Raw genomic sequence first — 128,116 nt, 5'->3', positions numbered from 1 at the left:
GCAAATTGCGTGTTGTTGATGGAAAGTTCTTTCTTGATGGTGCTCTTCATTGAGGTAAGAAGAAGCAGAGCTTCCTTACTCTGGACAGTCCAGACCGCGAATTTATCGGGATTGTGAGGTCCGCAGCAGATTTAGTGGAAAGCTGAGCGATTTGCAAACAGTATGTGCCACCACCGCTCTGCACAGATTATACCAAGGCTGCCTCCCTCACCCTATCTTCCTATATCTGTACATACTCCAGGGACTAAATCTACTCCAAGCAGATCCAATGCGACCTGACCACCGCGTATGACCTTGCCGCTTCGACCACGCCTGGAGCTCGATTATATGTACCCTCAGCTCCTCCTTCCGAACAACCTTCACGTAGAAGATCCAGCTCCCCAACACGAATCCCAAAATCAGGACTACCGTGAACAGCAAGCTTCCCCCAAAAAGCCAGCCATTCCCTGCCTCCGTCTCACGGACTGTATCCGAAAACGCCAAAAGCTGCCCCTCAACATCAAGAGCCACAACCCGAATACTCGCATAGTCCGCAAAATCGTGCGGCAGCACAAAAATATCCTCGAATCCCTGCTTTTGCATAACGTCTATCTCCTCGTACTCGCCCTCATCTCCCCTGCCGCTCTGGCCCCCATAATACCTCGTTGCCTGCAGACTCCAGGTCTTTACCTCCGTTGCACCGTTCCAGCTGACATACAGGTTTCGACTACCTCTAGCAACCTTCGCAAGCGGCTTCGTCCTTGGCCTGCCCACCCAAGGCTCCATCTTGAGCGCGCGATACGACGCAACAAAGTCCGGAAAATCCAGCCAGCTTGGTCCAAAATGCCATTCGCACAGCAGCGCGCCGTCGTTCGTGAACTCGCTGAACATAGCGGAGTGTCCCCATCCTACAAAGACGTCTCCTTTGCCCACCTCGCCGTGTTGGTCGGGCAGAACCTGTACCGAACCCTGGGAGGCGGAGCTCGTCGCTGCCATTGAGACATATTCGTGCAATAGCTTGACGGTTTTGGCCTTCACGTCGAGTTGCAGCATGATGCCCCGACTGTGTCCTGAATGGGTCTGCACGGGTCCGGCGTCGCCGTTATCGTAGATCGTCAGTGTTCCCGAAGCTTCATCGACCCAGCGCGCGTCGTGCTGCCATTGAAAATTCGTTGCTCGGCCGTCTGACAGGTCTCGGAAATCGTTCTTCTTCCCACCCAGAGTCCAGAGCACTTTACCGTTCTTGCCTGACACACAGCAGACCATGTGCAGATGTCGGCTCGAGACAAGGTAGTTCCCGTCGGAATCCTTCTTCAAGGAGTTGATGTGGAACCAGTCCAGTGGGCGCGACGGGCGCAGCCCGTCGAGGGGTGCCCAGTAGTAGCTGTCGTTAAGGGAGAAATGCTCGCTGGCGCGCCACTCGAAGAGGAGGTCTCCTGTGGTGATGTTGATTTCTTGGAAGGCGGACTCGGTGAGGTAGCCTGTGGTGACAGGACGGTTGAGGAAGGTCATGCTACCGTCGGTGATGGTTGTTTGGTCGTATATGGTGAGAAGGGCGGTGTCTGCGGAGGTTATCTGGAACTCGTGTAGGTCTGCGTGGAGGGTGGCGCCATGGGGCTGTATCGTGTGTTGCAAGGTGTAGGATGAGTCGAGCATTAGGTAGACGCCCTGGCCGGACGTGGCGGCTTTGTCGCCAGTCCAGAAGGTGAGGTAGCGGTCGCCTTTGTAGGTTTGGATGTTGAGGTTCATGGCGTTGCGGTATTCGCTAGACATCCAGATCAATTCGCCTCGGGGTGTCATGATTGTCGGTCCGCTTTGGGCGACGTAGCTGCCTTTGGGGGTGAAGAGGATATGGCGGCCATCGTCGCATACATCATTCCAGAATGGGATACTCAGCGCTGGTGCTTCGATGTTGGTGGATATGTACTTGGTGACGGCGTAGGGGCCGTAGATGCCTAGGTCGTAGAACGTCGGTCGCCATGTTGGGACCAGCCAGACTAGGATGGGGCCGAGGATGTTGCTGAATGCCCATATCACCGATCCTAGCGCCAGGAATGTGACAAGTGTGATAGTTGAAGCGCGAGACAAGGTCGACCTGGATGGCAAGTTCATCACTGTGCGCGACACGACATGTGTGGAGGGAAAGTAAAGTTCAACAACATGATTCTGAGCGGAAAGTATTGAAGCTCAGTAGCGTCTGTGAAATGTGGTTAGAGGCGCGACTACAACGGAACAAGCAAGTGGCAGTGCTTTTCCACGTGTTGCAGCGATAAAGCGATAACATTGGCGTTTGTTGATGACGAGTCGACGACTCGACGGCCAGATCTCCGGTAGATCATCCGCTGCAGGTTTCACCGGCGCCTCGAATATTTACGGTCCTGGAGGCGGCGTGTGTCTACTTGGCTTTTCAATAGCTTGTCATTACATGCATCCTGAATAGGCTGAAGATGGTCTGTGTCCGTGAGCTGCCAAATTCAGGTTGTGCAACCACAAGTACATAAGTTATGGCAGCGATGTCTTCAGATTGCAAGAGGCCGAAAAGCTCACGCCGGGACGATATTCTATCTCGCCTATGGGTCCAGTAGAATCCCTGCTCCAGGCGGCATCGGTGGTTGACCGCCCGTGCCGAGTCCTTGGAAGTCGCAATAAGGTTTCCGCCTGAGAGTATGGATCGCAGTGATTACCTACTAGGTAGGGTGAACCTAGGTATGCTGCCGAGGTCCACGGGTATGGCAGTGGTAACGGTTGTCCTTCGTGCGCCCGCGCGTATTCGAGCGGAAGAGGACATGCCACTCACAAGGGGGAAAGCCCGCACTTATATTCCGTCGACGAACGAAAACCAAGAGGGCCATCGTTTCCTTCACTCAAGCAGTAGGAATTCAGTGTTATTTGCATGATTCCGAGCAGGCGTGACTTAATCTCATGCAATGCCAGCGCATTGACTCCAAGTTACTGAATATTGTCTGATGACCTTATTTGAATCAATTCAAACTCAGCTACCTCATTTGCCTACACGCGTTGCCACGCGAACACCTTCTCCAGCTTCAACCATCCCACCGGCTTCGTTCTGAGCCCACCACTATCAATATCCAAGTTCTCGAGCGTTGCCTTTGTTTCGATCTCTGTGATCTTCCACGTTCTCAGCAGGAGCACAAACGCCGCTCCAAGCAGGTACAGACAACCAACAAATATTTGGCTTGTCAGATACCCAGAGGCCGAAGCTAAGCCCAGGCCAAGAGGTTCAGCGAAAGTCGTCGGCGTCACGAGCGCAACGCAGATGATGCCGAACACAGTGGGTAGTCTTTTCAGTCCCACGACCTCAGCTATAACAGCAGTGCAAGTACCTGTGGTTGAGTCAGCATTTCGTTCATAGTATTCGACTTTACACGTACCCCAGAATATGCCAGTGACAGCTCCGGCTGGAATTGCAAAGACTATTAGCACCGCGAAAGACTTTGCTGGCATCCAGATAGCCAGACACAGGATTCCACAAAGTGCTGTCATTGAGCCAGCCATGTTGATGCGTCCGAACGTGTCGCTGTAGTAGCCAATGAATGGTCGGCCGATAGCCAGTCCCAGAGAGAGCATAGCGCCCACGATCGAGCCTTGGGTCTGCGAAAGTCCAACTGATTCTGCGTAGTGTGGTAGACTGAACAAGAGAACCACATACCCTACATCAGTCGCGATGCCCCAGGCGATGATGAGTAGGACTTCGACATGTCCAAGCTCGCGATAGTTGAACGAATTCTGCACCGGCTTGACCATCTTGTTCCGATCTTTTAGCAAGATAGCGGATGCAACGTTCATTACGAGGGTGACAACGGCCAAGACGCGGTAAGTCCATTCGATCCCTACCTGCTGCACGAGATGGCCGGTCAGAAGGCTGTAAAATAGTCCACCGAGCCCAGCGCCCGATGACGCGATACCAACAGCTAGGGATCTTCGCGAGCTGAACCACTGCGGGAGGATGGCCGCAGCCGTGATATATACGAGGCCCATTCCCCAGCCAAAGCATATTCCAACAGTCATGAAGAGGTGCCAGATTTGTGTCGCAAACGACGCTGTTAGCCAGGCTGCCGATACCAGCAAAGACCCCAACAAAAGCGTCATCTTAGTCCCAAAATGCCTACTTATCTTCGACTGGATTGGCGAGATCATCAAGGCTTGCGAGATAGACAGTCCGCCGATGAGAGCGTACTCCAGCTGTGTGGCGCCGGGGAATGTTGAGTTGAACAGATAGTGACTCAAGAAAATCGCCCACGAAGCATTGACTCCCCAGGTGTTTGCATTCATGAGTAAGGCGCAGACTGCTACGACCCAGCCGTAGCCGCCATTGGGAGGAACGTCTTCGACCGAAGCAATGTTCAGCGTGAGGATTGTGGGTGGTTCAACGATGGTGGCTTGGCTACCCTCCGCTCGTGATCCATGCAGCTCTGAAGGAGAGCTTCTTGTGGGCGTCTTGCTGTCTGGCGAGTCATGACTTAACATCCCTGAACCTGATATAGGATGTGAGGAATCTTGTGGCGGTTGCATGGTCGTTGATGATGTTGATGTACTTGAGCTGGCTGTTGAATAGACGAGACTTAGTCGGTCACTGCTCCATGGGTCATTCGTAGCCCTTCATAGCGCGGAAAGTCGGTCTCGTTGTAAACAATGGCAATGCAGACCATGACTCCGCCCTATGAGCAGGTTCACAGGCTTCGAAGAATAATCCATCGGCTCCATATGTGCAGCTTATAGTCGCTCTTGCCGTCATGACACATGAGTCGATGAGGGGTCGAAGTGGAAGCCTACCTAGGTACGACAAAAGGTTACGGTTGTGGTTTCCGCGATGCTTTTAGGCGCTGCGGCAGGCGGTGATCGCCTGAAGCGTCTGCAGGGGAAGTCGGAATCGGATTTGACCGCTGATCCGTGGTCAAAGCCTGGAGGTCCGGGGTACACCTAAGTAAGTCGACATATTTCAATATCAACTTACCTTTTGTTTGTACTTTATATATTTCATTCTCTCATTCTCACCATGCAATCGACCACAGGGTGTGGAAAACAAGCCTTCCCGTCCGCTCAGGCAATTTAAGCCACACGCCGAACGGTTAGTAGTTAAGTGGGTGACCATTAGCGAATCCCGTTTGTTGATTGTTTTTGATTTTTGGCTGAAGAGCCTCCTCGCATGTTGTGCGAAGACTCAGACTTGATCGGTCATACATGACGATCGATAAAATGGCGAGTTGGGACTTCATTCAACGAAGTTCAGGACGTGCATGCTCGCGGCGACCCGAAGAGGTAGTATCTGGCAAGTCAATATTACATGGAAGTCACGAAGAGCTCGCCGTGCAGAGGCAAACTGATGGTGCAGTATGCAGCCCACACAACGCTGATAGACCTTCCGTTGCCTTACATTGATAGTAGGGGAAACAAACTCCAGGTGGCAGAATAGTTGTCGTTTCGTCGGGCTGTGAAAGGTACAAGTACGTGATCGATGCGAACTGGGTCAGCGCAACCCTGGACTCCGGGGCGCCGATCTGGTGAACGATGTATACAAGGGAGACTTCGCGCCTGACTTCGCTTGACCGACACTCAAAGCACCCAAAATCTCAGACCGACAGCTGTAAGCTCTCCGGTAAGGTCGAACTCATCATCCTCGTGCTTCTGGACTCAACACCCTTCGTCAGAACACAAAGAGATCTAAGGAATGTTCATATATGACATCCTTCCAATCTACTCTGACATCCGCAACATTGGCAGCGCTTTCAGTAGCCTCGGTTTCCCGAATGTGCCAGACCTGTTCAATGAAGCGTCTATGCCTCGTCACATCTCTTATGCCGCGTTTGGCGGCATGATCCAACAAGTTCAGGACGAGGTCCTGATGATGTTGCTGATACGCTTCCGTGCCTGAGACTATAAGTGGCCAGAGCGTGAAAGCACCTTCGCACGTCGTACAAAAAGCCATCAGACTATCGAGTGTTGAGCGGACATATCGTAGGAGAAACCTGGGCGTGACTTCTTTGCAAGCTTGGTAGTAGTAGATGACGGTAGCGGTCTTGAAGGCGTGTAGATGCAACTGTTCTGGTGTCGACTTGTGTAGGCTTCCCATCAGCAGATCGCTCTCCGTCCCTAGCGCGTCCTGCTCGCACTCTGATATAAACTGCGTGAGATGCAGTGGCGCAACAACTGCTGTTCCATGCACCCCTTTTCTGCGTATCTGTCCGGCTGTAGCTTGTATTGCGTCGATTGCTTTCATTACCGAGTTTGAGGCGCCTAAAGTCCACCCATAATCTTGAGACTCGGTCAATCCAGCAATGAATAGGGATGCTTGACCATCTGCCAAGGTATTGTTCTCCCAAGCCCGAGGGGCAACGGATCGACCGCCTGTGATAAGCAGCATGAAGCTCTGAGCCGCAAACCATGCGTCACTAGACTGTGACCACAGTTCAAAAAAGCCCTCGCTCCGAAGATACCTCGAAGCGGCTTCCAGGTGATATCTCCAGAAACCACTGCTGCCATGAGTCATCTTTTATGATGTCAGCTGGCAGTCGTGTATCTCTCAGCTTGTGTACTCACCTCGATTAAAAGCAGAGAAAGTATTGTCGTCAGAAGATCGAGGCATTGTATCGCATTCTTCTCGATACAGGATCGAAGTCCAGCCACTGACTTCGACTGGAAATTCAGTGCTGCCTTGGTCATCGTCGTTCGCCTATAGCCTTTGGACGCAAGTGCGAACGAAGCATGAGCGAGTAGTGAGTTTAGAAGGTGGTGTTTGCCCTCCACTTGGCTCAGGTACAGCGCGATAGAGGGATACCGCAGCCAAGGGTTGCGTTCAGTATGGACAGGAACGAGTGTAGGAACTACCACGCTCACGTAAAACTCAATGAGATCTCCGTGGTCCTTCGCAAGACCCAAGTGATGACTGTGAGCATGGCTCAACGCCGATAAGGGTCTAAAGACGGCAGCCTGGTCACCGGGTCGAGGGCTTTCGAAGTCAGATTTGCTCTCTGCCCATATGGCTTCAGTGGTCGCTCGGGAATCGATTTCTTCAGCTCGACGATGCTGCCGCGCTTCGTTTCCGAGCACTGATCGTACCAAGCCTAGAGACTCTGAATTGCGAGACGAGAGATCTGAAGTGGTTCGGCCTTCACAACGAGTATTTACCACGAAACAAGTGAAGTACCTCGAAGCAGGTGCTCTCTGGGCTGATTCTTCTGGGATGCTGCATTGATCAATCAGCCGGTCGACCTCTGCCGAGGACAGCGGCCGATGGCCTCTCCAGGTATGGCCTCTCGCAATCAGCAGGTTGCTGGAACACAGTCCACGGCGTCACTTACAGGGATCTATATATCGTCTGGCGTTTCGCTGATACGTCTTGTTGGTAGAAGAGGTCCAAACAAGCGACTGTTGATATCCGTTGCATTCTAGACGAGCCTTGTTGCATGGCGAGCAAATCGGTTCTTTCAGGTCACACTAGGCACAGAAGCTTGAGCGACGGAACGGGTGGAGGAGTAAGAGAGTCGCACCTTGATTCTTCGTTGTCTGCATCGCCAACAACCCTACTCGTCATTAGGTCATGTTCAGCCATACGGGTCGCCTGGGGCAATACTGTAAAAGTTCGTTGATAGCCTGGGGTCTTTGTGAACCTCGTTTGAGTCGGTTTTTCTGCAGCGTGGCTGTCCATGGCACTGGTCAATTCGAGCCATTGTAGTCATGGAAATACTGGCGCGCTCTCCCAATAATAGTTCAGCTAACAGAAGATGATAGTGTTATCAGACAACCCCATTGGGAACTGCAGCGGAGGTGCCCCGGCGAGCCCCGCAAAGCAGGCGAACCGGGAGGTTTAAAAGGCGAGACTAATTCGGAGTTTTGGCTACCTCAATTACACTTCAACTTCATCTGTGTACTTCGTACACTTCTCAGTCGCCAGACAACTCAGGAGAACGCTTTCTCAACAGCGTCAGCGAAATCCGAGAGCTTGTCATAAGCACCAGCAATGTCAATGAGACCTTCTTGTTCCAATTCCTCGCGATGTCCACCCATGGTTGAACCTCCTCTGGCAATCCAAACGCCAGGCTTGAAGTTCAGCTTTTTGGTCATGACATGATCGAACTCCAGGCTTTGTGCAACGATAAGTAACTCGGATTTCTCGATGCCGAACTTGGCAGCCTTCTCTACCACATATTCGTAGTTCCTCGGATCAGGTTTGTACGACCCGATCGTCTCGGCGGTATATATCCCATCCCAGTGCGCGTTTTGCAGCGGTCCGCGGCGTGTCCTTTCAAAAGACTCGTTGTCGACGTTACTCAAGACAAAGAGCTTGTAATGCTTCGCCAGGCGCTCTAGGGCTTTTACTGTGTCTGGAAACGCTGGCCATTCGCCAATGCTATGGCCGAATGCCCGTTGCGCATCTGGTGAGAAGGAAACGCCCAGGTCCTGAGCTACGCGTGCGTACACTCGTTCCAACACCAGAGGATATTTCAGTGTTGGTTCGGAGGCCCAGATCTCTTTTTGGTACTCATGATAAGCGTGAAACAACTGTTTCTTCAGTTCAGGTGTCTCCGGAGAAGGTGCAAGCTCTAATAGTTGCGGCAGAATGCCGGCTTCCCAGTCAATTAAGGTCGCGTAAACGTCAAAGAAGAGTCCTTTCGTTTCCTTGAGGTCAGTCGCCATCTTTGCGTTGCTCAAAGATTGGGAACATGGTGCTGAACTTGCTTGTTTGTACTGTATATGTATATGTGTCTACGTGTCTTCATGGCCAATCAGAAAGCATCGGAATAGTACTGCAACGGGTACGTGGCAGGCCCGGCTGTATGCAAGGTTCACGAACATTGGCAATTAATAACGAGGCCGAGCGCGTTCTCGCGTGCCGGACTTATTTTCTATTTCTTCCTCTGGTCACTCGTTATTAGTTTCCCCATGAGTGCATTGCCTGCGTTCCTCAACCTCATCACAAAGATGCAAACTCTGTCTGCGTTCGGCGTCTCGACGAGACTGATTACCTCCAGTGTCTACATTCACGCCAGAAGCCATGGAGTCAACCTATAAGGCGTTCGGACGTGATCAAAGAACAGGGTGCTTGCTGTCGCACGAGCAAATGCCTCCGCCTGTGTCGTTATTGACGCCAAACCAACCTTGCCTTTGCGTACTTGATACGGGCTTTTCTTAATCTGCGTCTTCTTCAAGTCGGGTAGCGCGAGATGGATTTCTTGAAGGAGTGACTCTCCCTCACCTCTGGGCCGAAGGATTGGGTTGTCTTCTCACAATGACAATGAGTACTGTAGGAACGATGAATGGTAACGACGAGAAGCTTAGCGGCGTAGGCATTTCATCTGCGCTGGAAGCTTGCCATGCGACTTACAGCGAAAGTAACCCACTGTCAGCAGCACAGCATCGAGACAACCTTGCCTATTTTCCCGGCGGCAATACAAGGAGCGTCATGCATGCACTTCCGTTCCCACTGACCTTTCAGAGAGGCGAACGTGCGACCTTGTACGATCTCGACGGACACGCCTACATCGATTTCCTTAACGAGTATTCTGCAGGTCTGTATGGACACAACCCGGTCCCCATCCAGAGAGCAATTGTTCAGGCCACTGAGGATGGCTGGGCTTTGGGTGGGAACAACGTAGAGCAAACAAAATTGGCGAAGATGATTGTCGAACGCTTTGCGAATAGTATGGATATGGTGCGTCTCACAAATTCTGGAACCGAGGCGAACCTCATGGCGATCGGTGCTGCGCTCAACTTTACTGGCAGAGACAAGGTGAGTCTACACGGATGTCCTATCTGTTAAGTACCAAAATCGTCACCAATGACCCCAGAGAGACCCAACGTTATTCTGATTGAGAAAAGCAGGTATTGGTGTTCACCGGCGGGTACCACGGAAGTGTGTTCTCGTTTCTGCCCAATCTCAAGAGCAGGAGCATGAACGCACCATACTCATTCGTGCTGGCACCTTACAACGATGTTTCGGGTACAGCTGCAGTCATTTCTGATCACAAGAACGCAGTGGCTGCAATCCTCGTTGAGCCCATGCAAGGTGCTGGTGGCTGCATCCCTGCGACAATAGCGTTTCTGCAGTATCTACGCGAGGTCAGTAAGAGTATAGGGGCTTTGCTGATATTTGATGAGGTCATGACGTCGCGCTGCGCTTGGGGTGGACTGCAAACGAAATATGGGATACACCCCGATCTTTGCACACTTGGCAAATGGATCGGCGGCGGAATGAACTTCGGCGCGTTTGGTGGCCGCAGAGAAATTATGGAGATGTTTGATCCGAATAGACGACAGCTCGTGCACTCGGGAACTTTCAACAATAATGTTGTTACCATGGCAGCTGGAGTTGCAGGTTTGGAGCTGCTCAGCAGGTCAACGCTCGATAAGATGAATGATTTGGGAGATGTACTAAGAGAAGACATCCATTCCGCAATACAAAGGTACTTTTCTACTCCAGGGCTATCAAGCGCAGACATGAAAAGGACCCAGAGACCGCCCAACATTCAGGTCACAGGCATTGGTAGCGTTTTCAACATTTCGTTCCTAGGGCACCACAAGGAGACCCTGCAGGCACTATTCTACCACCATATGCTGTCAAAAGGAATTTACCTGGCCACGCGAGGATATGTCGCATTGAGTATCGAAACCAAGGAAGAGCATATCGCGAAGTTCATGCTAGCTGTGGAATCATTCCTTCTAGCATACAGCCACGAACTGGTAGACTAGCACATAAACATTCGGTTAGCTCTCATATCTACTGCACGTTCATGTAGCTTATAGCCTGACTGTCGGCATAGAAGCCTCGGGAGACGGACGCTCCAGTCGATAGTTCCGGTTTTCCTCTTCTTCGGCCTAGGGCTCCCACCGATGACGACCGCTTGAACCGCGCTCAACCTTGGAGCAGTATGTGCCTGGAGAACTCGCAGCATTAGATATTTCACATGAATGTATCTCTCGTACGACATCGACACGTGACCTACCCTCACAGGTCCCTCTCTCCGTACAGCGAGCGGCCGTTCACGTCGCCACAACCGATGCCGGCGCCGGTAGCGTCAAGTTAAGCAAGTATGCGTTGATGGCATCGCTCGCCTCGCCGTGCAATAGGTAGCTTGTGTGCCCGGCCCCATCCCTGAGCAGCAACGTTGAATTATCGATCCCCGCTCTTACATTCTCCGCCCACAGGTAATTGCAGCTCGGGTCGTACTTGCTCTGCACGAGCAACACCGCCGTGTTCGTGGTCTCGTTGCTGGGAAGCTGGGCTTCTACAGAGCCGTTGAGGAACGTGATCGGGCTGGGGTTGTAGTTCCACGGCACGTCCATATTCTGCTGTGGGTAAGTCGGGCGGTGGCCGAAGCCGAGACATTGCATTTGCTCGGTCCAGGTGTGGCTCGCCCCGCGCGACAGCGGCGCAATATAGCTGCCCAACTCCAAGCGGTAGCGTAAATCATCGTAGTTGGCGAGTGCGTTGCGGAAGTCCAAGCAGGGGATCGCCACAGCCGCAAACGTTGCGCTAGCGTACTTCGAGCGGGCGAGGCTGGACTTGGCGTATGTTTGTGAAACGGCGGTAGCGTTGCCCTCAGCTGCCAGGGCGAGCATTTTTGCGACGGCGGGCCAGCCCGGAGTGAGAGGCTCGTCTGGCGACTCAAGCGCAGGGCGTCGCGCATGACGCTGAGGAATTCGGTGGCCGTGACGTTGGCGTAGCAGGAGCCGTTGAGGAGCGAGGCTGGGGTGCCGATGCAGCCGGGAGCCGGAATGGGGTGGTTGAGAGCGGATGTGACCGTAGTGTTCCAGATTGAAAGTACGTCGCGGCCGGTGAGGGGGCAATTGGTGGTGTCGGTAGTGTTGCACCATAGTGCGAATTGGTTGATGACAGACTCAAGGGTCTGGGCGGCGGTGAAGAAGAGATTTGTGGCCGAGCTGGTGTGGTCGACAATACCATCCATGGCGATAGTGCGGTAGCTCTCCGGAAAGAGCTGCGCATATGTCTGAGCGATGACAGTGCCATAGGAGATACCTAGGAAGTTGAGTGGGCCATCGTTGAGGGCGATGCGGACGGCTTCCATATCCCGGGCGACAGATCTGGTGTCGATGTTGTACAAGAGCGGGCCGGACATGTTATAGCAGGACTCCCAAATTTGGATCTGCGTTGAGACGACGGTGTCGAAATCCTCTTGCGAGCTGGGAAATTGTGTGACGCGTTGGTTCCAGAGATCAGGATCACACTGTATGCCTGTACTCAGCCCAAACCCGCGCGGATCCATGCCGATCAAGTCGAAGGCCTCCGTGATTGAGTCTGGGAAGAACTCGAAGCCAAGCGCCTGTGCCCCGATAAGTTCTGAAGTCGGTACACCTGGACCACCAGGATTCACGAACAAGCTGCCAATGCGGTTGCCAGGTTTTGTTGCTGCTAGGCGTGTAAGTCCTATGGTAATTTTCTGTGCTGAGGTGTCGCTCCAGTCGAGGGGCACAGAGAACTCAGCACACTGAACGCGAGTGTCGTTGAGTGGGATTCCGATGATCGCAGTATCATTACTCGAGCAGTTGCGCCATGTTATCGCAGCAGACGCCTGGCAAAGCAACGTTGACAGGACGAGGAAGCCAGCAGAGCTCGAAACACGTGTAGGCATGACGGCGGCAGACTTGGGCAAATTATTATGGAATGGCTGAACTTGCGGTTTGCGTTCACACAGCAATGTCCTCGCAACGATATTCAACAGTGGGCTCAAGGAGCATTGACTCACGTTGTGCAGAATCAAGGAAAGGGAAGGGCCCGTCCGTGACAACGTACTTTGGGTGCACCGACAGTCTGGAGCAACAAGCAAACTCTCTCAGCCAGCAGCGACTCACCTGTCATCAATTTCAGCTGGACAGTATCACTGGCATGTTCGAGTCCCGACTCAAAGCTGAGAAGCGTATTGAGAGCAAAGGGTGTGAGGACGCGTAGGAGCAAAGTTTATAGTTAGCTACACCTGGGCATATTCTCCACACCACAGCAAGGCTGCGGTGGAGCCTTATTGTGCCTCGGTTCGCAGGATTCGTCACGAAATGCCACTTCAACATTGTATCGATCAGAGCAACATCTGTTCTGGGCAGGACACCGTACACGATGGACCGGTAAGCACACTAGCGGCAGTCCGAACACTGCCAGCCATCGCGATGGAATACATCAGTGCGATTCAGTCCAACACGGACACCCTGAAGCCCTCCCTCTTCGAACTCCTCGCAGAGCAACAACTCGCCGCTCTTCTCCCACCATCCATTCGCTACATTCTTGCGATCACCACACACCGCTACCCGCGCTACCTCCTTCGGATACTCAACAACTTCGACGAAGTCTACGCGCTCCTCTCCCTCTTAGTAGAGCGCTACTATCTGAAGACTTTCGGCGGCAGCTTCACCGAGAACTTCTACGCCCTGAAGCGAGAGCGCGTCCTGCGCGTCAACGGAGGCGAGATCAAGCGCACCCAACTCGCCGTCCCATCAGAAGTCCGCGAGCGCTTGAGGATAAAGCGCGCGGATATCTGGAAGAACCTTTTCATCCTGGTTGGAATCCCCTACCTCAAGCGCAAGCTGGATGAAAGCTACGACATTCACATCGCGCCCAGTGCAAGTCTCCTGAGGCCGCAATATGTCGACCGCAATGTCCTGCCGTCAGACGCCACGCTCAAGCAGCGAATCATGCACTACTACAAACTGTTCCTTCGCAGAATCTACCCTTCGCTGAACGCAGCATACTACTTCAGCATTCTCGCCTTCTCCCTGGGCTACCTCTTTGACTCTACCAAGTACTCCTCGCCCTTCCTCTGGCTAGTCTCGACGCGCATGCGCCGTATGTCCGAAGCAGACTACCGCGCCATCGACGCAGCCAGCGATGCCGCCGCCAAAGCAGCCTCCGCAGCAGCAGGCCGACCGGGCCAAGGCCTAGCAGGCATCTTCCACCCACGTACCATGTACCCACGCCTTCTTTCATCGCTTCGCCTCTTCCTCCCGGCTTCGATCTTCGCCCTCAAGTTCCTTGAATGGTGGCACCAATCCGACTTCTCCCGCCAGCTGACTCGCAAAGCCGCCGAGGGGCTTGAACTCCCGCCTCCTATCATCAGCGGGCTAGATCTCATCAAGAATACCGACCCAGAGTCTGGCCTTACGACACTCGAAAAGTCGCAGAGCACCAAGAATGCGTCAGCAAATACGCCTCAGAAACGCCAGCCCCCAATCTCAAGCACGACCTTCCTCCCAATCTTCACCGTCCCACCGCCAGCAACATCCGACCTATGTCCGATCTGCCTACAGCCGATCTCGAACGCCGCGGCATGCCAGACGGGGGCGGTCTATGATTACAAGTGTATCTTTCAGTGGCTGGAGGGAGCACATGACTTGCAGGAGAGGTTCATGCGTGGCGAGGAGGAAGCGGACGATGGTGACAATGCTGGAAATGGGACCGGCAAGAAGAACGGGTCGAGTAGGGAAGGGAAATGGGAGAGCGGACAAGGGCGATGTGCGGTCACAGGCCGGAGAGTGCTTGGTGGGACGGGTGGGTTGAGGAGGGTGCTTGTGTGATATTATATGATACCCTAGAGACGAAGTTCCATGACCTGTTCACGAGTCCGATACACAGCACCAGATGGTTACTTGGGTAGAAACTTGGGAATGCCCATGATCAAGCGCTATTTCTAAAGAAACGCAATCGCGCTGCAGCAAGCACGCTACGATATGCTCGCAGGCTTCGTGAAACCCTGCCTTGGTACCAGAATGCTTTGACAACGCATTTCACCACGTTGCGCCGTTTTGACATTGACCGCCACGACTTTTATGTCTCTAACATAGCCTTCACACAGCTCATTCATCGTGGACCTCCATTGTCCCATTATGATGCCCATTGACCGGACCAGCCTTCTTCGCCACCGAAGCCTCCTTATCGATCATTTGCCGTGACACCGCCACAATGTTGTCTTCGATCAATTGCTGTCCGACGTCTTCGATGTGCTTTTTCGGATCGACTTTGCCCACATATCTTGTCTTCAGCTGCTCCTTTGTGAGCTCCGTCTCCTCCCGTACTCGCTTCTCGTAGCCGTCTGCCAGGTCCACCAGTCTCTTCAGACTATCCTCGTTCTTCTTTCTCTCGCCTCCGAAGCTGCTTGGTAATTCGAGGCCTTCTGTCCAGACTTCCTTGTGTAAATTCATGAGCATGTTCTCCTCCAACCCCGTTTTCCGATACTGAATGCCGATGCTGTAGTAGTGTCTGTTGAGGCCGTGGATGAGGGCTTGTATCGAGGGCTTGTTGAGGTGGCCCAGATTTGAGGTAGTTTGTCTCGGCTCTTGCCCCATCATGAGAGTCTGAGGGTTGATCAGGCGGAAGGCGTCGATGACGACCTTGCCTTTGACGGACTGTATGGGATCGACGACCACAGCAACCGCTCGTGGCGTCAACTGTTCGAAGGATTGTTGTGTGTTGATATCGACGCTCGAGAGCCAACAGCCGAAGCCAGGATGTGAGTGGTACCAGCCAACAACAGTCTCTGGCCGTCCGGTCTGCCGCAGCATGTCCATCATCTTTGTCTGAAATACTGGATCGACCGATTCGACCGAGACAGAGGTACCGGACTGTGGCATGGCGAAGACATCTACTACTCGCACTGTGAAGTCGTCGACGAATTCTCCGAGCATCAAGCCCATGACTTCCATCGGTACTCCTGCGCGACCATGTCTTAACATCTTGAGGAGTGCCAGTGATGAGATATAGACCGTTTCCGAGTTATCGACGAGGTTCACTTGGTCGCCGCCACCTTGTCCACCGCCCACGCCCATCTGGGCGGCCTGTAGCATTCGGTTGAATCTGTCCATCTTCGCTTATGAATCGTAGTGAAGAAAGGAAGGAGGTTCAGGGTGGTCGAGTCAAGTAGCAAATGAGGTATGTTGGTTCCGAAGAATGATGCGCGTTCTCCAGATGCCTGCACTGACTCTCGCCGCACGAGGCTGAAGTTCAGCCTTACGACTTCAACTACAAATGCCCACCGATGCCCTTTCGTTCGCCAGGACTCCACTCAATTCTACGCCCAGGTCCCAGCCACCTTCTCGACAACCATACTTCTTCAAACGTCGCACATTCTAACACATAATCAAATATCAAACACCAAACATAAAATTGCGCGCGGCGCTGGTCGCTGCGTGTAAGTGTTGAGTCAACGGTGAGCAGGTATCGAGGCAGGCCATCCTCCATACATATATCACAAATTCACGAATTTCAAGATGTCGACGTCAAATGGCTTCGCGCCAGTCGACGCCGTCAAACTTGCAAGCAACAATGACGGCAAAAGGGTTGCTTACTTCTACGACTCTGATGTCGGCAACTTCGCATATGTTAGTGGTCATCCAATGAAGCCTCACAGAATACGACTGGCTCATTCGCTGGTCATGAACTATGGCCTCTACAAGAAAATGGAGATCTACCGTGCGAAGCCAGCATCGAAGTATGAGATGACTCAGTTTCACACCGACGAGTACATTGACTTCCTCGCCAAAGTGACACCAGACAACATGGAGTCCTATCAGAAGGAACAGCAAAAGTACAATGTCGGCGACGATTGTCCTGTCTTTGATGGCTTGTTCGACTTCTGTGGCATCAGTGCTGGAGGATCGATGGAAGGTGCGGCACGGCTGAATCGGAAGAAAGCTGACATCGCCATCAACTGGGCAGGTGGCCTCCACCACGCCAAGAAATCTGAAGCTTCTGGGTTCTGCTATGTCAACGACATCGTCCTTGGCATTATTGAACTTCTTCGCTTCCACAAGAGGGTTCTCTACATCGATATTGATGTTCATCACGGTGACGGTGTCGAAGAGGCATTCTACACCACCGACAGAGTGATGACTGTTTCATTCCACAAGTACGGCGAGTACTTCCCAGGCACTGGCGAACTCCGCGACATCGGTGTTGGCTCTGGCAAATACTATTCAGTCAACTTCCCACTGCGCGATGGCATCGACGACTCATCCTACAAAGGCATTTTCGAACCTGTCATCAAAGCCACCATGGACTTCTACCAGCCATCCGCCGTCGTCCTACAATGTGGCGGTGACAGTCTGTCAGGCGACCGTCTGGGCTGCTTCAATCTCAGCATGAAAGGCCATGCCAACTGCGTCAACTATGTCAAATCATTCAACCTCCCCACACTCATCCTTGGTGGCGGTGGCTACACCATGCGGAACGTCTCACGCACCTGGGCTTACGAAACTGGTTGCCTTGTTGGTCAGAACATGCAGGCTAACCTCCCATACAATGACTACTACGAATACTACGCGCCCGACTACGAGCTCGATGTTCGCCCCTCTAACATGGACAATGCGAACTCGCGCGAGTACCTGGAAAAGATTCTATCGCAAGTCCTCGAAAACATGAGGCGCACCATGAACGCCCCTTCAGTACAAATGACCGACATCCCACGCGAGTCGCTCGGCATTAACGACGACGAAGACGCCGCACTAGATGATCTAGACGAGGATATGAACGCCGACAAGCGAATCTCAGACCGACAGCGAGACGCTCACGTCGACAAAGAAGGCGAGCTTTACGACTCCGAAGACGAGATCATGGCCGACGGCACTAACGGCCGTTCACCTCCAGGCAGAGACATGGAACGGGCCCGCTTAAACTATCGCGACATAAGAGACCCGGAAAATGGCAATGGCGGCGATTCAGGTGTCGATACAGGAGGCAGCCAGCCAGACACAGATGTCAGCATGGCAGACGACGTCGCTGCTGAAGCCGCTGATATCCTTTCGCCTGGTCTACCGGCAGCCGCTCCAGCCGAAGGTGAGACGGAAGCCGCTGCGGCGGAGGTGAAGCAGGAGGCCGACACGGTGGCAGACGAAGGCCTGCTGGAGAAGGAGGTTGCCAACGCGCAGGGCGAAGCTGCTGCAGCTGCTGCGGAGTTGACGGAAGAGGCAGAAGCTAAGCTACCAGACTAGTGGCTTGAAGTTTGTGACCCGAGTGACATTGCTACGTATGAGATAGGTCGACTTCCCAGGAGGACTCCAAGGAGGACTTCAAGGAGGACTTGATCGGACACCTGTGAGTGCTTGTGCTGAATGGGAAAGGGCAGCCACGACTGCCGCTGCGACGGTCGACGTCCGGAGAGGACTCCATCGAAATTGTGGTAGCTTGTGCTGAATGGGAAAGGGCAGCCACGACTGCTGCGGCAATGGAGAACGATATCCTTAATCTACCAGTGGTCGGGAAGACTCTGCTCATTAGCAAAGCTCATCGATGCACGTTCAACACGAATAGTAGTGCTAGTAGCTTATGAAACAGACAGAAATCACACATCGATGGGTCTCTACTGTTCCCGATCAACGCGCAGCACGACCTTTCCCCTCCCCTTCCTCCCTTTCCCTTGCTCGACGCGCATCATCGCCCCCCTCCCGTGCTCTAGCTCCCACACACTCTCCACCTCCCCCATTAACATTCCCTCCTTCACCCACTCCCCCAATCTCTCCAATTGACCCATATCCGGCTTCACAATAAAGAACTCGAAATGCAATCCCTCCCTGTCCTCCACCGCTAGCTTTGCCTTCACCTGCGCAGCCATCTCCTCATCTAACGTCGCCAGTCCGCCCTCCAACGGCCCACTGATACTCATTACCCGCCCACCAGGGACCTTCACAATGCCATCCTGCAGGATGATATCCGCGGCGATCTCCCCGCCCGCGGCTTCGATAACGAGGTCAAACGGCTCAGTGATGCCGGCGTTGCGCAGGGCGGTGGAGAGGTGGAAGTCTGATGTGGTGTAATCAAGGACGACGTCGCGTGAAGGGTGTCCCTTAGGTAGGGGATGTGCGTCGAGGAGCTGACTGCGGTCACGTGGATTGGATCGGGGTTGGAGGGAAGTTTGGCGAGTTTCAGGCGAGGAGGCCGACTGTGCCGCTTGCGCCGGTAATGAGAAGCCGTTTCGGTTCTTGTGCGGGAGGGCGGCTGTGGCGTTGGGCGGTCGTAGTTGTTGATGGTTCAGCGAAGTGGCCGTTGGTGTAGAGTGCTTGGTATGCTGTCAGGCCAGAAAGGGGCACAGTTGCCAAGGTGGCAGATGATGTGCGGTGGAGGTGCTGGATGGACTGTGGTGCAAGTGCGATCTCATTCTCGTACGCGAGCACGTAGTCTGCTGCAGCGCCGTCGCGGTCGAAGTCGATCAGTCCCCATACTCGATCGCCGGCCTTGAACTTGGGAGATGGCGCAGTTGTTGCGTGGTGGACTGTATCAATGGTCCCAACGACGTCGTGTCCTGGTATGGCCCCGGCCCATGGTTGAAAGCGGTGTCGCTCGAGTGGCTCTGGCCATGTCAGTTCGCCTTTCTGGAGAGCGGTGGTCTGGACACGTAGAATGTAAGCATTTGTCGAGCAGCCCGCTGGAACAATGGGCTTCGGGATGTCTTTGGAGAATTGAAGAGCCTCTGCTCTGCCTTTCTTGTTAGGGTAGTTGAATGCTGGAACATGGCCATCAGCGGCGCCAGGCAGGTGAAGTGCGCGCATTACAATTGTGATCAGGTTCTAGCATCCGAACGGAACGTTGGTCCTCCCAGAGAAAGCCATCACTTTATACCTTACCGTCAATACTGTGCCCAGTTGAGGTCATGAGCATGCGACTTCGTGGGCGAGCATTGGATCATGTACAAACTTCCTAACACGGCCAAGCTCGTGTTCGGGCTGTAGACGCCCGTCGGGGAGCGATGCATATCGCGAGGCGTCGACTCTTCGACGCCGAACGCTAGATATGTCATCTTACCAGTATGATGGGTGCCGCGTCATTTCTAGAGGGCGGTCTTCCAACTCAATCCGCACGACTGTCGGTCCGTCTCAACAGGCTTGAAGACATTCTGTTGACGAAGGAAGGAGCTCAGAACTGTCCGCTCAGTCCTTTCTGATACTTGTCGGAGTGTCAAGCTCAAGTAGAGGCGACCGAAGATGTGGAAGCCGTCTAGGTACTTAGGTAGTCATGAGATGACAAAATATACTCTACTCTCAGAAGCGTCAAGCAACACCGCGGAGACACGTTGAAGCAATTACAGTACGCCCACGGCTCAAGATCGGCAAGGCCTGATCCTGGCTACGGAAGAGTTAACCGGCGCATCTCGATCGCAATTCACGACCAAGATTTCAGGAACGCGGCTCCCAAAAACAAGAAGGCGGGCGGTGCTGGGCGGAAGCACCAAGCAGTCATGATTAGTGGTTCTCGGCACTCTCCAGGCGTGGCTGGTCATCCAATAGGCGCTGGATTTGCCTCACGCTGCGACTTCTTGTCTTATCGCGATCTCAAGCTTGATGGCGCCTACAATGCTCAAGACCAAGCAGGTTTCCCGTTTGCTTGTATTCCCTCCTCAATACAGTACTTGAGCATTTCTCGCCATGCTCGATACCATCAGAATAGCATTACCATTTTCCCGTTGACAGAGCCCGCCCTGCACTCTAAAGTGACCTGACGCACGCAATGCCTCTCTCCGATTTCCTGGCGTGGACTGCGCCGACATCCTTTCGATTAAGAGAAGCAGCATCATCGCTAGTCGGACGAGATCAGGTCGTCCTGATGAATGACAACGTCAACAGTCTCAACGATCACTCGGGCCACCCAGACTTTGGACATCTGACGCTGCTGGTCTTTTCCGCTGTCCTCGAAGTGGTCTGTGTCAGTCTGCCTGGCTACATCATCGCCCGAAGTGGCATGTTCGATGCTGAAGCACAGAAATTCCTGGCCAACCTCAACGTCAACGTGTTTACGCCATGTCTGGTCTTCACAAAGCTGGCGTCACAGCTATCAGCCGACAAACTCGCCGACCTTGCCATTATCCCCGTCATATTCGCCGTACAAACGATCGTATCCTACGTGTGCGCGATCGTGATGGGCAAGATGCTGAGATTCAAGAAGCGACAACAGAATTTCCTGATCGCTATGGGCGTCTTTGGCAATTCAAACTCTCTTCCCATATCATTGGTTATATCACTATCGAAAACGTTGAAAGGTCTACATTGGGACAAGATTCCGGGTGACAATGATGATGAGGTTGCAGCAAGAGGCATTCTGTACCTACTTATCTTCCAACAGCTGGGTCAACTGGTTCGATGGAGCTGGGGCTACAACGTATTGCTAGCGCCGCCAGAAGCATACACTGAAGCAGAAGGTGGCACGAAAGACAGTGTCGAGGCGGGCTTCAGGGATGAGGATGGTACCGATGATGAACACCGGCGTCTGCTCGCGGATGATCGCGATAGTGTTGACAGTGACGACCTCACACAGACATCATCCCCGACTCTGGTTTCGAACGGTGTGAAGACGCCGACCACGCCTTATACCAAGTCCGGTCTCACTTCTCGCAACGTGTCGAACTCTCAGCTGGCTGACAATGCTGATGTGAGTGCTACTCCGGCAAACGGCAACATCGCTCCGACTGGTTATGGAGAGACTTCTTATGAACCATTCGAATCTAAGCGCTACGATGAGGAGGCCTCTGGCTTGAAAGGGTCTTTCAACTTCGTTCGGAACCTGATCAGAGGCGCCACACTCTCCGTCAAGAGATCGGTCTCGAGCAGCGCCTCGAAGGGCGCCACGAAAGCTTTCCGTGCACTACCGCTTCCTCTTCAGAAAGGCTTATCGACCGCCGGAAGAGGAATCATGCGTTTCCTGCGGGGACTTCGGGACTTCATGAATCCCCCACTCTACGCTATGGTCATTGCGATCATTGTGGCATCTATCCCTCCGTTGCAAGATGCCTTCTTTCACAAAGGCACATTCTTGCGAAATTCAGTCACTCGTGCAATCGAGCAGAGTGGTGGTGTGGCCGTGCCGCTCATTCTCGTCGTGCTTGGTGCCAACTTAGCCCGGAACACGCTACCCAAAGATCCTAGCAGTATCATTGCAGATCCCACAGTCGAGCGAAAGCTGCTTATCGCGTCAATGGTGTCACGCATGCTGATACCGACACTTGTCATGGCACCAATGATCGCACTTATGGCCAAGTACGTGCCTATAAGCATCGTCGACGACAAGATCTTCGTCATCGTGTGCTTCCTCCTCAGTGGTGCGCCCACTGCCCTGCAGCTGGCCCAGATCTGTCAAATCAACAATGTCTACATGCCGGTCATGGCAAAGATTTTGTTCCAGAGCTATGTTGTCTGGATTCTGCCATCGACCTTGCTGCTGGTAATGCTTGCATTGGAGACGGTGGAATGGGCGACACAGGGAACTTAGTGAGCTCTGGTTGTTGGTGTCTTTGCTGTCGCTTCGTGCTGGGCGTTGGGTTTATCAGGCCTGTACATAGGCAAGCTATTTGGCCAAGCGATGAGCGTGTGCTCCAATCTTGATATACACGCCCAAAACTTCTACAGCGACCTCCCCGGGGGGCAAATTGATGATCGATTGATTCCGTGATGTCACGCTTAAGTGAGGCTCCTTCGAAACTTCCTGGCTTGATCTGCAGATCGGTTCCAGCCCTCAGAGCCCGCCTTGACTCGAAGTCTGAGATTCAACGGACGCGCTGGAAACGCTCAAATTGTGCCTAGACAGCCTGGTAGGGACCTGGAGTCGATTGACCTGGTGATTGATCAGTGCAGCAGTTCAATGCGGACTGTTTAAAACATTTTTGCCCATTGATCTGATTCAAATGCTTTGCAATGACACTTCTCGTCTGCATGTATCTATAGTACTACATCATACTGACGTAGAGCTGGATGGGCATAGCTTGCCGCGGTGTGAACCCAGCCATCGCATTGATCTGGATACGACCATGGCAATACTCGCTCACTTCGGGTGCGCTGCAATATCTTTGACCTGTGCCAAGTTGCCGTCTCCAAGAGCTCGTATCTCATCCAGGACCTGAACTTGCCGTTCTCCTTGCTTAAGACCTAGGTAGTACCGATTGTCGAGGGCAAGAGCGTGACGGGAAAGGGTTTGTTGTACTTGGAAGTGAGTATGGCGTCTACTGACATTAGTCTCGGGGCTTTGTCGAGTGGCTCAAGTGACTGACCAACGATCTTGGAAAACCTCGGCATTGTCAAAACGAGAGGAGGCTCTGTTGTTCAAATATACATGTATGTGATCTAGATACATGTCCCATGTCGTGTGTCCGTAAGCTGCCTCCGCTCGGAGGGTGGAGCTGGGCACATCGGCTGTTTCATCATCGCAAACCTTGCGTGGACATCGACACCAGATCGACTAACCGCCCTTTCTCTAGTCAGTCGAGTCAGTGTTCTTTACCATTACAAGATGATCGATTGGCACTATCGTAGACCGGATGACAGGCGTGCTGACTTGGAGAACCGGAGCAAGGCTAAACTGCGGGCATAAATTTACTGCCTCCGCATTTACTGACAATTTTATAGACTTACAAGCCGCGGAGCCTCATGTAGGACCAGAGACTTCGTGATACCATGAGATGAAGGGGAGCCGCTCTCAGAAGCACGGTCGGCAGCGCCGCCAGTCGACGCAGCGACCCAAGGTCCTTAAGCGCAAACGAGATGAAGAAGATCTCCAAAGTCTCAGTCGCCGAGTAGACGAACTCGAGGCACATCCTGCCACACCACCTACTCTGTTCTCCGAGCTGCCTCTGTCCGCAGCGACGCAGGATGGTCTGTCAAAGGCACATTTCAAGGCTTTGACCACAATCCAGGCACGTGCGATTCCTGCAGCGCTCAAGGGAGGTGATATACTAGGCGCGGCCAAGACAGGATCGGGCAAGACTCTGGCCTTCCTCATCCCAGTCCTCGAAAACCTGTACCGCAAACGATGGACCGAGTTCGACGGCCTAGGCGCACTGATACTGTCGCCAACGCGCGAACTAGCTATCCAGATCTTCGATGTCCTCCGCAAGGTGGGCTGCAACCACTCATTTTCCGCCGGGCTGGTCATCGGAGGAAAATCACTACAAGAAGAACAAGAGCGGCTCGGACGGATGAACATCCTCGTTGCCACGCCCGGCCGTATGCAGCAGCACCTCGACCAAACGGCAGAGCTGGACGTGGGCAACCTCCAGATGCTCGTCCTCGACGAAGCAGACCGCATCATGGACATGGGCTTCTCGCACACCCTCGACGCCATCATCGAGCACCTCCCCCAACAAGACCGCCAAACCCTCCTCTTCAGCGCCACCCAAACCAAGCGCGTCTCCGACCTCGCCCGTCTCAGCCTCACCGAGCCTCTCTTCGTCTCCGTCCACGATACCGCCGACTCCGCCACACCGTCCCAACTCCAACAGAACTACATCGTGACACCTTTGGCCAACAAACTCGACACGCTCTGGTCCTTTCTCCGCGCCAACGTCAAGAAGAAAATCCTCGTCTTCCTCTCCTCGGGCAAACAAGTCCGCTTCGTCTATGAAGCCTTTCGGCATCTCCAACCGGGGCTAACTATCCTCCACCTGCACGGCCGCCAGAAACAGACTGCGCGCGTGGACATCACGAAGCGCTTTAGCAATAGTCGGTACGCCTGCTTGTTCTCCACGGACGTCGCCGCTCGGGGCCTGGATTTCCCGTCCGTCGACTGGGTCGTCCAGGTTGATTGCCCAGAGGACACAGACACCTACATCCACCGCGTCGGGCGCACGGCGCGATTCGAGCATGAGGGCCGGGCAGTCATGTTCCTTGATCCGAGCGAAGAAGAGGGCATGATCGGCGCCCTGGAGAAGAAGAAAGTCGTGCTGGAGAAAATCAATGTCCGTCCGAGCAAGATGCAGAACACGATAAAGCACCAGTTGCAGAATATGTGCTTCAAGGATCCCGAGCTGAAATACCTCGGTCAGAAGGCGTTTGTGAGCTACGTACGAAGCGTGATTGTACAGAAAGACAAGGAGGTGTTTGATGTGAAAAAGTTGGACCTGGAGGCATACGCTGCAAGCCTAGGCCTGCCCGGAGCGCCGCGCGTCAAGTTCATCAAGGGCGAGGATGCGAACAAGCGGAAGAACATGCCGAGACAGCTGTTGAAGTTGCAGGAGGAGATCGATGGTGGGGACTCTGATGAGGATGAGGGTTTGAATGATGGCACGGCGAAGAAGGAGGTTCGCACAAAGTATGATCGAATGTTCGAGCGTCAGAACCAGGACGTGTTGGCGAATCATTACACGAAACTCATTCAGGACGATGAAGACAATAACGGCATTCATGGGAACCCTTCAATGCGCTCAAACACCGAGATCGAGTCCGAAGACGACGCCTTCCTCTCAGTCAAGCGCCGCTTCGCCGCTGGCGACAGTGCCCTCAACCAAAACGACGAGGACGACGAAGAGGAAGACGGCGATGAAGCCAGACCAAAGACCATCACTCTCGGCCCGCACCCAACAGACTCCCTCACAATCGACTCGAACCGCCGCTCCAAACTCCTCAAGTCGAAGAAGGCGCTCTTGAAGTACAAAGGCGCTGGCGAGCACCTTCACTTCTCGTCAGATGAGGACACGCCGTACAAGAAGGAGTACTATGAGGACGAAGCGAAGTATGCGGCGCAAGGCAAGGAAGAGGCGGAAGCCGAGAGGAGAAGGTTTGTGGAGGCGGAGCGTGAGAGAGTCAGGCTGCTGGATGTGAGGGATAAGGAGGTTGCGAAGGCGAAGAAGCGGGAAAAGAGGGAGAAGCGGAAGGGGCGGGAGAGAGGTCAGCAGGGTGAGGATGATGGTGATGATGAACGCGGTGACCGGGGAGATGATGACGATGGCGTGCAGCTCGTAAACGACGGGGAGGTAGAGATTGTGCCGGATTGGAGTGATGGCGATTTTGAAGACTATGCCGTTGGAAATTCCGGTGGACCAGCAGTCGACAAGGAGGAAGGCGGCAAACCAAAGGAGAAGAAACGCAAGAAGAAGTGGTTCGAAGATCCTTCCAGCGGTGACGATGATGACGACAATGATACCCAAAAGAAGAACAAGAGCAAGAAGCGAAAACATGCAGCAACGGCTATGCAGGAGCCGCAAACACTCGAGGATCTAGAGGCTATGGCTTCGGGCCTGCTGGCTCGATAACTCATGAGGAGGCAGTGGCGACCACATAATTGCACCATGTAAAGTCGATAGAGCTGTGCGCTCCTATACCATTTTCTGCTCCATGGTGCTCGGTCTTACTTGTTGTGCCTCGCACAGCGATGTGAACTATTGCGAGCGAAAAGATCCGTCCCGTAGCGCCAGCCTTCATCCTCGAGGATCGGCGGACCCGGCCGCGGTAGCCCTAGTGAGCGATCTACAATTGGCACTTGAACAAGTTCTCCTTCCTGCTGTCCGTGAACGTGCAAGAGGGTCTCCGCAGACCGCATCTCCTCGACCGCGATGAGCCGCTGAATGAGATCGACCTGAAGCTCCGTGACGAGCAGATTCTCCTGCGCGGGGCACCTTCGCATCAACTTGACTGCTTGTCGGCAGATGCCAATGTCCCTGCACTGCCAGCCTACAAAGACAAGCGCTGGCATGACGCCCAGCTCTAGCATGAATGGTGTGACTGAGGCCCCGGATGGGGATGATTGTGATGAACCGTGTTTGAGTGCTTCTTCGGAATAGGAGAGTATGCTCATGTAGCTGTGCTGCTCTTCAGCGTCATTGTACATGTGGCCATGTAGGCTGCGGGACAGCCACAGGTATGCTACTCGCTCGTAGCAGCAGAGGACGCTGTACACTTCGGCGGCACCGTGATGCTGTCCGTTATCGATTGTTTCCATAAAGCTTTGGGTGCGCTCCGCCCATGACCGTAGCCAGTCAAGCATGTGATCTCGTTCCCTTTGCAGAAAGAGTCGCACGGCTTCAGAACCAGGTCTAGCGGCAGTCACACGCTGTATCCAGTTGAAGATCCTCACGAGAATAGCATAGAGGTCGTTGCGTACGTCGTCTAGAGACAAGATAGTTGTAGGGCCGGTTGGTACCAACGCATCCAGGATGGTGAAGGCCTCCTGACTGAGAGCATAGCCAAAAATGCCGAAGACAATCGTCTGACGACACAATGCTGGAATTACCAAATCCAGTACCCATATAGCAGGCTTGGAGGGAGACCCTTCTTGCACTTCCTTGTACCGAGCGACGAGTCTCAAACCCTTCTCAAGCAACGCTACCGTGCTTCCGATGTTCACCTGTTGGACTTCGACGCTCGTAAACAGCAGACATGTCAACAGCGCGGTTTCAATCTGCTTGAGCTCATCGTCTATGCTGATTCTTGTAAAGACACTTGATACCGCCTTAGCGTACCAATTTAGGCCTATGCGCTGCTTGTCAGTGTAGACAATACCTACTGGTGGAGGATGGTATGCATTGAGTAGCGGATGTTCAAACAGAGTACTGATGGCAAGTACTGCATTCTTAACAGCAGCATCCGTCATGCAGAGCTGTGGGAGCAGCTGCAGCCAGAAGGTCCTGCCCAGTACACCTCCAAGGGCAGGAGCGGCGCAATGAATGTAAAAGTCAAAGGCGCGAGTCTCCGCCGGTCTATCGAAACATTTATTCCATGTCGAAGGACCACTCACAGGGGCCAGAGTAGCGTTACTCGCAGAGAGTCTATTGGGGTAGGAACGGATGATAACGGTGCCAGTAGTAGGGCCATCACACTTGCGCCCTGTACTGGTGCATTTCTGACATGATGGCAGAGTCTCGTCGCACTTGACTCTTCTTATGCGGCATGTTGCACCTAGATACTGTTAGTACCAAGCAAGATTGCGTCTGAGGCACGGAGTGATTGTGAACCTACATCCGTGGGAGCGTGCTTGGCGCAACTTCATGGACGGAGATCCACGGAGTAACCATCTCTATCGCGCGCTTGGAAATGCGAGCATTGTCGATAGAAAGAAGACCGGACTGTGTTCAGCGACAGCGAAGTGGAGGCAGTATGATTAATGTGTGATTTCGTTAAGGGATGGTGCCGTCGTCGCCGAGAAATGAAGCCCTAATGAAGCCCCTAGCGAGTGGCCATGCGGGCCGCTGTGGGCCCTGTTCGCAGATTTCTCTCAGCGTTCATTGCTCAGTTCGTCTTTACTTCCTAATCGAGAGTCGCTGCCTCAATCACCCTTTTGCAGCGGTGAATCTTAGTGGCAGCTTGGGAATGCTTCGCTTGAGCTCCCTATAATCATTGCTATCGCCATGTCTCATAACATGGCACGGCGGGACTGTCGGTGCGCCGGGCGGGGCCTCACCGAACGACAGTCGTTATCTCATATATTGAGCTGTCGATCCTGTAAGGAAGATTATCCTTTCGTCCCAAGTCACCAAGTACTGCAGTGATACCGTTGTTCCGAAGAGACACTCATCCATATCTCCAAACATGGCAGCGGGCGAATTGGCTGTACCGCAAGAGGTCGTTGTGGTTCTCGCCATTCTGGTTTCGGGGTTCATCGTTGCTGCAGGATACGCAATCCACCGTACCGTGGCACCTCACATGTTCCGAGCAAACGAATGGACTCATCCTGGAGAAGAACAGCACGGCTATATGGTAGAGGTCAGGAAACGCAATTGGGTCTGAGCCGCTGGTTGAAGCCAGGATAGTCATCAAGAATTTCAGTCCAAGAACATCGAGCCAGAGATGGCGGACCAGGCTTTTGTCGTTGTCGCCGGCACACATTCAATCTGAAACAGCTATTCAAACACATTTTTGAGGTCAGCAGAGGCACAAGTTCGCCTTTGCATGGTCGAAGTCCGCAGTATACCGCTTTTGCGCCTGGCCATGGAGATCAGAACCCATTGAAGCGCCGTCGCAGACCAGGCTGGTGACGCACGAACATACCGCAAGTCTGAAGATGATCGCCTCCACCCACACACAGACCTGCGTCTATGGAATAGCACTCAAGTCGAACGCTGGAACGGTCCAGTTGGTGGAAGTTATTATCCGTCGCACACGGATTTGGAACGAGGTAGTGCGGCCTGAGGCCAGTGGCGGTCTGCCGGACGCAGCTATGGCTTGTAGCGAACGGTGTGGAGGGTCTGAGACTCGGTTCAGCGGCATCGATAGCTCGGAGGAGGCTCTAGCAGGGACGTCAGGGGAGCATGAGGCCGTTGCAGCCCTCTTGCACGAGCAGGCCATGTAGGATACTGGAAAGCAGTGATCACAAAGGAGCCGACCACGTCGGAAACAATGACAGTACATGACAAGACGTTAACACCACCTTCTGATGACATAGTTGATCTCTTCCAAGTGGATGTCGAAGCGTGTATTGTTATTTGCAGTTTGGATGTTGTTCCAAGCAGCAGGAACAGCACAAGTGATCAGGGCTTATGTGGGCAGGTGGCAGTGGTGTCAGAGGCGAGTGTGAATGACAATACCCGCTTGTGAGTGTCGTCCTTACCGTGTCTGCATTCTTTACAGATTGCCTCGATTGCCGACCGTAAAGATTGAGACTGACCACGAGATGGACGATGACGTTTCGCTGATACGAGGAGCGGCCGTTAATTCTGTCGTAGACGGGAGATCCTTTTCATATCGTGGGTAGATTGAGCGAACACGGCGCGTGTGGGCGCGTACGACAGCCACATTTGCCTACTGTGGACGACGTACATGAGATGAGCAGATACCGAGCAGGTAGTTAGGTACAGTAGAGCCGGCTTGTCGGCGCCAAGCAGATCTCGGAGACGATTTCCGCCGGCAGCATCTTTTTTTGGAGAGCCTCGAGAAAAGTACCAGCCTCAGGTCTATGCTATCATCAGATCATCAGTCCTGCAAGCAATACCTTCTCACATTCATTGCGTCTAGTTTTGGAGGGCTTGGTGATCGCGTACTGTAGCAAGTCATGTGCCTTTCGTTTCGATAATGCTCAGTCGAACCTTCCCTGCTCTCATCAGAGCGTCTACTCTTCGATCTCCTCAGCCGATTCTCCGCACTGCTCTGTTTTCTGCGCCGTCAAGAACGTATGCGAAGGTCGGCAAGCCGCGGCAGCCGCAGTTGCAGCCAGAATCATCACAGCCGCCTCGGAAGCCTGCGTATTCTTCGAAGCCTTCGGCAAGCGATGATGTTACTGCCAGCACCTCATTGAACGAGACTCAGCAGCCAGGAGAATCCACGAGCGGCAGTGAACCAGATCAGCCTCTACCAGATCTCACAAAGGGCATACCGTCCACACTAGCATACGAGCTGAATGAGGCGCAGCGCGCTCACTCTAAAGCGGACAAGGGCAGTCTGAACATCACCGAGGATCCTGCAGAACCATTACCGAGCGAGGAGGATGGCGGTCCACGGCGACCGAGAGTCGAATATGTGTCGTCCAGCGACCGGAAGAAGAACACCGCATTCAGGTACACCTACCTCTTCCTGGGTTTGGGCTTGGTCGGATACACTCTATACCTCGGTCGTAACTGGGAGACTGAGGAATTGAGAGAGAAGCACGCTGAAGGTGCGCCGAACGGGTGGAGCCCGGGCATGATCTTCACACGAGTGAGAGCGCGGATGGAGTCAACGAGGAGCTACTACAATGATCCCGTGACAACGAAGCTTCTTCCTGACGAGGAGAAGAATCCGGAGATGCGAATGCCATTCACCCTGGTCCTTTCTCTTGAAGATATGCTGGTACATCAAGAGTGGGATCGTGCGCACGGCTGGCGGATTGCGAAGAGACCTGGTGTCGACTACTTTCTGCGCTATCTCACACAATATTACGAGATTGTGCTTTTCACCAGCCAGCCATCCGCGATCGCGGACCAAGTACTCCGGAAGCTGGATCCTTACATGATGATCAGATGGCCGTTGTTCCGTGAAGCGACACTGTACAAAGATGGCCAATACATCAAGGTATGCTGACTGTACCTTTCCCCTTGTTACTATCACTAATATCGGCTCCAGGATCTGTCCTACCTGAATAGGGATCTCAAGAAGATTGTCATTATAGACACCAAAGCAGAACATGTGCAGAACCAGCCCGAGAATGCCATTATATTGCCAAAGTGGAACGGCGATCCCAAAGATCAGACTTTGATCCAAATGATCCCGTTCCTAGAATATCTTGCATCAATGGGATTCGATGATGCTCGAACCGTGTTGAAGTCATTTGAGGGCAAGCACGTCCCGACAGAGTTCGCGCGGAGAGAGAAGCTGCTGAGAGAAAAGTTTGAAGCCGATCGAAAGACCAAAACGAAGCCGAAGAAGTCGCTCGGCCTCGGGTCATTGTTGGGCAAGCAACAGTCTCCAGATGGCCTGGGTAGTACCGATGAAGCACTTGCAGAAGGCAAGATGATCTGGGACATTATTCGTGAACGGGGTCAACGTGGCTACCAGGAGCTTGACAAGAACATTCGCGAGGAAGGGCCAAAGTGGTTGGCCGCAAGAGAAGCTGAAGAGAAGGCGATGCAAGATGAGGCAATGAAGAATATGACGCGAGGAGGATTCATGTCGGGTTGGTTCGGTGGCAAGAAGCCTGGAGAAGAAGAAAAGAGGTGACCATGACCTGTGGTCGACCGACGGTGAATGTGTACTTTATCATGCTGGATGACCGAGCGTTGTCTCGCCAGCCACTGTGTAATTTCGACTTAGATACAGTTTGGATCATCGCCCGTTGCGAAGACGGCCCTTTTGAGCGACGACGACTGCGTCTGTGGACACGTAGAAAGATAATAATGAAGCTCATCTCAACGTACCCATGGCAGTTTTTGCGGTCGCATGCTCACCTCGCGATGCCTTATGTTTCCTTGATCGGTGGCTGAGTCACTCGTGCTCGCAGACTGTGCACTGGCTGGCAGCAGGGAATGGCTCGGTCTGGCCCTAAGAAATGTCAAGCAGCAGAAATCCAGAATCCTTCAACAGCGAGGCGGACGAGTTCCAGGTGATCAGCAAGAACAGGAGGTTTAGCAGGTTTAAGCGAGTCGACTAGAAGCCTAAGAGTTCTTTTTTTAGATCTCGAATGCCAGGCCATCTCCTTTGCTGATGATCTTTCTGCTCAATGCAACTCTGACGGCCAGAGCGCGTTTCGAAGAAGTCCAAACAGTACGGAGGATCTACAGCACCACTTCGTTTGCATGTTCTGGAAAGAGTTCGGTGCATTCCCGTAGCAGATCTCGACGGCCCTCAGGGAACATAGGCGGCAGTGATTACCAGCGAAAGACACAAGCTCTTGCCACAGCCCAATCTTCACACCCCGGGCTGCCCAAGCCACGCCCGTTCCGCCACTGAGGGAACGCGTTTCTTCGCTTTCGATTTCGACACCACATCAGACCCTGGTCCCTTCATCCACAGCTCAACACGGTTGCCATTCCTACTCAGTACCAGGACTGGTTTCATCACGTTTCACAGCAATTCATTGCTTCTGTGATAGCCTGCAGACTGGCTCTAGCCTGCTCGCAGCTACATGCCCCCGCATCTATCTCCATCGCAAACAATACGAAGCCCAACATAGGAGCGTATTTGTGCCGACAGTCAGACTGAGCGACAGCACTCTTGACGAGCGATGGCAATTGCCTTCGTCTCGTCGCAGACACTTTCTCAACCGCCTACAGATCTTCCAGCACCATCGAGATGACAGCGATCGCCACACCATTCAGGCTTCGCTTCACAGACGTAGGAGAGCATGGCTTATTCATCGGCCAGATCGATTTCACCTATCGCCAACGATGACACAGACACCTTGGATGGCGAGGAGCACAACACTCCTCAGGCTTTGTGGTTTTCATCGTTTGGAACGCCGTCGGAGGCCTCCGTAGCTGCTTTCAAGTCATTGCCCCCAGAGGTCATTGAAAGGTGAGACTCATGCCAAGACAACATAGGGCTGTCCATCAAACGATACCGGGATTTCGCACGAAGCTCGTGCTAACTGGACATAGGATACTGTATGCCGTGGACTCGGATGGCTTTGCATCCCTTGCGCTACTCAACCGCGCGTGGTATATGCAATCTCAGAAGCTCGAGCTGTACGCCCATCACCTCTCACGATGTCCGTCGTACGCGTTGTCCAACAATGTCATTACTGGGCCTTTCCGGCGCAACGACCTCTTTCGTCTGAAGACCAAGTTCGCTGCCGAAGTCCGAAGAAATCTCTTCGAAGCATATATGCGGCCCAGACGTACGCTCGTCAATCTAATCTCGGTCAACACGAACTCATCGGCCGCTATACCAGGCGGAGAGGCATTTCGCTTTGCGTTCTCGCCTAATGGCCAAACACTGCTCGCATTAAGCTCATCCAGAGTGTATGTTCTGGACGTGACGCAGGAAGATCTAGTCGTGCGCAAGGAGTTGAAGACATTGAGGCGGCCTATCGCTGCATCTATCACGGACGATGGATCACTACTGGCAGTTCTGTCATCGCGACATCAGGTCAACATTTATGCGTTGACAGCAGAAGGTCCCAAGCACCTGCAAGTTCTCGCTCTTACCGATCCGCCGAGGACTATTGCACTGGCGCACGAAGGCACGGTCTTGGCTGCGGCGTACAATGGCTCAGTCGAAGTCTTCTCACTAGCTGCCAACGCACTGGAAACAGATCGCAGGGCAGTCCGTAGCGAAGCTATGGATACACTACAGTTCTCCGGAGACGGATCCATGCTTGTTGGCAGCTCACAGAGTCTGGACGATCCAAGCGCTGTCGTTATTACAGCACCGTTCTACACAGAGAACGACCCTGATTTGACTCCACGCGAGATCCACAGCCGCATGTGGACACAACAAATTCTTTTCCCTCAAATCAGCAGCATATGTAGTCATGCAGAATTGCTGCAAGGCCACATGGAAGGAGATGCAAATTGGCTGTTTGCCTACGACCACAGTCTGATGTCGTATCGCGCGGTCCGGACAGACGATACGAGAAGCGGAGTCGCATACTTTCTCAATCCTTCCACAAATCGCAGATTCAGCCTCCCGTCTCCATCAACGGCACCATCTGCCACAGTCTGCGGCACACTTGTTGCTGCTGGGTTCGCCGGATGCGGGCTATGGCTGTACGGCGTGCCCGAAAGATTGGACGCAAGTCCAGACATGGGTTCCGTCGTTGAACGATATGAGGAACGTTTGCGTGGACGAGTCCATCTCACAACAGCTACAGGTCATATGGAGCCGCTGATGGCCTACTCGCCTTCGGTATCCGGTAGCAGTGACGAAATGGAAGGTCTGGATTCCTTAGCTCAGAAGGTCGACTGGCGGCAGAGCTTATTTGTCAAATGTCGTGCTATCAAAGCGCTCGATGGATGCAGCTCCCAGAAATGGGTTGAGAGGTCAGATATGCGCGACTTCGGCTTCACTGGTCAGAGACTCGTAGCCGTAGCTCCCGGAGGAGTCAATGGCTTTGCTGAAGATCTCGGCGACGAAAGTATGCCTGTTGATGGGTCCCGAATCTGTCTGCTCGATTTCAACTATGCACCGGATCGCTTGAAGGACCGTGAGATCACAATCGAAGTCGGCGACATTCAACCTGAACTTTTAGCTGAGCACGCTGGCGACATGGCGGTCGAGGTCGCTCTGGAGAGACGGCGCACGGTCAGAGGTGGCGGACCAAGTGCAAGGCCGAATCCTCGGGCAGCACTTGGTCGATCACAGACGTCGGCTTCCCCGAACGCGGGTAATGGCTACTTCAACGATATTATGCCCCGGTCCAGCGCCTCCCAACCGTCTTCGCCGAGTGAAGGAGTCCGAAGTCCTAACATGTATCAGCCCGCCACAAACTTGCAGCGCAGTAACACTGCCGGTGGTTTCAGGGCAGCCCGATTCCCTCCACGGCCGCCACTTGGTCAAGAGTTCAGCAGTCCGCCACCACAACAAGGGCAAGGGCAAGGCGAAGGGAGAAGGCCATCGCAGGAAAGTTGGGAGACGCCACCTCCGCCATATTCGAATTCGGGCAGGCACACGCCAACAAGTGGTCCATTCACACACCAGCAGAATTGGGCACAGCTGGGCCAGTTCAATCAAGCGTACGGCACACCTACAATTTATGCTACGACAGCGCCTGCAGTGCAGCCTCCGCAAGGGAACAGTGGATTTGCTGCTGCAGGCAATAACTATCTCGCCCCACGATCCCGAGGCCCGCACCTTGCAACTGTTTCTGAATCAGCTATTCGGCATAACCACCAAACAGCACAGCCCCTGCATAGACAATCGCCCTTGGCTATGCAAGGCTTCGCGCCATCGCCTCCAGATGGTATGCCGCCGGTCATGAGCGCGACAGTGCACCAGCCCATGCCGTCTCCTGTCAGTCCAGATATCCCATCGATATCACTGCCAGCACCGGTGGTGCCACAACAGAAGCCGGCTGGCATCACGCTGACAGGTGCAAACCTGCAGAACCGATTGAACCATCCAGTCCCTCCCGCACCGTCGGACGATGACCAAGGACGACGATCAGTATCCGCCCCACTCTCACAAAATCGCAAGGAAGGCTACGCTTTCGGCAGCCCAGCAAACAATCAGCTATCGGATCTCGAAAGACGAGTAGATCAAAACCGACAGCGAGCGCTCAATGTCGTGACAAACGGCAACGCCAACCATAGCGGAAGCCCAGTTCCACCATCGCCACCGCCCGGAGCCTGGGGTGCGGCGGGCCCGCCTTCACCATCGTTCAACCGTGCCCTCACCACTCCCAATGGGCCGGTCAGACCAAGCTCGCACGCAAGCAGCGGCAATATCTCGATACCGGCTTCTAGCTCTACGCCAAACTTGCACGCACCTGGGCGACCCACATACGGTCGTCTAGATACAATCAACAGCATTGGGAGCCAGCCTGATCATCATGGTCACTATCATCATGTCGGCCCCTCGAGGATGCGCGCTCACAGCGTGGCAGAGGACGTGCCAACGCCGATTCTAGAGCAGCTTGCTGGACTCACTGGTGGGAGTGGTGGACCAGCTGCGCCACCACCGAGGGTTGAGCCTGATGGGTTGGTCTTTGTGCCCAGGAGTAGAAAGAAGAAGAAGGCGAAGAGTGAAGGAATGAGCGCAGCCAGTGAGTGGGGCAATGGACCTGCGGAGGGAAAGAAGAAAGGCTCGAAATGCGTGGTTATGTGAATGTTGCCTTGCTATATCTAGATGACGTTGGAACGGAGGATCGATTGTCAGAGACCAACATAAGGCCTCAGAACCAAGAGGAGGGCAATCTGCACGAGTCTTTCCATTATAAGGGCATATATTGGCCGACAGCAGCATCTATCTTGCTACGTAGCGATTTGGCATTTTGGGACATATACTGACGCCGGGCGAAACACCATGCGAGCAGAGGGTGTTCGACCGTGTAGGTAGCTAAGTAAGCAAAGAACTGTAACATGCAGTGACATCAAACTTCCGGCTCACAGGTTCTGCCCTATCATTCTTCATATCGCGCCGGGAGATCGGTCTCATACACGGCCGGCCAACTTGAGCTGGCCCCGTCTTAAAGGAGACCGGTTGACATGTACGTAACAGCAGCCGATTGCTAGAAGTTACTTTTTTTATCCCCCGCGACGGTGACACCGCGCGATTGCTTGTCTCAATAGTAAGAGGCGAATATCAAGTATGAGCGCGCAGCAAGACCTCAGTCTCGAGTTGATAAAGACCCTAAGCCACCCGGGACACTCATCATCGCGCGCATGGCACGCAGCTGCGCATCCCAACTCTCCACTTCTTGCGGTTGCTTCGGCGGATAAGCAAGTCTACGTCTGGTCGCTTCGCGACTTCCAGCTCGTCAACAAGATAGAAGGCGGACACAAGCGCAGTGTGCGCTGCGTGGACTGGAAGCCCGCCGGGGCCAAAGTCACGCTCGCCACAGGAAGTTTCGACGCAGCAGTCGGTATATGGGAGGCTTCTCGAGACTCGGATGAATCAGAAGACAACGATGAGAAAGAGGCGTGGGAGTTTTCAAGTCGGCTCGATGGTCCGGACAGCGAGATTAAGAGCGTACATTTCAGTCCAGAGCACTACAGTGCCCATATTCTAGCGACATGCTCAAGGGATAAGTCGATATGGATTTGGGAAGAGGTCGAGGACGGGGAGTGGGAGACCATGGCGGTGCTGCAAGAACACCAGGGCGACGTCAAGTGTGTCAAGTGGTGCGAAGGAGCGACCATGTCACCAAAGTCGAAGGACGAATCACCAAGAATCGTGGGCAGCTCAGAGCTTCTAGCATCAGCCAGCTACGACGACACCATAAGGCTTTGGCGCGATGTGGAAGAGGAGGGTGATTGGGCATGCGTTTCGCTACTCGAAGGCCACGGTGGAACGGTCTGGGATCTCAGCTGGGAGAAATGGATAGACTCCACGGCGTCTTTTCTCTCAGAGAACGACTGGGAGCAGGATTGGAGCCCTCGATTGATGAGCTGTAGCGATGATTGCAGCATCAAGACATGGCGGAGAGAATTGAGCGACGCAGAGAAAGAAAAGCGACGGAGGCAGCGAGGTACCGATGGAGGGGCTTACACACAACGTATACCCTCAACCATCCGGCCAACGAGTCACTTCGAGACTTGGGTCGAAGATCAGACCTTGCCAACAGTTCATGTAAGACCAGTCTATGCGATAGATTGGAGTCGACGAACAGGACTAGTAGTGAGCTGTGGCGGAGACGGCACTATCGCGGTCTATCGAGAGAAGCGAAATGAGAACGCAAGTGACACGACTTGGGAGGTGGTTGCACTCCAGGAGTCTGCGCATGGCGATTATGAGGTCAATCACGTCTTTTGGGCACTCAGGCGGGACTCAGGTGCATCTGAGGAAGAAGTGATTGTTAGTTGCGGCGACGAGGGCGATGTCAGGATATGGCGGATAGGCACTCCAAATGCAGGATCATCGACAGGATGAAACCCTCGAAAAGCCTTGCCCAAGCCACACGACCAGCCCGATGGTGAGACGATCATACAGAGAAGTCGAAGATGCAATACTCGAGTGCAAGCTGCGTCGACCGGTCTGATGATGTTCCTGCTCAATCGACGCTTGAAATGGACCCCGCGCCAGCGAAGATATCCTGGCAGTGAATCGGTCGACGACAGACTTCTCAGCCCGTGGACGCTCGCCAATTACCACTGTCCTATGCGACTCGAGTCGTTCAATTGCCGCCAGTCTTCGTCTGCTCTTTCTCTGTCGGCGCCTGAACTGACGGACTTTTTTGTGGCTTCATGCCCAACAGCCCTGTCGCGTCCACCAACCGTGCCTTAGGATTCAACGTCAGCCCAAATCCAGGCTTATCCAGCTCCGAGATGTCCAGATACCCATTCGTCGGGATCGGCTCATCCAGAAATAAGTCTCCAAAAACGGGCAACACGCTCTTGCCGTCCGGCGAGTTGGCCAAGTACTCTTGAAACGGCGAGTTATGCTGGCTTGCCACAAAATGATACGAGTATGACCCCGAAGCATGCGGTATGACCGGAATATCGAATGCCGCTGCCATCGCCGACACCTTCAGCAACTCCGTTAGCCCGCCCAACCACATCACATCCGGCTGAATAATGTCGATATTCCTCTCCAGCAACAAGTCCCTAAACCCATACCTCGAAAACTCATGCTCCCCCGTCGTAAACTTCGTATCCGGATGCGCTCTCTTGATAGTCTTGAATCCCTCGCTATCATCCGGACTCAACGTCTCCTCCCACCAATCAATCCTCAAATCCAACCTCTTACATTCGCTCACCAACTCAATCACATACTGCACATTCAGACTCATCCAACAATCCACCCTCAATGGGAACCCATGCCCCACATCCTCCCTATGCTTCCGCAGAAACTCCACATTCTTCCTCAGACTATCCTCCTCCTCCGCACTGTACGGCAACGGCACCTTCGCGGCCTTGAACCCCATCTCCTTCGCCGCCTTGGGCTCCGGTCCCGTACAATAGAAATCAATTCTCCCTTTCTCCTTCGTCGCTCCTCCAATCATCTTATACACCGGCTCTCCCCTGATCTTCCCCAACAAATCCCAGATCGCGAGATCAATCACACTGATCACCGCCACCGGCAGCCCCTTCCGCCCGTAGAACATGCTCGCCCGGTACATCTGCTCGAACAGATCATTCGTGTCCCTGGGGTCCCGCCCCAACAGAAACCGCTCGAAATGCTGCTGCACGAGCCAACAAGCGGGTGGGCCGCCGAAACCCGTAGCGAAGCCTTTCGTGCCATCGGTGGCTTCGAGCTCGACGCAGAAGGAGCCGAGGACGTTGATGCCGAAGGTGGTGCGCGAGGAGCGGTAGTTGGCCCATTTGGACATGGGCGTCGCGATCTTGGCGTCGATCAGCCAGTGTCCGCCGGAGACGTTGTGGTAGTCGCCGCCGGAGCCGACGCCGTCGATGATGAAGGTGCGGACTGTGGAAATTGTGGGAAAGGTCTTCACTTTCGGCGAAGTCATGTTGAGGTGTGTGGGAGTTGATTGGCTCGGATGGGGTCAGTCGTAGGGTGGAAGATATGGTCTTGATGGTCGAGGGTGAGTGTGGGCCGGTGGCGGGTTGCAACTATTTATCTTGAATTGAAGATTGGCGGTCGGTCCCGATGCCGTTTCTAGAGCCTACAATAGCCGCTCTGCACTCTTAACAAAGGTGACGACGGCTAAGGCTGCTCAGCCGGTGGCAGCTTGTGACAACGTAGACGTTTTGGCTCGGCGTAATGCAAGGCGAGTTGGAGAAGTGGCCAAAGGAGGGGTTTTGCTCGGTGCAATTCGGAGCGAGGGAGTGAAGTGAAGTTAGAGGTGTTATAGTTTCTTTCAATGAGTCCACCTGTTACAGCGTAATGGTGTTCCGAGCAGCAGGAGTGACGTTCAATTAACGAGCGATAGCTTTGTGACAGGATTGTCCAGCGAATTTTGTTGCAAAAGCCTCACTGGCCACCAGAAACCTCGAGGGGACTAGGAGATGCCTCTTCCTCCACTACTGGCAGGCCAAGTCTGCGCGGTAACCGGAGGCTTGACAGGCATCGGACGGGCTATCGCTCTTTCATTTCTTTCACACGGCGCCAAAGTCGCAGTCAACTATCTCGCGTCACACAATAAGGACGAGCAGAGGCTTTTAGACTCATTACGAGAAGATGCAGTCGCAGCAATCAAATCTCGAGATCAATCGTCCATCATCTCCGCAGAGGATCTTCCCCTTTTGATGGTGCCAGGCGACATTTCGCAGCCAGAGACCGCCACGGACTTTGTCTCCCAGATTGTCTCAGCCTTTGGCCGCCTCGACACATTCGTTTCGAACGCAGGTATCTGCAAGTTCGAGGAGTTTCTGGCTATCAAGCCAGACTCCTTTCAACGGCATTTGCAGACCAACCTCTCAGGCGCCTTTTATACCGTGCAAGCGGCGGCCCAGCAGATGGTCTCGCAAAGCCCGCAAGGAGGTTCCATCATTGGCATATCGTCGATCTCTGCGCTGGTTGGTGGAGCAGAACAGTGCCACTATACTCCTACGAAAGCCGGTGTGCACTCGCTCATGCAAAGTACGGCCGCCGCGTTAGGAAAGTATAACATCCGCTGTAACTCCCTGCTGCCTGGCACGATACGAACGCAGCTGAACGAGGAAGACCTGAAGGACGGGAGCGAGAAGAAGGCGTACATGGAGAAGCGGATTCCCCTAGGTCTAGGGAAACCGGAGGATATGGCTGGGCCAGCTGTCTGGTTGGCGCAACCCGAGTTGAGTAATTATGTCAGTGGTGCGCAGATCCTGGTTGATGGCGGAGCGTATGTCAATTTTCAGTGAGAGGCAGCTGTATTCGATACGCCGTAGCGGCAGTCCTGTGCCAGATATCCTGGCGAGCAGCGTCGCTCAGGTCGAAGTCGTCCAGAAGTGCGCTTACAAGCCGGTGCCAACGTTTCCAGGCCTCAGGACCGGGACCACCAACATTGCATACCGGCCAGTCGCTACCGAACATAGTTCTGTTCGGGCTGAAAGCGTTGAGAATTACTTCCGCCCACGGACGTACTCGAATCACGAACGATTCAGTATCGTCCGGAGTGTCTGTCGACTGTGGCGGAAGTTCCGAGAACAGACCGGACAGCTTCATGTAGGAGAAATCATGGCCGGCAAGTTTCTCAATGAGAGCCTTCCATCGAACAAAATCGGGTTGTGATCGGACGTCCTCAGTGCCAGAGAGCCGCAAGTTCGGCTTGCAGAGATGGTTGATGATAATCTTCACAGGAGAACTCCGGTCGCGTAGCTTCTCCATCATCTGGATAGCCTCCTCCAGTTGAAAGAGTCCGGTCGATCTTGCATCGATCCCAAGGTCGAACGACAGGTTGTGCTCACCTAGCCAGACCAGGCCGTCGATAAAATCTCCCTGTAGCATGACATTCCGAGGCTTGTCCTGAAGCAAGTAGCGGAAGCCCTTCACCTTGTCTCTGTGATCGCCCGGATACATGTCCCACACTCTGCCAACATATTTTGCCAGAGCATTCCCTCCGGCTGGGACAGGTGCCCATGGTACAACTCCCAGCACCAATTTGCTATCCGCGCGTTCGTGGCCCTCACCTGGTAGCGGCTCGCCTCTCACAACCCTAGACAAGAATGCAGCTTCTTGAAGTGCATCGGCCCATTGATCTTCTACAAGCCCGGATTTGCGGTCCGTTTCGAGGAAGACGAACCCCACAAGATTGCTGACGCCACTGGTAGCAGCTTTGTAGACATCAACGGTGTGGCCTCGATTCAGGACATGATCTGTTGGTAGATCGCTCGTCCATGCTAGGCGTGGCAGATGAGATTGGGCAAAGAGATGGATGTGGGTGTCAATGATCGGAATATGTTCTCCTGGGGTCATTTTCTAAGACGCATGCTAATATTGTCAGATGGCTGTTGCTGAGCTTCGGACTGCCACTATCTATGTGAGGTTAGCTGGAGGTGTCTAGTACTGTCGACGGTGCCTCTAGGTGTGCTGGTGGGAACCGGCATCTGCTATGTCATAACACGACGTAGGTATGACTTCGGCAGTAATTCAACCGACGCGAATTTTCAATTATCCTATGCCTACCTCATATCCAGGACGCCCGTCGTACTGGTGCACAGGCAGCAAAAAAATGTCTCGCTGGTTGATGAACTTCGAAGGCGGGTCACATTCGCTACGCGCAGTGCGCTGCATTAGATGCAAATGCAAGGATAAGGTAAAATGACGATGTGGAAGGCATGAAGTTCAGAAAGCCAGGAGCTCCAGTGCCAAGCGTTTCAAATGTCATGGATGGCCAGCGCCCATAAACCTCATGGACAACTAGTGCGCACCACGGTACCTAGGTAGGTAGCGGCGAGACGTCCAGTATATTATTCCGTATTTCGGTACATGTAGATTCGAAGGTCGTGAAGCTGCCGTGCTCCGCGCCATGCCTTGGACACCGCCTAGGGGGCCACAGCGTGCGCCACTAACACCTTCCCTACTCGCTTCCCAAGCACGTCCGCTAAGACTTTGGCCCTTCGCTCTCGTCGGCATCTCATCGGTCTGTATCGCCCAGATCTCCCTACATCCCCGCTTGAAGCTCTTGAAAGACTCGGCTGGATGGACTCTAAGATATGACTACGCCAAGGACTATGATCCTGGTCCTGCGGACAAAGGTCTTGAGATACCGTCGCCTGCCCGCACGGTGCTGGATCGTGCAGCCGCGGCAGCAGAGACCGTCGCCTCCAGCAACACGAAGTGGATCCTAGATACCGGCGCAAACTCTCACATGTGCACAAATCGGGATCTGATGCATTCATATTCGGAATTGGGATGGGGACAGACGCGGATTGGCTTTCGAGGTGCAAACGGTGCAATGGACGGCTACGTCGGCATCGGAGACTGTACGTTGTCGACCATCACACCGGCTTCGAGAGGTACAAAAACACCTGATCAAGTTCAAAAGTTCACGTTGCAGCGCGTGCATCTTTTTCCCACCAATGGCTTCAACTTGATAAGTTGGAGTGCGATGAAACGCGGGGCGATGAAGCAAGGGAAGCGGCTGAAGATGGTCGAGAACGACGATTGGAGTCTCAGTATCTGCAGTGTGGAAAGCCGAGGGACGTTGACGCAAATTATGCGATTCAAGCCTGTCAATGGGTTGTACGTGCTCGAGCAGCCAGAGTGACATATTGACAATCTCAGCACCGAGGTCATAAGTGAGGATCACACTAGGGAAAGACGCTCGATCCTGCGACAGTCGCCTCAAGGCAGGAGTTCCGATGCTCGAGCTTGTCATGATTTGTACGAAATGGTACTCTATCATGCTGCTGAGGTCATGGACTCGATCCGGCGGAGGGCAGCCTTTTCCGCCCAGTACCAGCACTTCGAGTGGCCACGAAATGTTTGAGATGGACGAGATGCCGCTCACTATGGACGGGTGCTTGAATCACGCACTCCACCTGCTGATAGGCTTATCCCATCTCGCCTGCAGGCCCACTAGTCGTCATGTTGAGTTTGACAAACAAGTCGTTGCGACTCCACCAGGCCCTCAGACGTTTGCCGAAAATGTACACTGGTAGAGCAAGGAGGCAGAGGAAAATAGACGTGCCTCCGAAAACGTACATGATCTCCTGTGGGCCTTTGGCGGCAACCCAATCGTTGGCGAAGTTGGAGAGACCATAGAACATAAAGTTCTAAGCCGATCAGTATCGGCAACGCAAGCTATCAGCAGGAGTGGTCTTACCTTAAACAGCATGTTCATCACAAAGATTTCGTTACTCTGGCTTCGGAATGCATCCAGGCCATAGGTTAGCGAACTGAAGATGCCGATGAGCACCCCGACCATCATGACACCTTGCAGGAAGGCGCAAAGGTACGCTGATGCGCCGATTGACAGAGTGTATCCGAACAGGAACATGCCTAACCCACAAGCGATGCCGGATGGGAGCATGAAAACGAGGCGGAATTCGGGTTCGCTGCGTCGTGGTCAGCCAGGTGAATCAGATCAGTCAAGATCAGCAACTTACTATATACCCTTATTCCTCCGGGTCAAATACTTGATCACATGGTCACCGAAGAAACCACAGACCAGAGACCCAATGAGTCCACCAATGAATGGACCTGCTCCTAGATATCCTATTTGTGCTGCATTGAATGTCCAAGGAGGTCCCGCAAAAATGCCAGCCAGGATGATCGCAGAGCCAACGTACCAGCTGTTGAGGAGACCACTGGCGATTACTGCGTAGCATGCCGCTGGGTTGAGCAGAGTTAGAAATGGGCCCAGGAGGAACTTGAAGATGGAGTCTTGAGAGTAGACGCCAGTGTAGACTGCAAGCTCTTGAACGAATGTCTTCTTAGTCGGTACGTTCATGTCCTGCTCCGCATGCTCCACTGGCTTTTCGACGTCGGGCTTACTCTCGACTCCCATGACTTCGGGCGCATCAGCGCCGGTCAGATCGGTGTTGTATCGGGTGTCCCGCAAGTATGTGGTCTCCGGGCAGAAGAAGAACATGAGAAGGAACTGGAAGACGCAGAAGATCTGGAGCATGTTGAAGAGCCAGAGCCAGCCCAGGTCCTGATATCGGGACGCCGCAGATGATGGATGCAAGACTAGATGCGGCGTTGAGAATGAAGTTGATCACAGCAATACGCAGACCGCGTTGATGAACAAAATAGATGTCACCGACGGTGGAAACGATCAGGGATTCGAAAGCGGACGTGGAGAAGCCTTGAATGATGCGGGCGGCGAGGAGGTAGTTGTAGTCGACCTTGGCCTGCCCGATGGCAGTGCCGACGATGATGAAGAGCGCTTTTGCATTTGTTAGACTGAACATATATTGGGAAGCACCAGAACCGCAGGAGTGATGTCTCGCCCAAGCCAGGTTCAGAGGCATACGTACTGGACACGAGGAAGACCGGTCGCTTGCCATACTTTCTCGCGAAGGCGCAGACTACGCCATTATTAGACCTGTGCGAAAGCATTTTGAAGGTACTCACCAAACGGTCCGATGCAGCCCGCCGCTAGCAAATTGTAGCCAGATGCCAACACAACTGTAGTTATCGTGGTGTCCAGCTGCTGAGAAAGCCCAAAGTAAGAGGCGTTTAGCAATGGACCCTATCACGTTAGCGAAGTTCCAAAGTAGCGTGGGCGACTGTACGTTGACTCCAGCATTCAGCATAGCTCCCAGCGATAGAATAACAATGATCAGCTCTTTTTTCCATGCTGACCAGTTCAAGGGATCGTTTGGGTCGTTGCTTGGCTGTGGCGAGAGTACAATGTGGGCATTGCGACCTTTGCCATGCTTCAAGTTGCCCGTGTTGGTGACAGTTGTCTCGTCGTCGAGCAGGACCGTGCCCGGAACGTGATCCAAAGACTTGTCTGGACAGTGTTAGTGATAGACTTTGCTATGGTCATGGTCCAAAATACCATCCTTTATTCCTAGACCCATGTTGCCGACCTTGATCTGAGAAACAGTGATGTACACAATCTAGATCAGATGAGATTGAAGAGGTAGATAGATACCTAAGTAGATATCCCCAAACACTCGTGATTAAGTGGGACAATCCCCGTGACGTACTCCGCACTTCGTGTCCGGGAGATGGTGGTAGCAAGAGTGGGAAAGGTCCAAGCTGCGGAGCGATGCAGGTCTAAGATCGTGCCCAATGATTCCGCGAAGCTTTCCATTATGAGACGCCATCGATCATGAGTCTCTCAGGATAGTCCTTGTGCACCTCCAGCTGAAACGGTACGAGTGGGAAATCTCCAGGAGTACATGGTACAAGATGCGATCCGCATGAAGACCTCGGGACCTGGGGCTCTTGTGGGGCTGAATAGCTACTTCGTAGAGCGCATTTTGATATGCTCACATCTCGGGGACTTGTGCAGCTTTCTGACACAGAATTTCAGAGACGAAGTGGTAAGGTTGCAAGCCCAGCCGTGTTATCGCGCGAGTGCTGTCTGCCCGGCTCTGTGTCATGGTCCAGGCAGGGAGAATCGCGATCGCCGTGTTTCTGCTCGCTTATGGCAAAGATGTGGACATCGAGCAATCTCCTGGTGCCAAGGAGAGCGGGGAAAAAGTGACAGCTGCAGACGGAGTTGCCCCAGAAGAAGGCGTACCAGAACGCGAATATTATTGAGTTCCCCACGGGACGGCGGCTCTATCGGTCTCACGTGGCACTGTAGACACTGCAGCGCCGACAAATCTGCGAGATCTCTTACACTCCCAGCGACTGGGTCGTGAGTGCGTCTAAGGTCCTGCCACCTGAGTTCCGGACTCGGCTCCAGGAGTTCCGAGGTCTCCAGTCAGTCGTGAAGTTCCATTTTGATTTTTGCCCCAAACCTCCCCCAATGAAGTGGGCTCAAGCACTGGTTTGGGCTCTACAGCCTGCGAGGCTAGTATGCATTTGACTTTGTTTATGCCAATGGCGATGGCGCTCGGTTCACGGCCGTGGAGGTCGTGGTCGAGGTGGAAATAACCCATTCCACCAGCTCCAGCACGCCCCTCGTTGTTGCCAGTCTGGAACCACTTGTACAGGATATGCGAAATCCGGATGTCAAATTCCTGCTACGATAGCAACAGCTTTGCTTGATGCATGATCATCGCCTGAGCACAGCGACTTAGCTGTCCCACATTATTGTCCTGCGCATACTTCATGCTGAGGTCAACGTTCTTCCCACTTCCAAACTTCACCCTGTTCGCTGAGAGTCGCTGATACTATGGACATCGCAAGTCAACTTTTGCGGGCCATGCTATGGCTCATAGCGCCGCCATTATTATACTGTATTGCCTGGGTGATATATGCTCGGACGATACATCCACTTCACAAGGTCCCGGGCCCATGGTTGGCATCCGTGAGCCGAGCATGGATCATGTACCACACCTGGCGAGGTGACATGGAGCACGTCCAGCGAGCGCTTCACAAGAAACATGGCCAGCTCATTCGTATCGCTCCGAACGAATGCGCCTGTTCCGATCCCCAGGCTATTAGGGACATCTATCGAACACAGGGGCCTCTGACCAAGACCGACTTCTACCATGTCTGGACTGGAGGCATGTCCAAGTACCCAGATCACTTTGCCGTTGTTGATGAGAAGCTGCACGCTCAAAGGAGGCGAACGGTCAACCATGTGTACAGTCTCTCGAATATTCTACAGTCGGAACGCCACATCGACGACTGCATAAAGGTGATCATGTCGAAATTCAACGAGCTCGCGAATGGATCTACGCACGTCGATATTGGTGAATGGATGCAATGGTGAGTTTCGAAGTCCTTCGATCGTCTCTTACTGAGTTTGCAGGTATGCCTTTGACGTGATTGGCGAGCTCTACTTTGGTAAGATGTTCGGGTTCATGCAGAACTCCCACGATCACGGTAACTACATCGAGTCTCTCGATAACCTGATACCGCCAATGTGTGTGGCAGCTGTGGTCCATCGTACCTGCGAGGCTTCCTCCTCACCGGGCTTCCAATGGTCAGCGCGAAGGCCAGAAAGGCAATGTCGGCCATCGGACACATCTCGACCGCGGCGAAAGATTGTGTCGGTCGTCGCCTCAGAGGTGAAGACGATGTTGAACGACGGGACATCCTCAACCAGTTGCTGGACATCGTGGCCAGCAAAGGCGAGAAGGACGATTTCCAGGTTCCCGAGGTTGAGCAGGAGGCTTACTCTGGGCTGTGAGTAATGACTGTGGTGCCAACAGATGTCAGACTAACGACCGCACAGATTCGCTGGCTCGGACACCACGGCGATTGCACTTCGTGCCGTCTTGTACTACCTCATGAAGCATCCGGCAGCTTACCATAAGTTGCAGACGGAGCTGGACCGAGCGACCGAAGAGGGTATACTTAGCCCGATCGTACAGTACAACGAGGCTATCAAGTTACCATACCTCTGCGCATGCATCAAAGAAGCAATGCGATTACATCCGAGTGTCGGCTTGACCATGCCGCGGATTGCACCTGTGGGTGGCTTGAGCGTGGGCGGACATACCGTCCCCGAAGGCTATAATGTCGGCATGAATGCTGCGGTAGTCCACAGAGATGTTACGGTCTTCGGACCTGATCCCGACGCATTCCGACCTGAGAGATGGTTGGCTGGCGACGGCGACCTTGATGAAAAGGCGTCTAGCCTGATGGGCCGGTCTCTGCTCTATTTTGGCGCAGGAACTCGGACTTGTATCGGCAAGAATGTATGTCCCACTTCCTTGCTCTGGTTCTACTGTGCCATATACCGAACGCGACTGACAAAATCGCTGCGCAGATCTCATTGAGTGAGTTGCACAAGCTCACACCGCAGATGCTTCGAGAATTCGATCTGCAACTGGTACAACCAGATCTGGTGTGGGAGACCACAAATGCCTGGTTCAATAAGCAGACGGGGATAGTTGTGACCATGAGGAAGCGTGGCCAACAGCACTGACTGGCTTCGAGGCTCGCGGCACAAAGATGACATCTACCTAAGTACTCTCAATTGAGCTAAATGCAACTGTTGAGCACTAAGTCAGAACCCCCCGAATGCTGTCTGCCACGAATGATTCAATGCCACACGCAGTGAGCAGTGAGCGAGCGCTCGTAGCGGCGTGTACATTGTCATATCTCGCACGCGGTATCAAGAAGCCGATAAGGTGAGGAGGAGGACGCGCAATCTTTGAGTGAAAGCCTTTCAGCACGCCAAGACATTTCCGCCCGCCGAGCTAGAAGTCACCACAGCCACACTTACGAACGATCCTTCGTTCTCTATGCTCACCAAGTTGTGTCCGATAGCAGAATCATCTGAGCCACATGCGGCACACTTATCTCCCCGCATTTCGCAAGCGCCTTCCGAAGGCTACAGACTACATTACTCAGACTCAGGCTGTGGCCCCCGGACAGATCATCTTCCGGAACTTTTTTACGCCACTGCTCTATACGCCAGGCACTGATGCATATGATTGTCCACAGCAGGGCTATGGTCTTGGCCCCTGAGTGGCGACGAAGATGCTCGGGGCTCAGATGACAGCGAACATACGATTTTGCCACTGCTGTGCAATGTGCTCTGACACAGTCCTCGATTTCTGCGACTCGCTTTTGAGTGAACTGGGGCACGTAATGTAGGTGGGCAAGCAAAGCTCCGCGGAGGTGTTGGCTTCAAGGTATATGCCGGCGCGGAAAGCGGATTGTGAGTGGTTGCATGCCAACAGGCTATGGTGAAAGGAGTAGTGCACCAACATATGCTCGCACTTTCCGCTTCGGGCCCGAGCCGCGCCGCACCACGGTCTCGAAAGGCCGTCGGGTCCTGGATGTCAGGTCAAGACTATGCAGTCTCACAGTATTGACAATCGCAATGTAAAGGCTCGCCACGGTTCTCGACGTAGACGCATAAATCAACGTGAAAATCAGCGCCGCCAGCGGCATCCGCACAGCGGCGCAATGGTCATTTCCTAGAAGTTCCCTGCCGCTGTCCAATTGTAGACCCGGGACATATCTATACATCGAATCTGATCGCAGGCCCTGGACATGCATCCCAAAAATCAATCTATATACATGAAGCTGCGGTAAGGACTGTAATTTGCTCGCTTGCTGGCTCGAACTATTGCTGAGAGGATTGAGAGGAGGTTCGTGAAACATGTTGGCACATCCTAGAGACGTTGCAGGCGTAAGGAGCGGTGCTTGTGCTCGGAGGTCGGAGGTCGGTGGTCGGCCGATCGCGGTGTGCAAGGACAGGCCTGGCTCACATTGTACTGGTTGACCGTAACAAGTTCAGACCAACAGATCTGCTGTCTGTCATCTCTCGTGTCGGGGAGGGACTTGCCACGTCACAGTCGTTCGCGGCCACGACGATGACTAGTTGTAGTGATCGGATCAGAGGGATCGTTCGTGATTGCGCAGCCGCGGCTGGCCACACCTGCTCGTGGCGGAGTCGCGGGATTGCTGTTGCTTCGACCGGTAGAGCTCCCCAGTCTTCTTGCCTGTAGCCTTCACCGCCGCCTGAAGGAAGAACACTGTGACCACACCAACGCTCAGTCGTCTGCTTCAGGATCGCCCACAATAAGAGCAGTAGCTATCGCGAAGGGTGTCCGCTGGAGTAGCCCGAGTCGCGCGAGTGTCTGCTGCCGCTCATGCCACCACCACCGCTTCCACCGCCTCTGCCGTCGCTATGCCGGTCGCCGTGTCGATCGGAAGACTTGGAGCTGGATTCAGCGCTGCTCTTCTTCTTCGATGAATGGTCGGGACAGGCGTAGCCGACAAGGACGGTCTTCTCCGTAGTATTGTGCCCCCGCTGACCATAGCGTTGGCATGGGTCGACGGAATGTTTGTAGTAGAGGCATCGACATACGGAATATCGTTCCACGATTCTGTAGCACATGGTCGAGATTGATAGGATGCCTTGGGTGATATAGGTGGCTGTCGTGTAGAACTCGTATCCAAGTCGTGATTCCGGGTCATTAGTGATCAGTGATTGCTGATGGTGATGTTGGTGAAGGACAAGATCGTCTCATAGGGCTGAGGGCTTCAATATGAAGTCAACTTCTAGCACTGTGATCGCAGAAAGGACCGGAAAGAGGATAAGGATCGGTCCTAGGCAACGCCGGTGCAGTGCAGTGTAAAGACTGGGATCAATGGTCGTGGCCTGGGTATGTTGGCCAATGAGATGGCGTTACAGATCCAAGAAAAGTGTATGGCAGATTTCGGTATTCCCATGGGAGTCATCATATGTATTGCACTTTTGTGTCCGGTGCAGGTGTAGTTCAGTGAGCTTCGGACAGGTATACCTGATGAATTAGGTAGTGTATACTTCCAGCATTGATTTCATGGTCTGATAGGGTTTGGTCGATAGATCAGTTGAGCCAATCGAATGGTCGTCGTAGACATTTGGACCGCATTGTGACTGGCCTAAGAGTGGCAGGACAAGGGCGGATGAAGGCATCGGACAATTTAGCGTTCCTGAATGATGGGTCGAAAACGTGGCACTGCGATCCGGAGTCAGGCACGTCCTACCGCTGCCAAATAACCTATGGTATTAAAGCGGGTCACTTCAGCCTCAGGATCCCCCGTAGAACACCTTCACTGGCTCAAATTAGTGATTGACCGGGATGGTGATGACATTTGCTGCGATTTTCGCGAGATCCTCTTCTGACCTCACGGGGTTCGAGATACGAGACGCACGACCTCCGATCGGGTTTGTCGGTGGTGAAAGGTACCTGGGCCCTCGTAACAAGGACGATGTGTGTGTTTGGATGTGACTGCAACACCGCGACCAAAGGACTTACGGTGTGATCCGGGAGCATCCGCATTGGCATACGTTGCCGTAACGGCCGCGAGATGAGCTACCGACGGAAGTGCTCAGCGTCAGTCAATACCGTACGAATAGAATGACTCGATCAGAGCTTCGCATTGACTTGGCGGGAGAATGATGAGCAGTGCCGTAGCCATTCCCAGATCATCAGTGGCCGCGATGGTAGTGGAGTAGCAATGGTGTAGACCGTAAGTTCGGTCAACCAGACTTGAAACTCAAATCTATGGTTAGCGTCACGTTTGCTGACCCCAGATTCACAGCAATCGATCTAATTAATAAATGACGCACAGTTGTTTGGCGACCTCAATGGCCGGATCGTAATATCAAAGGAGGGTAAAAGTAAGTGCTAGTAAGCGGGGGCCTTGACGGCAGACGGAGTCGACAAGAGGTGAGGTGTTCAGCTCGTGCTAATGCGGATTAGCTGCCATCCCGTAAGGCTGACAGCGGCGGGAGAATAGGCAGACTGGAAAAGATCCCATAAACAGCTGGAGGTCCCTCAGTTGACCACCTGCCTCTCTTGAATTCCTTCGACTTCTACGCTGTGCTCTTCGTGGTTGCTGCCCTTTCTTTCGCTGTGGCGATCCTGGGCTAAGAGGTGCCTGGGCTGCATTTCGACCGTCGGTGACTTTGGCTGTCACGCTTAGCGCCAGCCGATGCTCAGTGGGGGCCAGAAGAACATGGGCATGTTCCCGTCACTCCGCAAGAACGATTTGGGCAGGAAGCGACGACAATGTCGTGATGAACGAGCAACGAGACTATCTGTGACTGGAGTCGGCCCCCATTTTGCGGATGAAGTGATACTAGGCTCACCACCGAGCGGGTACCTTAGGATTGCGCATTCTATTAATGTCTCGCCATTGCTCCTACGGCTCACTGTACATGTGCAGTATGGTACAACCAGTCCTCTTCGGGATTGGGAACAGGAAAGTTCGGCATCATGACAGAGTCCTCTGCGGCAACCAAATCCGAAGCAACAGCTGATTGCATCTGATGCATGACAGACTGAGGAACGCTGTCGCCTGATGTGTCTGGACCGTTCGTGTGTAGACGTGGGAAGTTGAAAAGGTCAAACACATCGAGGTACTCAAACTCATTGGGCTGCGGGGTGTTTGCGCGCGTTGGATGATATGAGCGCGTGGCGTGATGTGGTTGACGAGAGATCAAGAAGTCAAGGTCATATGCACATCTGAGTCACGGTCAGTATACCTCTCGGATTTTGTTCAAGCCAGGTGAGGCTCACCGTCTCATATCTGCGAGAATCCGGACCGTGGATGGACTCCCACGTCTCCCGTCACTGTTTGTACTCGCCCTTGACTGCTGATACTCACCAAGAACACGATTGAGTATCTCAGCGTACCTTCGTGAAGCATCCCAATACACACCCATCGCAGAGAGAATTGACACAAAGACACCGAGATCGGGGTCGATTTCGTGGTCCATTGTCGAACCATGCACAAGTGTGACTCGTGCGCATACCCACACGCAGAATGCGAAGGATGGACCCATGTGATCGAGGAGACCGCTGACTTGAACATGGTTCGCAAGCTTACGAACACTGTCCACAGCCCGCAAACAACGCTGCATGGCGCTGTAAGATGACGAGAACAAAGGCGAGGTTTGGGACGGATATGCTGCTGACGAATTCAGTCTGATGACAGCCAGGTAATATGCTGCTTGTACATGTATCCAACCACAGTCCTGTCCACGAGAAGGAACTTTGGACTCGACCAAGCGCGTGATGTTGGCATACTCATCTGGTATGTTGAACAACCACGCATTCAATTCGCCATCCAGTCGTCGATATGTGCCTTGCCATTGCTCGATATCTGTCAGTGAGCCGATGTCAACCGGACGCTTGAGGAACCGATGGATGGAAGAAAGTATTCCCAGTACTTCCACCCAAGCTGCAAAGTGGCTGCTGGGGGAGCTCGCAGCTGACACGACTTTGCTGCGCGTCGGCGTGCGAAACGTGCTCGTCTCGACTGCTTGATCCGCAGCGAAGAATGCTTCACGACAGGGCAGGCGGCGATCGACTTCCTTTTCGTCGAGGGCAAACTCGAAAGCTGTTGCAATTGTTGCGTACCTGTCCAGCATATACGCAGACCAGAACAGCCTGCGCCGTTCTTCGTCCTCTATGAAGGACAAGGCTTCCGGAAGGACTGCGGCTCGTAAGGTAGAAATAGATGGATATTTCGAGGCAGTCAAAGTCGTGGTCGTCTCGACTGCAAGTCCAAGCTGAACAACACTACGAGCCAGCAAGGAGATCAGGTTCCACCCAGGCGGACCGTTGGTGTCGCCAGTGACGTCTAATGCAAGAATCGTCAGTGCCTGGAGTGCTCTGACACTCGAGTTCTCCAGAGCGAACAACTGCACCGTGTGTTTAGAGGTTTGATGATACTGCTGTCTAATGTGTGTTGTGAGACGAGGGTCCTGACAGAATCGAAGCGACACTGCAACGAGTGCATGCAGAAGCACATTGTCCGCCTCATCGAGGGCCGCAGACCCAAAGAGTCTGTCGACAGTTGATTTGTGTTCCAATATTGGTAGCCAGCAATTAATATGCTCGAAGAAAAGCGCCACAAGAGTGTATAATAGATCAAATGGCGGTAATGGCGACGAGCGCTCCGCGAAACCCAGTCCATTGGTAGGGACGGGGGAGACGAGCCCATGGCTTTGAGCGGAAGGCGTGTGATAGTTCTGTGACTGGACACTTTGAGAGTCTACAGCTCGTGGCTGGTACGACTCATGCGTAGACAGACGTCGATGAGGTAGCGGATCATTGGGGCCTAGCCTGCTAGGATTGGACCAAGGTTCTCTGATCATACTGATGCCGGCAGGGACGATTGTCCTGACCGAGACGTCATTGACGTGCTCTGATACGTGACGCGAGCACGCGCTCGTGCAGCTGTTTGCAAGATGCAGAGTAAGTTGCTGATTTTGCGCCTGCAATCGCTGCTCGAGCATCTCAAGCCTGGACTCCAGCTCGCGTCCATAACCCGCGCGGAGTCCAGGCTTCCTGCGTTCTTTGTATTCACATATATAGGCATTCCGCTTACACCAGCCACAAGAGGGCTGTCCCCTGTCACAGCGGACTTTCCTTGTCTGGGACAACAGTCAGTGAGCGAAGCCGGCCGAGCGAGCGCCAGAGAGCCATCAGTCCTTGATTGTGCTCGTGCCTGGAGCAGCGAAACCAAAACACTTCATCATGCTCTAAGCTCACGCTTGCAAATCCGATGCAGAGATGTGCTTACCTTGCAGGCCTCACAGGTGACATTCATTGGTCTTTTCCGTTTCTGAGAGCCACTCTGGTCATCGCCGCTGTCAGATGCGGACTCAGCAGACCCAGGAGAGCGTTGCTCGTCGACGACAGATGGCCTGCCATGAGTCCCTGAGCCTAGCCTAGCCATACTTCGCAAAGCAAGCCCATTCGTGACATCGGTGTAATGCTAGACCGAAGTGGAAGATCGCGTTCAAGGAGCTGTTCGCTGCGTACGTAGGCGACGTGCACCGGCTGAGCCAGAAGTCTCGAGCTGTCGCACAAAGTCAGTATCCTCTCAAGTGCCGCCGCACTAGTTTCGCTGTGTCAGAACCCATCGACAAGCATGCTGGTCGGTAGGCAACCTAAGCACCTGGGGAGTGCCACTTCCCGACACGTCTGGCCTTGGCGGCAGTTGCGGCTAATTTGGGCTAAAAGCCGCTCATACTCATCGCTTCCAAACATTGTTGCTAGAGACGTGCAGGACTCTTACAACATCCGCTGTAAGACTCTTTGAGGACTTCTGACAGGCCTGAGGTGCTAATCATGAATGGCGAGCACCTGCTGACACCGCCTGCGTCGGCAGCATCCCCCTCGCCCTCCGCCGCGTCGACCTTGACACGTATCTCGCACAGCCTTCCCGTGCAGCGCAAGCATGCGTTGTTGGCCGGGTCGACGAAAGAGATCAAGTTGATACACTATCTAGACGATCAACTCGAGCGAGTCTACAGAAGACACGAAAAGCGCTTGGTTGCAGGACAGAGGGAAACCGCGCCTCCGTCGAAGCACGACGATGCCCCTGGTTATGAGAGCATGGACGAAGTCATCGAAGACCTTGATCCCCTAGTTGACGTCGTATGGACAAGTCGAACACGTAAGTCTTCGCGCATGTCGCACCAAGCCGAACAGCAGGCTAGATTTTCTAGCGGCAGCGTTGTCGTGGGCACTGCGAGGAATGTTGGTGGGCTGCTTCAGAAACCTTGAGTGATTATACACGTGCATTCTAATATTGAGCTCACACAGCTAGCCTCCAAACTGCGTATCTGTTGTCCATCGCCGGCTACATCTGTGCATATTTTCCAGATTTTGCATTCACGCCACTGGTCTTTCCAGTCTTGTCCAAGATCGACCAGGCATTCGTTGCCCTTCTGTCCACTCCTTCAAGCGATCCCGCTGCAAGCGCAATCACCCGATCTCCAACGCAGACCGACAAAGTACGGATCAAGTCGCTGACGGAAGACACACGAGTCGCAGCAGTCAACGCTGCTATAAAGTCAGGCTGGGAAGCTGATTTGGAGGATTCCGAAGACGAAAGTGAAGTAACCTCCAGCGACTTTCCTCAAGCATATGATGACTTTGCAGTAAGTGCAGGACTCGGAAGATTGTATAAAGGCACAATCGAGCTACTCGGCGATTCACTGGTCCGACCGCAGGTGTCTAGTAGACAGGAAGATTCCCAGGTCGACTCTGCGGCCGTCGTCAACACTAACAACGTCTTTGGACCTGGTGTAGACTGAATGGCACGAAGAACTTGTCCAGACGTCGACTTCATTTCACTATCACAACAGACCGATCAGAAGGACTTCGCACAAGCAGTAACGCATCCTGCACCGGTCTTACGAGGGTTGAAAGGACCGACAGTCAGCTGCGACAGCGCTGTTCTCAACACAGCTTTGTTTCCAAGGCTCTTCGGTCTGCATAGATCGTCACAGCAGCCAGGTTTCCTATTGCTCGCTTCACCGTCTCTTCGGCAAGGTTGCACTTGGACCAATCATTGAGTGACACATTGTGGAGAAACAGTGACTAGGCCGGGAGTGCATGCATCCTCGCCCCGGGAGCTGTCCACCGCCTCGTATTCATGCCCAAGAGCTTGAATAGAGCTCACAAAAAAGTGCCTCTTGAGCTCAGTCTTATAAGGCCTTTACTCTGGCCTACTTTGCTGTCTCTTAATCCTTCACGACTTCAGACGATATGATGCTCTCCACAGCGCTACTATACCAGGTCCTATACCTCCTGGCGCCAGTGTCTGGACTCGCCATTACTCGCGAACCCGAGCAGTCTCTTCTACTACCGAGCACGGCGACTACGACGGCGCTGCTTTCGTCCGAAGCCCTCATCACACATACCTTGATCGCGCCGACGGAAAGACCTGCGACCACGTCTGAGAATGCAATATCAGTCATTACAGAGCCGCCAACTGCAACAAGACTAGATCTTGTGCGCCGGCAACCCTGTTGCTTCGACGAAAGAGGCTTCCGGGTAGACTGCGCAACGTGGACGGGCTATTACTGTGAGTCGACTTGCTTGGTTGGCGATGACGCTGGCTGACCGCCTTCACAGATACTTGGGGACCGCAAGGCAATCCGTACGAGGGTGGTCCACAGTGCGATGGCAACTGGAATGGTGGCAGCGGAAGCGGAAGTGGTGGCAACGGGAACGGAAATGGCAACGGCGATGGCAACGGTAATGGTCAAGTCGCGGTGCTCAATGGCCAAAGCTCGCGTTTGCAAATCAGCTTTGCATTGGGAGCTGTCCTTCTGGTGCTCGCTGCCCTGCTGTAGTGGCCGTCTGGAGACAATTTCAACACAAATATATGTGCAAATGATAATCACAAGCCGACTCGACATCTTCTCGAAGGGATCCAAATGGTCTGCTGGAGTTGTACCTAATGCACTGACATGATACTAATGAGTGTTGACACATCATACGTTGGATGGAGCAGCCTTGGGTGAAGATGAAGCGCGCTCGTTGGCATTGAGCCCATCAAGTCCACGCTATCCGCTTGCTCGGGCGAGCGACGTCAGATTGTCGACGCATCTGCCGAATGGCAAACGAATGACCTGCGATCAGAGTATGGACTACAGACCTACAAAAGGCTCTCAGGCAGCGGTGTCGGTGGCGTATACAACTCATCAGCCAGCATATGTGCCAGATCCACTCTACCGAGGATGAGGTTCCAGGGACCACTTTCACGTTTGTTGGCAGCTCGCCTGGTTATTCCGCCGACTTCTATCGGCATCACAGAGGCACCTCCATCCGTTACCACCATAACAGGCTGCGGGACCTGGGCCGAGTCGCCAGAATGCTGGGCCGAGACCTCTGTGACAGCCGAGGGTGGGACATCTGTGACTTCTTCGATGCTGTCATTACCATCGTCGGAGAGTTTCACAGCTGCTGCGACAACAGTACCATCGACGCCGATCGAGATAGTTTCCGCGGCTTCCTCGACTGGGAAACCCTTTACTGTGCCCGTGGAAGGTAGTGTGTCGCCTACAGGTCCTTCACCATCTATACCGACAGACTCTAAGTCACCACAAAAGCCAACAGCCATCCCGACACCTGACTCTAGCACCACCAGCGCCTGGACAGCGACGAGCGTGCCGCCACGCACTATTGCTCTGGAGACAGCCGTTGCTTCCGAGTCCTCCGCAACGACCGAGGCGTCCACGATCAACCGGGCCAGTTCTTCGGTGGTCACTAGTTCAGAGTCAACGTCCATCGACACCATCACAAGCACAAGCCCGTCATGGCTAGCCACCGTCCAAGGCAAATCTACCTCAGCCGGCTCATCTGGTTCGTTCACAGAATTGCCATGGGTTCCGTCGAATGTAACATACACACCTTCAGCCACCAGGAAGTCAGGGAGAAAGCCCGAGATCCATACTATCACAACGACCGTAACGTCGTCTCTCACAGCAACGGCTAGAAGCTGTCCGCCGACACTCTTCACAAATGGCGTTCCTGTCCCAGGCCCAGTATACAATTGCTCAGGGGCATCAAATTGCGCGGTCTGCACCACGAGTCTAAAGATTACGACGACTCAGACCGTCACTGTGTACTCGGGCAATGTGACGTTGAGCTTGACCTCGCTGCCGACGCAGACGCAGGCTCAGACCCTCGGGAACATAACGACGACTGTGTCATCAGTCGTGGCGAGTCAGAGTGGGTCGGATAGCACACTATCACAAAATGCGCAAAACGCGCATTCAGAGATTGCGAGCACTGCTACGAGCAGCTCGATAGTCCTCACTCAATCTACCACTTCATCACTCAAGGTTACTGGCACGACATCGCCTACCACAGACCCAACACATCTTAGTACACCAATTCCTGTACTGACAACGCAGTCGATGTCAGTTGCTACAGAAGATGCAGCAGAGGTAGCTACAGCGGCAGTCGAAGCCCCAGTTGGTAGTATCGCGGACATCCAAGATGAGCTCCATTGGCTGGCGGTACGGCGAGACGTCGATACAGATGAACACTGGAAGCTGGAAGCGTCTCGAAGTGATGAGCAGGGGCATGTGCATAGCAGGTCGATGAAGACGGTTTGGGATGGTGCCAGGGTTGTTCTGCGGAGAACTGAAGCTGGTGTTCCCTCCTTAGCTGCGACATGGTTCAAAGGCGACGGACTTTGGTGGCTGTTGACGACGATTATTGGCATTCATGTTGTGGCAATTGTATGGTAGCTGGCATGCTACGAGGTGTACGAATGGGCGGACAGGCCTGCATAGACCATCTCAGTCCTTCTTGAACTCCGCATCATCACCATCCCGCCTTGGCTGAAAGTTGAGCGCATTGCCATTGTAGAGCTGCTGATCCCCCCTCCGCCTCTGCTCGTCCGCCCGCTGATCTGCCAGTGTTCGGACCCGCACATTCTGCTGTCCACTCGACTCCCCACGCTGCTGCTCACCACCCTGCTCCGACTGCATCCCTGCCTGCTGCTGCTGCTGTTGCGTCGCCGCAGGACCACCGAATCCGAACAAGCCCCTCCCGATCCCCGCGACCGCACTCCCCACCGCCCCGACCGTCCCACTCACAAGATTGTACCCGCCCTTGACCATCCCCCACCCACCGTCTCCCATATGGTGTCCACCATAACTCTCCACATAACCCCTCACAGGGGCAATGACGAATGTGCAACTGCCCCTGACGCCGAGCTCAGTGAGTGACAGCTCCTCCTCGGCGGCCTCGATCTTCCGGTTGGGCAGGGGCGTGAGGATCAGCTTGAAGTCGTAAGGAATGTTTCGGGTCAGGCTGGAGGGTGCTTCGGGATGGTCTGGGTCTGGTTGGGAATCGAGCCATGGGCGGATGTGCGTTGTGATTGTCGCGGTGGGTGGAAAGGTCGTCGAGAGGGGTGGTCCTGAGAACGTGCGGACTTGAACGCGGACCAGGCCGCTCTGAGGCTTTGAGCTGTTGGTGGTGGTGGGGTTTGCTGTGTTCGAGGCCTTTGAGGTCGGGTCGTCGAAGGGTACGGCGGCGGCGTTGGCAGCGTCATTCTGTTTTTGGACTGCTTCGCGGCGCCGTCGTTCTTCACGATCGGCGCGGATCTGGGCTTTGATGCGTTCGCGCTCGTCGCGGGCTTTTTGCTCGCGCTCTTTCTGGAGGCGGCGGCATTCGGCTTGTTGGGCGCGTTGCGGGGCGGAGAGGGAGTCGTATGATGGCGGTTGTGGTGGTACAGCGGATGGTGTCGTTGATGAGGAGGTGCTGGTGGGTGGCTGGGATGTGCTGGGTTGTTGTGACTGTGGGTATACGGCGTCGTATGCTGGTGGCGTTGAGGTCGATGTAGATGCGCTAGACGTGGTTGCCGAAGAAGACGCCGGAGCCCGTGCCTTCATCTGTGCTTTGATGGCGGCGGCAGGTAGGCGTAACAGCAATCTTTCTCTTGCAGTCTGTGAGAGTTCGGGCTTGCTGCCAGGATTGAGAGATGTTAGACGGCGGACCTCGTCCTTGAAGATGGGTAGTTTGCCGAGGACGGTCAATTGTGCTTCCAGTATTTGCTGTGGTGTCTTCCCTTGCGTCATGAGATCTTCGGTGTATTCGCGGAGGGCTTCATATGCGTTGTTGGGAAGTCGCGGCTGGCCAGCGGAGGAGGGCAGGTCGAGGTACCCAACCGAAGCTGTAGAAGTAGAGGTACTATCTGCGGGCGCTTCTGATGCGGACTGCACAGGCTCTGAGGGAACATGATCCCGAGCAGCATCGCCGACGATGGCACCGATCTGGAAGGTCGACTTGATGACACGCGTGACATCTTCGAGTGAGTCTTTGCCGGCCTGTAGATTGGCTTGTAGCGCTGCATTTCTGATGACCACGAGCGCTGGCACCGACTCGATAGGCGCGATCGGCGTCAGGAAGGCGGCCTCTTGTGAGCCAGCGTCCATCTTGATCGCAACTGCCTGTTCTCTTATGGCGGTTTCAATCGACTCCTCAAACAGTGCAGCCTCCCACTCGGCAGACGTCTCTCCCTCATCGGTCACGAAGCACAGCACCGCCTTCTGGCTCTGCATGGCCAGCGCGATACCGCTCTGGAGGTCTCCTTCGTGAAACATGGTTGTGTATCCAGACCCTACAGCCTAGCAGACAGTGGATGCAAGAGTTGAGAAGGGCCCAGGACTTCAGAGAAGAAGGGTATGTGGTGTCGTGTCGGCGTGGAAACTCGCCGCGATATCAACTGCACGTCATTCACCCCAAATAATTTGAACCTCAACGACTCTACACTTCACTCCCTCACCACCACGAAAGCTCCCCTAGCATGTCTATGTGCGAGCACCGCCTCGTCCGACTGATCCTATCCTCAGCCCGAGCTCCTCGAAAACCACAAACCCCTCACCGCCCGCTTCCTCGCCGCCGTCATGCCTCCGTGATACGCAGCGTCAAACCCGAACACAGCCAAAAGCCCTCCACCGACCGCCCTCCGCGACCTAGCGCCAAAATCGACATCGACGCGCCCCCAAAACTGATCTCCCTCGCCCGCCGCCGCACCACCACTCTCGGCATCCTCACCCTCGCCTCATTCCCCTCACTGCTTTTGGCCTCGGCACCTGGCAGGTCCAGCGCCTGGACTGGAAGACCAAACTGATCGCTCAACTCGAAGACCGGCTGGTGCGCCCACCACTACCACTTCCGCCGCGGATTGATCCCGATGCTGTACATGAGTTCGATTATAGGAGAGTGTATGCCAGGGGGAAGTTTAGGCATGATCAGGAAATGCTGATAGGGCCGCGAATGCATGATGGGAAGGACGGCTTTCAAGTGGTAACACCTCTAGAGCGAGAGGATGGGGGCACAATCTTGGTAAACCGCGGCTGGATAAGTCGCGACAAACAATATCAAAGGGAGCGCGACCCCTCTGCTCTCCCAACCGGAGAAATCACGGTCCAAGGTCTGTTACGCGAGCCGTTGAAGAAGAACATGTTCACGCCCAAGAACAAGCCGGAAGAGGGCAAGTTCTTCTTTCCGGATACGTACGAGATGGCGAGCGTGGTGGGGTGCGAGGCGGTGTTGGTGGAGGAGACGATGAAGGCGGATCTGCTGGAAAGTTATAGGCGGGAGGAGGCGGGCATGCCGATTGGGAGGGCGGCAGAGGTCAATTTGAGGAATAATCATACGCAGTATATTTTTACGTGGTAAGTTTTTCTCCTGGGGAACTGATGGGAGTCATGTGCTCATTAAAGTCTACAGGTACTCGTTATGTGCGGCTACGTCGCTGATGATGTGGATGGTGCTGCGGCGGAAGCCCTCCAACACGGCTAGCAGGGTGAGGCATAGCACAGGCTGGTGAGGCTGTTGTCCATCTCTGGCATCTGGCACTATTCCTCCTCAGGAAGCTCAACCGTTCGCAACACCTCCTCAGGTAACCACTCCTTCGCCAACTTCTCCAGCGCGCCCGGCTTGCTGACTACTCGCTGTCGCCGCATCAACAGCAGCACATCATCGACATCAAGGCGCCGCTTCCGCCGTCCGTGAGTTGAGTACGTCGCCAGATCCTCGCCAACCTGCTCGAAGAACCACTCCGTCGCTTGCTCCAGCGCTTTGGTGTGGTCGGGACCGAACGCTGGCTTCCGCCGCCCATTGCGTACTTGGACCTCGGTGGCGATCTTCTTGATCAAGCCGGTGGGCAGAGCTGGGGCGAGGGTGCCATGCCGGGTCATTTTGACTTTTCGGCGGCGCCGAGTGGTTGTTTCCTGCCGGGAGGACGCGAGTTGAAGCAGTGTCAGGCGGCGTTTGGACGATGGAGAGAGATGGACTGGGTCGGCATCTGCCGCGTTTTCCTCGTCCTCCCAGCCGTCATCTGCTTCGACTGAAAGATCTTGTTGGGCGTGGGCGGCTTCGCGAGCTGTGAAGATATGGTCTTCCGGCATGGCGAGCTGGAAGTCACTATCATCGCCATCGGCGAGCATCAGCTCGTCCTCTCTCAGTCGCGCCGCAGTCGGCTGCTCGCCGGAGATGTCCATCGACTGGCGGATGTCCTGTGTCTCATCCAGCACAGCCGCAGGTAGGCTTTTCCGAAGCAATTCGGTATTCTGCGAGAGTCTGCCTTTCCTCGCGACGCCATTCGAGTCGCGCGCAATCTCTAGCTCGGATCCGAAATCACTCATCCTGATGCTCCCAAAGCTATACCTCGAAAGTCTCCCCGTAGCGTCTTCCGTGAATGCCCTCCTGCCGCGTTCAGTCAACATCGTCGCGTCGACATCTGCCTCCCCGTCCTCCCCATTTGCGGGCATCGAAGCACGTGACCGCATTCGCGCCTGTGCGATCGACTCAAACGTGATCGTCGCGTCTCCCCCCACATCGTCCTCGTCCGGAAGCACAGACGGCGTCGGCGCAGCCCCCAGTAGCTCACTGTCCTCCTCGTCCCCTGCGCCATGATACTCCGGCGGATCTTCATCGAAGCTCTCCTCAATACTCTCGTCAAAGTCAAACGTCATCCGCGGCTTCTTGAACTCCCTCTGATCTTTCTCCTCCTCATCATCAAGCCCGTGATCTGGCCCAACATTCTCCTTGCCCGTGGCAGCATTCGGCGTTTTGGGCTTCTGTTGCTGTTGTCGCGTCGCTGGCGCAGTGATCTTCGCGAACCGCCGCAGCACGCCTCTAGCGGACGACGGGTCGACTTCGTCAGGCGCGAAGCGGCGGATTGTGGAGCGGCGGAGGGAGCGTGTTTTGGTGTTCTGGTGTTGTTGGGCTTGTTGTTGGAGGGCGCGGATTGCGTGTGGGGTGGAGGGTTGGTATGGGGTTCGGTGTCCGGGCGTGTTATTAGCCTGCACGTGAGTCTGAGAGGCGGTAGGTGGGTTGGGAAGGGCGGTCAAGGGGCGTTTGCGGCTCGACATTCTCGAGTGGTGTGGTGCGGATGCTGTCGGAGTGAAGCCTAACACCTAAGAAGAAAGTGTTCGTGGTCGACGCGTGAGTTTGAGAAGTGACGCGTTTGGGGTTTGGAGAACATGGGAGCTCTTGGCAGTAGAATCCGCTCACCTCTTTTAAGCGACTGCATTCCGCAATATCGACCGTGCTATGAGCAGATCGGAACTGCGAGGTTTCGCTCCGGCAAAGTCGTCCTGTGAAGCCGCGGCAGCTTCATCGACAAGCTGTAGGCTGATCCCATGCGATTGTGAGCCGTCACAAGGGAGCAGCGATACTTGCCACCTGTAACCAGATGCTATGTCGCGCCTGCAGAAGCCAATGGCGGCAAGCAGGCATTTGGACAGCCCGCAGACCAACCGTCCGCTGGAAGTCGACAGAAAGCGATGACGTGACGAGGCTGAAAGAGGGACTCATGAAACGCAGGCTCCCCATCCATGCCGATTATCTGAGTCCGACGAATGCCCACGCACTTGATCTCACTTTTGCCGATACTGGGCTACGGCCATCCGGCAAGGTTCTGGGCACCAATTACCTCACTTACTTTCCTCCTGCTACGCGGCAGTCAGAACTTCTAGACGACGGCACAGACTTGTTTCATGCACCGGACTCATCTTTCAAGTACCGACTATGGACTGGTGGCGTGTTCGAAGTCTCGCCTGACAGCAGAAACAGAAGGCTGAGACACCGCGATCATGGACCTCGAAGAGCTGTGCTACTTGAAACCATCAGCGATCTTCGGGTGCGCGGCGATAAGTTCTTCGTAGGCATCGATCGAGTGCCGTGCCTGGGCTTTCCGCAGGACGTAGGAGATCCGGTCACGCCGAAGCACGCTGATTTCAACTCGCAGGTCGGGCTTGATGCTTCTCACAGCTTGACTGCTGCGTTCTTCCAGCTCGATGAGGCAGGCCGGCCGCAACGAAAGCATCTTCAGGACCTGGTCGCCTTCAACAAAGGTCTATTGCCGGTTCTGTATGAAAGACGATGGATCTGTTTCACACGCGAGAGGCCCAAGCTGAACACGAGCCCGGAGTCAACTCCATTGCCAGGGGATGTGTTCCTACGACATTCTCTTACGACCACACCAGCGATGTTGTTTCGCTTTTCCGCACTGACCTTCAATGCCCACGCCATTCACATCGATCCCGAGTACACCAAGCAAGTGTATGGCCTTCCGGACCTCCTAGTCCATGGACCGATGACGCTACATATGCTTCACTGTCACGCCATGCAAGTGGCTGACAACTACAATGCGCTAGGCGCCACCAAGCTCAGGTTGGATAAAATAGCTTACCAGAATATTGCGCCGATTTTTGTGAGAGACACCATCGAAATCGGTTGCACCACGCCAGTGCTCGTCAAAAAACCTGTCCACCGTCTCCGGGCCGAAATGTGGATTGCTAAGCGCGTCGGCACAGGAAGCGACGCAGGAATGGCAAAGTGCGTGAAGGCGGAAGTTCATTTCCACTTCAACGCGACGGCGGCGACGAAAGACGCTTCGCAAGCAGCGGCGCAGGAAGACGTCGATCAGTCCGTTATCATCGACACTCCAGTGCCCGACAGTGATGACTATAATCGGACACAACGGAAAGGAAGCGGAATGAACATCAGAAAAGTTGAGAAAGTACCCAAAATCCCTCTCAGAAAAGGGTGTTGGAGCGATAAAGTAAGATACTACGCGCAAGACTGACGATAGAGGCCGCTTCTACTTCAGCATTTCAAGAAGGTCGATTTCTTGGTTCGCATTTACCAATTGCCAAGGACGGTTCTGAGTCCTACGTGGATTTGGGATCCATGAACGAGCAATATTCTCGTACCCTGGGGGTTTTCGCGAGTTTGAACCAACAGCTGTTGGGAGTAGTAGTGTACGATACTCTACTCCGAAAGGTGCAGCCCTCCGTACCTTGAGCAGCTGTCCGGGGTCAAAGGCGGTCAACATATCACCCACCAGCGACATGTAAGCCACGCAGTGACACATGTACCTCGTTCAAAAGCGGGGCAAAGTATTGTGTTGCTACAAATTGTTCGGATGCCTGCATGGCTGAGGTCGCGCAAATGTTTGTTCTTCGCTGTAAGAAATGTGAGAGTATGAGGTGGCTGTGCTTCAGCCACAGCTCTCATTGACTGCGAAATTGAGAATTAGACGAGTGGTCTAGACGCGAGGCTGGAGATGCCCATCAGCTGGACAGGGGTGTGATCTCGGTTGACGAATTTGCGGCAGAACGTAGGCCAGTCCAAGTTTTTCAGATCGAGTTGGGCGTTGGGTACAGCTGGATCGGAGACTGTGAATGTTTAGAAATTCACATGTCTGGCGGAGATGGCGCTGGTACCGCTGTCGTGCATGTCAATGCCAGCTGAATTCGAGTTGCAACAATCTGGCAAGGGTGATTTCATGATAGAGCAATAGTTCCGCGGGCAGCGTAACGTCTCACAAGGAATGCGAATGACCAGATCTCATAAGAACGAGATGTCCCCCTTGAGCCTGACCTCATGAAATCATCACCGGCAACTGATCTCTTCGGTTTCGTGTTCAAGTCGGCTGGGCAGCGACATTGACATTGCATCCTCGCCTGCAACTATCGGCCAGTTCACGTCATTCTTAGTATCAAGCGGTCGTCTAGTTAAAGGGCTAAGGACTCTGCGGTCCCACCCGTTGCCCGGAACTCACCTTTGACACCAATCACCCGCCCGGAAAACCTTCTCGTTAATCGCAGAGGCTCGAATCCTGGTCAAATATTGACGCCGATCACAGGGCATTTAATTCCACCCTGACGCACCTGCCGCGTCGCCAACTTCTTTTGAAGGGCAGTCGCTACCGTTGCTGCTTCTGTTGTCTATTCACGTTCTCAGGAGCGACGTCGCATCTCAAGCTCATCGACTGTCGTCTTCGCGGACAATATTGCGTTCAAGAGTATCGATCCAGTAATTTGTTTTCCTTACGCATCGGCCGTTGGAACTCAATTTGTTTAAGCAGCGCGTGGATCGCGTCTGCGGCGTAACTGCAAACATGGAGGCCCTCAATGTCTTGCACCACGTCAAGCGACAGGTACGATATTGCGCACACAATACATGCTCAAGTTCGTTAACAGAATAACAGGCTCCAAGTGCCAACGCCGACGATGACCAGAACGTTGGTTCTGCCAACCAGACGTCGCCGTCGCTATCTGGTCTCGTCTCGACGCTGGTACCAGCCCTGCTCATCTTCGTGGTGTGGATGATTGCATTCACAATCCTGCGCCGCAAGTTTCCACGCCGATATGCACCCCGAACATATCTCAACTCTCTGCGTGAGCAAGAGCGTACACCAAACCCGCCCAACAGTCTCTTCGGTTGGCTTCCGTTCATGCAGAAGGTATATGTGTCGCTCGAGGCTGGCATTCAGGTTGCTAATGTGGATTTAGATCCCTGACGAGTTCGTCCTGCAGCACAACTCTCTCGACGGCTACTTTCTCCTGCGGTACATCAAGATCTCGATCGTCATCACATTCGTCGGCTGCCTCATCACATGGCCGACATTGTTCCCGATCAATATCACCGGAGGAGCAGGCCAGAAGCAGCTTAACATTCTGACCTTCAGCAACATCTCAGCAGACACTCAAGTTCAAAAACTGCGGTATCTTGGTCATGTCCTCGTGATGTGGATCTATGTTGGTTTCATCTTCTTTATGGTGACCAGAGAGTACATCTATTTCATCAGTGTACGCCAGGCATACCTACTCTCGCCGCTGTATGCTTCGCGCATCTCCTCTCGCACTGTCCTGTTCCAGTCAGTGCCAACAGAATATGCCAACGAGCACAAAATTCGTCGCATGTTCGGCCAGGAGCTGAAGAACGTATGGGTTGCTTCTGACACCAAGAAGCTCGAGGAAATGACAAAGGATCGTTCCAAGGCCGCCATGAAGCTGGAAGGTGCCGAGACCAAGCTGATCCGACTTGCCAACACTGCACGCATCAAAGCCTCGAAGAAAGGTGGTCAGCAGCCACCACCTCAAGCAGCTGACGATCGGGAAGGGGGTGCCGAATCTGGCGCGGCAGCAGCTCGATGGGTTCCGTCTAAGAAGCGTCCTACGCACCGTTTGAAGCCTATCATCGGCAAGAAGGTCGACACTATCAACTGGGCACGTGATGAAATCGCCCGACTGAATCCGCTTATTGAGCAGGCTCAGAATATCTACCGTGCTGGGGAGCAACGCCGAGAAACGCTGTATTCGTGGAGTTCCACAACCAGACACAGGCTCAAGCTGCTTTCCAGATGGTCACACATCACCAAGCTCTGCATATGGCTCCTCGTCAAGTCGGCATGACACCAGACGAAGTCATCTGGAAGAACCTGGGTATGACATGGAAGACTGCAACGATTCGAAACGTTGTCTCTCTGGCTGCAGCAACTGCTCTCATCATCTTCTGGTCATTCCCTGTGGCTGTTGTCGGCGCGATCTCGCAGATCAGTTACCTAACGACGGTACTGCCCTGCTCGATTTTATCAATTCGTTGCCAAAGGTCATACTCGGAGTCGTCACCAGCTTGCTGCCTTCGGTCATGCTGGCTATCTTGATCTCTCTCGTTCCGGTCTTCTTCCGACTCATGGGCAAGGTGGCTGGCAAGCCGACGCTTTCTGCTGTTGAGCTGCGATGTCACGAGTCCTTCTTCTGGTTCCAGGTTCTCCAGGTGTTCCTGGTGACAACCTTGACTTCTGCTGCCAGCAGTGCGGTTCCAAGCATCATCAAAGATCCTAGCGGCATCCCGAACCTGCTTGCGCAAAGCATCCCACGTGCATCCAACTTCTACGTTTCCTATATCATACTGCAGGGATTGACCTTCGCCGCGGGCACTTTGGTCCAGATCGCAGGCCTTGTCCTCTTTTATGTGCTTGGGAGGCTTCTTGACAGCACACCCCGCAAGATGTATAACAGATGGTACAATTTGGCCAGCCTCGGATGGGGTACGGTGTACCCATTTCAAGAGTAAGTGCTTAATCATCAACGCTTGACGAGATTCTAATGTTGTCACAGAATCCTGATCGTGGTCGCCGTCACGTATGCACCTATTGCGCCCCTCGTCTTGGGTTTCGCGACGATCGGTCTATGTCTCTACTATGTCGCCTATCGATACAATCTGCTGTTCGTGCAGACCTCTATCATCGACACGAAAGGACTGAGTTACGCCAAAGCCCTCAATCATACCCTGGTCGGTTGCTACCTCGGCGTTGTCTGTCTCATCGGATTGACTGCCATTCAATACGCAGCACCAGCTCTGTTCCTGTCCATAATCCTCCTGGTCGTCATGGTTCTCTACCACATGTCGCTGAAGAGTGCCATGGAGCCTCTCATCCACTACCTTCCACGATCTTTGGAGGCGGAGGAAGCAGCACTATTGGCAGGCTTGAACGACGCTAGTGGCATCCAGACTCCGGAGAGCAAGGGACTGACATCGTACGAGAGATCTGTCAACGGCGCCGTCAACCAAAAGCATGGCAAGGTCTCGCTATTCAAACGCTGGCTCCGTCCAGACATCTACTGCAACTACGATGCTATGCGGAAGCTGATACCACACGATTTCGTTGACATCCACTACACTCCCGAGCAAGCACGTGACGCGTTTCAGCATCCCTCCGTCACGGATACGGTTCCGCTGTTGTGGGTTCCGAGGGATGAGATGGGTGTTTCGCGACAAGAATGTCTGCATACCAACAAGGTCACTCCTATGACGGACGAGGGCGCGTACTTCAACGAGAAGGGCAAAATCGTCTGGAACCGTGAGAGTGACGAGCGTCCACCGATTTATGAGGAGAAGGTCTATTACTAGACGAGCGCGAGTAATTGCTTAATGGTCTAGCGATATCGCAAGCGATCGACGTTCGTTCAAGTGTTTTATGATACCCATTACTGGTTGAGAGAATGGACTGGCTGGTAGCAACTTGGCTCAGCAAAAAGGGAAGAACGCAGAGAGATGCCCGAGTCGATGACCGGCAGATGGAGAGCTTACTTTTAGGCAGCTTCGACTGTACGCGTAGAAGCTACTCTATGAGCAGAGCTTGATGATAGCGGTAATTCTAAAGAGCTCAAACATTCTCTGCCATATTTTATGCTGCTGATGCTCACTATGGGTGAGCTGCCCTGCTGTCGCGATCTGCCATGCGCGGGTGACTTACGTGGTAGGTAAGGCTATCTGGAGTGCTCTGTCGGGATGGGGCAAGAGGGGCCTAGGCTGACAGCTATGGTAGTCGGACTGCAGCGTGCATAGTGCCCAGACCGATTGACTGTTACTTACCTAGATACCTGGGAAGGTGTGGAGTTGCACCGGATGACGGCAATATACATCTGTTGAGCCAGGAGTTTGCCTCACTAAACCCCGTGCGATCATTTCATCATTTTATTCTTCTCCGCTCTCCAACCCGGCTTCTCTTTCTTTTCTTTTCCATATAATAGAAAGTTGACGCCAGACGGTAATTTGACTCGACGTCCACACGTCCTCCTATGTTCGCCGAGTTGTATTAGCTGGTCAGAACAAGTTCACACCGCCTTGCCCTCAAGAGCACGAGAAAGGCCCACAAGCCGATGATTCCTCGACTGCCCCGTAGCAACGCCACATCTTAGCTCCCTAAACGTCTGTACTTACCTCGAACGTACTCGACTACGGCCACTTGTTCCTCACGATGGATGCATGAAAGAGCCGTAGTCAGTCGCTTGGTGTCAATGAATATATATCACAACCGATTTGCATCTCGAGACTTCATCCTCACCAGTGATACTCCACGTCCAATATGCCTTACCGGGCAAGATGGAAGACCAACCTCGTCAACGCCTTCCCCGTCCCAGAAGACCGGAAGCCGAAGAAGAAGATACAGACGGGTACTGAAGAAGAGCAGGAAGACGACACGGGTTTCAAGCCCAAAGGGACTTTCCCGCTTCTCTCTCTTCCAGCAGAAGTGCGGACGCAGATCTACAACCTGATCCTCTTCAATGAGACCGACCCGCTCGCCAGCAAGGCGAGTCAGGTGATCGACCAGCGAGAAATTCTCCCGAGCTGCAAGAACTTGGCATTTTTGCTGCTAAGTAAACAAGTCCATTCCGAAACCACACGGCTCCTGTACTCGACCGCTACCTTTCGTCTCTTCCCGATCCAAGACTTCCTCGGCCTCCCCACGCTCGCCGACATTGCACCACACTACCGCACGCACATCACTCGGCTGACGATCACGCTAGGAAGCAGCTGGACAGGACCACCAGCAAGTTGGAAGGTCACCAAGGGTCTTGCACGATACTTGCAAAGGATGAGAGGTGTCCGTGTGTTGAGGGTCTTCGTGACACTCGATCCGACAGGCGACGATTTTGAGAAATACAGGATCAGCTACGACTTCTACACCGATTTCTGTGGCGAGCTGCTGCGAGAGGTGTTGAAGGCGATGCCGAAGGCGCTGGAGATGGTGGAATTGTCGGGATATGAGCATGTTGAGCCGGATGGGCCGCTGGTGAGTCGCTTGGCGAAGGAGGCTATCGCGAAGGAGAAGGTGGTTTTGTATGGTCAAGAGTGCGGGTGGTCCAAGAAGATGGAGAATTTGAAGGGAGACCGGCGGACACTTGTGTTGCGATGAGGCATAAATTCGTGCTGCTTACCGCCACTATTCGCATGAAGCGCGCCAGAGACCCAGCTGGGCACAACGTCCCATCCCAAGCAACCTTGAGTATATCTCTTGTCAACCGGCGCGATTTCACACCACGTCAGACGACTAGCAGCACCAAACGCGGCTCACTACTTGAATTCACTGATAAGGTAGCATCTCACACCGTAAAGGCGATGACGCTTGTACACATCTGGCAATTCTGCTACCTGTCTTCGATATGTACATTCCCTGATGGAGAATCGAGTTACTTGGGCTTGGACGCCTGAACCGCGTCTCACCACGTCTCATCCGATATACTTGAGCCTTATGCCAGACCTTCCCGCTCCCTCTAGAACACAACACCTGTTACCCAAAGCCAGGATGAACGAGGCGCCGCCCGACTACGACTTACGCGCCGGTCTGCCACTGGTCGGCACATTTGTTACACTCTCTGAGGTCACCGAAGCCGACATTCCAGCTCTCTACACAGCATACGGCCTGCCAGCTTCGACGGCTGTGTTCAAGTACCTCCCGGGAGGCCCACCTTCATCGTTTGAAGACTTCCACAGATTCATTGCCTCCAAAATCGGCCTCAAAACCCTCTGCTTCCTTGCTGTTCGAGCCGATCCCAAACATTTATCGTACGGATCATATCCCGAGCCTGACGCCACCACAGCCTCCCACGCCCACAACGTTCCCCTCGGCATTCTACCCCTCTACATGACCGACCAAATTAATGGTTGCCTCGAGGTCGGCGCTATCCTCGGCCCGCAGCTGCAACGTACCCCCGCGTCGACGGAAGCTAATTACCTCAACCTCAAACACGCTTTCGAGACGCTTGGTGCGCACAGAGTGGCGTGGAAGTTTCTTGCGCGGAATGAGAAATCGCGTGGTGCGGCGAAGAGGATGGGGTTTGTGAAGGAGGGGTTAGTGAGGGAGGACAGGAGGTGGGAGGGAGAAAGGGTGGGGCTGGAGCTGTGGGGAATGGTAAAGGGTGAGTGGGAGGGTGCTGTGAAGAGAGGGTTCGAGACGTGGCTTGATAGGGGGAATTTTTGGGAGGATGGGAAGCAGAAGAGGAGTTTGGAGGAGTGCAGGTGATGCGCTGGAAGGGAAGCATTGGTGGGGACGTGGACAAGGCTGTGGCGTGGCCGACGCTTGTGCTGGAAGTGCGCTGATCGGAACCACGAGAGAAGTCTGTGCGGGACAATGTCGGTCCAGCCCTGTCTCAATGTCAATGGACAGTGCATCTCGAGATCACCCATGGTACTGCGAAGCAAAGGTTTTGTCCAGCGCTACCAAGCAGCAAGCATTCAAAAGGTCGACCTATCGCTAATCTGCCAATTTCCCCGCAACCCCAGTTCTTCTACATCACTCCCGCTTTCGGCAGTCGCCCGGTGGTCACTCATCAAACATTTCTGATGCTTTCCTTGTACCGGCTTGGGGTGCACAAAGCAGGCTGGTCCTTGAGTATTGCTCTTGAATCGTTGATTGTGACTGCACCATGTCCGAGATTTTCGAGGCGGCAGCCCTCGAATTCAGAGTCTGCCGTCCACGCTCTACGACGAAGGCGACCGCATCTCAGAGGATTTTACTCAACTATTTGCCTGTCAATCAAGAATATGCACTCCCTCCTGCGAATACCAAGATCCTCGACTTACCGGTCTGCCCGGGATCAGAGACTGGAGTGACGTTCAACTTGTTCAGCGAGATCCAGAACATGTACACGGCTCTGCAGTGAACATCATGCAGACAATGGCTCATTCGCCTGCTGCATCTCCTTGGTTCATACTGGGGCCATGGCTGGTTGCTCGAAGCATCCCAGGTGAGCTGCGTGGCGTCGAGCATATCATACTAATAGAGAATTACTAGACAGGCCTGGTCCAACCCGTCTTCACATGATACCAAGGCTTCAGCTCCTCCTGGTTGCACTGACAGACACAAAATCAGGCTTTTCATGAGATGGCCGCCGCTTTCAGCAAGCATCGCTTGCAAACATGCAGGGGAGTTTGCTTGCTTTTCAGCAAACAATGCCTGGACACATGCAGAAGTCCAGATACTTATACTCACAGGCTGAACACGTGCTATTCTTCTCAACTACACATCTTCTTACGGCGTTGCGAGACACATAGGAGAACGTGGACCGAGCATGGCAGCAACGTCGAACACTGGCTCTGCCAAGCCCTCCCCAGTCTTGATAGGCCTCTATGGAATCCCCGGATGCGGAAATCGTTCATGCTCGCAGCTCTGAAGGAGAGACTTGGCACTGAGCGGTGCTTGTTCTTCGAAGGTTCTGAGATGATTGAGGAACTCGTCGATGGTGGATCCGGTGCGCAGGACGAGATCCGCGAACCTGACATTCAGCTCATTCAAGAGGAGTGCCGCGTTAGAGACCTGCCCGGTATCGTCACAGGCCACTACACTTTTCGATATTCCGGCACCGGCTCTCTGATGACTGCTGGTACATTCAAGGACTTCGACGCTTACTCACACATCTTGTATCTCCACGTCTCCCCCACGACAATCCACGAACGCCGTTATATGGATCTTACTAAGCGACCGGATATCGATCTAGTGCAACTAAGCGACTGGCAACACAAGGAGTACGCCGCGCTGCGTGAACGCTGTGTCGAGGCAAAGATCCCTTTAATGAGCATTCCGGACGAGGTTGCGGGCCCTGAGAACGTCGTCCGTGTCATACAAGATCTTCTGTCCCCAATTCACGAGATGCGACTTGAAGAAGTGGAAGCCTTCATCGAAAGGGAAGTCAGTCCAACGGTCAAAAGTGCGCTGATCTTGGACGCCGACAAAACACTGTCAGAGGCCGACGGCGGAGCTTTAGCCCGCGAGATGATGGGTATCGGAAACAGGAGCTCTCTTCAACAAATCCTCGGCTCGTACGGGTACAATCTTGAAGCGTTCGTCACACTGGCAATGTTGTACTGTCAGAAGACACCTTTCGACTTCAGCACCGGCTGTAATCAAGCGGCGAGAAAAATCAAGCTGTACGGCCCGATAGAAGCTATTCTTCGTCAGGTCGCTCGAGAGTCTTCGTTGCAGATCATCGTCATAACCTGCGGTCTCAAAAAGGTTTGGGAGCGCGTCCTTCAACGCCATGGCTTCCACAGCATTCTCGGCCATGGCCTCGGCAGCATTCCCGTCATTGGCAATGGACAGCTTGATCTTCCAGTGGTGACGCCTCAGACGAAAAGCCTACTGGTCCGACAACTGCAGGAACGCGGCATCTATGTCACAGCTTTCGGAGACAGTCCTCTGGATCTGTCAATGCTCAGCGCTGCGGACAACGCTGTCATAGTGGTTGGTCCCGAGAGCACCCGGAGCAAGACTATGGACAATCCCTTGGCTTACAGCATTCAGGAAGGCAAAGTTCGTGCGCGTCAAGCTCTCATGGGAGATGTGTCGCGTCGCCTCATCAACGGGCCTTTCCAGTTACGGGATTCGGATAAGCCGCCGATCGAAGCTGCAGACATCAGCCTTCCCGTTGTTGACATCTCGAGCGAACAATTCCTCGTCCAAGTCCTTCATTCACGTCGCAACACAGCCGGCGTCTGAGCCTCCAGGTTTCGCTTCTATTGTGCTGCTGAGAAGTATGAGAGTGCGCCTGAGTTCTGAGCACACCGATGCGCAACGCTACCGTATCTGGACATGCCCTCCGACAGGCACACCACGAAGTCGGTTGCGATGGACAGGCCAGCTTGGCGGCGTTGCGAAAATCGGAGAACAACTTCACTAGCACAAGTGGTATTGACACAGGGAACAAATTGTTTGGTACCAAGCAGTTGCCCTGACAAGGGCTCACAGAACTGCTCCACTCGGCAGCCACTACTGCCTCTGCACGTGGAGGACCGGAAGGAACTGTTCGATGATGGCAAGGCTGGCGATGCTGATGATGTTCAATCAGGGGACCCGTGGAGGGTTTGGTGGATGCAGCAGCTGGAAGCAGCAGGAGCAATAGCGACCTTCGTTTGTGAGAGTTGAGAAGCCCGTCGTCTGCTGAGACGCTGTAAAAGATATGATCAGTCTTGAGAACTCCTTGAGAATCGATACATGTTTGTGTATTTCCTGCCATCATCGCTCCCACCTGGTCGGTCCCTTTGCTCCCGTGTTCGATTCATTCCGCCACTCATATAAATTCCCACAAGCCCAACACAGGTAGATGTATTGCCTACCTTTGGTCTCAATAGGCGATGTATTGAAAAGTCCCGTAAATCTGGAGAGGCAATTCTTCCATGTGTCAGCAGCACGGGCTCAATCCAAAGCACCGACACTGATTACGAGTATAAGTACCCAGCGAGCCACATATCAAACCATCACAATCCGAATCCCAAATCCGAGACGGTAGTTAGGGTCCTGCGCTCCGCTGATGTCAAAGAACTGTCGGCGAGTCCGTATCATAGGCTCACAAGACACTCGCGAAATTCGGCTCCTGACTGAACTGCTTCTCGAAGACTGAAAGAATTCCTCGTATTGTTCGGCTGAATCGTGGATGTCGCGATGATTTGCTGTCGAGTCGTATTCGGCGACTTAGCGTCGACTCCCCGCCTATTCCAATACCCACCGGCCTCGACCCTCCAACCCCACGATTGCCCCAGTCCCGACGCTCCAATCTCAATTTTGCCGAAGTTCTGTGTTTCTGTCACTCGCTCGTAGCTTCCGGCGACGTACAAGCCCATGCTATGCATCGGACCGTGGAGTGATCGCGCACGCGCGTCGCGAACCTTGAGACTACCCTCTGGTGAAACGACTGATGAGTCGAGATGGTCACAACCAGCACCGCGGGCGCCACCCGGCATCGTACTCCGGCGGCCAGTCCCTGTCCCAAATGTGGACGTGAGTTCAGCAGAAAGGACTCCCTACAAAGACACCTGAAAGTACATTCCCAAGATCGAGGGCCGCTCCACCGTATTGTGCATGAGAAATTCGTGAGTGAACCTGACGTCTCGAAACATGTCCATATCATCATGATGCTTGGCGAAGACGACCATGGGCTGACGACCTTTACAGAGGGCATGTACTTCATGCCGCCGGTCGAAGGCAAGGTGTACAGGGAACAGTCCATGTGCGAGATGCGAGCAGCTTCAACAGGAATGCACCTACGAAGCTGGCAAAGCTCCGCGCACGAAGCACAAAAGCCAGCTCTCGATCACAACCGATGTCACTGATGTCTTGTCAGAGGAGCCAAGAAAGAGTCCAATGGTCAAAGTCTTGTCTCCAACGGGGTCCTCTCCCTCTGCGAGGACACCGCAGTCGCCGACGCCGCCGGATCTACTGCATACGCACAGCAGCCCAACAATTCTGCGATTAGATGAGTCGACCACTGATCAGACCACTACAGCTCCCACTCCATTCACCGAAAACCTGGCCACAATAGCGACGCCATCATCAACAGTGTTTGGCTCCATGATGGACAGCGACATTAGAGCGGCGCTGTTGAAGGACCGTTCGCAAATGTCACTAGCTCAGTCGCCATATGTGTCGCCACGAACGCGAACGTACACCCTTGATCCGTACTCCTACAAGCTACCGTCGATCTCGGACACACGCTCACCAGTTACACCTTCCTCGACAACCGCAGCGCTTGCAACGTGTCGGTACCCCGTCATGCAGTACTTGGCGCCATTCCTTGACCGTGACTTCGGCTATCACTTAGCTTGCGATCTGCTGGACACTTACTTCTCGAGTGCGTTCTCGAGCCGCCTGCATCCAACATGCCACCATCTTCACAACTTCATCGTCCGACGCTGTGATGTACTCGATCCTTTGCATCCTCGAAAGATTCACCCAGCACTTCTGGCGAGTATGCTCTTTGTCGCCTCTCTTAGCGACAGGGCTCTTGGCCTGTTCAATGGGCCAGAAGAGCGCGACCGGATCTGCAAGTATCTCAGTCTGCTCACGTATCGGTTGCTGCACCCTGCGAGATTGGAGTCGTTACTCAGCCAAGAAGATCTTGGCCTTCCAGCAGCATGTCTGATCACCCTCCCTTGCTACACAGACGAAGATATCCACCGTGCTCTGGATCCTGGAGGCTTAGAAGCACTACCAGTGACCTGGGGTACAGACTACATCATCACGTTTATTCACGTCTCGTCGATTATTTCTGGTAGTGAGAAGAAGGCAGCAAGCATCCGGTGGTGGAACGTAGCATTCAATCTTGCTCGAGACTTGAAGCTGAACAGTGAGGTTGACAACTTTTCAGCCCAGGATGAAGTCGGCAGAATGCATGGCTTGCAGACATGCGGCTGCTCCATGCCTCAAGAGCTAAGTAAGGACACTATGACAGAGGTGCATCGAGAAGAACGACGACGGACGTGGTGGCTACTGTTTCTTATGGACCGTCATCTAGCGCTCTGCTACAACCGACCACTAGCCCTCCTCGAGGCCGAGTGTAAAGATCTGCTGGTTCCACTCGACGATGTTGTATGGCAGTCCGGTGCACAACCTCACAGCCACGGCATCCGCCCCAACGGCCCTCACTGCGTCCTTGCACCTTCTGGAACTGGTCGCAGCAATGGTCCGCCCGTTACTTGCACCGGCTTCGGGCTCTTTCAGTACTTCCTTCCACTCATGACCATCACTGGTCACCTTCTCGAGTTCAACCGCGCAAAGTCTCATCCAGTCCTTCTCTCAGCTAGCGCAGCAATGTGGTCGTCACAAGAACGCCAAATCCTTTCCGAACTGGAGCACTACCAAACGAGTCTTGATGCCATCGCCACGTTGACAGACGATGCGACACAACGGCCCTCTCTCGGGGGCCGCTCGAACTCCTGGCTTCAACAACATCCCACCGCAGGCTCGGTCCGTGAGTCTTCCGAGCGCGCACATATTGCGAAGATCGTATCCGCCTACGCCAGGCATGTCATGTCAGTTCTCCGGATCCTTGTCGGTAGCAAATGGGATCCAGTGCAATTGTTCGAAGACGCAGATTTCTGGACTTCATCAGGCGGCTTCAAGGAAAGCATGAGCCACACCATCACGGCAAGCGAATGTGTCACGCAGATACTGGAGCTCGATCCGGATCTGAGCTTCATGCCATACTTCTTTGGGATCCAGTTGCTGCACGGCAGCTTACTCCTGCTTCTGGTAGCATATCGGTTGCAGGCGGATAGTGGTTCGGTGATACTGACAGCTTGTGAGGCCGTCGTGAGGGCGACTGAAAGCTGTTTCGTAAGTTTTCTGTCCTCAGACTGGAATAAAGTCTTCGTGTAGCTAACTTTGATGAACAGGTGACACTGCCAACAGACTACCAACGGCAATTCCGAAACGTGATGCGGAGCGCGATTGCGCTTGCTAGAGGGCGAGGTGACCGCACGAGAGAGGGCGAGACCGAGAAGCAACTCGCTAGCGTGCTTGCCCGGTACAGATGGTCGAGAAACGGTGGCGGGCTGGCAAGATGAGTTCGTTCTTGCGTACGCCTGAGATCCATTTTGCCAGCATTATCTTATGCTTGTCAGTTCCCTACAAGAGGCCGCTACATCACTTGGCGTCTATCTTGGACGAAGACTACTTGGGACCCAATTGGGAAGTTCCTTGGACCACGTGCGTACCAAGACCATGATCGGCACTCGTTAAAGTCTTGTTCGGTCATTGCGTCAAGCGTGCCGTACGCTTGGCACATGGCATATCAGACGTAATAGCATCGGCACACAGCCCAAGGTCGAACAGCTGTCCCCCTTGGTAAGAGTACCACTACCGCTACGAAACCAGGGCACTTCGAAAGGACGCGTGCCGGGAAGCTCCCGTCCATAAACGTCGTACAACTGCAGAGACATCCAGCATGTCCCTCCTCCTGGCCCTCACGGCGCGACTCATCGCCTGCCTCGCCATTCTACAGTTCACCACCGCCTACATCGTCACTCACAATCTGACCGGCGACATCCCCTCCTCCGCCGTCATGAATTTCGTCTACGCTCCCTTCCCCGTTCTACCCGGTGCCCTCTCCCTAACCGTCTACCAACATTACTCCAGGCCCCTCAACAACAGCATCGATCTCGGCATCTTCTCTCCACTCGGAATCTCCCTATCTCAGCCTTCAACGGCAGCGGCTCTCGCGGCTGGTCCGGTGGGTTTCGCAAGAACTTCACTATTGCCTTGGGCGGGGCGACGCCGGGCTATAATGCTGGGCCACTGGAGGTGGGAGAGTGGAACGTCGTGCTGGGACCGTATGTGGTCGAGGCGGCGGGCGTGGACTGGTCGGTGAATGTGGAAGTGACGTATGCTAAAGCCGAAGGTGATGGGATGGACTGGGAGGGAGTCGAGTATTGGCGGCCTACGCGTACGCGCGGACGGACTATGAAGGCTTCTTAGTTGGACAGAGTAGTGATATGGAGGGAGCGGTGCGAGAGAGCGAAGAGCAATGGCTACGCGGAGACTTCCATATGCATTCTATCTACTCCGACGGGAGGTATCTACCAAGCGAGCAAATGGAGAATGCCGTGAAGAAAGGGCTGGACTTCATCTTTTTCTCAGAGCACAACACAGACAGCGGCAGCAACGAGATCGGTCGCTGGCGGCCAGAGGGAGCTGAAGAGCTGCTGGTTGGTAGAGCTATCGAAGTCACTACAAGGCACGGTCACTGGCAAGCTATTGGACTTGATCGAGGTCAGCAGGTCGAATGGCGGTATACGAATGAGACAGATGGCTTCGCGCAGGCCGCGGATGGCGTGAGGCAGTCTGGAGCGCTCGTCAGCATTAATCATCCCTATGCCAGTTGCTCGCGCTGCGACTGGACGCTAGATTGGGATCATCATGATGCGATCGAGGTATGGAATGGGCGGTGGAGTCCATTGAATGAGCTCGCGGTCCGACGATGGCAGGACGAGTTGGTGGCTGGAAAGAAGACAGTGGCGATTGGCGGAAGTGATGCTCATCACCCGCCAGAACAGAACGGGCTGCCTACGACAGTGGTCAGGACGTCTGTAAAGAGTCAAGCAGGCATTGTCCAAGGTGTTCGTGAAGGCGGAGTGTATCTCGTGGAGGGCCCTGGTATGGAGTTGGAATTCAGTGTGCTGGTTGATGGCATCGAATACGATATCGGTCGTACTGCGCCTACTGGGAGTGGCACGGCAGTGTTGGCCGCCCGTGGCTTCCTCGACGCCATAGCGTGTTTCGTGACAGACACTGGCTATGTCAAAAATCAATCTCTGACCGAGGATCCGGTCAGATATGAGGTTGACGACAGCAGGTTTATTCGGGTCGAGGTCAGGAACTCGAGTGACGTGCTGCTGGGTCTGGCGAATCCTGTATTCTTTGAATGATCAAGCACATGCGCCCTCGCCAAAGACTCAAGCCACGGCAGTACCTCTCCCTCGCTAGTATCATGTCGCCCAGCAAGATTCATTTCTCCTCGTCGCTGCTGCCATGGAGAGAAGGGAAAGCCGCCTTCCGGTTCACACGACCCAGGTGACCAGAGATCAGTCGAATACCAAAGCTAGATCTACAGCAGGCGTGGGAAACATCCTCTTCCTGACACCCTCTGACAGCTCTAGACCTGGTTCTCTGGTTATTGAGTGGACGTATATACCCAAAACAACCGATGTGAGTCTCTGCAACGTGTTTTGATACGCCTCGCCGCTCATATATCGTTGCAAGTGGCTCGGATGATCAACACATTGTATTAGTGTGTCTGTGCCAGGACTCTCCAACATATTTCTGAACGGTCGTGTAATGCTGCAATCCCCCTGAAGCATCGTCCCGGAGTCTGCACCAAGTATCATTGAGGAGGCACAACCGCCAACTAGAAGAAGCATCACAGGGTTTATGTCCAGTAGTAGTTGATGTAGTCAAGGCGCAAATTATTCTTCTAATTGGGTTGTGACTGATGTTTGGTCCTCAAATTCAAACCTAATGATATGGCCAGGGATACTGTTCACCACAACAGCTGATTCACTGGCCAACATACCCTGAAACGACCTTCCTCAGAGGAGAAACAGCATATTATCGAGTATGGTGTGGTAGATTCCACAATTTGAGGTGTCGAGCTGTGCGTTCAAACCCACTGACACATGCACTGGCTGCTCATAAACAACCATGACCATCATGCGTGACTGAAGAGGTAAGAGTCGCGGTGGGCCATCAGGTGCGAAGATGGATGTATAATAGTCTGGAGACCATGGCGTACTGTCAGTTCTGATTTACTTCGTGGTCCAATCTTCGAGATGCCGAGAATTCTTACGAAACAGCTTGAACTGGCACCACGACTCAAGAGAAGCATCTTCAAACTTCTTCGCAATCTGTACTGGGTCATACTGCGGGCTGGTGTATCGGGCTGTAGGCGCAAGAGGCATTTGCTGCTGGTGGATAGTGCGCAGCATGATTTCTGTATCGAGAGGAAGACCATAGTAGTATAAGTGATTCCCATGGAGCCGAACCTTCTCGAGAAGTGTATCAACAGGTCGAACTTTATTAGCTGGCTGATGTTTGTAACGTGTAAGCTGTAGACCATCGGGTAGTAGGTTTGTGCACTGTCCCCAGTATAGTCCGACCAGGGCAGTCCCAGCGATGTCCAGCTTCCGCTCCAGGTCTTTCTGAACCATACTGCATAGTCCAACCTCAAATTGTTGCTGATAGGTTTGCTGGATGAAGCCAAATATCTTGACCGCATATTACACTATGGCATCAAGAGTAGGACAAATTGCTGCTGACTTTATAGCGTCCCTCCAACTGCGCCTCAGGTACAAATTCTGACCAGCATGACAGATGTAGAGTATCGAGAATGCCGAGCCAGCTTGCAAGGCACTGTTCCAGAGGTCTAACTGGCGTCGTACATGATCCGTTGCCAAGGGGGCCTTTGAACTGAGCAAAGCCAATAACTTGTGAAAGTCCCTGAAAGTGAGTGTGTATGTATGAATGCACACCTATCCAACGAGAACACTCTCTGTGGCTATGATGGGTGTACCCGACTTGGCCAGCTCAGCCAGCTCGGCTAAATTTGTTCTGGAGTGTGACAGACCATCGTTGGGCGCTGCAATAGATGCTTCCAGCTCGGCGAGCTAGGATCTATCATGGAGTCTGATAGACCATTGTCCGGCGCTTCAATCGGTGCTGCTGGTTCAGCCAGCTCGGCGAGCCTGGGATCTATTGTGAAATATGACAGCTCATCCTCCGGCACTGGAATCGGTGCTCCTGGCTCGGCTAGTAGCTGCCTTGTCACATGGTAGTAATCATAGGCCTGATCTCAGACAGACGCTTCTTGTCCATAGGTCTTGATTGGCTTCATGTCTGGGTGCTTGATCTTTACTCCGCCAAGGAGCTCGTAGAGCTGATCGTTTGATGTTTCCAATGGCCTGTCGGCATTCTATGCCGACGCATTGGACGCGGTTATTCTGAGCACTCACAGCCATCAGACTTTCTCGTTGAAGCCATACATACGGTGACGATGAAAATGTTTTTTTGAGCTGAATCTGCAGTACTGATGATAATAGTCCGTGCGGAATGTCGAGGCTATCATCGATCCGAGGGAGGAGTCCTTGAGCCATGTTAGTGAGACTCTGCAAAGGTACTGCTGGTGTGGGCTGAGGCAACAAGACTCGGCGGAACTTACGTATTATTGTGGTGGGATGTCCTCCAGGCGTGGTCCCACGCCTCCGTTCCCTATAGAAATGATTGCAAGAAGCGGAATGACAATGTCTCTGGCAGGCTTCGCAGGCATAACCCTCCTCGTCGATCAACATGCTTTGTGCGCTATCACGCCGCGACCGAGGTCTGGTCGATGATGAGAAGATTGCTATTCAGTAGGACTGTACTTCAGTCAAGGCCGGGCGCAACATTTGTTGCAGACCCAATTGCAGACAGGATTGCTGAGAAAGGCTTCGTGATGACTGTGGTCCTCGTGCTGCAAGGCGACCTTGCTTTTGGTCCTCAAGCATCCTACGATGCGTTCAAGACGCCCAGTGTACAGATGCTCTCCTGAACTCCTTGCTTCAAAACAATATCCAAGTACGCATGTCCCAGTTCTGCGATACAAGCCCGAGCTCTTCCATGAATCGTAATCACCCATCCCTCTCCCCACCGCCATCAATGCCCAACCCCTTGCCACTCCCTCCACCAACACTCCCCGTCGCCGCACTCGCACTTCTCTCATCGGCCCGAAACATGATCTCCTGCTCTAATCTGTCGCATCGCTCCGCCATATCGTCTAGTTTGGTCAGGATCTCGTCCGAGATGTTCTTGAACTTCTTGTCTAGGTCACCTAGAAAGTCGTCTATTGCTTCGGCGAGGCGTGTGGAGGTTTCTTCTGCGGACGCGTGGTCCTGTTGTTGTGATGTGGGGGCGTTGTTGGCTGGAGCAGTTTGGGATATTGACATGTTGGGCGGGTTGTGAACGTGCATCAGGCGGAGGATGAGACGGACGAGGAGTCAGGAGCGTGCTAAGTGCTGCGCAAGGTAAGTCCGAGTGTGGCCTCACCATTAGTTTACTTGATGCTGTACACTCGGGGCAGGAAATCGCACGAACAAGTTGCGCGTGAGGAGGAAGTGAGGTCTAAGCGAGGCTGAATGTCAGCCTCGTACAAATCACGCACTTGCTTTGAGCGAAGGGAGAGAGACACTGGCAGAGACGAGCAACAACTCGAATTACTCACGAGGTCATCATTATTCTCATGAATCTTGATAGCTAGAGATCTGTCTTGCCAATCGAGAAATTGGCATCGCTCGAAGTTCGAGAAAAATGGGTGCAGCAGCGGTCACTCAGCATAGCGCGACGACGACGACTTCTTCGAAGGTTTCCGACAACAGAACGTGACTGACTCGTACTAGACTGCTGCGGCAGTTATTAGCCAGAAAGTCGCCCGAGGAGCGCAATTTGGCCGCCTAGATCTCCAGATGATTGGCGCTGGGAGTCCCATGACCCAGGCGTTCTCCTTTCTCCAAAGCCTTGTCCAGGCAACCGAACATGGCTGTATATTGAAGTTGATATACGACAGACGCAGGGGTAAGTCTGCGAAACCATCCCTCGTTTGCCTCGCGAGTCAAGCAAACCTGGGTTGAGGAAGTCCAAGCCGAAGTTATGACTTTACTTCAGTGTTGATATAATCACTGTCGACGTCTATAACTTGGCCTTCTGCAAATCCACAGCATCTCGCTTGGCCCAGTCCCGCATCACCTTTCTCATTATCTTCCCACTTGCTAATTTTGGGACTTCATCGATGAACAGGACGCCTCCCACCAAGGCTTTATGCTTTGCGACCCTGCTCTTGACCCAATTCTGTACGTCCTCCACCGTTGTCTTCCCCTTGTACTCATCTTTGAGCGTCACATAGGCTCTCGGCCACTCATCATGGCCCAAGGTGATACCCACGACGGCGGCATCCGCGACCTGGTCGTTCTCCAAAAGCACCGCTTCCAACTCGGCAGGTGCGACTTGTAGGCCGTTCACTTTGATGAGCTCCTTCTTTCGATCCACGATCCAGAACCAGCCATCTTTCACCAGTGCGATATCACCAGTCTTGAGCCAGCCACCGCTGTCCAGCGTCTCCTTCGATGCCGCCTCATTCCTCCAGTAGCCCAGACATACCTGTGGTCCTCGTACAGAGATCTCTCCTCGATCGCCATCCACAATTTCATTCCCGTCATCGTCGAGCAACCTGCACTCGCTGTTCGGATCCAACAAGCCAACACTACCTGAGTCATCGTACCGGCCTCCTGGCACGTGTATTGCTCCACATGTCACCTCCGTCATGCCCCAGCCCTGCACTACATTCACTTTGAATTTCCTCGACACGGCATTCTGTAGCTCCTTGGATAGAGGCGCTGCTCCGCAGAGGATGTTCTTCAGACTGCTGAGATCGTAATTGCTTGTCTCTGGTCGCTTATCTAGCATGACTAAGATAGGCGGCGCAGCCTGCAGGTGCGTTATTCGGTACTGTTGCATGCTTGCAAGGAAATCTGAGTAGACGAATTTGACCATGATATAGATGGGGTTCAAAAGTTTCGGTGCCATGACGCAGGCGTACAATTGACCTACACTGATCAGTGAAGAGACTCATCAAGAGAAACATTCGAAACCTACCGTAAGCATGGTATAGCGGCAGGAACCCAATCCACCTCTCCTCTGGCCTTGAAGATGCCTCATACGGCTGCTCAGCATCCCTCATCACAATCGTTTGCTCCGAGTTCGCAACGATATTATGGTGTGAGACAACAACACCCTTGGGCAGCCCCGTCGTCCCAGAGGAATAGTTGATCGTGGCCGGCGTCGTCTTCGCATTCGACCTCATCTCATCCCACTTATAACTTTCCGCGTCCGGTACATTGACGGCTCGCCAATCCCTCACGCCATCCCGCGCTTCACACTCCTCATTTGAAAACAGCAGGATTCGCTCCTTACCCAGTCCAACCTTCCCCGCCGCCGCGACCGCCGTTTCCAACAAACTCGGATGCACCAGAATCAATTCGGCCTCTGTATTCCGCATCTGGAATTCGACCTCGTTGATTGTATAGATCGGATTCACACCACTAAACACCCGACCTGCACCCACGATGCCCAGATACGCGACAGGCACGAAGATGTGATTGGGTGTCATGATCAGGACTACCTTGCCTTTGGGCACGCCCAGGACATCAAACATGCTGGCGAGGCGTTTGATCCATTTGAGGCCTTGGCGGGGCGAGAGGCTGTGCTTTGGGTTCTGGGCATCGATCCATATTGGTTTGTCTGAAGGGGTCGTTGTGGGTGGGAAGATGTAGGAGAGGATGTTGCTTTCGGGGATGGCGATGTCGGGAAAGGGGGATTTGTATATCATCTTGGCTCTCCGCCCAACTGCAATACCTTGGAAGACGTCCGTAGTCGTGGACTTACATATGGTTAGAGACCACTTTCGAGGCGTTGAGCTATCTAGTATATCTAAGTTGTGAGCAGGTGGGAAAGCCTCGGCAAAAGTTTTATGGAGGCCCCCATTGGAGTCTGGGCCCCGGTAAACCAAATCCGGTATCCGTGGCAGGATATGCTTTTAAGAGTCTCGACCGGCGCCGATGAGCTTCTCCGAGTCTCGACTCGACAATGTCCCAGTTACCGCCTATAGGTAGCTACTTTGACCTCACCGGCAAGGTCGCGCTGGTGACCGGCGGTCAGTGATGCTCTAGCTTGCCATCTTATATGTACAGAACTGACGCCTCACAGGCTCACGAGGTCTGGGCCTTCACGCGGCAACAGTCTTCCTGCAAGCCGGTTGCCAAACCGTCTTCATCACCGCCCGGAATGCCGCCAATATCAAAGAAGCTACAGCACAACTGAATGCACTACCCGGGATCAAAGGCAAAGCCGTGGGAATCCCAGCCAATGTCTCCCAAGAAAAGGAGATTTTGCAACTACTCGCCCAGGTGAAGGAGATAGAGCCTAAGCTTCACATCTTGGTGGCGAACGCTGGAGCGACATGGGGAGGGCCGTTGGACACGACACCGGACTGGGCGAACCAGAAGGTGCTGGATCTGAATGTGCGGGCGGTGTTTAATATGGTCAAGCTGTACGGCCCCTTCTTGGACAGTACTCTTGAGGTAAGACCTCTAACGCGCCCAAATAGGTTCGCTCCCCTTCTGTCAGCAGCAGGCACACCTACCGACCCAGCACGCATCATCATCGTCTCCTCGACCGCCGGTGTCAACGTCCCACACGTTGGCGACCACGGCACCATTATGTACTCAGCTTCAAAAGCGGCCGCCCACCACCTAGCACGGAACTTCGCCGTCGAGCTTGGGCCTCGGAATATCACGACCAACACTGTTGCTCCGGGTTTCTTCCCTTCGAAGCTAGCCAATGGACTAATTGAGATTCTGGGTGGGGAGGAGGACCTGAAGAAGGCTAATCCGTGTGGGAGGTTAGGTCAGGCAGGGGATATTGCGGGTGTGATGCTGTATCTTGCTTCGCCAATTGCGGCATATGTGTAAGTCACTCGCCCCATACGCGTTGTGACACGAGGATTTCCGTGAGCTGACGTGAACCTTGCTTAGAAACGGAGTGGATATAGAAGTTGATGGTGGTGCGAGACTGAGTGCTGGTCGATTGACAAAGTTGTAGGAATATCCAGGAGGATCAAGAAGTTCTCCCATACAGGCTGTGGCGGAGCCAAGGCGGGTTCTTCGCATGCGAGGGCGATATAGACATATGTAAACTCGCACAGGTGAACGCTGTAAGCCGTTCGAGCATTAGGTGTCCTTATGGGAGCTCTTTCGTGCATTGGGCACAACGAAGCTGTCACCACGACCGTGATCACACATACGATCGCTCCGTTAGACACTCGATGATCATGTGCCCGATAATTCGTGCAATGTTCCCGATCCATGTCTGAGCATTTGAAATTTGCCAAGATCCACATGTAGGATGTAGTTTGCTTTGGGCGGAATCGCGCCTGGGGCAGGTGCCCGGAGGATTCCCCACAGCGCAGCCCAGCACACCTGTAAATTCCGGATATCGTTTTCCCGAACCTCTTTGCCCGACGAGTGATGCCTGCCCTCTCGTAGACGATATGACCGTTTATTACAAGTCGCCGCACATAGGGTCTACTCACCCTCCGGCCCGACGACATCTAGCCTTGTCTTGAACGCAGTCTGCCGCTGAGCGTTAGGAGAGGCCGCGACATGGGTGCATACGGGTATCGGTCTCTCCCGCGCTGAAGGCGAGAAGCACCAATGCTATGGCCGCCAACAGAAACACCAACTGCGGTATGATCTTCAATCTTTGGATGCGCAGCGACTCCGCGTCCGTCACTTCGTCCAGCTGCAGATTCACAGTACCGAGGACGAACCCGCGCACGATGTCCCATTTCAGGCATTCACCATCCCAGGAGTGCCACGGATCGTACTTTTCCAATAGCCTTGGGGTCATTCGGACTCGATATGAACAGTAGTCTGGGAAGAATGTGTGCGACTGCTCTGTGTTGAAGATCCGTCCGTGCAGTCCTCTGAAGTATTTCTTCATCGTGTGGGTCTTCGCATTGATGATCAGATCCTGTTGATTATCTTAAGTCAGCAACGCACATTTAATGCTTCTGCGTACAGCATATCGAAGAGATATCGTCACTCACGTATCGGGCAGACAGACTCAAATTGTAGCGATTTCGCCTGTTCTCTTCTAAGTCCGCTGAAACTCTTACGCGAGCGGTCACGATCCATTCGAGCTCTGGGTACAACTTCACATGCGTGAGCACCACCTGGTTAGAATTGTTGGAACCATCTGGGACCTGCAAGGCGACTGCAGCGAGCGTTTCGTCAGTCTTGCTCAAGAACGAAGCAAGGGTTAGCGTTCCGCCTTCTGAAAACTTGTGCGTTGCGTCGAAGGTCCAGTGTATTCGTTCCAGGCGGCCAAGGTACCCCAGGCTGGGGACAACCTTCATTGGCAGTGGAAACACGACTCTAGTAACATGGATGCGCCACGCCTGTGGAATAAATTGACCGAGTTGTACCGGTGCCTGGACAACAGATGCAAATATACTCGTTCGCAGTAACACTGGCATTGCTTCGTACCGAAACTGCTTGTTGATCGATGCCAGGTCCAGATAGCCGTTATGTCGGAGGACATAGGCTTCATGGAACAGATGCGTCGGTTCACGTGGGAATATTTGGATGATTTTCCTCTCGTTGATTCCCAAGAGCCGGGCTTGTTGGGAAAGGCTGAGTGAGAAGAATGGAGGTCTGCTGAATGTCCCTTCACAAGGTCGTTGCACAAGATCAAGAGCGAACCAAGAACCCGCGAACATTTCTGAATAGATACGATTGCGGACCTCGCCAGGGAGGCCGAAGAATGGAAATGATGATGGTGCTGATGAGTGAGACAGCCGTCCACCTGTTCGAGGCATCGAACGCGCTCTCGCCTTTCGACTGGCAGTACCACCTTGTGCCGTGGATTGCAGCGTCTGCTCTATCAAAGAATGACGGGCTTCGGACGTGACGCCTGTGGCAGTAATTGTAGCCTGCCAAATTGATGGGAATTGCCACAATCCAGGATCATATAATGGCGACATGAGCGCGTGATTCGATGAACAACTCCTCCAAAGCAGTCGAGCGGATTTGCGTTGCTTTCTGAAATCGTAGATCTTTGAACATTGTCAAGGGTTGCCGATTCAGTACTTATAGGTACTCATGCTCGTGGTTGGGCAACGTGTCTTGAACGGATCTTGCCGCGAGGACAAGCGGAGGGCGAACCTACTTAAACGTGCTGGAAGTCTCGTGAAATGGCACCTGCTGTTCTTTCCCTGCCCTAGCGGTGCCATCATCGCTGGCAGTCACTGCCATGCCTATTCACGACACAAGCTCCTGCCTCATATTCGGATCGCTCCTGCCTGGAGAGCACCTACCGCCGATGTTTCTATTATCAAGGAAGGAGGCCGAAACTGAATCTCTATTTACGAGTTGGAACTTGTCCAGAGTAATAGCGTGAGCGGCTTACTCTGGACAAGTTCCAACTCGTAAATAGAGATTCACCTAGACCATTCGACTCGTAGATAGCATTCGCTCTAGTGTCAGATCATAGTCCTGCTCGGTTTCACGTTGGAATTCCAAGCTTTGCTGTTTCCCGTGTGCCGCGTAGAAGAAAATGTTGGGCTTAGGCTCGCATGTTGGCCGACCAATCGTGGCCGGTCAGTGACATCGACGAGCATGATCAGGACGTATCAGAAACGGTTCATGCGGACGATATCGACCACCGCACTTCGGTATTATACATCACAGAGTAGAGGTCAATTATCAAGAGACCAAATGAGCCAGAGCATCAGGCCTCATTCCCGCCCCTGTCGAAGCTAAAAGCCGCCTAACCATCAAAAAGCGTATCGATAAGCGATTTGGAGAACCAAAATTTGAGATCGACTTCGACACTGAGAAAAACTGAGGACGTGATCTGCCCGACAAGCAAGTCCGCTACCCAATCAAACAAACAAGACAGCCGCCAGACCTCACAACCCCAATTGTACACCATGGTGAAGAAGAGCAAGCTCCTAGCAGCGCTAGACGCCCACAAAGGCCGAGACTACGACGCAGAGAAGCGGAAGAAGCAGTTAAAGGCTGGAGAAAAGGCGAAGCAAGAAAAGCTCGCTCGGAAGGCACAGTCCGCCAAGTCAGAGGATGAAGCAGAGCCAATGGCACAGGCAGCAGATATCGCGCTACCGGAGAGCGAAGACGAGGCAGAAGAGGTAGACGATATCACAACAGTCAAGTTTAACGGAGAGCCTACAACACAGACCAACGGTCAAGACGTTGCCAGTGAAGGCGACGATAGCGACCAGGATGGAGACGAGGACCAGGACGACGAAGGAGAAGAAGAAGAAGAAGAAGAAGAAGACGACGATGAGGCAGGAGAAGAGGAAGACATCGCTCTCTCTGACCTCTCCGCATCCGACCGCGAAGACACAGTCCCACACCAACGTATGACCATCAACAATGGCCCCGCCCTCCTCACATCAACCTCACGCATCGCTCTCCTTCGCAACCACCCTCTCAAGGACCGCGCCCCTTTTTCGACGCACAACAGCCTAATCTCTACTCTCCCCTCCACCACCACTTCCGTCCCCGACCCCAACGACGACCTCACTCGGGAATCTGCCTTCTATGCCATAGCGCGCGCGGCTGCCTCCGAAGCCCGTAGCCTTCTCAAAAAGGAAAACATCCCCTTCTCCCGCCCCGCAGACTATTTCGCCGAAATGGTGAAAAGCGAAGAGCACATGGGCCGAATCCACAAGAAGCAGTACGACGAGGCGGCGGATCGCAAGGGAAGAGAGGAGGCGAGAAAGTTGCGGGATGCGAAGAAGTTTGGAAAGCAGGTGCAGGTAGCCAAGGAGCAAGAGCGGGCCAAGTTGAAGAGGGAGACGTTGGACAAGATCAAGGATCTGAAGCGAAGTGAGTTTCCATCATCTTTCTGTGAGATGGCAGCGGCAGTACTAACAGAGCGTGTCTATAGAACGAAAAGGCAACCCCTCAGAGAACACCAAAGAAGACGCCGAAGATGACCTCTTCGACGTTGGCGTAGACGACGACAATAATGACAGCAACAAATCACGCCGAGGAGGTCGCGATCGGAGCAGCAGTCGGGGTGGTGCTGGCGGCGCCTTCAAACGGCAGAAGAAGGACGCCAAATTCGGGTTCGGCGGGAAGAAGCGCTTCTCGAAGAGCGGCGATGCGGAAAGTAGTGCTGATATGCGTGGATTCAGCAGTGCGAGAATGAAGGGCAGGGGTGGTGGTGGTGGGAGGGGAGGTGCAAAGCGGTTAGGGAAGAGTCGGAGAGCGGCTGGACGACCGTGATCAATCAGAATAGACGATGTTGAAGACTGATGAGCCATGATGCAATACGCTGAATCGAGACTTCATCAGTCATTGGCACGGCTCATACAAGAGTTGTAGGGGCTCACATGCTCGATTTTAAGGCAGCACATCCGTGTAGAAAAGGACTACTTCGGTGTGTCATCCGGCTCGGTCTAAGTCCAGAGTATACTTGTCAACCGGCCTGTCGGCAGGGCACCTAATCCATCACTTTTTGGATCTACGACAACGTTGAACCAGCGTTAGTCACAACATGTACAAACCTCTCAAATTAGTATCAAGTCCCGCATATGTACACTTTGAGGCCTGTCTCTTCCGCTCCCTTCTGCCAACTGACAAGCAACCTGCTGGGCGGCTTCATAAATTTCTCAGTCCTGTCCCCCAATGCACCATACTGCACTGTGATCTCCTCTATGTCTTCGAGGCGAAAATTGCCATCGGAGTGCAAGATCTTCTCATTTGCCACTCAAGGAGGATCGTCCTTCCATGGGCCAAGATAATTCCTCTGAGCTGGCATCTTCAAGATTTAGGGTCCTGAGGCCATGAACTCCCATGTAGAATTCGTCTGTCGAGCAACATCGAATGCATTCCAAGGGCCAGAGACCTTGCTATCACTTGAGCAAGACGTTGGATCTTCGTTCGAACTTGGCGATAGGATTGCCCTTTTACTCAATCCGGGACACTGATGGTCGTGCGTTGCAATTGAACGAGCTCCACGCCACGATCACGCCTAATGTGATCACATCGATACCGTTCGTCTCTTGCGATTCCCTGATTGTGGCCACGGGCATCGAGAACTCCCGTTCCAAATCGAGAGCCAACCATCACCAGTTCGCCGCCCTGCCTTGAAAGTCCAGTCCTTGAGCACCAAAAATCTCCTCCTTCATCAACACGCACATCCGTCCTCCTGCACAGGCTTACTCGCGCTCACATCAATACTCTGCATCTGTTGTTGAGGCTGCTCGCCCTCGCCCTCCATCCCCGGCAATGCCTGCGCAATCCTCTTGAAGAGCCCCTTTACATTATGCCCGACCTTCGCACTGGTCTCCACAAAGATCGCCCCGGCCCTCTTCGCCTCCTCCTCCCCTTGCTGCGTCGTGACCTCCCTCCTACTATCGCCCAAATCCGTCTTATTCCCCACGAGCACCACAATCACGTCGTTCCCCCTCTCGCCCCTCACATCATCGATCCATTTTCGTGTTTGCTCAAAGGTCTTTTTCGAGGAGATATCGTAGACGACGACGGCGACGGAGGAGTCGCGGATGTAGGAGGGGATCAAGGAGCGGAAGCGCTCTTGGCCGGCAGTGTCCCAGAGCTGGAGGCGGACGGTGCGGTCCTCGAGGTACATTGTCTTGGAGAGGAAGTCGATGCCGATCGTGGCTTGGTACGTGGTGTCGAAGGAGTCGTACATGAAGCGCGTTATGAGAGAGGTCTTGCCGACTATTTTGGTAGGTTGTCAGAGCACTCGAATGAGAAGGTATGGGTAGGGTGTTCGCTTACCTGATTGTTCGCCGAGAAAGACCAGTCTGTGGGAGCAAGTGTGGTCAGAATGTTGTTCGCGAGCTGGGTATCCGTGGAAACATACTTGAACTTCTTCAGCGGGTTCGAGTAGGACCCTACTGCTTGCGCCATGGTGTATGTGTGGACGCTTTGGCGTCAGATGTGTGATCTGCCCTCGCTGCTCTCTGATCCGTCGACTGTCGGTATTTGCGAACACACAGTAGGCTCGCGAGCAACCAGTCACGCAGGACAGGAGCTGTTGGTCGTGTGGTGGTCTCGTAGGCCTAGAAAAAGGCAGCGGTTAGGCCCCTTCTGATATTTCGTGTCCTCAGAAAACCAGTGGCGTCACTCGGGGATCCCAGGCTCTCCCTCTCTCCGCTGTCGCCGCAATGGTCCCAAGACAGGCAGCACGATTCCGATCGAAGGCGGCTCTCGTTGATGCACTCCAGAATTAAAGCTGACGAGTCAAGGCAAACAAGATCGAACTTTTGGTATGTACAATTGCAAGACCTTGTCGAAACTGAAGAACGGGATGTCGGAAGGTCGTTGAAAGCCGTCAAAGGGTGGCCCGTGGGCATGGATCAATCATGATTTAAGGACGCTTTAGGCTTCTCCTCGGGACGGCCAAGCCGCCAGACCCCTGAAGCATAGCCCAGAAGACGGGGCCTATTGCGCCGCCAAATCTGATTGGGTCGTGCTGAACCGCATTTCTTTTTGTTCCATCTCCAACTCCAAGGAAGCGCAGTTCGGTCAAGTTGATTCCCTCATCGCGAGCTACTGCTACAGTATACTCAGCTCGACGATGCTCCCGCGGTAGCACCCACAATAGAACTATGCGCGCGACACTCGCCCTCTTCAAGCGCTCCGTCTGGAAGGGTACGTGCCTCCCGATTCCCAAGCGCCGCATGAGGCATGCCGTTCATCGTCGAAGACACCATAAACAAGAAGCCCATCCCAACTAACAAACCCACCCAAACAGGACCCAACATCGTCCCCTTCGAGATAAACAATACCATCCCTGCGAACAAACACCCCATAATCCGGACCCAGAAGCGCGCCGCTACCATCACGCCCCAGCTCGTTGGCTACCGGTTCGCCGTACATAACGGCAAGATATACCAGGATGTCTTTGTGACGGAGGAGATGGTGGGGAGGAAGTTGGGGGAGTTCGTGCCGTGAGTATTTCATACATGTATACAGTGGTGACCTGTGTGGATGGAAGAGGTCGTCGGCGAGGGTGTGGTGGCTTGAGGACATTGTGCTGACTTTGTGGCGGATAGGACGAGAAACGCGTTTAGTTACAAGGCGACGAAGAATAAGTGATTGTCTGTGAGCGGAAGCAGAAAATTTCTTGGGTCAACGGGAACGCGATTCCAATGTTCAAGCAGACGGATACGTGACCTGCAGATTAATGGTGAACCTGGGCGGCGCCAGTGTATATTTGTATCAGCTCGTCGTATGTCGATGGCGTCGAATGCGCTGGGAGAGCGCTCCGCCTCAAAGCAAACTGCATCCCAGCAGACTGTGCGCAGTCAATCATGCCAGACTCTCTGTGTTCTTCGTTTCCAATCCTATGTCCCAATCATGATTTAAGTCCTCCGATACCAGGAGGATCTTTTAGGGGTATACCAGTATGCGCCGTCAAATGCGCCGTCGCCATGCAATGTGCTCCCAGTCCCCAGTCTCTGCACAACATCATCCGAACCCACGAACTAGCTCACCGATAGAACTCACTCCTCTTGACATTAACCCCATACTCCTGCACCGCCATCCCCAAATCCTCCATCGTCAACACCGCTTTCGTCCCTCCCGCCCCTCCTCCACCGAAGCCAGCCCTCTGCACACCCAATCCCGTACTCTGGCCCCCCTTCCCGCCACCAGCACCTCCTCCTGTGCCCGCGCCACCACCTGCACCTCCCGCAGGCGCACCGCTACCCATCGCGGCTGTAGCAAGACTATTGGACGTGCCGCCTGCGCGAATGCGGCTGTATTGGTAGGCGTCGGCAGCGATGTCGGCGATGAATTTCTGAGTCGCGAGGCCGAGGAGGCGTGCGAGGGGCAGCGGGGTTGTGTTGGTGGTCGCGCCAGTTGGATCGCTGGGGGAGGGTGGAGGAAGGCCGGCGAGGGTGAGGTAGTGCGCTGTTACTGCGTCCGGTATCTGAGGAAGAAGAGATGTCAGTAGTTGTGCCAGTATTGACAGGTGCAATGGCAGTGGGGAGATGTCAAGCGTACAATCGGCGCATAGTCATCCATCTTGCTCATGAACTCCCGCAGTGTCGCATCTTTGCGATTCTGCTGTGTAGTAGTGGTTGGCTGGGGCGCGGCGTCTGCCATGTCTTGATCTGGATTCGAGGATGCAACACCGTTCGCGGTGGCTGACGTGTTGGCTTGTTGTGTAGTGCCGTCGCCCATGTCAACGTCTGCATCGACGTCTGCGGTACTCGCCTCGACTGTAGGTGCGTCAGGCTCTGGGGCGGTGGGCGACGACATGGCTCCGGAGGCGAATGGGGGCGGTACGACTCGGATGGGATCTTGTGTGACACTATCACGGACAATGACAGCGATAGGGTGGGTGGTCAAGCTGAGAGGCCGATGAGGATTCGCTTGCACTGCACTGCAGGGTGGGTTTCTCCACAGCGGAATGAACTGGTGGATCTGGTTGCCTGGAAAAGGCAGCATACGGGCTTGAAATGAACTTCGCTTAGGCATCAGGTTCTGTGCATGATTTATTATTGATTTTCTAGCGAGGGAGGGCGCTACAGATTCATTCTGACAGGTCTATGCTGTCTGGGCTATCGCTGCCGTTCTACTTCTCGTCTTGCTCGCCTTCGTGCTTCTCCGCCTGCTGCTCCGCCTGCTTCCCTGCGTTCTTGCCTTCCTGCTTCCCTTTCTGCTCCTCTTCCCACCTAGCCTTTTCGATTGCCATGAGCTCTCTATCTGGGTCAACGAGCTCGCCAACAAGATCACCAAAATGCCGCCGCCATCGCTCGAACTGCTCTACTGTGGGTCGAGTAGCAGTAAAGATGATTCCATCTAAGCATCCTCGCCGGAGACTGGGCGCCGTCGAATGGCTGTGGCTGGCCTGCGCGGTGGCTATGACAATGTGAAGCTGGCTGTGCTCGATGACAGCCTGTAGCTGCCGGAGTTCCCATTCTAGATATTTGCTGGCGCCCGTCTGGACGGGTCCTGGATAGCCATTGCATCGATGTATGTGGGGTTTCCTGGAAGTGAAACGCAGGTACTTGAGGTTCGGGAACGTCTTGAGGAGCTCTAGAAGCTCGCGTTGCTGGCACTTCTCACGCTCCATGCGACGATCGTTCATGGGATATTTTCCTGGCATGCAAAACGAATCGAAACCTTCCGTAAGGGTAAGCTGTCGGAGGTGAAGCGCGAAGGACGGAGAACGCAGCGGGAAGTGCCAGGCGATGCTGATCTCGGATGCCTGAACTTCGACCGCTTCGAAGAAGTGTGGGAGAATTTCCTTCCGAAGGGATTTGTTGGTCTGCGCGAGGCTTTTCAAGGTTTCCACTCCCTCACGGATGCTGCTGTCGAGGACTCGAGACGCGTACTTGGGTCTGACCACTAGGTTGAGCATCCCAAGTTCGTGGAATGAGCACCCGCGGTATGGTCGTGCGGGCATATACAACAGCGACTGTCGACAATCTGGCGCCACGTGTGCGAACTTCTGTTGGACAGTAACAATGTCAACTTCGCGCAAACTGGAATATTTGTATGCGTCTGTGTCGGTGTACATATGAAATCGCTCGATCAGACATAATCGAACTACTTCTGACTTCCGAAGGAGGCAAGTATAGACGCTCAGGCGAAGTTCGTTTGGTAAGTCAACAAAGCGAAATGGCTTGGAGTCTGGAGTTGTTGTCGAGCTCATCGTGACGCTGGTTGGACCATGCACCTCCTCATTGCGACCTTTGCTGGAGGCCGGCACTGCGTCTTCTTGTGCTTCGACTTCCTGTGCAGCGCCTCGCTCAACATCCCATTCTGTCAGCTTCTCAACAAATTGCTGCTTCAGTTTCAGGCCCCTGACTGAGACACCTCGCTCGGCGCATGCCTGCTTGAGCGTCGCGATTGTAAGTGTCGCCCAGTCCGTCATACTGCTGGCAAGGTGGTGGACCGCGCGAGGCAGAGTCGTGAAAGATGCGTGCTTGGGACTCTCGGCGCTGAGAGTCGTTGCGAACGCGCGGTAAATTCTCTAGTCTGGTTGGCGATTAGGATAGCGTGGTCCGAAAGCAAGACCGCGAAGAAGTTGTAAAACATTGAGACAGGGAGGCCCGCCTTCGAGGCAGCCATAACCAGGGACGTGAGTCATTGGGCTGTTGTGGCTGACGTCAGAGCAAACGCGTGAATGTGATTTGACTGGTGAAGTCTTTGGTGTGCTGTTTCACGTTGCTAGGCAATATCAATATAGATGGGAAGACCCTATAATGTCAGTCATTGGATCGTCGGAGCAGTGCAAGTGAGAGGCAGAAGGATCCAGTTTGCGTCTTCACGCATCATACTTATACTTCTCGCCCTCACATAGCCTGATATTTGGGGCCCGACCATCAAGCTCTGAGCCGCCAAACAGCACGACAGCAAATATAATTCTACAGCTTGATCATTGTCGGGGTTTGTCTTCCGTAGCAACAACATCAAGTCGCCTCTGCATGACCCTCGCTCCATCTCGCCTTGCCTTCTCGGCTGCCCTCTCGCGATCCTGCTCATCTGCAACCCACTCTTTGACGATCACAGCTGCATGCCGTTTCTCTCGCTCTTCCAACTTCTGTTTTCGTTCTCTCCGCTTCTTGTCGTTCTTGCTCTGATCCGATCTATCACCTTGTTCTAGCTTGAGGAGCTTCTCTTGCTTCGAGCGAGACAGCACCCATGGTTTGGACAGAACTGTTGCGTGAAAGGCAGTACGAGCGGCGATCTTGGCGAGCTCGGCGCTGTGTCAGCTAGAACACTAAGACGTAACAAATTCAATTGCCGTCGCTCCCTGAACATTGAGACAGTGCCCTTCGCCTGGACAACAGAAGAGATCTCCAGTGTCGACAGTATCGATAAGAGCGCCAGTGTTTCAGCCTGTTCTTCCGAAGCCGTTGGGTCCGGGAGCTTTGCAGTCGCAACTATGCCGTCGCGGAGGACCATCGGATTCTGGCCCAGCTGCTTCCGCGGTTTGCGCACCACGATATCGATCGTGTCACCGGAGGAGTCGTCAAGCGTGATCAAAAACATATGCTCGTGGTATTCCTCGATGGCAACAACAACGCCGATGAGCTGGACATATTGGATGGGGTGATTGAGATAGAACAAAGTCGGATGCGAGGTTTGTCCACTCGTGTATGTTTGCGCATGCGAAGGACCTGACTTGAGGACGTTGTGTACTTCGAAGCAGGTCACCTTTACCCACGCGAACCATGTTGGTGATGATCGGTAGCAGTAGGCGGGATAGTATATCAGAGGAGCGGGCGATGGATCCTGGGCGTGGTCGTCATGTCGCGGCGGCATTCATCTCTTACCGAGCCGTGCGACAGTGCAGCGTTGGACTGTCGCTTTCGCGCGTGTTGATCTGTGCAGTGCTCTCGAACCTGAGTGTTTATCGAGTGACGTTGCACCTTTGACAGACGAGCCTCGGGGACATGTGGCTTAACGCCTGGAGCTGCCTCCAAGCTGGAGAAACATGAGTGCCCAGTTAGCGCCGCCTAACATCGGCCACATCCCACCGATTTCGGTTCACTTCCTCCCTTATCAACATCATCATCTGCGGCACGACATCGCCATGGCTACTACGCCCACGAAAGCGTATTGGTTGCAGCGATGCAGATACTAGTGATTCCGCTCCACAGGCGTGCCCTAAGATTGAACGATTCTGGAAGATCTGCTACTTGAAAGTCCTTTTGTCTACCGCTTTTCGATATCATTTTGTCGTGCGGAGGGGCACCTCGGAAGAAACGGCATGCTCAGAGTATATCGACCGTAGTTTTTCTTCTTTTCAACCTCACTCCTGCACAACTCTTGATTTACGACATGCCATCTTGCGCTTATGACATTGCTTGTGTAGATGAGCGGGCACTCGAACGATGTCCAGCACGGCTCTGCCCATGGAGATCTAGAAAGTGAACAATCGGGACGCCTTGACAGCCGCGCCGGAAATGACAACTCGGACACCCGAACTGGCTCAATGAGCACAACAAGAAGCCATCATGCCGAGACCGATGGAACAGAGCAACCGCCGCCACCGCCTCTGGAGCGGGCGCAAACGACTGCCTCGAGCGCCGGTCCTCCGTTCTCAATCTTTACGAAAAAGCAGAAGGCCTTCATCGTTTTTATGGCAGCATGGGCAGGACTCTTCTCCCCCATATCTGGCAGATCTACTTGCCTGCCCTCAATACCCTCGCCAGCGATCTGAACGTCTCCAACACACTCATCAATTTAACGTTGACGTCCTACATGATCTTTCAAGGACTAGCACCAGCTTTCATAGGCGACCTGGCAGACACCATGGGCAGACGACCAGCATACGCCATCTGCTTCGTGATCTACATCGGCGCAAATATCGGCTTAGCCTTGCAGGACAGCTATGCCGCTCTGTTCATTCTTCGGTGCCTGCAGTCTTCCGGCAGCAGTGGCACGATAGCCATGACGTCTGGCGTCGTGTCTGATATAGCCACCGCACAGGAACGAGGCAGCTACATGGGCCTGACCATGCTGGGTTCTCTGCTCGGACCAGCCGTCGGACCCGTCATTGGCGGACTGCTTTCGCAATACCTTGGTTGGCGCTCTATCTTCTGGTTCCTCTGTATCATGGGCGGGGTTTTCTTCGTGGTTTTCGCCATCTTCTTCCCCGAAACGGCGCGATCCCAAGTCGGCAACGGCTCAATCCCGCCTGTGACGTACAGCATGTCCCTGATGAACTACCTCGCGATCCGCAAAGCTCGACGACTGCAACGAGAGACAGAAAAAGATAATGATAACGATACCGTACAATCACGGCCAGAAGACCTCCGTCCACGCCCCAAAGCTCACTTCCCGAATCCACTCTCCTCTCTCGCAATCCTCTACGACAAGCTCAACGCCTGCCTGCTATTCTACAACGCCTTCCTCTTCAGCGCCTTCTACCAAGTCTCCTCCTCCATCCCCTCCCAATTCGCCCAAATCTACCACTTCAACGACCTACACATCGGCCTCTGCTTCCTCCCCTACGGCTGTGGCGCCATCACCGCCGCCCTCATCAACGGCCAAGTCCTCGACCGCAACTTTGCGCGCTGGTGCCGCAACCTCAACGTCACACCCCGCAAGAACCGCCAGATGGACCTCGACAACTTTCCCATCGAGAAAGCCCGCCTCCAAATCGCCATCCCAGCCACCTACGCCACAATCGCACTCATCCTGATCTTCGGGTGGCTGATCGACATCTCTGCGCCCCTCGCCCCAGTGCTCGTAGTGCTGTTCTTCCAGAGCTTGACGATGAGCATGGCGTTCAACGTCGTGAGTACGCTGATTGTGGACTACTATCCCGGGAAGAGTGCGACAGCGACGGCGGCGAATAATTTGACGAGATGTCTGTTGGGTGCGGGCGCCACAGCTGCGATCGTGCCGATGATCAATGCTTGGGGAAGAGGGGTGGCGTTTACGGCGTTAGTGGCATTCTTGGTAGGGACGAGTCCGTTGATGTGGGTGGTGTGGTTCCGGGGGATGAGGTGGCGGCAGGAGCGAAGTAAGAGAGAGGTGGAGAGGGAGAGGGAGAAGGGTAGGAGTAGGGGTGGGACTTTGGAGGCTGGTGGTGCTATCCCGATCGTCGGGAGCACTCCAGAGCAGAGCAGCAGGAGTCGAGAGAAGTTAGACCTGGTTACTTCGAGGCCGCTGGTGTCCGAGGGGCGGCAGTCAACGAGTCGGAGTCATGATTGACAGCCTTCTTAGACTACATGAATCAACGCGATTGTACATACTCTTTCATCTCGGGTATCTCCTCGTGTACGTTGTGACTGATATGAAATGTGTCTTCCTTAAACGCCGTCCGCCCACCAGACTGTAAGGAGACATCTGTCCTGTATAGCGAGTGTTCGCTGACCTCAGCGGTATCTCCTGCCAGCGCCTCCCTGGGTATATACATAAATTTGGGTATCATAATGAGGGAAAGAAACGTAAACATCGTCAGACCTTCCGTGAGGCGATACAACACCCTCCCGACCGTCTCTTCAAATCCATTGTCCTGATCTTGCTGCCTCCAAACCCCATGCTCCACGGCCTCTACTCAAACCCGCTCATCAGGCCTCACACCTTTGCTGAACGGATTGACATTGATCTCATCATCATCATCTTCGTAACTTGGCCGTCTTCCTCCCAATCCATATGCCTTTCCCGGTGCTGCCACACCCGTATCCTTCTGCGCCTCCCGTAGCTCCCAGCTGCCCACCCTCTCGTGGCCTCTTTGGCCTTCCATGGGACTCATAGGCTCATCCGTCTGCTGCACGCTGACTTCCGCACCTGCACCTTTCGGGATAGTCAAATCCCGATCGGACGCTAGCTTTTCTGCGCCTTTGAAACCGCCCAGATCGGATCTCCGACCGCGGTTCACGCGATGGACGCGACATCCCAGAAGGAAGAACAGGATCAAAGCCACCAGCAGCGCTACCACGAGCGCGACAATCGCGCCCACCACGCCCGCGAGCGCAGGACTCAGCTTGCCGCTATGAGATCCACTGTTGTTGTTGGAGGCCGCGCTCTCGGAGAAAGCGGGGCAGAAGATGCTGTACGAGTCGCAGATCGTGCACCACGCGGACACGGAAGGGACGGCGATGCGTTGCATGGCGCTGATGAAGTCTGCAAGCGGGAGATCGGAGATAGACGGGGAGTGTCCAAAAAGTGGGTAAGGAACCAGAGTGGCATCTGAGCCCGTGCCGTTCTGGTAGAGGAAGCGGACGAAGAGTTCAGAGGAGTCGGGCTATATGGGAGGATGCCATGTCAGTCACCTTTGAATATTGATTATGCGTAGCAGAAGACAGGAAAGTGGGAAGAGACGAAAGCTAGTCCGGGGAAGAAACTCACGTATGCACCAAAGTCGCTTCCGCTAGTCAGGGAGAAAAGTTCGAAGACCATACTGGCTCCTTGGGGTGGGATATTGAGGAACTCGGTGTGCTGTTCGACGTTCAGACCCGCCAAGGCTGTGAATGCGATGATGGGTTCGAATGATCCGAAGAGCTGCCTCAAGTCAGTAATGGCCTTTCCTCGAGCCTTCGCACGCGAGATTAGAACGAACCAGAGTCATCTTGTCTTCACTGCCCTGTGTATAGATCGTGTTCTGGAATGCTTGAATGACACGACTTGCCACGCTCCTTCCAGAGATGACACCAACTTGATCGCCCTTTTCCACCCCTGAAGAAGAGGTATTTCCGTTCATGGCGAATACCCAGTTCGTGGCCAGAATCTGTGCTCGCGTGAGATCGGTGAGCGACAGCTCGGACGCTACGGTCTGATTGTGTCTATACATGTATTGCAGATAGTCGTATACGGTCCAGGCATCGAAGTATCCTACATCGCTGTCTTCAATATTTCCAGACAGGATACCGGGGATCAAAGACTGGTAGAAGGGGAGGGTCTGCTGCTGGATAGTCTTATAGTCCTCGCCAGAGAAGTACGATGCGCCAGATTTTGTGTAAGATGGGCAATTGGCCGAGCCGTCCAACCAGATGTGATTCAGGTCCATCTCGCTCACAGTCTGGATTCGCGGGTACTGGTAGCCATTGAGCGGCGACACAGCATTCGAGCCGTCAGCCATGGCTGATTGGCCGACTATGAAGGTGTAGTTGTTGAGCTGCTCTAGCGACGGGTATAGACCCTGCATGAACGCCGAAGCACCGGCGCTGATATACTGCTCATCGCGAGACAAGACTGTAATCTGGTCTGGGTTCAGGTGGTATTGCGAGATGCCGCGGATGCTCGAGTAGAGGTCATCCTCGTTGTCGCCATCGAGAGAGAGAGCATTGATATAGTGCGACCGAAACGTCGCACCAGCATTGTACATCTGGTTTGCGCCATAAGGTGTGAGCTGCGGCGTCACATCTTTCATTGCCATAGGAGTTCGGTCGCCATAGGTCGTGAAGATGAAGGTGCTCAGCACTTGTCGGTCCAAGGCTTGTCCAGCGGTGAGGCAGGCCACAGCCGCCAGGGCAAGTACCTGGAGATGCCTCATCATTCACTGCCTGAGGTCGACTTAGCACTCTATTGGAGTGGTTTTCTGGTGTTTAGTATGACTGAGGGCGACCAGCGCACTTTCTGAGGCTTCACAGAGTATGAAGAGCCGCAGAACAACACGAGGATACTGCGGAAGCTCGTCGTCTTATCAACTCGCATAAGATGCGCGCACAAGCTCGCCTGGTCGAGCTCTCACCTTACCTCTGGTGGGGTGCCGTTAAGCTGGGCACCACTACCCCTCAGGTACAAGAGGTAGTTTCTGCAGACTTACCCTAAAGCAGAGACCTATCTCATGATCAAGGTCATGCAAGGACGGCAGCTCGCGATAAGCTAAAGTCCAAGAGAGCGTGGGAGGTATGGCGGTCAAGTGCGATTCGCTGCTTAGTCGAGGTGTGGCATGGATGTGGAAGAGCTCCAAGAAAGACAGCTTGCAGAAGGTGTCATGGGCTGCATGACTAGCTCGGGATCATAAACGTCTGCTGCTACCTAGGTAAGCAAGCTATAGCATAGCTCGGAACGTGTCATGACGGCATCTGGGCAAGCCCGCTAGAACGTGCTCAACGGCTATAGGAATTGCTTTAGACGGCCGCTGAATTGCGACACTGTTCTTGAGCGATCTTGCTGCACGGCAATGTTGAAGGCGAGGCAGTCTTCGTTGGTGTTGTCCGCGTAATAAGAACATTTGGCAGACGCTGACAGCTACTGCTGGGTCGCAGCTGTAACTGTCATCTTCTTCGCGGTCCAGATATCCGGAAGCCTGTTGTAGTAAGCTTTACCATCGTTCGATTCACCGAACTCTGAATGTTTAGGCATGGTCCGGAAGATGACTAGGAAATGGAGGAGGTTGGGTTCCAAGGTTGTCTTGGGAAGAGCTCGTGGGGGCTGATTGGTGCCCAGGCGAGGCAGACAATGGCATCACCGCATCGAGTCGTTCTTGCCTTCGCAGCCGATGAACAGGTATTCTGGGAAGAACGTCTTGTGGGACGGACTTGCTTGATGTCGTCCTACGTCGCCATCGAAGTCGCTTGTCGTTGCTCGCGGTCATTGGTTTCGTTGATTCATGCCATTGCGACTCGGATCTACCCGTGATCTCAGGTGAGGAACCTTTTCATGTGCCCAGGCCAATTGTAGCATCAGGCAAGTCCAAAATCGTCTACTGCCACGAGTGACAACTTCTTTCCCATCTATATGACATTTTCAACAATGACGATGCAGGAGGCCTCCGCAGTGACGACCTGCTAGAGAATGTACATGTTAACAAGGCGACGGCGTGGTCATCTGTGGGTGACAAATTTTACCGAAATTCTTGGATAATGTGCGCTTCGAAACACATCATACTGGATATCGCATCTTCCATCCTCGTAGCATAGGCAGCCCATTCCCATCATCATGTCGGCGACAGGCCATCAGGATGGCGTATCTGCGAGAAGCACGCCTCAGACTACAGCGACACAGCCGGTCCCGAACCGTCCACCAATTGTACAGGCCACACCGCCGGTGTCAAATCCACCACCCAACACACAACCCACACCACCAGCACGACCAGTGGTAACGCCAGAGCAATTCGCAGAAATCCAAAAGAAGCGCTCTCAAGACATCAAAGAACTCGACACCCTAGGCGGCAAAATACTAGAACTCCTAGGCCAAATGACAACCCAAGACGCCATGAGCCTAGTCGCCGACCTCGCCCTCCTAAAGTCCAATCACGAGCCCTACTCACCCGCACCAGCAGAATACCAACGACTCCAAGAACAATTCGTCCCTCTCCAAAGCAGATTCAGTCCACCCGGGGCTCTCATCTCGATCGCACCACTAAACCTCTCCTCCGCACAGGAGATCCAAGGCTTGCGAAAAGCAAACGAAGCAATCTTCTGCTGCGCCATCTTCGCCGGCGGACTCGGGCAGCGCGTCCTCGACCAAAGCTTCCTCGAGACATTCGTCCCTTTCGGCGGAAGCTATCGGAGATGCAAGCGAATATCTGGCTAGAGCTCAAGACTCGAGCGTTCATCACTGCGATGCAGGGCAAGGTGGCGCCAGCACAAACGATCATGCTCGACTTATTCCCGCCGGACATGGCGGGCAAGATGCTCGCGAGACGTCCAGGCTCGACGGTGCTCTTACCAGGCGAAGAAGTGTTTCTGACAAGTCTCAAGGAAAGGAAAGCGGTGCTGCAGGACCATGTCGACAGGAATGTTGTGGCACAGCTCGATGGACTGTTTCCTTACATCAAGCTGGGTAAGGCAGTGACGAACCATCTGATTGAGACACACGTCAAGCCAGTACAGCCTCCTCGAGAGAGCGCAGCAGCTGTGACTGCACGACTTCGTGCTGAGCAGGGTGTCAAGCAGGAGAATGGGTCATCGACGGCAACGACGACGACAACAGCGATGGGAATCACGGACGATGAGTTCGTCGATATGCTCGACGAAGCGTTCGCAGAAGCTAGATTCCAACCTGCTGTCTCGTCGCGGCCGGCGAACATCCCAGAGCAGCGGCCCCAATCGGAAAAAGAAGACGTGCCGATGAAAAGTGTGGAACAGCAAGATACTCAGCAAGCTGAGGTGCAAGCCTTAAACGTGGAACAGGGAGAAGCTCAACAACAAGATGAGTCGCAAGCTGGGAAGGTGAAACAGGAAGAAGATCTCTAAAGATGTTAGGAAACGTCCTAAAGACTTGCTGCGCATAACCACAGGATAGATAGCGCAAGAAAGAATATCCATGATAAACAGCCCTCACCAATCCTTCGTGATCGCAAGGCGGTCACTGTTTCCATTATGCTCTTCTACAGGTTCTGTGTGTTGCATACAGAATCGGTGTAGACTTCATTCACGTCTAAAGACAACACATTGAAGAATGACTTTCAAGAATCACTTAATTGCAGAAGGACTACCTTGCCCACTGTACAAAAGCTCAAAGGCAGCTTCGAGGTTGCTGCCACGCAAATGGCATCATGGTCGATGGGATAGCACACAACGTAGAAAGGATTCCTCAAGTCCTTTCAAGCTGCGTACAATGCCTGTCGGACCATGGTCCTCTCGATTAATGCGGCCTGTTCGCACTCGTCTATGTCCTTTCGCTGCAGTCCTATTACGCTTCCCTTTGGCTCAATCGTGCCCATCCAAGCCTCGCCTGACCTTTCTGCTTCGCAAAGTCGAAGTGGTGCCGTCGTTGTCGAGATGACCTAGCTGGCGAAATTCGCGCTTAGGTTTATGCATCCACTTCTCCCACATTCGACATCCGTTCGTGAGAACGAATGACCCTCCCCATGCGAACCAAGGCCAAAACGAGGCCCTCATTTGGGCAGACCCCTTGTCGTGCCCTTGGCAGCACGCGATTTGCTCCGCCCCCTCGGAAAACCCATGAAACGGCCGGCCTGATGTTACAAACGCCATCGAAGATACCTCTGTCGATTACCGGTAAGAGTAGTAAAGAATTGTCGGTATCTCCCCGAAAATCTGGTCGAGAAGAAGAAAGGTTGTATGAAGACAATCTATCAGGAACTTCGAAAAATAAATGCCGAACCTCTCTTCAGAAAGGCGATTTTGGACGAGTGGCAGGCCGTCCAAGAAGGCTGGAATCTGGAAGGAGATATGCTAAGATGGACTTTTGATAAGTGCCCACCGGGTATCAATGCAGATGCGTCGTGTCTGTTCCAAAGACTATCCTCCTCCGGCCGTAGGATTTTAATTTATGTCAGATGGCATTAATGTTGTTACATGCGGCGAATCCAAAGTGGAAGTCGTCGCAGTTATTCAGCCTTGGTATCAGGCGATCGAGACCGATCGATTGATGGCTGAGCCTGTTGACTCGGAGGGGAACCGGGGTTTGAGGGCGGTGAGTTTGGAGGTTCGCTCTCAAGAGCTGCAAGTGCACTGAAGATGTTTGTTAGTGGGGTCGTGGTTACGAAGGTGTGGAACTTACCTGAAAGCATTTGTACTCGACTCATCCTTCTTCTCTTCCTTCTTGGTCGCAGGAGGAGTTCCAGTTCGGCTGCTGGCGTTGCTATCGTCACCACGGTTGAACGCGCTTCCAGGACCGAGTCCACGGCGGCCACTGTTTGTGCGAGGACCGAGCAGAGCAGGTCCCATACCGCCAGTGTTGCTAGCATTGCGATTGCTTCGTGAAGCGCCGAGGCGTCGAAGGTCGTCTGTTGCAACTCTGTTGGAGTTATCGGGTGGTGGTACTTGGCCGTATGAAAAGCTTCGAGCGTCGCCGCGACCCATTGGCATGGGACCGCCACGACCACGGTTAGCTTGCTGAGCCAAGCGGGCAGCCTCGTCTTTCTGTGCTTTGAGCTCAGCCTCTTCGTGTATTTGTTGAATGGTCTTGGGGCCTTTCTCGTCGTCCTTGGAAATCCAGCCGTTCTTCCGAAGGTCGATGATGTCCAGAAGCATGAACTTCAAGCGGCTGTTGAGATCAGGCAAGTTCATGATGACCTTGATGCGCTCAAAGTAGACATCCATGCGACCTGCGGCCTTGCTCGAGGGATCGTCTAGTTGACGACCAATTGTGCGAAGCAAGCTCGTCAAACTCTCAATCTCAGCCTCATCAGGAGTACCTTCGTAGTCGACAAGCTTCTTGACACATTCGTGCATGATGCGCTCGGTCAACATGCCGAGCTTGAAAAGCTCTCCAATGAACTTTACCAGACCCAAGCCACGTCTCTTTGCAGCCATAGCAACGTAGTACTCTTCAGAGAGAATTGCGGCTTCTGCATCTTGGCCCTCCTTGGGCTCAGGAATATTGACTTTCCAGCCACGCTCGAACTCTTCTTGACACCGGTTGAGAAGGTATTTGCGGAACAGATTGCCACCAGTGACGATGTTGCCGTTCTTGTCTTTAACGTTCTCGTCCTTGATCTCCGCACTCATGCTCTGCAGTGTCTTGAGACAGAACTTGGCATACATACTGGCCCAGTGCGCCTCATCAGTAGCCTTCTCGAAAGTGAGCTGAATGACTTGTCGCAGAGTGCGACCATCGGACTCCTCCTTCGACTGAGCTGCAATGGCGAGGATCTGGTCGGCGATCCGGTCAAATTTCTCCGGTGTCATCTTGTTGAGAGCGGCTTTGACCTTTCGCTGCACCATTTCGGGGTCCATGTGCGCTTCGCCACCAGGAGCAGGGCCCAAGGACGAACCTTGACCCACGCTACGTGGTTTCCAGCCAGTGGACGATACCTCGAGTGAACCAACGTTCATACCAGCGGTCAGCGGCATACTCTTGTTCTCTTCGGCGACCTGCTTAGCAGATCGGTTGTTGCGCTTGCTTTCGGCACGAGATCCACCACGGCTCTGTCCGACGCGAGGCGATCCTGGTGCCATGGTGTTCGACGGTTGTCGGCCCATTGGGATTCCGCCGCGACCCATGAAAGGATTGCCCATAGGCATGCCGCGACCCATGGGTCCAGCCGCATTGGACATGGCAAAGCGTTGTTCAGAAGTCGTATTTGGCGGCAGTGGCGCTCTGTTGAATGCACCCATAGGCCCGGCGAAGTTGTTCTGCGGTGCTCCTCGCTGCGAGAATGAGCGACCACCCATGCCGCTGCTTGGGGTTTTTGCAGTGCGAGCAGACTGTTCGCCATCTCCCATGACATCTCTGATCCGAGCATCCCAGTCAAGATATGGCTTCTCCTTGAAGATGGGCTGGAATTGTAACAAGAAGGCTTTGTCGTACTTGAAGCCTCGATTGGCGGGAGCGTTCTCATTCAAAGCTGGGTTGGGCGACGCGATCTCGGATGGGTATGTTACCTTTGTGAGATCACTCAGCTTCTTGGCGGACTGCAAGGCCTTGAGAGTAGCGCTCGGCTCAGGTGGCTCAATTGGCTTCTTGGTGTCGAGGGTCAGCTCAGCGGCTTTGCCTCGTTTAGCACCCAAAGCTCGGGCTGGAGGTGGCATCGACACGTCTGACACAGGCGTAGCCGCACCGCTGGGTCCAGATGGGGTGGCCTCGGCGGGCGTGTCAGTGGAGGCTGGAGTCTTGACGCCGCTCTTGAGCTCAGCGAACAACCGCTTGGATTCATCGTCGCTTGGGCCACCGCCGTCACGCTCCTTCTCCCGCTGAGCTTCGAGTGCTTCGGCCTCGCGCTCTTGCTCTCGCATAGTACGTTCATACTGCTCGGCTTCTTCTTTCTCACGCTGAGCCTCGGCTTCCTTCTTGACTGCCTTCTTCTTCTGATACTCGGCCTCTTTGCGAGCTTCTTCAGCTTCGATGGCTGCATACTCTGCCTCGATCGCATCATAGTCGGGTTCGTCAGAGTCTGCAGCGGGTGCCGCAGGTGTAGCCTCCGCTGGAGCTGGTTCCTCCTTGGGGGTATCCTCAGGCTTTGAGACTGGAGCTGTCTCCTGCTCGCTCGCTGCCTGTTCAACAGTCTCGGCTTCCTTTTCAACCTTGTCAGCAGTAGCCTTGGCCTCTTCTGCCTCGACCTTGGCAGCGTCGCTTTGCTCTTGGTGGATCTCGGCCTGTTCCTCGACGACACCTTCCGCCTTTGCTTGTTCCTTCGCCTGCTCGGCTATTCTCTGCTTGACAGCCTCCTGCATAGCACGCTTGCGCTCCTCATCAGTTTTGGCGCTTACACTCTCTGTGCGTGTATGAGCTTGGTCGACAGCGCTTGGTGTGCGACTGGGCGGCGTCGGGTTGGATGGAGTGACAGCCGAAGCGACAGCAGAGCTGGGTGCAGGTGACGCTGGGGCTTTGTCTTTGAAACTTAGGGCTTCGCCAGTATTCGGGTTCTTGATGACAATAGCGACCTTCTTCTTCTCGGGAATGGAGAAGTTGGAGCTCTTTGAAGGTTGTGACATGCTCGGGGTGCGCGAGGTCGACGAAATTGGCATCGATGACGAGGGTAGCGAAGGGGTTTGAGGTTGATGGCCAATGCTGGACCCGGGACGGTCTGGTGCATTAGACATTTGCGAAGAGGCACGAGACATGGTCGGGGCTTGACCCTGGTTGCTGTAAGCTGGCTGCATGTTGGCTCCGTAGCCACCAGGCTGGAACTGCCGAGGAGATGGCTGATTGGGATAGCCATATTGACCTTGCATCATGTTGTGCTGGTAATTCATCTGTATGCTAGGATCGACTTGCATAGGAGGGCCATTCTGCGGTTCATTTGTCAGCTTCTGGCGCAAGGACTCAAAGTTGCCACTTGCAGGGGACAAGTCAGGAAAACGATGCAGATTCAGGCGAGCAACGTTGGCAGGGTGGTTGTCGGAGGCTGGATCATGGCTGTAAACCATTCTGTCCTCGGACGGACTCTTCATGCGGCCACGACCACGACGTGCACCGGGGAAGGAGTCCCCACGGCTGCCACCGCGCGTCTTCCCTGTCTTGCCTCGAGTCGGCTCTGTGGACGGGGAATGTGCAAGGGCATAGGAGAGGGGAATTACTTGAGGGGCTCCATAAAAGTACTGCTGATTTGGCATGCCGTTAGGTTGTTGCATAGGCATGAACATCTGTTGTGGGGTACCGGGCTGGTTGTTCATCATGGCCGGGTTGCTTGGTCTCATGCTGGGCGAGCCTTGGTATCCAGGGACATTGCGAGCACCCTGGTAGGGCATGCCACGACCGTTTGACTGCCCGCGGTAAGAGTTCTGGGGGGAGAAGTGAGGCATCTGTGGCTGCTGATGGTAGCCGCCATTGTTGTAGCCTCCTCTGCCTCGACCGGCAGGGCTCTGGAAATTTCGGGGATTTGGGCCGCTTGGGAGGGAGGGGTTGTTGCCATAGTCGCTCTGCATGGAGTGCGACGATCCACGGCGGTCGTGGCTACCGAATTGGAGGCTAGATACAGATCGAGGTTGGCCCTGAGGAAGGTCAGTACTTGCACACACACAGAACACCGCTGTGAGACATACCGAAGGGTCAGTTTCGCCTGAGCCTGACTGGCCAAAGACCATGCCGTTTTGACCAAAGTTTGAGGGAGGACGAGAGCCACCGCTGGGCTCGCTCGGTTGAGGGATCGGAGATGGGGCGGCATGGGGAGACGAGGCTCTCTGACCCTGGCCAAGTTGATTGACTCCGAGATTGGAGTTGTTGTGCGGTGGCAGAGAGGCATTGCCCATCGCAGGTGAGCTGCCAGCAGTATTGAAGGCTCCGAATTGGACTCCTGGCTTGTTCTGCGGACCGCCGACTGCGCCACCGTTGTAGTTTGCCCCAGAAGGAGTGACCGTCATTGAGGACTTGCGAGAATGGTCCTGGCTACCATTTACAGTAGGAATCGCAGGAACAGTCTGATTGTTGCGACCATTTACGGAATCGCCTTGATTTTGCGCAGGTTGAGCGCTTCCAACTGGTTGTGTGGCCATGTTGGAAGACTCGAATGCATTGAGGACTTGAGACGTCGTTGTGGCGGGCGTCGGTTCAATCTGGCGTGAGGATGCCAAATTATCGACCGAGTACCTTAGAGCTGAAAGAGGCACAATGCTGTCGCAGCAGGGCCGGCTAGCGTTTGCCTTGTGTGTGAATTTTTGTGAAAAAGGTACTCCACGTAGTTAGGCGGCAATTAAGACCTATGCCGGACTGTAGTGAATGAGACGATTTCGGATAGCGATACTCGAAGTTGGCGCAATCAGTCGCACGGCAGTACGAAATGAGCGACTAGATCGAGTGAACGGCAGCCGGTCGTCGTCTGCTTGTGGGAGTAGAGAAGAGCTTCTGGCTGCGGCAGAAGAAGTCTCTACAAGGAGTGGAGATGGTGGACACGGGCAGTTCAGGTTGAGGCGCCTGTCTGTGCCGTGATATTTCTCGGTTGATGTGGTGAAAGACCGTGTAAAGGACTGTGCCTCGAACAAAGGCAGATTACAGCACAATCAACTCCCACTTGACAGTGAGAAAGATGATGACAGTGGTGTGGTGATAGAAGAGAGATGTGGTGAAGTTGGGCGATAGATTATGCGTTTAGAAAGAAATTTTGGCCTCATGAAAAGGGAGATGCGCTAAGAGACGCAGTTCAGGCTCAGGCTCGCCGGAGCAGCAGTCCAAAGCCGGCTCCACTGCCAGATGCCAGGGTCATCGTTAATTGGCTGCCAAGCTTAGTTCTTTTACGGTACTGCTACAGGGAATTGCCAGCAGCCCAGATTTATTAATGATATTATTGTTTCTACTTCTAAGGACTGGTCTTGCCCGTACTGCGAAGTCGCTGCAATCGGAAGGTCCAACTGTCCACTGGCTGAGACGTGGCAGGCGCAGTCTTTCGTCGAGTCGCTGCGGAGTAACACAATGACTGCTACCGAGCCACTCTCTGCTTTACGGCCTGGTCACAGTGACTCACCCAGACGGAAGTTGAGTCCTGAAAGAGGGGCTAACAATAGGTTTACCACGGCTCAAGCACGAGACAAAATATCCAGAGGCCCCTCATGAAAGAATCGGCTGGCATGTGGTAGAGGACTCCCAAGTTGGAGACAAGAGTCATCGATGGTTAAGTCCGCTACAGATGCGGTTCATACGTGACCAACACCGTCATGCAAGATGCAGTCAGACTGTCATCGCCAACCGACAGGCCAATGCAACCATTCGAAAGAAGCCTCAGGCTTTTCTGCGATTCGGCTGTTTGGCTGGTCTGTCAAACGTTTCAAAAACGCTTCCCCGTGGCGGCGGCGATCCACTCAAGAAGATCCGCGGCCATCCTCACCAGCCACAGGCACACTTCCAGCTACCCTTCCAGAAGCAAACATTCAATATTGGTCGAGAACGAAAAGCAATGGCTGCGGAAGACTGTGATATTTAAGCTGCATCTTCCGCGCGATTGCTGTTTCTACCTATCGTCGCGCTTAGATGTATGGATGACGCGTTGGCTGGTCAAGGAGTCGCGCACGTGTGCTTGCTTTTCTCAAGGGATGAAGCGAAGAAGAAATCACGGCTCTCGCAGCCGATTTTTTCTGACCACCCTTCGACTTTCTCCAACCAGGAACCTTGCTCTCCTTATGTCCGAACCACGTGTCGACGCGATTTCGCCTTCGTTTGCGTCCCGATTAAAAGGGTCGTGCCGTTGCTTCATCCGAGTAGTCTGAACTCGAATTGTATGGTGTGATGTCGCATATAGTCAGCATCATTCAATATCCAACCAGCCATCCTCGCGTGGTATCAGACATCATCTATGCACGCCTTTGCTATCTACCAGGGCCAGGAACGCGCTCAAAGTGATTCATATCCACGACATCAACGCTTGGCTTTAGGCTTCTTTGCATTCTTTGCAAACAACTCTTCCGGCGGCTCGTCGGACTCCTTTCGCTTGCTCTTCTTTCCACCGCCGCCATATTTGGCCTCAAGGTTGGCGAGAAAGTTGTCAGACCTGCTCTGGCCACGCTGCTGAATGAGCGCTTTGAGTGCATCCTCGTCGTTGCCCTTTTTCTTGCTGCCATCGCCGAACAACTTGTCTTTGACCCCAAGCTCCTCCGCCAACTCCATCGCCTCGCCTTCCTCTGCCCTGGCTTTCGCAACGCGCTGCTTCCTGCTCGCTTTCGATTCCTTGGTGTATGCCTTGTACGCCTGAACGGTCTTGTCCTTGATTGCCTCGTCGATAATATGCCGAAATCGTTCGTCATCGTCCAGCACGCTGCTGCACATGACTTGTTCGTAGATAGCATCCATATCACCTTCCGCTTCCTCATATGCCTGCAGAATATCATCCCGCTCCTCTTCCGATCCCTGATAATCCTTTTTGATCTTGTCAATCATCGCTCCATCTACCATGGCCGCAGACTGCTCTCGGAAGAAGTCAGTCCAATTGAAGTCATCGTCTTCGAGGTCGAGGGACTCAGAGGTGTTCCCAGTAGTGTCATATCGCTTCCTTCTCCGCTCATCTGACAGAATAGCGTATGCCAGAGCGATTTCCTGGAATTTGAGATGTGCTGCGGCCTTGTCGCTCTCTGCAGCCTTGTCTGGATGATGCTTGAGCGCGGCTTTGCGGTAGGCCGACTTGACATTGTCTGCTGTCGCTGTCTTCTCGAGACCAAGGACCTCGTATGGATTGATTGATGTGGGAGGTTCTTCGAGTTCGATGCTCTCTTCTTCGTCTACCACATTCTTGGCTTTTCGTGCCATGATTGTGACGCTCGTAGGCAAGACCTGTTCTGGGCGGAGTCAACTTTGGTAGGTATGCGTCTACGTCTACGATCGATCAAGAGTCCGTAGCGATTCAAGGAGATTCTTGTGTATATACTGCTCAGTAGTAGGTAATGTTGGAGGCCGTTGGAGAGACGATTTAAACGCGTGAGACCACTTAAAGACGCGTGCCCTAGGGGCTACGTCACAGGCCACCCACAGTAGTCGCCCTGGACTTGGCTCTCAAGTCTGGCTCACTTCAACTTCATGTCCTATCACTTCTCCGTCGATATGTCTCACGGCCAGCACGTCGAGTATCTGCGACACGCTCTGTCGGAAGCTCAGAAATCTCCACCAAAGCCTACAAACTTCCGTGTTGGCTGCGTGCTGGTCTCGTACCGAAAGCCACAGGAGCCCCAGATCCTCTCAACTGGCTACACGTTGGAGCTGGAAGGAAATACACACGCTGAGCAGTGTGCACTGACAAAGATGGACGAAGCGCACCCTCGCGAGGGAGGACTGCCTAATATCTTGACACAAGGCCTGAAGGTCACTCTATATACGACACTAGAGCCCTGTTCAAAGCGTCTGAGTGGGAATACACCTTGTGTCCAAAGGATCATTGATACGCGACAAGGAGATCCTGAGGGCGGTGTCAGAAAGGTCGTCTTTGGTGCTAAGGAGCCCAATACTTTCGTACAAGACAGTCAAAGCTGTCGGCTGCTCACAGAAGCGGGTGTAGAGTGGGAGTATATTCCCGATTTGGAACAGGAGATCCTTGCCGTTGCTATGGAAGGCCACGACAAGAAAGAGTCAAGCGGTGCGATCAACCCTTCCACAGAGTCAAGCTCAGGAGCGCCAGCAGAACAAAGGAAGGAGCCAACGAACAAGGAGGACCAGGTTACCAATATTGACGACATCAGCCTGAGGAACGCAAAAGGCAAGAAGAACAGCCACGCAATCCCATGAAGCGGATGATGGAGCTCTGATCTAATGAAGGGTTTCGTAATTGAGACCATTCCGCTCTCGTGCGTGCTTGCACGAACAAACCATGTTGAACACGGTCTGCGTCCCACGGCATCTATTCATGAAGTACCAAGATTAGCCTGAAGCCACTCGGGCACTTTCGGTGGCTGGTTCCACGCCTCCTGCCAGGATGATCGCCATGCTGAAGCTGACGCTGGCACAGCGTAGATGGCTGTGATGAACGTTGCTGTCTCCTCAGCAGCATCCATACTTACAGTCAGTGTCGGAAGGACTGTTCTGCTGGCTAGTAAGTTGCTGTTAGCATCTTCATCAATGACTTCGCCTTTCCTCTGTCTCGTTCCGAGCTCTCGTATTCCAACAACGCCAACTATCGACACAGCAACTGCTTCTTGGTCGGATTGCTCACGCCCTTCGTTCTCGGCAATACCAATATTCAGCATCCTTCCATCCGCCCTCTTCTCACCAGCCATTGCGAACCCGCCCTCGCTAAGCATCAGCGCCCTCCCAGTCCTGATCCTGTGCATCCTTAGGTGCCAGTTCGGATATCCAGCCGACGGAGGCACCAAAGTCGTCTCCACGAGCACATCCTTCCACGGCTTCCACTCCGATATGAGCACAGGCAACCCTTCCCTCTCCTCAATCCTCACACTCAACGCCACCCTCCTGACCTTCCACGTCTCACCTTCGTCATCCGAAAGAGCAAGCATATTATCCCCTCCGATCGCATTCACGAAATACCCTCCTGTCGGCACACCATACCCGAACGCCGAGCTGTAAGCAAACTTCCCATACTTACTCTCTGCTGCCCTCATCGGGTAGTGGCACTGCTGCCCTGAGCTCAACAAGAAGGTGTGTCCTTTATTGCACAGTATCTGTTTTGGCTCCTTCATCACCACCACATGACCGCCCAGCTGGTCCAATTGCGGGTAAGCCTCCTCCTCCGCCTGCCAGAAGGGATGCTCCTCCGGACACGCCAACGCCACAAAACTCAGCATGAACCAGTACGGCGAGCCCGGCGAATTGTAGTTCTCCGACAGGAACTGGTTTGGGTAGCTGTATCCAATACTGAGCGTGCCCTGTGACGTCAACATGTCTTTCTGCATGGTCCACCAGCGTAGATTCCTGAGCAGGAGGCCCTTGACGACACCCCAAGTGAGCGGCGCAGGCAGTTCGAGATCCGCGTACGCGACTGCCGACCAGAAGCCTGCCATCGCGAAGCGGTAGGTCAGAGAGCGGCCGAAGGTTATTGCTCGACCTGTTCAGCACGCTCAATCAGCATCGAGCGTCAAGGAGGAGGGGAGTGACACTCACCCTGTTCATCAAAATATCGCACGAACCCAACCGCAAACTCCCTCGCCCACCCCCTATACCTCTCCGCCCTCTCCGGATCCACCCCACCCCTAATTTTCACGTAGATCAACTGCAACAGCTGTATTGCAAAGCTCCCAGAGTAGTAATCCATCTGCGTATACCCTTCTGGCCCATCATTACTCCACCCTTGGCCTCTATAGAAGCTCTCCAGCCGGTTCAGATCTCGGCTCATCTGCTCCTCGTCGACCTGCACCACTTCCTCACCATCGTCAGTACCACCACCCGGCCTGCCCTCCCCAGCACACTTCCAAATCGCCAAGTTTGCCATAACACGAAACCACAACCAATTCGTATCCGGCATCCCCTTTCGATTGACACTTCCCAACCACATCACCACATTTCCCCTCTCTTCTCGCGTCAACGGCTCCCAGAACCACTGCGGGCTTACCAGTAATCCCCACGCGAGCGGACACATCTCCACCATGCGCTGGTCGCTGTCCTCGCACCAGCCCCAGAACTCGGGATGGGACGGTTCGGTCCCATTCCGCAGACCCTCCAGCCAGTGTGCGTAGCACGGGAAGAGGTCGCTGTGGGGCGGACTGCCGCCGTTGGCGTCGCTGGTCGGAGTTGGTGCGAGGGTCGGCGTTTCGCACGCCAACAAAGAGCCAACGCCCCACATAGAGCGCGAGAAGCCTTCCAGCTGCGCCGCGGACTCGTCGAAACGGGTGCCAGTGGCACCCAGTCGCAGGCGGGTGGAGTGTGGGGAGAAGAAGGGAAGGAGAGGGTTTAGAAGGGAGAGGCATGCTTGCGCGAAATCTGATCTTGACCGCAGCTGCGAGGGGTCTAGAGCTGTGAAGAATGGCGGCGAAGCGGGATTGAGAGAGGTGTCTGCCATGCTGCTCGCTGTCGCCTATCCTCAACTGGGCGCTGTGAGCAGAAATCAACGTAGGCGGAATTCACGAGACGGAGTAGGTCGCTTTGACCATACAATGTCAGGCAACAGAAGGACGAATATTGATCCTCCGGGAGTCGCGCGCAGCGTAGGAAACGACGCAGTCTCACCTTTGACAAGAAAGCTCTACGTCCTCATCTCGTGCTTTGATGGCCACACGGTCATAGTCTCACGACGTTGCATATCCACAGCTCAATTCAGCCAAATATGTCAAGCGCCGGTGGGGGTAGTTGAGGAGTTGCAAGTGTATTGCGGGGACTACATGTGTGGAGATCTTGACATGTTTGTCAGCTGTTTGGGGGCTTGTGTATTCCCCAAATCAGCGCGGGGGCATACAGGTGTTCAGGTCTTTGCTTGTATCCTCATACGGGACGCACTTGTGGCCACACGGGAATACGCTGTACCGCTGTCGAAGGCATGTCATTATGTCACGGCCACCATGGCTGCGCTTCAGCGGATTGGGACTGATTCTCGCTGCTCTGTGCCTATCGGCAACCTGTAGGTGGCCTTGGAACATATGCAGTGCCGTTCTGGTGTCCTGAAGAATTCTTCTGAGGATCACTCACAACCATGTCCGCTGGTACCGATACAAATGCGGATCAGCCGTCCAGCAGAGCCCAAGTCTGATCGTCGACAGTCGTAAATATGATACCAGTCCCCAGTAGCTCCTCCGCGCCTTTGTATACATCCGCCGTCGGCATGCCAGTCGTCGATGCAATCATCTGGAGATGCAAGCCTTCGTTGGCCTCGGTCGACTTCAACGCCTGGTACACCTTCCGGGCATAGCTGGACATTGACGGCAGGCCGTTTGACGTACCGTCATACCCTTGTTGCCCCCCAGCACCGTTTGTGGCCTTGACCGCGCCTCCCGCACCGGTGGGTGGGCCTCTTGTGAAGTGCAGATGGATGGCGGTGGCCTCGAGCAGGTGATAATTGATCTCGTTATAGTCTGTAATGGGTCGAATGATGTGCGCGCCGACATGTCGCTTGTTGTTGAAGGCCTTGACTCTTCCGTATACTCGGCAATACACATCTTCAGCCAGCTTCGATTTCGATTCGACGTCCATGGGGTCGTCTTGCGCATCGGAGTCGATCCATTGCTTGACTTCGATTATACCGGTGCCGTCGTCGACTTTGTAGGTGATGTTGGTAGTCTGCTTGCTTATGTTCCGTATCTGGCCAACGAATGTGGTCTACTAACATCAGCGGGACGTCGTCTCGCGCTGTTGAGGGTACCCTTACCTGTGTGATTGCATCACCGTCAATCTTGAAATCGGCATCGGGATGTGGTTGTTGTGCATCGAGCAATTGTTTTATTGTGACGGGTCGCACTGTGTCTTTGCCATATCCTTTCTGTACTTGACGTCAATAGCCGCACAACCATTTTCAAGAGATGCATACGCTGCCACCTGCTTGACTGCTGCCGGGCTCGCCTCCCATAAAGCCGCCGCCATCGGCCGCACCGTTCGCTCCGTAGGACGTCGTGTATTGCTGTCCGTAATCTGACATTGTCAGCGCACAGAGTCTCCACCGATAAGCACGTTGACCCACCCATGGCTGTTTGCGATCCGTGTCGTTCTTTGCGTACAGAGGTGTGTAAGGTACTTAGGTACTGTTTGGCAAAGCAGCGATATTTTGCCTGCGCTGCGGGGAAGGCACAACGCGTCGCGTCCGCAATCAATAAATCCAAGTCGGGTCTAGCTCCGAGACCGTCCAGCTTTACCCCTTCTCGGATCACTACAACTCCCCCTCTTACCTCCGCCTTCTTAGAATCAGCTATCTTGTACAAGCTTCATCTGTGGTGCAGATGATGGCTCAAACCCTCTTCGCTCCCCACCTGCCATCAGGCAAAATGAAAGCAGGTCACCTCAGGACCTTCTTCTGGAGTTATTAGGAAGACTGATCACGCGATCCTCGTGCATGTATGAGGTCTAAGCCTATGACCGAGATCACAAGAGGCCTCCCTATCGACTTTAGCCCAAATGGATGGTCAACTAACTAAAGTCCTTGTCACATTACACGACTGGTAACACATGGTTGTAGGTTGCTGTACCTGACGATACTTGGAGGGGTCCCCGCGATTGTGATTTCCTCCTGCCCATGCCAAGAATACCACGGCCATGGTGCACGAGCTGATAGTTCATCAGCCGCACCATCTAGAGACACCGTGACTTGTGTGGTAAAGTCTGCCACGCAATCTGACCAGTGACACCGGTACATCAATACGAAGTCGAACCTTCCAGCGCACCCTTTCCTAGGTTTCCAGTAAAGCGGCTGTTGCTTGGGTGTTATAATGGCGTCGACGTGCGAAAATAAAAGCGACGAGCTGGCGCCACCAAATATAACAATGATCTCTACAGGGTCTTCACTGTGCAGCGCCCGCCGCAACTCAACAAGATCTTGGCAATGTATGCTATGACTTTCGCCGTGGTCGCGGCTATGATCACCTTGGCCTGTACAGCTGCGCCGCCGCGCGATTGCTTTATGGGCACACCGCAGCAGTGCAAGAATGCTCTCTTTGCCGACCAGTCCTGTCGAGGTCTCAACGTAACCACGCGAGATGGCTGGAAGCGTATGGATTGCGACTACGTGCTGTACGACGTACGCGCTCCGACGCCAACGGACAAGTGGCTCATCGTCCATGCGGGCGGCTGCGACAGTTACACTGAAGATGTCGGCGACTTTTTCTCTCAACAAATGGACCTGAATGTTTGGGGACTACGCCCTTGTGGTGGTTACGATGAGAGCGCATGCGCGAGAAACAGTGGCTACGACATCTGCGCTGCCTTGCACGTCTCATTCTTGTTCCCCTCGCTTGATCAGGGTCCGGATGTGATCAGGCCGTAAGTCTCCAGCATACTTCTTCACTTGTCGAGCTGCCGCCGTGTGCTGACCGTCGCATATAGATACGGCAATGGACTTAATGCCCCAGCTCTGGTCGACATCTACCACACGCCCAACACGACCATGCTATTCCTGCACCAGTACGGGTCAAGCAACACTAGCTATAGCTGGTATCCAGCCGACGGGTGCAACTCAGACACAAAACCTTTGTACATGTGTGTCGCTGGTATCGAGAAAGATCACAGTACATATACCGCCAAGTTCGACGCGATCAAGTCACTTCTCGAGGCAGTCAGCAATACGCCGGAACTCCCTTGCAAACTAGAGGTCATCGATGCAATGCCTTACAGTCAAAATCAAACGGCAGATATGCCTTGCACTGGTATTCTGCGTGGGTACAATGACCCCTCAAGAGTGGGCGGCGATGTTGGGCCTGGGACTGCAGTCAACTGGGCATGGGAGATGACCGGAGTTCAGCTAAAAGCCGTGATGCTGGCATCGGAAACTGAGCCGGATGGTCAGTTGGTTCAGGCGTTTGAGAAGGCGATCAGTGTAGCTTTGTGTCAAGACTTCGATTCGGCAGATGGGTGCATCGATCGCGACAAGTGACAAGCTCGTTTGAAGTCGTGAGCCGTTGGACATCCCAGGAGAAGTAACCGAAGTATGCCTTCTTCCCAACAGATCATTGAGAGGCAGCTGCTTCAGAGCCGATCTCGGACAGTGTCTCGATATATAGGTATGAGTGACAAGACAATGCGCGGTACAGTAGCAAGATGCGAAGCAGCGCAGAGCAAAGTGGTATATGACCTTAGTGCTGTGAATCTGGATGGCAAGTGAATGCAGGGTTGGGTACTCAATTCCCGAGGTCAATTGCAGTCTTCCTTCCAATTCTGTAAGTCTCGCTTGGTGACCTTGTACCTTGTAACAAGTCCTGCGTCACACCTGCTGTACCGTAGATAGATCAGCTTCCCTCGAAGCTGTGGCATGGTATTTGCGCTACGTAGTCCGGGGCAGTAAGCGGAGCCGAAGACTTTTGCGTGCGCCGGCCGATGTGAGAGGTGGGGCCAAGGCAGGGCAGACTAGGAGCCGGTATCGATAAGAAAAAAGTCGCCCCAAGTGCCCGAGTCACTGAAGACTGCGATGCTACGACTACCCACAGTCCATAGCAGTGTTAGCCAACATGCGGGCTCGAAGGTCATCTCCGGCGCGGTCGGAGACCGAGGTAGATATTGGGCAGTCTCTGTTCACGAAGAACGGGCGAGGAGCGTCAGCGAGTGACAGTGAGGGCGAGGATGAAGTCACCAACAGCGCCGCTACGCCAAACGATGGCTTGGACTTCATGGCCACCGATACCGATGTCGATGATGACGAGGATGTAATAGCAAAACAGCTGGCGGCGTCACAGCGGAAGGCGACAAACCTAAAGGGCAAGTCGGTGAAGAAAGGCGGAGGCTTCCAAGCGATGGGCTTAAATGCCAACCTGCTCAAAGCCATTACGAGGAAAGGCTTCTCGGTCCCGACTCCGATTCAACGCAAGACAATACCGCTGCTGCTAAACGATAAGGACGTTGTCGGAATGGCGAGGACTGGCTCAGGCAAAACAGCAGCGTTCGTCATACCTATGATTGAGAAACTGAAAGCACACAGTCCCAAAGTGGGCGCCCGAGCGCTAATCATGTCTCCGTCCCGAGAATTGGCGTTGCAGACGTTGTCAGTTGTCAAAGAGCTAGGCAAAGGCACAGATCTGCGTTCTGTGCTGCTCGTGGGCGGCGACAGTCTGGAAGAGCAGTTCTCAGCCATGGCCTCAAATCCAGACATTGTCATTGCTACTCCTGGCCGATTCCTGCATCTGAAAGTCGAAATGAATCTCGATCTGCAAAGCATACGCTATGTTGTCTTCGACGAGGCTGACCGACTGTTCGAGATGGGGTTTGCCGCTCAGCTGACCGAGATTCTGTACGCTTTGCCATCGTCACGTCAGACACTGCTGTTTTCTGCTACATTACCCAAGTCTCTGGTCGAGTTCGCCCGTGCCGGCCTGCAAGAGCCAAGTCTCATCCGCCTCGACGCAGACAGCAAGGTCTCGCCGGATCTGCAAAGTGCCTTCTTCACTGTCAAGTCTTCTGAGAAGGAAGGTGCTCTGTTGCACCTGCTGCAAGACGTCATTGGTGTTCCTACAGGCTCACAATTGCTCTCGACAGATGGCGAGCAGAAAGGGTCCAAGAAGAGGAAGAGATCCGAGAACGAAAGCAGTTCGAAAGGTGTATCCAACCAGCACTCGACCATCGTCTTTGCAGCGACAAAACATCATGTCGAATACCTCGCCAACCTGCTGAAGGCAGCCGGCTATGCCGTATCGTACGTCTACGGCTCACTCGATCAAACAGCACGCAAAGAACAAGTCCAGGCCTTCCGATCACACCAGTCGAACATCCTGGTAGTCACAGATGTGGCCGCCCGAGGCATTGATATCCCTATCCTGGCGAATGTCATCAACTACGACTTCCCATCACAGCCCAAAATCTACGTCCATCGTGTAGGCCGCACAGCGCGAGCAGGCCAGAAAGGCTGGAGCTACAGCTTCGTGCGAGATGCTGACGCTCCATACCTGCTAGATCTCCAACTCTTCCTCGGGCGCAAGCTCATCGTCGGCCGGTCTGCAGGTTCGAATTTCGACCTCGCGACCGACGTCGTGGTCGGCTCACAGCGACGCGATGCCATGCAAGCCCAGACTGAATGGGCAAGTAATACACTAGCATCGGACGTAGATCTAGCCGCACTGCGGACAGTGGCCTCCAAAGGCGAGAAGCTCTACCAGCGCACTCGCAACTCAGCATCGTCCGAAAGCGCCAAGCGAGCAAAGCAGCTAGTCGGCAGCGACTCATGGACCGAATTGCATCCCATGTTTGACAATGACAACGACGGTCTCGAGGCAGCCCGACAAGCCATGCTGGCTCGCGTTGGAGGCTTCAGGCCCCAAGAGTCCATCTTCGAGATCGGTGCTCGACGTGGTGGGCGCAAGAATAATGAGGAAGCAGTCGATGCGATTCGCACTATTCGGCACACGCTGAAAGTGAAGAAGCGGAAGTCCCAGGCAGCGAAAGAATTCGAATCGCAAACTGCTACTAACGAAAACACCCACGACGATCCATCCGAGGGTGACGCGGAGCTCGACCTAACAGGACCAGACATTCTGTCAGAAGCATCCGATTCCGAGCTAGAAGTGACCTTCTCAACTGGCAACAAAAAGTCCAACCCAGATACTCACTCGAACAATACCTTCAAAAGCAGCGAGTACTTCATGTCCTACGCCCCCGAAGGCAACGATCTGGACGAAGAACGTGCCTACGGCGTCCACTCCGGCTCCAACACCAACTTCGTCGAAGCCGCCCGCGGAGCCACGATGGATCTCGCCGGCGATGAAGGAGCCAAAAACTTTGGCGAGGCCCGCAGCGTCATGCGCTGGGACAAGCGGCACAAGAAGTACGTCTCGCGAAACAACGACGAGGATGGATCAAAGGGCAGCAAGTTAGTCCGTGGGGAGTCCGGTGCGAAGATCGCGGCGAGCTTCCGTAGTGGAAGGTTTGATGCCTGGAAGAAGGCGAATAAGATCGGGAGGGCGTTGAGGGTCGGTGAGAAGGAGAGGGAAGGGGTTGGGTCCGTGCAGAGTGGTTCGAGGATGGGCAACAAGCGGTTCAAGCACTCGAAACTGGATGCGCCCAAAGCGGCGGATAAGTTTCGAGATGATTATGAGACGCGCAAGAAGAAGGTTGCTGCTGCGAAGGAGCGGGAGCAGGCAAATACGGGCAACAAGCGGGAGCTGCATTCTGTTGACGACATCCGTAAGGCGAGGAACCTGAAGCAGAAGAGGCAGGAGAAGAATGCGAGGCCGCAGCGGAAGGGGAAGCGATAACAGACGTCAACGACAAGGCGTTGACGCAGGTTCACAGGGCCTGTATGTGGTGCAATGCATGCAGAGACTTCCGCGCCCGACTTGGCGAGCTGTGGTCAACATGTATGTGTCGCGTGCCGCTTCGTAGCTCTGTAAATGCAGGGGAAGCGCTCCATGGTAGTAGTCATTAACGATCACACTGCGGTCGGCTGGGGCTAGTCTCAGGTGACGAACTAGACACGACTACGCCTTTTCATCGCATACTGGCGGTCACTAGCAGAGTACGGGTCAACCAGCTGTCGCAGAAAGGAGATCTGAACAGGGGGATCCGAGTCATCCGACATAGGCGGTGTGCTGACTTGGTATGTTTTGAAATGCTCCATGTCTTGTTTTGGAGCCCTGCAACGAGCACGATTCCCTATAGAGTGACATGGTCAGCTGCTGGGAGTTCGAGATGCCTTGGTCGCGCTACGAACCATTTCATAGAGAGCGTTTGCTGCAAGGCAACCTCGGGAGCGGCATTGGTGCGTGGAGCGTGCTCCAGAGATCATGCTAAGCCTAGTGGCTACGTGGTTGAAACCAAGCCCTTCGACGGGCGGGTCGCGTAGTCAAGGTGTTGCTGTCCGTTGCACGGGCCGACTTGTCGGATCCGAGAACACCTCAAGTTAGCAGCGACATTCCCTCGGGGAAGGAAAAGCTACATGGAGCTTCGTTGGAGCTATGGTTCCTTTTGCTGCATGAGGTCCCACGTAAAGTGGCGCCTCTAGCAGAACAAAGTTGCATGCTTGTGAAGCTCCTTGAAATGGCGTGAAGCATGCTGACGTTCCGTTTCCCGTGGAAGTGAGGACAGCATGCAGTAATCTCTGAGGATGCGAATCTGCTACCTGTGTCCGTGACGAGCGGTGATCAGCAGCATTTCTGCCTTCGTCGTGATGATTGCTTCCATTCTGCAGGCTGAAGATCTCACTAGCAGCTGAAAGCAGGTGTTGTACTGTGCTCCAAGGTTGAAGTCCGTTGAAGGCTTGCAAAAGGGGCACACAGTCAAGGATCCGACAAGCTGGGTCACCACATGGTTCGGAACACGTAGGTTTTGCCTTTGACAGGTCGGTAGGTGCAGGTTCTAGCGCAGGGGAATCGCCGGGGCATTGAATGTTCCTGGCTCAAGTGGCTGCACAAACAAGCCCGTTAGAACCTTGCCTGGAAGATCGGCATCAAGAGTTGCGAACTTGATGAGAGCTCCGAAAATTCTGTCCAAGTTCTAGCACCCTCGGGAAAGTCAACAGCCCAGAGGTCCGTCATTGTGCACCATTTGGGTGCACCTAGCAGCGGGCGAAAGGTCAGAGTCTCCGAGTCGAAGGCTAGTCGTTGTACTTAGCAATGCTGACTGTGTGCGATGCGTTGGGTGACAATAAGAGTGAGGCATTGCTATCAACGATGGTGTGTAGCAAAGGTTGAACAGCAGAGACACCGCCACAGGCACGAGTATGGCGTTGTGGCGGGGCTGGCTGAAGTCGATCAAGCTGACGCGAACACGGTTTTGCTCGTATATTGTGGAGCCATCAACTTTTGTGATATCCGAGGTGATGAGAAGTACGTATGTTTTATCTTGATGTGCAAGCTAGAGACACGCAGTGATATTGTGGTGCTTGCGTAGTGATGTCGTCTCGCAACGGACAATGCTGCGGCAGGAGTCAGAAGTCAGTGAATCCTAGATAGGCAGGAGCCTGCAGCAAACGGCAGGAGGACACCCTCAAAAACCGACGGCTTGAAGTCACGACTTGAAGCTTTTGATGGACTTTGGGGGTAATGGGTCGTTTGCTCCTTCGACAGCTTGAGCAAGCGAAATCTTTACTAGGTCGTCCGACATCCCAGGTCCAACGCAAGCTTCGCGAACGTCAACACACGTCGGACAATGTCCTGGTTGCTTCTGGGCTTGCAGAAGACTCCGTTTACGAGCGTCCTCCTGCAGTAGCTCGGGGATGCTTGTTGGCAGACATGCAGTGTCGGCGGTCAGAATCAAACTTCTCCGTTGGTAGCACCATTACTGCACGGCCTGCGAGCTGTTGCTGTTTGAGGACTTGACCATGAGTCGCCCTAGCGTCCTCAGGTTGGGTGCCGCTGCAATAATGAATGCGCATACTTCTCTGGTCGCAGAGACTTTGCCTTCTGTGAGGTCCGTCTTGCGGCTGCGGGAAGGGGTCGCCAACTGCACGTCTGGCTTAATTTTCAATTGGATGTCATGATCATTCGTGGTCAAATGGCCACAGATCTGCTCGTATCTGCCCGTACGGCTCGTTGGATTTCTACTGACCATACCTAGGTAGATGGCGACCATGCCAATGCGCAGCATACACAGCTGTTGGAAGCCTAGCGCGTTCGCACGTGCCACTCACGTGCGCTCAGGCTGCCAGCAGATCATCCCTTCGCCGCCTCGATGGACGATCGCTTTTGTTCCCCCAGCATGTTGCTGGCAGGCTTTATTAGACTATGCATTATGTGCAGGTAAGGACTCGCTCGAACTTTTACCGCTTGTCCCTTGCGTTCTTTTGATACATGTTGTACATTTCCGCCATCTTCAAAGTGCTCCGAGTTCAAATGCAATGCTGAACGCTACAATTTTCGTGATGTTGTACAGTTCTCAATCGTGTCGCGGACCTAGGATCCCCTGGATGTCCATCTTCGGTCGCTTGGGGTCTGGCTGCCTCGTAGTCCCTGTTCCTCCTCTTGAAGACTCAGGCGGGTATTGCTGCGTGCGCACGTCCGCTGAACCCGCCAGAGACGGATCGACCGAGGGACGATCGCTCGTTGGTCTGATCGGAGGTAACTGAAGACTGGGAGAGCCACCTGCTGATGCTGCTGGGCCGTGCGGCGGAGGCGGAGGATACTGCGTACGTGGGAAAAGAGCTCCTGGGTATCCCGTAGGTGGCGCTGCTCTTAAAGGCTCATTTGAGTAGCCATAATTGGAAGGGTAAGGTGCGATCGCCCTCGCCGATGGACCGGGCGCTGCGTACAGAGGCGGTGCAGGCGCGTATGAGGAGGGTGGGTAGTTTCTCGACTGCACAAATTGACCCATCGCAGTTGCCGTACTTGGGCCAATGGAAGGTGCCGCATACAAGCCATATGGTTGGCCAGGCTGAAACTGAGATCGCGTTGGATCGTACGTTGGATGAGCCTGTAGAGGGCGGAACGAGCGCGGATTACTGCCTCCTGAAGCATAACTCGCCGGATCCGTGGTTTGCATACGTCGTGCCGGGTCTGTGAGCATGGAGGAGTCCAATGACCGACGCATGGATGGGTCTTCTGGTCGCAGAGGCGGTCTGCCTCGCTTCTTGTGAACTACGTCCTCGCACGTATCCTGTGGACTGGTTTAGCACTTGCTTAGTAGGCCGGACGAGCTCCCCTCGACTTACCTCCTTGCCACTTTGTACACATCTCCGACAAGGCCTTGCGTTGTCGCACCGCAAATGCTTCTTCTTGCAATTGATACATGCTGACGCAACGTGAGCTTTGTTCTTACGTGTCGTCCGCGGTGAAATCTGTCCGCTCGAGAACTGCTGGCTCGTCGGGCTGGGAGGTGGCGCCACAACCGTAGGACCCGCCCCGTATGCCATGTGCTGCGGCGGAGGATAAGGTAAGACGGCACTGGGAGCTTGTGTACCTGCGTAGCCAGTATACTCTGCCTGAGGAGGCCGAGGCGTCACATAAGGCGGCGGTAATGGTGGTGGATATGACGTTGCAGCAGACGTCACTGGTGGCAAGGACTCGGATCTCTTTCGACGGCGTCCAGCAATTTGACGAGGACTAGGAGGGTCTTCGGAAGGAGGCGAGCCTGACATTGGAGGCGACGGGAGGGAAGCCCACACGGGCGGCGGCAGTGGTGTCGGCAGCGTGAGATTGGCCTTGACTACTCTTTGGTCGATGCTTGTTCGATGTTCCTTGAAAGAGGGAAAGGAGAGAACGGCCTCGCGTTGCTGTGGACACTGCATGGATTCCAAGATGTCGTCCCAATTGCCAGCGTCAGGTTCTCATAGATCTCACACGATTTGATAGTCGAGACACCTCACGGCCCGATGAGGTACTGAACGTACTCGTCTCGTCGACAAGGCTACCAAAGGCAGACAACGGTACACTACGCGAGTTGCTGAAAAAGTCCGGTGGGTCTAATGATAGGACGTGTGCTGAATGGAATGTGGGATGCAAAATGACAGGCTGAAGAATGATCGGTCCCGAGGA

General features: G+C 53.9%; 57 protein-coding genes across 57 annotated transcripts; 29 read left to right on the top strand and 28 right to left on the bottom strand.

Moving 5' to 3' along the window:
• Positions 1-333: 333 nt before the first annotated feature.
• Positions 334-2,091, bottom strand: AB675_12184 (uncharacterized protein; the record flags this gene model as incomplete). The annotated part of the gene is made up of 1 exon (XM_018141091.1): positions 334-2,091. A coding segment is annotated over one exon (1,758 nt), but the record flags the coding sequence as incomplete, so codon positions are not given.
• Positions 2,092-2,988: 897 nt separating this feature from the next.
• Positions 2,989-4,512, bottom strand: AB675_12183 (putative transporter MCH2; the record flags this gene model as incomplete). The annotated part of the gene is made up of 2 exons (XM_018141090.1): positions 2,989-3,323; positions 3,372-4,512. 2 exons carry the CDS (start codon positions 4,510-4,512, stop codon positions 2,989-2,991), a joined length of 1,476 nt encoding a protein of 491 aa, XP_017998406.1.
• Positions 4,513-5,644: 1,132 nt separating this feature from the next.
• On the bottom strand, positions 5,645-6,660 carry AB675_12182 (uncharacterized protein; the record flags this gene model as incomplete). The annotated part of the gene is made up of 2 exons (XM_018141089.1): positions 5,645-6,487; positions 6,538-6,660. The coding sequence occupies 2 exons, from the start codon at positions 6,658-6,660 to the stop codon at positions 5,645-5,647; spliced, it is 966 nt and encodes a 321-aa protein (XP_017998221.1).
• A 1,236-nt stretch (positions 6,661-7,896) lies between these two features.
• AB675_12181 (uncharacterized protein) lies at positions 7,897-8,634 on the bottom strand (the record flags this gene model as incomplete). Its single annotated transcript, XM_018141088.1, has 1 exon — positions 7,897-8,634. One exon carries the CDS (start codon positions 8,632-8,634, stop codon positions 7,897-7,899), a length of 738 nt encoding a protein of 245 aa, XP_017998245.1.
• Positions 8,635-9,250: 616 nt separating this feature from the next.
• Positions 9,251-10,686, top strand: AB675_12180 (Beta-phenylalanine transaminase; the record flags this gene model as incomplete). The annotated part of the gene is made up of 2 exons (XM_018141087.1): positions 9,251-9,727; positions 9,820-10,686. The coding sequence occupies 2 exons, from the start codon at positions 9,251-9,253 to the stop codon at positions 10,684-10,686; spliced, it is 1,344 nt and encodes a 447-aa protein (XP_017998270.1).
• Positions 10,687-10,977: 291 nt separating this feature from the next.
• Positions 10,978-12,587, bottom strand: AB675_12179 (putative hydrolase; the record flags this gene model as incomplete). Its single annotated transcript, XM_018141086.1, has 2 exons — positions 10,978-11,540; positions 11,603-12,587. 2 exons carry the CDS (start codon positions 12,585-12,587, stop codon positions 10,978-10,980), a joined length of 1,548 nt encoding a protein of 515 aa, XP_017998292.1.
• A 529-nt stretch (positions 12,588-13,116) lies between these two features.
• AB675_12178 (Peroxisome assembly protein 12) lies at positions 13,117-14,517 on the top strand (the record flags this gene model as incomplete). Its single annotated transcript, XM_018141085.1, has 1 exon — positions 13,117-14,517. One exon carries the CDS (start codon positions 13,117-13,119, stop codon positions 14,515-14,517), a length of 1,401 nt encoding a protein of 466 aa, XP_017998262.1.
• A 279-nt stretch (positions 14,518-14,796) lies between these two features.
• On the bottom strand, positions 14,797-15,801 carry AB675_12177 (26S proteasome regulatory subunit rpn11; the record flags this gene model as incomplete). The annotated part of the gene is made up of 1 exon (XM_018141084.1): positions 14,797-15,801. One exon carries the CDS (start codon positions 15,799-15,801, stop codon positions 14,797-14,799), a length of 1,005 nt encoding a protein of 334 aa, XP_017998291.1.
• Positions 15,802-16,206: 405 nt separating this feature from the next.
• Positions 16,207-17,925, top strand: AB675_12176 (Histone deacetylase RPD3; the record flags this gene model as incomplete). Its single annotated transcript, XM_018141083.1, has 1 exon — positions 16,207-17,925. The coding sequence occupies one exon, from the start codon at positions 16,207-16,209 to the stop codon at positions 17,923-17,925; it is 1,719 nt and encodes a 572-aa protein (XP_017998287.1).
• A 368-nt stretch (positions 17,926-18,293) lies between these two features.
• Positions 18,294-19,479, bottom strand: AB675_12175 (uncharacterized protein; the record flags this gene model as incomplete). Its single annotated transcript, XM_018141082.1, has 2 exons — positions 18,294-18,803; positions 18,874-19,479. The coding sequence occupies 2 exons, from the start codon at positions 19,477-19,479 to the stop codon at positions 18,294-18,296; spliced, it is 1,116 nt and encodes a 371-aa protein (XP_017998401.1).
• A 955-nt stretch (positions 19,480-20,434) lies between these two features.
• Positions 20,435-22,189, top strand: AB675_12174 (putative transporter; the record flags this gene model as incomplete). The annotated part of the gene is made up of 1 exon (XM_018141081.1): positions 20,435-22,189. The coding sequence occupies one exon, from the start codon at positions 20,435-20,437 to the stop codon at positions 22,187-22,189; it is 1,755 nt and encodes a 584-aa protein (XP_017998363.1).
• Positions 22,190-23,372: 1,183 nt separating this feature from the next.
• Positions 23,373-25,940, top strand: AB675_12173 (ATP-dependent RNA helicase DBP4; the record flags this gene model as incomplete). The annotated part of the gene is made up of 1 exon (XM_018141080.1): positions 23,373-25,940. The coding sequence occupies one exon, from the start codon at positions 23,373-23,375 to the stop codon at positions 25,938-25,940; it is 2,568 nt and encodes an 855-aa protein (XP_017998211.1).
• Positions 25,941-26,035: 95 nt separating this feature from the next.
• Positions 26,036-27,277, bottom strand: AB675_12172 (uncharacterized protein; the record flags this gene model as incomplete). The annotated part of the gene is made up of 1 exon (XM_018141079.1): positions 26,036-27,277. The coding sequence occupies one exon, from the start codon at positions 27,275-27,277 to the stop codon at positions 26,036-26,038; it is 1,242 nt and encodes a 413-aa protein (XP_017998399.1).
• Positions 27,278-29,691: 2,414 nt separating this feature from the next.
• Positions 29,692-31,311, top strand: AB675_12171 (Mitochondrial import inner membrane translocase subunit tim50; the record flags this gene model as incomplete). Its single annotated transcript, XM_018141078.1, has 2 exons — positions 29,692-30,666; positions 30,718-31,311. The coding sequence occupies 2 exons, from the start codon at positions 29,692-29,694 to the stop codon at positions 31,309-31,311; spliced, it is 1,569 nt and encodes a 522-aa protein (XP_017998263.1).
• A 1,123-nt stretch (positions 31,312-32,434) lies between these two features.
• Positions 32,435-35,853, top strand: AB675_12170 (uncharacterized protein; the record flags this gene model as incomplete). The annotated part of the gene is made up of 2 exons (XM_018141077.1): positions 32,435-32,604; positions 32,688-35,853. 2 exons carry the CDS (start codon positions 32,435-32,437, stop codon positions 35,851-35,853), a joined length of 3,336 nt encoding a protein of 1,111 aa, XP_017998237.1.
• A 483-nt stretch (positions 35,854-36,336) lies between these two features.
• On the top strand, positions 36,337-37,617 carry AB675_12169 (putative cytosolic iron-sulfur protein assembly protein 1; the record flags this gene model as incomplete). Its single annotated transcript, XM_018141075.1, has 1 exon — positions 36,337-37,617. The coding sequence occupies one exon, from the start codon at positions 36,337-36,339 to the stop codon at positions 37,615-37,617; it is 1,281 nt and encodes a 426-aa protein (XP_017998393.1).
• A 244-nt stretch (positions 37,618-37,861) lies between these two features.
• On the bottom strand, positions 37,862-39,154 carry AB675_12168 (L-rhamnonate dehydratase; the record flags this gene model as incomplete). The annotated part of the gene is made up of 1 exon (XM_018141074.1): positions 37,862-39,154. One exon carries the CDS (start codon positions 39,152-39,154, stop codon positions 37,862-37,864), a length of 1,293 nt encoding a protein of 430 aa, XP_017998307.1.
• A 499-nt stretch (positions 39,155-39,653) lies between these two features.
• Positions 39,654-40,487, top strand: AB675_12167 (L-rhamnose-1-dehydrogenase; the record flags this gene model as incomplete). The annotated part of the gene is made up of 1 exon (XM_018141073.1): positions 39,654-40,487. The coding sequence occupies one exon, from the start codon at positions 39,654-39,656 to the stop codon at positions 40,485-40,487; it is 834 nt and encodes a 277-aa protein (XP_017998335.1).
• Positions 40,488-40,648: 161 nt separating this feature from the next.
• AB675_12166 (L-rhamnono-gamma-lactonase) lies at positions 40,649-41,541 on the bottom strand (the record flags this gene model as incomplete). The annotated part of the gene is made up of 2 exons (XM_018141072.1): positions 40,649-40,663; positions 40,711-41,541. 2 exons carry the CDS (start codon positions 41,539-41,541, stop codon positions 40,649-40,651), a joined length of 846 nt encoding a protein of 281 aa, XP_017998255.1.
• Positions 41,542-43,121: 1,580 nt separating this feature from the next.
• Positions 43,122-45,098, bottom strand: AB675_12164 (putative MFS-type transporter; the record flags this gene model as incomplete). Its single annotated transcript, XM_018141071.1, has 8 exons — positions 43,122-43,343; positions 43,394-43,625; positions 43,677-44,188; positions 44,238-44,458; positions 44,550-44,600; positions 44,647-44,764; positions 44,808-45,028; positions 45,077-45,098. The coding sequence occupies 8 exons, from the start codon at positions 45,096-45,098 to the stop codon at positions 43,122-43,124; spliced, it is 1,599 nt and encodes a 532-aa protein (XP_017998390.1).
• Positions 45,099-46,543: 1,445 nt separating this feature from the next.
• AB675_12163 (Pisatin demethylase) lies at positions 46,544-48,070 on the top strand (the record flags this gene model as incomplete). The annotated part of the gene is made up of 5 exons (XM_018141070.1): positions 46,544-46,905; positions 46,949-47,062; positions 47,128-47,325; positions 47,375-47,840; positions 47,912-48,070. 5 exons carry the CDS (start codon positions 46,544-46,546, stop codon positions 48,068-48,070), a joined length of 1,299 nt encoding a protein of 432 aa, XP_017998422.1.
• Positions 48,071-51,796: 3,726 nt separating this feature from the next.
• On the bottom strand, positions 51,797-53,749 carry AB675_12162 (uncharacterized protein; the record flags this gene model as incomplete). Its single annotated transcript, XM_018141069.1, has 2 exons — positions 51,797-52,112; positions 52,167-53,749. The coding sequence occupies 2 exons, from the start codon at positions 53,747-53,749 to the stop codon at positions 51,797-51,799; spliced, it is 1,899 nt and encodes a 632-aa protein (XP_017998331.1).
• Positions 53,750-54,728: 979 nt separating this feature from the next.
• On the top strand, positions 54,729-55,699 carry AB675_12161 (uncharacterized protein; the record flags this gene model as incomplete). The annotated part of the gene is made up of 2 exons (XM_018141068.1): positions 54,729-55,056; positions 55,206-55,699. The coding sequence occupies 2 exons, from the start codon at positions 54,729-54,731 to the stop codon at positions 55,697-55,699; spliced, it is 822 nt and encodes a 273-aa protein (XP_017998356.1).
• A 454-nt stretch (positions 55,700-56,153) lies between these two features.
• Positions 56,154-56,743, top strand: AB675_12160 (uncharacterized protein; the record flags this gene model as incomplete). The annotated part of the gene is made up of 2 exons (XM_018141067.1): positions 56,154-56,472; positions 56,523-56,743. The coding sequence occupies 2 exons, from the start codon at positions 56,154-56,156 to the stop codon at positions 56,741-56,743; spliced, it is 540 nt and encodes a 179-aa protein (XP_017998279.1).
• Positions 56,744-57,048: 305 nt separating this feature from the next.
• On the bottom strand, positions 57,049-57,681 carry AB675_12159 (uncharacterized protein; the record flags this gene model as incomplete). The annotated part of the gene is made up of 1 exon (XM_018141065.1): positions 57,049-57,681. The coding sequence occupies one exon, from the start codon at positions 57,679-57,681 to the stop codon at positions 57,049-57,051; it is 633 nt and encodes a 210-aa protein (XP_017998384.1).
• A 1,018-nt stretch (positions 57,682-58,699) lies between these two features.
• On the bottom strand, positions 58,700-60,508 carry AB675_12158 (uncharacterized protein; the record flags this gene model as incomplete). The annotated part of the gene is made up of 1 exon (XM_018141064.1): positions 58,700-60,508. The coding sequence occupies one exon, from the start codon at positions 60,506-60,508 to the stop codon at positions 58,700-58,702; it is 1,809 nt and encodes a 602-aa protein (XP_017998346.1).
• A 676-nt stretch (positions 60,509-61,184) lies between these two features.
• Positions 61,185-61,589, top strand: AB675_12157 (Cytochrome oxidase assembly protein shy1; the record flags this gene model as incomplete). Its single annotated transcript, XM_018141063.1, has 1 exon — positions 61,185-61,589. The coding sequence occupies one exon, from the start codon at positions 61,185-61,187 to the stop codon at positions 61,587-61,589; it is 405 nt and encodes a 134-aa protein (XP_017998348.1).
• Positions 61,590-61,768: 179 nt separating this feature from the next.
• On the bottom strand, positions 61,769-63,286 carry AB675_12156 (uncharacterized protein; the record flags this gene model as incomplete). Its single annotated transcript, XM_018141062.1, has 1 exon — positions 61,769-63,286. One exon carries the CDS (start codon positions 63,284-63,286, stop codon positions 61,769-61,771), a length of 1,518 nt encoding a protein of 505 aa, XP_017998326.1.
• A 443-nt stretch (positions 63,287-63,729) lies between these two features.
• On the top strand, positions 63,730-65,004 carry AB675_12155 (uncharacterized protein; the record flags this gene model as incomplete). The annotated part of the gene is made up of 1 exon (XM_018141061.1): positions 63,730-65,004. The coding sequence occupies one exon, from the start codon at positions 63,730-63,732 to the stop codon at positions 65,002-65,004; it is 1,275 nt and encodes a 424-aa protein (XP_017998306.1).
• Positions 65,005-66,321: 1,317 nt separating this feature from the next.
• On the top strand, positions 66,322-67,618 carry AB675_12154 (uncharacterized protein; the record flags this gene model as incomplete). Its single annotated transcript, XM_018141060.1, has 3 exons — positions 66,322-66,360; positions 66,412-66,666; positions 66,716-67,618. The coding sequence occupies 3 exons, from the start codon at positions 66,322-66,324 to the stop codon at positions 67,616-67,618; spliced, it is 1,197 nt and encodes a 398-aa protein (XP_017998271.1).
• Positions 67,619-67,853: 235 nt separating this feature from the next.
• AB675_12153 (uncharacterized protein) lies at positions 67,854-69,119 on the top strand (the record flags this gene model as incomplete). The annotated part of the gene is made up of 2 exons (XM_018141059.1): positions 67,854-68,278; positions 68,327-69,119. 2 exons carry the CDS (start codon positions 67,854-67,856, stop codon positions 69,117-69,119), a joined length of 1,218 nt encoding a protein of 405 aa, XP_017998252.1.
• A 958-nt stretch (positions 69,120-70,077) lies between these two features.
• AB675_12152 (uncharacterized protein) lies at positions 70,078-70,908 on the top strand (the record flags this gene model as incomplete). The annotated part of the gene is made up of 1 exon (XM_018141058.1): positions 70,078-70,908. The coding sequence occupies one exon, from the start codon at positions 70,078-70,080 to the stop codon at positions 70,906-70,908; it is 831 nt and encodes a 276-aa protein (XP_017998226.1).
• Positions 70,909-71,298: 390 nt separating this feature from the next.
• AB675_12151 (uncharacterized protein) lies at positions 71,299-72,015 on the top strand (the record flags this gene model as incomplete). Its single annotated transcript, XM_018141057.1, has 1 exon — positions 71,299-72,015. One exon carries the CDS (start codon positions 71,299-71,301, stop codon positions 72,013-72,015), a length of 717 nt encoding a protein of 238 aa, XP_017998417.1.
• Positions 72,016-73,149: 1,134 nt separating this feature from the next.
• Positions 73,150-74,487, top strand: AB675_12150 (uncharacterized protein; the record flags this gene model as incomplete). Its single annotated transcript, XM_018141056.1, has 1 exon — positions 73,150-74,487. The coding sequence occupies one exon, from the start codon at positions 73,150-73,152 to the stop codon at positions 74,485-74,487; it is 1,338 nt and encodes a 445-aa protein (XP_017998380.1).
• Positions 74,488-75,896: 1,409 nt separating this feature from the next.
• AB675_12149 (Arabinanolytic transcriptional activator araR) lies at positions 75,897-78,329 on the top strand (the record flags this gene model as incomplete). Its single annotated transcript, XM_018141054.1, has 3 exons — positions 75,897-75,974; positions 76,021-78,099; positions 78,159-78,329. The coding sequence occupies 3 exons, from the start codon at positions 75,897-75,899 to the stop codon at positions 78,327-78,329; spliced, it is 2,328 nt and encodes a 775-aa protein (XP_017998299.1).
• A 380-nt stretch (positions 78,330-78,709) lies between these two features.
• AB675_12148 (uncharacterized protein) lies at positions 78,710-80,189 on the top strand (the record flags this gene model as incomplete). The annotated part of the gene is made up of 3 exons (XM_018141053.1): positions 78,710-78,853; positions 78,901-79,207; positions 79,240-80,189. 3 exons carry the CDS (start codon positions 78,710-78,712, stop codon positions 80,187-80,189), a joined length of 1,401 nt encoding a protein of 466 aa, XP_017998217.1.
• Positions 80,190-81,065: 876 nt separating this feature from the next.
• AB675_12147 (uncharacterized protein) lies at positions 81,066-81,467 on the bottom strand (the record flags this gene model as incomplete). Its single annotated transcript, XM_018141052.1, has 1 exon — positions 81,066-81,467. One exon carries the CDS (start codon positions 81,465-81,467, stop codon positions 81,066-81,068), a length of 402 nt encoding a protein of 133 aa, XP_017998325.1.
• A 1,455-nt stretch (positions 81,468-82,922) lies between these two features.
• AB675_12146 (uncharacterized protein) lies at positions 82,923-83,237 on the bottom strand (the record flags this gene model as incomplete). The annotated part of the gene is made up of 1 exon (XM_018141051.1): positions 82,923-83,237. One exon carries the CDS (start codon positions 83,235-83,237, stop codon positions 82,923-82,925), a length of 315 nt encoding a protein of 104 aa, XP_017998243.1.
• A 739-nt stretch (positions 83,238-83,976) lies between these two features.
• On the bottom strand, positions 83,977-85,672 carry AB675_12145 (putative acyl-coenzyme A synthetase; the record flags this gene model as incomplete). The annotated part of the gene is made up of 2 exons (XM_018141050.1): positions 83,977-84,890; positions 84,940-85,672. 2 exons carry the CDS (start codon positions 85,670-85,672, stop codon positions 83,977-83,979), a joined length of 1,647 nt encoding a protein of 548 aa, XP_017998373.1.
• Positions 85,673-87,486: 1,814 nt separating this feature from the next.
• Positions 87,487-88,885, bottom strand: AB675_12143 (uncharacterized protein; the record flags this gene model as incomplete). Its single annotated transcript, XM_018141049.1, has 2 exons — positions 87,487-87,873; positions 87,950-88,885. 2 exons carry the CDS (start codon positions 88,883-88,885, stop codon positions 87,487-87,489), a joined length of 1,323 nt encoding a protein of 440 aa, XP_017998218.1.
• Positions 88,886-89,833: 948 nt separating this feature from the next.
• On the top strand, positions 89,834-91,154 carry AB675_12142 (rRNA-processing protein EBP2; the record flags this gene model as incomplete). Its single annotated transcript, XM_018141048.1, has 2 exons — positions 89,834-90,752; positions 90,814-91,154. 2 exons carry the CDS (start codon positions 89,834-89,836, stop codon positions 91,152-91,154), a joined length of 1,260 nt encoding a protein of 419 aa, XP_017998342.1.
• A 904-nt stretch (positions 91,155-92,058) lies between these two features.
• On the bottom strand, positions 92,059-92,804 carry AB675_12141 (Ras-related protein Rab6; the record flags this gene model as incomplete). Its single annotated transcript, XM_018141047.1, has 3 exons — positions 92,059-92,612; positions 92,673-92,698; positions 92,758-92,804. The coding sequence occupies 3 exons, from the start codon at positions 92,802-92,804 to the stop codon at positions 92,059-92,061; spliced, it is 627 nt and encodes a 208-aa protein (XP_017998298.1).
• Positions 92,805-93,505: 701 nt separating this feature from the next.
• Positions 93,506-93,851, top strand: AB675_12140 (37S ribosomal protein S19, mitochondrial; the record flags this gene model as incomplete). The annotated part of the gene is made up of 2 exons (XM_018141046.1): positions 93,506-93,548; positions 93,652-93,851. 2 exons carry the CDS (start codon positions 93,506-93,508, stop codon positions 93,849-93,851), a joined length of 243 nt encoding a protein of 80 aa, XP_017998215.1.
• A 538-nt stretch (positions 93,852-94,389) lies between these two features.
• AB675_12139 (Transcription initiation factor TFIID subunit 10) lies at positions 94,390-95,162 on the bottom strand (the record flags this gene model as incomplete). The annotated part of the gene is made up of 2 exons (XM_018141045.1): positions 94,390-94,830; positions 94,905-95,162. The coding sequence occupies 2 exons, from the start codon at positions 95,160-95,162 to the stop codon at positions 94,390-94,392; spliced, it is 699 nt and encodes a 232-aa protein (XP_017998320.1).
• Positions 95,163-95,478: 316 nt separating this feature from the next.
• On the bottom strand, positions 95,479-96,783 carry AB675_12138 (uncharacterized protein; the record flags this gene model as incomplete). The annotated part of the gene is made up of 1 exon (XM_018141044.1): positions 95,479-96,783. The coding sequence occupies one exon, from the start codon at positions 96,781-96,783 to the stop codon at positions 95,479-95,481; it is 1,305 nt and encodes a 434-aa protein (XP_017998290.1).
• A 504-nt stretch (positions 96,784-97,287) lies between these two features.
• Positions 97,288-98,177, bottom strand: AB675_12137 (uncharacterized protein; the record flags this gene model as incomplete). The annotated part of the gene is made up of 2 exons (XM_018141043.1): positions 97,288-97,615; positions 97,672-98,177. 2 exons carry the CDS (start codon positions 98,175-98,177, stop codon positions 97,288-97,290), a joined length of 834 nt encoding a protein of 277 aa, XP_017998366.1.
• An 828-nt stretch (positions 98,178-99,005) lies between these two features.
• On the top strand, positions 99,006-100,577 carry AB675_12136 (Quinidine resistance protein 2; the record flags this gene model as incomplete). Its single annotated transcript, XM_018141042.1, has 1 exon — positions 99,006-100,577. One exon carries the CDS (start codon positions 99,006-99,008, stop codon positions 100,575-100,577), a length of 1,572 nt encoding a protein of 523 aa, XP_017998339.1.
• Positions 100,578-100,923: 346 nt separating this feature from the next.
• On the bottom strand, positions 100,924-102,861 carry AB675_12135 (uncharacterized protein; the record flags this gene model as incomplete). The annotated part of the gene is made up of 3 exons (XM_018141041.1): positions 100,924-101,613; positions 101,718-101,870; positions 101,929-102,861. The coding sequence occupies 3 exons, from the start codon at positions 102,859-102,861 to the stop codon at positions 100,924-100,926; spliced, it is 1,776 nt and encodes a 591-aa protein (XP_017998213.1).
• A 1,391-nt stretch (positions 102,862-104,252) lies between these two features.
• On the top strand, positions 104,253-104,849 carry AB675_12134 (uncharacterized protein; the record flags this gene model as incomplete). Its single annotated transcript, XM_018141040.1, has 1 exon — positions 104,253-104,849. One exon carries the CDS (start codon positions 104,253-104,255, stop codon positions 104,847-104,849), a length of 597 nt encoding a protein of 198 aa, XP_017998400.1.
• Positions 104,850-104,878: 29 nt separating this feature from the next.
• On the top strand, positions 104,879-105,511 carry AB675_12133 (uncharacterized protein; the record flags this gene model as incomplete). Its single annotated transcript, XM_018141039.1, has 1 exon — positions 104,879-105,511. One exon carries the CDS (start codon positions 104,879-104,881, stop codon positions 105,509-105,511), a length of 633 nt encoding a protein of 210 aa, XP_017998266.1.
• Positions 105,512-106,611: 1,100 nt separating this feature from the next.
• On the bottom strand, positions 106,612-111,160 carry AB675_12132 (Eukaryotic translation initiation factor 4 gamma; the record flags this gene model as incomplete). The annotated part of the gene is made up of 3 exons (XM_018141038.1): positions 106,612-106,735; positions 106,785-110,659; positions 110,711-111,160. The coding sequence occupies 3 exons, from the start codon at positions 111,158-111,160 to the stop codon at positions 106,612-106,614; spliced, it is 4,449 nt and encodes a 1,482-aa protein (XP_017998238.1).
• Positions 111,161-113,012: 1,852 nt separating this feature from the next.
• On the bottom strand, positions 113,013-113,897 carry AB675_12131 (putative J domain-containing protein; the record flags this gene model as incomplete). Its single annotated transcript, XM_018141037.1, has 1 exon — positions 113,013-113,897. The coding sequence occupies one exon, from the start codon at positions 113,895-113,897 to the stop codon at positions 113,013-113,015; it is 885 nt and encodes a 294-aa protein (XP_017998318.1).
• Positions 113,898-114,188: 291 nt separating this feature from the next.
• On the top strand, positions 114,189-114,866 carry AB675_12130 (Bifunctional protein RIB2; the record flags this gene model as incomplete). The annotated part of the gene is made up of 1 exon (XM_018141036.1): positions 114,189-114,866. The coding sequence occupies one exon, from the start codon at positions 114,189-114,191 to the stop codon at positions 114,864-114,866; it is 678 nt and encodes a 225-aa protein (XP_017998288.1).
• A 116-nt stretch (positions 114,867-114,982) lies between these two features.
• Positions 114,983-117,090, bottom strand: AB675_12129 (uncharacterized protein; the record flags this gene model as incomplete). The annotated part of the gene is made up of 2 exons (XM_018141034.1): positions 114,983-116,139; positions 116,196-117,090. 2 exons carry the CDS (start codon positions 117,088-117,090, stop codon positions 114,983-114,985), a joined length of 2,052 nt encoding a protein of 683 aa, XP_017998394.1.
• Positions 117,091-119,562: 2,472 nt separating this feature from the next.
• Positions 119,563-120,600, top strand: AB675_12127 (uncharacterized protein; the record flags this gene model as incomplete). The annotated part of the gene is made up of 2 exons (XM_018141033.1): positions 119,563-119,990; positions 120,054-120,600. The coding sequence occupies 2 exons, from the start codon at positions 119,563-119,565 to the stop codon at positions 120,598-120,600; spliced, it is 975 nt and encodes a 324-aa protein (XP_017998360.1).
• A 571-nt stretch (positions 120,601-121,171) lies between these two features.
• AB675_12126 (ATP-dependent RNA helicase dbp10) lies at positions 121,172-123,904 on the top strand (the record flags this gene model as incomplete). Its single annotated transcript, XM_018141032.1, has 1 exon — positions 121,172-123,904. The coding sequence occupies one exon, from the start codon at positions 121,172-121,174 to the stop codon at positions 123,902-123,904; it is 2,733 nt and encodes a 910-aa protein (XP_017998283.1).
• Positions 123,905-126,521: 2,617 nt separating this feature from the next.
• AB675_12125 (uncharacterized protein) lies at positions 126,522-127,869 on the bottom strand (the record flags this gene model as incomplete). The annotated part of the gene is made up of 2 exons (XM_018141031.1): positions 126,522-127,238; positions 127,294-127,869. The coding sequence occupies 2 exons, from the start codon at positions 127,867-127,869 to the stop codon at positions 126,522-126,524; spliced, it is 1,293 nt and encodes a 430-aa protein (XP_017998313.1).
• Positions 127,870-128,116: the final 247 nt, after the last annotated feature.

Source organism: Cyphellophora attinorum (genome assembly GCF_001299255.1).
Source record: "Cyphellophora attinorum strain CBS 131958 chromosome Unknown Contig19, whole genome shotgun sequence".
Lineage (NCBI taxonomy): Eukaryota > Fungi > Ascomycota > Eurotiomycetes > Chaetothyriales > Cyphellophoraceae > Cyphellophora > Cyphellophora attinorum.
This window is presented reverse-complemented; position numbering and strand designations above follow the sequence as displayed.